We start from the raw sequence: 125,095 nt of genomic DNA, 5'->3' as shown, positions 1-125,095 counted from the left end.
CCAAGAACACAGGATGAGATGTTACTATCCTTTGTGCAAGCACTTCCAAGAGTTAATGAACAGTGAGCGTGGTGAAATTTGGGGAGCGCATCGTCAGTAGTGTACCTTTGGTTCCTAGGGTGTTTCGGCCTTTCACACTATACACCCTCCTCAAAGGCGGCCAGCGACAGGGTGATCAATCCTACGCTTGCGTCCCATTCCCAATTAGTCATAGGAGTTGCCTTGTTGTTGATAGCAAACATCCCATGGGACTATGCATGGCAGGGGCGTCCTCCTCCCTGAGTCAATCATTGTTGACCGCATACCTCCTGGCCCTCTCACTTCGGGGCCCAGCTGGGGTCTTTCCTCTTCATCCAGAGCCACTGACTGCTGCCTTCTGCCGCCTCTGATACAGCTTTGATTGCCGAACGCTGGCTCTGGCCCTTAATTCCCAGGTCTCTAAGCAGTCTGGTTGTAGATGTTGCCACAAAACCTCTGCAGCCCACCTCCACTGGTCGGACTTCTGTGTTCCAGCCATGATGCCGTGCTTCGGCAGCTAGATCAGCATAGCGCAGATGTTTTCGCTCATAAGCCTCATCTACTGAGTTTTCCCAGGGTACTGTGAGCTCAATGATGAAGACCTTATTGAGTGAACGGGACCAGAGCACCATGTCAGGTCTTAGGGTGGTGGTTGCGATCTCCGGAGGAAACACAAGTTGCCGGCCAATGTCAGCTAGCATTTTCCAGTCGCGGGCCAAGCGCAGCTGGTCTCGCTCTAATGGTGTAGAGCCGCTCTTCGGTGGTTTAGCCCCTTCGCGGACAAAGTTTGTCCGTAAGGAGTGTGATGCTGCTGTGGGTGGTAGGGAGTTGGTGGCAGCTCGCTTGTCCTCCAGGGCGGACGCAAGGTTTTTAAGGACTTGGTTGTGACGCCAAGTGTAGCGTCCTTGGGCGAGGCTTGTTTTACAGCCTGTGAGAATGTGCCTGAGGTTGGCTGGCATGGAACAGAGGGCACAGTCCGGATCTTCACCATACCATTGGTGAAGATTAACTGGTGTTGGAAGGACGTCATATGTTGCTCTGATGGAAAAGCTCAACCGCCTCGCTTCCATGGCCCACAGATCCTTCCAGCTGATCTTCCTCTTCTCCACACTGTCCCATCGAGTCCACTGTCCCTGTTTGGCAAGAGAGACTGCCTTGGCCCACCTTGCAGCCTCCTCCTGATGGCGTACTTCCTGCACTACCATCTTCCGCCGCTCTGGTGCAGTGGCCTTACTCCAAGCAGCACGGCTAGTTAGCCCAAGGCCTCCTCTCCCTTGCTGAACATGACCCACAATGTCAGCATGTCTGAGGGCTGCTGTTGCCTCCTGGACTGCTTTTCCTGGCCTCCATTTGCGCCCAGTTGCCAAGGTCGGCGCGTTGTTGCTCACCACTGGGTCTCGAGATTCATTCAGTGTCATTTGGAGCCTGGTTTTTGCACACTTGAATTCCTCTGTTAGACTGGTGAGGGGCAGCTTGAGGACACCATCTCCATAGAGGCCTATGGTGGTAAGGCATCGTGGAACTCCAAGCCACTTCTTTAAGTAGCCTGTGACTCCTCTTTCCATCTTCTCCACTGTTGAGATTGGAACCTCATACAGTGCTAAGGGCCACAACACCCGGGGTAGGAGTCCAAACTGCAGACACCAGGCCTTTAACTTTCCAGGTAGCTGGGTGTTGTCGATGGACTGTAGGCTACTACTGATGTCTTTGCGCAGCTGTTGCACCTGGTCTTTGTCCTTCAGGCTTGCATCATACCACCTTCCAAGGCTTTTTACCGGCTGCTCAGACACTGTTGGGATTTGGTCATCTCCGATGAAGAATTTCAGGTCAGAGAGTACTCCCTTCACAATCGAGATGCTGCGTGACTTGGATGGTTTAATCTTCATACGGGCCCAGCTGATGTTCTCCTCAAGTTTTCTGAGCAGTCTCCTGGTGCATGGGACAGTGGTGGTCAATGTTGTAATGTCGTCCATGTAGGCTCTGAGTGGAGGGAGGCGGAAACCAGAGTCGACTCGCTGTCCACCAGCAACCCATTTTGAGGATCTGATGATAACCTCCATTGCCATTGTGAATGCCAACGGAGAAATGGTACATCCCGCCATTATACCTACATTCAGGCACTGCCATGAGGTGGTGAACTCTGAGGTGGTGAAGCAGAACTGCAGATCCTGGAAGTACGACTTCACCAGGTTTGTGATGGTGTCCGGTATGTGGAAAAATCTGAAGGCAGACCACAGGAGTTCATGGGGCACAGAGCCAAATGCATTGGCGAGGTCGAGGAAGACTACATGGAGGTCCCTTTTCTCCACCTTGGCCATTTGGATCTGATGCCAGATCATGCTGGAATGTTCCAAGCAGCCAGAGAACCCTGATATTCCTGCCTTCTGTACAGATGCATCGACGTACGTATTCCTTTGTAGGTACTCAGCCATCCTCTGGGCAATGACCCTAAAGAAGATTTTTCCCTCGACATTCAGTAAGGAGATTGGGCGGAATTGGCTGATGTTCACTGCATCCTTCTCCTTAGGGATCAGGACCCCGCCTGCCCTACGCCACACTTTGGGTATTATCTTCTTCTGCCAAGCTGTTCTCATAAGCCTCCAGAGGAACCTCAGGACGTCTGGTGTGTTCTTATACACTTTGTACGGGACTCCATTTGGCCCCGGGCCTGATGCTGTTCTTGCCCGTCGAACTGTGTCTTCCACCTCTTTCCATGTCGGAGGGCTGGTCTCAATATGATGTTCCGGGGTTCAATGGGTGGGATATCTGATGGGATGGCCAGATGTTCATGTCGCTTTGAGTCAACGTTTGTTATTCTCAGGTGCTCCTCTAGGTCTTTCTTTGTTGTTTTTAGAGCTCCACTTTTTTCTTTTGTGAAGAGACTTTTAAGGAACTTGAAGGGATCTTTATAGAATCGAGTTCTAGTTTGTTCTTTTTTTCCTTCTGCGTTTCCGTAGGTTCTCTGCTCTACGGAGGGATGCCAACCGGGTTTTGATGTCAGCTTGAAGTGCCTCTATGCCCTCCTTTTCCACTTCCGAGGCCTTCTTCCACTGTTTCTTAAGCTGCCGCCTTTCTTGAACGAGGCGCTTGATTTCTTGTTGCCTTCTGGAAACTGGTGGGGTTGGAACCTTTCTCCCGCCTTTTGCCTCTTCCACTCCAAATCTTTCTGTCCCGTACTCATAGATGATGTCCCCCATCCTCTCCAACTTCTTCTCCACTGTGCCTCGAAGTTTCTCGAGGGTCAAGGTAAGGTCAGTATTCACTGTTTCCCACAACTTCTTGTCACTGGCGCCAGGCCACTTCACATACGGTCTGTGCCCTGGTAGTCTCCTCTCGACTGCAGGTCTGGGAGGCTGGGTGAGTTCCACTCCTGTTGTTGGTTCCACCTCAGTTGCTACTTCGGTGCTTGAGTTTACGTCCTCCATGACAGTGGTACTGATGCACTGCAAACTATGGTTTGCGTCCAGTTGCTGTGCTTCATTCGACTGATTTGATCGCTTTCGCAGAAAGTAATCAATGCGAGTTCTCTGTCTCTCTTTACCCAAACACCCCTTCTTCCCCTGGTGGATCCTCAACCCATGGTGTGATGTAACTTTCCTCCAACCACAGACACATACCTGCATCTGTTTATGGCCCACTGTTGCAGCAGAACTTGTGACAGTTGCTGTGGTGTTCTCTTGTGCTGTGCTCTCATTACTCGTAGTCGTTTCCAGTCCAGTCGTTACCATGTTGTCAGCCGATGAGTCATCTTCCGCCCCGCTCTCGCAGACTCTAGGGGTATTCTCGTATTTTGACTTTCTGTAGCTAAAGCGGGTGTTTCCAACATACTGCGAAGCATGGGAAACTACAGAAATGGGAAGCTACCCCATGACTGTCCCAGTGGGGTCTATTCCCTCCTGTCAGCCGTCTCTCCGTGCCACCACAAGGACTTTCCCCTGTTGTCAGCTGATCTTTCTCAGCAGTCACTGGACAAGTCCAGATATTCAGATTCCAAGAACACAGGATGAGATGTTACTATCCTTTGTGCAAGCACTTCCAAGAGTTAATGAACAGTGAGCGTGGTGAAATTTGGGGAGCGCATCGTCAGTAGTGTACCTTTGGTTCCTAGGGTGTTTCGGCCTTTCACACTATACACCCTCCTCAAAGGCGGCCAGCGACAGGGTGATCAATCCTACGCTTGCGTCCCATTCCCAATTAGTCATAGGAGTTGCCTTGTTGTTGATAGCAAACATCCCATGGGACTATGCATGGCAGGGGCGTCCTCCTCCCTGAGTCAATCATTGTTGACCGCATACCTCCTGGCCCTCTCACTTCGGGGCCCAGCTGGGGTCTTTCCTCTTCATCCAGAGCCACTGACTGCTGCCTTCTGCCGCCTCTGATACAGCTTTGATTGCCGAACGCTGGCTCTGGCCCTTAATTCCCAGGTCTCTAAGCAGTCTGGTTGTAGATGTTGCCACAAAACCTCTGCAGCCCACCTCCACTGGTCGGACTTCTGTGTTCCAGCCATGATGCCGTGCTTCGGCAGCTAGATCAGCATAGCGCAGATGTTTTCGCTCATAAGCCTCATCTACTGAGTTTTCCCAGGGTACTGTGAGCTCAATGATGAAGACCTTATTGAGTGAACGGGACCAGAGCACCATGTCAGGTCTTAGGGTGGTGGTTGCGATCTCCGGAGGAAACACAAGTTGCCGGCCAATGTCAGCTAGCATTTTCCAGTCGCGGGCCAAGCGCAGCTGGTCTCGCTCTAATGGTGTAGAGCCGCTCTTCGGTGGTTTAGCCCCTTCGCGGACAAAGTTTGTCCGTAAGGAGTGTGATGCTGCTGTGGGTGGTAGGGAGTTGGTGGCAGCTCGCTTGTCCTCCAGGGCGGACGCAAGGTTTTTAAGGACTTGGTTGTGACGCCAAGTGTAGCGTCCTTGGGCGAGGCTTGTTTTACAGCCTGTGAGAATGTGCCTGAGGTTGGCTGGCATGGAACAGAGGGCACAGTCCGGATCTTCACCATACCATTGGTGAAGATTAACTGGTGTTGGAAGGACGTCATATGTTGCTCTGATGGAAAAGCTCAACCGCCTCGCTTCCATGGCCCACAGATCCTTCCAGCTGATCTTCCTCTTCTCCACACTGTCCCATCGAGTCCACTGTCCCTGTTTGGCAAGAGAGACTGCCTTGGCCCACCTTGCAGCCTCCTCCTGATGGCGTACTTCCTGCACTACCATCTTCCGCCGCTCTGGTGCAGTGGCCTTACTCCAAGCAGCACGGCTAGTTAGCCCAAGGCCTCCTCTCCCTTGCTGAACATGACCCACAATGTCAGCATGTCTGAGGGCTGCTGTTGCCTCCTGGACTGCTTTTCCTGGCCTCCATTTGCGCCCAGTTGCCAAGGTCGGCGCGTTGTTGCTCACCACTGGGTCTCGAGATTCATTCAGTGTCATTTGGAGCCTGGTTTTTGCACACTTGAATTCCTCTGTTAGACTGGTGAGGGGCAGCTTGAGGACACCATCTCCATAGAGGCCTATGGTGGTAAGGCATCGTGGAACTCCAAGCCACTTCTTTAAGTAGCCTGTGACTCCTCTTTCCATCTTCTCCACTGTTGAGATTGGAACCTCATACAGTGCTAAGGGCCACAACACCCGGGGTAGGAGTCCAAACTGCAGACACCAGGCCTTTAACTTTCCAGGTAGCTGGGTGTTGTCGATGGACTGTAGGCTACTACTGATGTCTTTGCGCAGCTGTTGCACCTGGTCTTTGTCCTTCAGGCTTGCATCATACCACCTTCCAAGGCTTTTTACCGGCTGCTCAGACACTGTTGGGATTTGGTCATCTCCGATGAAGAATTTCAGGTCAGAGAGTACTCCCTTCACAATCGAGATGCTGCGTGACTTGGATGGTCAAAATATATATATATCTAGCTAGCTAGTTACAGTTGCTAGTCTTGTACTAGCTAGCTTGCAACCTTCATTTTGCTTCTCATCCAAATGGTGTTAGCTAGCTAATTACAGTTGCTAGTCTTGTACTAGCTAGCTTGCAACCTTCATTTTGCTTCTCATCCAAATGGTGTTAGCTAGCTAGTTACAGTTGCTAGTCTTGTACTAGCTAGCTTGCAACCTTCATTTTGCTTCTCATCCAAATGGTGTTAGCTAGCTAGTTACAGTTGCTAGTCTTGTACTAGCTAGCTTGCAACCTTCATTTTGCTTCTCATCCAAATGGTGTTAGCTAGCTAATTACAGTTGCTAGTCTTGTACTAGCTCGCTTCTACTGTTGCGAAGTAAACAAGTTGCACCCAGTTTTAGAACTCTGTTATTCGGTTGCACGACTATAATGATGTCTAATGGGGTCTAAAACCAGACTGGAGCACTTCGCGTACATTATTTGTCTTCAGTAAGGCAGTGAGTTGCTGAACAACAGCTTTTTCCCCAAAAATGTAGAGGAATGGGAGATTCTATATAGGCATCTAGGAATCTTTGTGTTGTCTGAGAATTTTAGCACAGTGTTTGATAATCCTTGGTTGGAGTCTTAGCAAATTATTTGTTGCAATTGCAAAACTTAATAAAATGGTGTTTCCGATAGTGTTAGTGTTTCATACTGGAGAAGGAATGCAAATCAACGACGCTGGACAGAGTGGAATCAGGTGTATCAAAAAGGCGGTTTATTGGTCAAAGATATCTTGTCCAGCCGTTTATCGTGCACGGACCTAAGCAATGCGACTCTGTGAAGAGTCAGAATAATTAGGCTGCCCAGCCAGAGTTTACAGCAGAATGTATACACAGAATAATGTAGGTGGAGTCTTGTCGTGTTGTTCTTCTGACTGGTCCTGAAGAGTTGGAGGCGGGCCTTGCTCTAGCCAGAGCGGGCCCCATTGGTGCACAGCAAAGTCCTTTGCTGTTGGCACCCGACCAGTAGGGGGGGTAGAGTGTGAGTGTACAGTGCTTCATGAGATGTATGTGTGTCAAGGAAACATGGATTTAGGGACTGGTAATGTCTGCTTTAGGCCCAGGTGTTTCCTGTCTTTGCAGGAGTGCATGCAAGGGGCAATGTCAGTGAGATAGCTTGGCACTTCTAAGCTCGTTAGTGTTGCAGGCTGCTCTTTGTAGTTTTACAGGGGAGTATATTTGCGTGATGGCAGCTGTGTGTCCTTCGGATAATCATGTTATTGCACACAGGCTCTAGACTTGACTGAGGACACTGGGCCCAGAGTTATCTGAGGGCATCCGGTTTAACCAGAGCTTTGGTCTGCTAGTAACGCTTTATATTAGATTATTTATATAACAATAGTCACAGATTATGAGGAAAAACATACAGATCCACAATATCTATTCCATGGGACAAAACTAGATCCAGGGTATGATTGGTAGTCCCTCTAAACTTTCAGCTCATACAAGGAGAAGACTGATCAGAGATGCAGCCAAGAGGCCCATGATCACTCTGGATGAACTGCAGAGATCTACAGCTGAGGTGGGAGACTCTGTCCGTAGGACAACAATCAGTCGTATATTGCACAAATCTGGCCTTTATGGAAGAGTGGCAAGAAGAAAAACATTTTTTAAAGATATCCATAAAAAGTGTCGTTTAAAGTTTGCCACAAGCCACCTGTGAGACACACCAAACATGTGGAAGAAGGTGCTCTGGTCAGATGAAACCAAATTTGAACTTTTTGGCAACAATGCAAAACGTTATGTTTGGTGTAAAAGCAACACAGCTCATCACCCTGAACACACCATCCCCACTGTCAAACATGGTGGTGGCAGCATCATGGTTTGGGCCTGCTTTTCTTCAGCAGGGACAGGGAAGATTGTTCAAATTGATGGGAAGATGGATGGAGCCAAATACAGGACCATTCTGGAAGAAAACCTGATGGAGTCTGCAAAAAACCTGAGACTGGGACAGAGATTTGTCTTCCAACAAGACAATGATCCAAAACATAAAGCAAAATCTACAATGGAATGGTTCAAAAATAAACATATCCAGATGTTAGAATGGCCAAGTCAAAGTCCAGACCTGAATCCAATCGAGAATCTGTGGAAAGAACTGAACACTGCTGTTCACAAATACTCTCCATCCAACCTCACTGAGCTCGAGCTGTTTTGCAAGGAGGAATGGGAAAAATGTCAGTCTCTCGATGTGCAAAGAGACATACCCCAAGCGACTTACAGCTGTAATCGCAGCAAAAGGTGGCGCTACAAAGTATTAACTTAAGGGGGCTGAATAATTTTGCACGCCCAATTTTTCAGTTTTTGATTTGTTAAAAAAGTTTGAAATATCCAATAAATGTTGTTCCACTTCATGATTGTGTCCCACTTGTTGTTGATTCTTCATATATCTTTATGTTTGAAGCCTGAAATGTGGCAAAAGGTCGCAAAGTTCAAGGGGGCCGAATACTTTCGCAAGGCACTGTATATGGTCACTAGCGTAGCAAGGAGGAGAGGCCTCATTTAATGCAGTATATTCATCAGGCTTATGCCATGTTTCAGTCAGTAAAATCACATCAAGTTTATGATCAGTGATTAGTTCATTAACAATGACTGCCTTGGAAGTGAGGGATCTAACATTAAGAAGTCCTATTTTGAGATGTGAGGTATAATCACAATCTCTTTCAATAATGGCAGGAATGGGGGACATGGTCTCAATGGTGAAAGCTGAGCTGACTACTGCAAGGGGCAGACTCCACTAAGCTGGCAGGCTGCCTAACATCCTGCTGCCTGACCTTCACCCTATCTCATTGTGAAGCTAGAGGAGTTAGAGCCCTGTCTATGTCGATAGATAAAATGAGAGTACCAGCTAGAATGGAGTCCATTTCTTCAGCAGGCCAGGCTTGGGCCAATTATCTACAAATTCTATCTTTTGGGAGGGGCAGAATACCATTTTCAACCAGTGATTGAGTTGTGCAAGTCTGCTGCAGAGCTCATCACTCCCCCTAACTGGGAGAGGGCCAGAGGCAATTACTCGATGCCGACACATCTTTCTAGTTAAGTTACATGTTGAAGCTATGTTGTACTTGGTGACCTCCGACGTTAAGGGTGAAACAGTCATTGATGCTGACGTGGATAACAATATCCCTATACTCGCCAGTTTTAGCCTGAGCCAGCACCATCTTCAGATAAGTCTTTACTTCGGTAGCCCTGCCTACTAGTAAACAATATATTTTTTTAAGTGTAATGTTGCGGTTAATGGAGTCGCCAATGACTAGAGTTTTCAATCTGTCAGAGCTAATGGTGGGAGGCTTCAGACCATGTAACGGGTGAATGAGAACTCCGACTCACAATAAGATGTTAGTTCTCCTGAATATTATATTATGGAGTACAGCAACTGCAATGAGAAGGCATAATGTTACTTAGCTTTTTTCGCCTGATGGAGGTCCTTCAGATCCATGTCCAGAGAAAGCGTCCAGGGTGAATGACAAAAGTCGAGTGAGGACAAAACTAAGACATTGGCAAACTTGTTAAATACAGAGTTTAATTGAAAAGTACAAATCAGTTAGCGAAGTAGCAACAACCAGCACAGCACTACAGAGACAAAGTAGAAGAGACACCATAAAGACCTGAGAGACCTGAGAGAGACAAGACAGGTCAGAGAGAGACCAGAACGTGACCAGAGAGCAAACATAGAGACCAGAGGGAGACTAGAGAGATCAGACACCAGAGAGAGACCAGAGGGACCATAGAGACCAGAGAGAGACCAGAGGGACCAGAGATCTGAGAGAGACCAGAGAGAGATCAGAGGAACCGGAGGGACCGGAGATCTGAGAGACCAGAGAGAGACCAGAGATAGACCAAAGAGAAGCACAAGAGAGGTCAGAGAGAGACTAGAGAGAGACCAGAGAGAGGGACCAGAGACCAGAGAGAGGGACCAGAGAGATCAGATGGAGACCAGAGAGACCACAGAGCGGTACCACAGAGAGACCAGAGATATCAGAGAGAGACAAAAGAGAGACCAGAGATAGGGACCAGAGAGAGGGATTAAAGAGAGACCAGAGAGAGGGACCACAGAGAGACCAGAGAGAGACCACAGAAAACAGAGGGGGACCAGAGAGAGAACAGACACACCAGAGAGAGGGACCATAGAGGTCAGACAGAGAGACCAGAGAGAGGGACCAGACACCAGAGAGAGACCAGATAGAACAGATGGAGACCAGAGAGAGGGACCAGAGAGAGACCAAAGAGAGACCAGAGAAACCAGAGCCTCATTGAGTTTAAAAAAAAAATATTTTTTATTTCACCTTTATTTAACCAGGTAAGCTAGTTGAGAACAAGTTCTCATTTGCAACTGCGTCCTGGCCAAGATAAAGCATAGCAGTTCGACACATACAACAACACAGAGTTACACATGGAATGAACAAAACATACAGTCAATAATGCAGTAGAAAAAAAGAAAACAAAGTCTATATACAGTTAGTGCAAATTAGGTCAAATAAGAGAGTTAAGGCAATAAATAGGCCATGGTGGCGAAGTAATTACAATATGGCAATTAAACACTGGAATGGTAGATGTGCAAAAGATGGATGTGCAAGTAGAGATACTGTGGTACAAAAGGATAAGAATAAATAAATACAGTATGGGGATGACATAGATAGATGGGCTGTATACAGATGGGCTATGAACAGGTGCAGTGATCTGTGAGCTGCTCTGACAGCTGGTTCTTAAAGCTAGTGAGGGAGATGGGAATCTCCAGCTTCAGTGATTTTTGCAGTTAGTTCCAGTCAGTGGCAGCAGAGAACTGGAAGGAAAGGCGACCAAAGGAGGAATTGGCTTTGGGGGTGACCAGTGAGATATACCTGCTGGAGCGCGTCTTAAGAGTGGGTGCTGCTATGGTGACCAGCGAGTTGAGATAGGGCGGGGCTTTACCAAGCAGAGACTTGTAGATAACCTGCAGCCAGTGGGTTTGGCGACGAGTATGAAGCGAGGGCCAGCCAACGAGAGCGTACAGGTCGCAGTGGTGAGTAGTGTATGGCGCTTTGGTGGCAAAATGGATGGCACTGTAATAGACTACATCCAGTTTGCTGAGTAGAGTGTTGGAGGATATTTTATAGATGACATCGCCGAAGTCAAGGATCGGTAGGATGGTTAGTTTTACGAGGGTATGTTTGGCAGCATGAGTGAAGGAAGCTTTGTTTGCGAAATAGGAAGCCGATTGTAGATTTAATTTTTGATTGGAGATGCTTAATGTGAGTCTGGAAGGAGAGTTTCCAGTCTAGCCAGACATCTAGGTATTTGTAGTTATCCACGTATTCTAAGTCAGAGCCGTCCAGAGTAGTGATGCTGGATGGGCGAGCAGGTGCGGGCAATGATCGGTTTAATAGCATGCATTTAGTTTTATTTGCGTTTAAGAGCACTTGGAGGCCACGGAAGGAGAGTTGTATGGAATTTAAGCTTGTCTGGAGGTTAGTTAACACAGTGTCCAAAGAAGGGCCAGAAGTATACAGAATGGTGTCGTCTGCGTAGAGGTGGATCAGAGAATCACCAGCAGCAAGAGAGACATCATTTATGTATACAGAGAAGAGAGTCGGCACGAGAATTTAACCCTGTGGCACCCCCATAGAGACTGCCAGAGGTCCAGACAACAGGCCCTCCGATTTGACACACTGAACTCTATTAGAGAACTAGTTGGTGATCCAGGCGAGGCAATCATTTGAGAAACCAAGGCTGTTGAGTCTGCCAATAAGAATGTGGTAATTGACAGAGTCGAAAGCCTTGGCCAGGTCGATGAATACGGCTGCACAGTAATGTCTCTTATCGATGGCGGTTATGATATCGTTAAGGACCTTGAGCGTGGCTGAGGTGCACCCATGACCAGCTCGGAAACCAGATTGCATAGAGGAGAAGGTACGATATGATTCAAAATGGTCAGTAATCTGTTTGTTAACTTGGCTTTCGAAGACATTAGAGATGCAGGGTAGGATAGATATAGGTCTGTAGCAGTTTGGGTCTAGAGTGTCTCCCCCTTTGAAGAGGGGGATGACTGTGGCAGCTTTCCAATCTTTGGGAATCTCAGACGATCCGAAAGAGAGGTTGAACAGGCTAGTAATAGGGGTTGCAACAATTTTGGCAGATCATTTTAGAAAGAGAGGGTCCAGATTGTCTAGTCTGGCTGATTTGTAGGGGTCCATATTCTGCAGCTCTTTCAGAAGATCAGCTATCTGGATATGGGTGAAGGAGAAATGGTGGGGGCTTGGGCGGGTTGCTGTGGAGGGTGCTGGGCAGTTGACCGGGGTAGGGGTAGCTAGCTGGAAAGCATGGCCAGCCGTAGAAAAATGCTAATTGAAATTCTCAATTATAGTGGATTTGTCGGTTGTAACAGTGTTTCCTAGCCTCAGAGCAGTGGGTAGCTGGGAGGAGGTGCTCTTATTCTCCATGGACTTTACAGTGTCCCAGAACTTCTTTGAGTTTGTACTGCGGGATGCAAATTTCTGTTTAAAAAAGCTAGCCTTAGCTTTCCTAACTGCCTGTGTATATTGGTTCCTAACTGAAAAGTTGCATATCACGGGGGCTATTCGATGCGAATGCAGAACGCCACAGGATGTTTTTGTGCTCGTCAAGGGCAGACAGGTCTGGAGTGAACCAAGGGCTATATCTATTCCTGGTTCTACATTTTTTTGAATGGGGTATGCCTATTTAAGATGGTGAGGAAGGCACTTTTAAAGAATAACCAGGAATAGATACTCTACTGCGGGATGAGGTCAATGTCATTCCAGGATACCCCGGCCAGGTCGATTAGAAAGGCCTGCTCGCAGAAGTGTTTTAGGGAGCGTTTGACAGTGATGAGGGGTGGTCGTTTGCTCGCAGACCCATGCAGGCAATGAGGCAGTGATCGCTGAGATCTTGGTTGAAAACAGCAGAGGTGTATTTGGAGGGTTATTTCTGGTAGGGTCATTGATAAATTGTGTGAGATTTAGGGCATCAAGCTTATATTGTAGGATTGCCGGGTGTTCAGCATGTCCCAGTATAGGTCACCTAGCAGCACGAGCTCAGAAGATCGATGGGGGGCAATCAAATTACATATGGTGTCGAGGGCACAGCTGGGGGCAGAGGGTGGTCTATAGCAAACGGCAACGGTGAGAGACTTGTTTCTGGAAAGGTTAATTTTTAGAAGTAGAAGCTCAAATTGTTTGGGTACAGACCTGGATAGTAAGACAGAACTCTGCAGGTTATCTTTGAAGTAAATTGCAACAACGCCCCCTTTGGCAGTTCTATCTTGTTGGAAAATTTTATAGTTAGGAATGGAAATTTCAAGGTTTTTGGTGGTCTTCCTAAACCAGGATTCAGACACGGCTAGGACATCCGGATTAGTGGAGTGTGCTAGGGCAGTGAATAAAACAAACTTAGGGAGGAGGCTTCTAACGTTAACATGCATGAAGCCAAGGGTTTTACGGTTGCAGAAGTCAACAAATGAGAGCCTGGGGGATGGGAGTGGAGGTTGACACTGCAGGGCCTGGATTAACCTCTACATCACCAGAGGAACAGAGGAGGAGTAGGATAAGTGTACGGCTAAAGGCTAACAGAACTGGACGCCTAGTATGTTCAGAACAGAGAGTAAAAGGAGCAGATTTCTGGGCACGGTAGTATATATTCAAGGCATAATGTACAGACAAAGGAAAGTCTGTTGTGGCCCCCTCGTTCCCCCTCGTTCAGTTACATCAGCGGATGGATCAGCAAGGTAAACCAGGCCAATTGGCAAAATATGTATAGTGGCCAAATAAATATGTCCGAAGGGCCTCTTAAGCCAAGAGTCCAATGTGCTTAAGATAGCTAGCAGGCCGCAGATTAGCGGCTGTGCGTTCAGGGGTCGTTAGCTGCTATAATTCCTGGTGGGGGGAAAAATATCATAATAAAAATGTTTACAAAATTTACAAAAAAAATTGGTTCAGAGCTTGCGGTAGGAATCCGGAGATATGGAGAAGAAAAAGTCTGACTAGCTCTGGTTTGAGTCACACTGTACAGACTGGTGGGAGTTGTCCCGGATAAAGGTAGCTGATGACCGCTAGCAAAGGATAGCTGACTGCTAGCTAGTGGCTTCGGAATGGATTCGATGGGCCTCGTAAGCCAACAGTCCGTTGTGCTCTAGACAGCTAGCATTCAGGGGACGTTAGGTCGGAAGGTGAGAAGATTCAGAGCTTGCGATAGGAATCCGGGGATATGGAGAGAAAAATAGGTCTGGTATGCTCTGGTTGAATCGCGTTGTACAAACTGGCGAGAGCTTTCCGAGCTAGGGGTTAGCTGATGACCGTTAGCTGGCTAGTTAGCTGGCTAGTTTATGTTGGAGAGATTCCAGTACTAAAGGGAGAGAAAAATACTTTAGAGAAAAAGCAGGTCCACACCACATTGGGTGAGGCAGGTTGCAGGAGAGTATTTTGAAGTAAGGGTTTAGAAAAATATAAAAAGATATGCAAAGAAAAATATATAAAAATATATATACATGGGACACGACAAGACGAAGGACAAATACGTCTGACTGCTACGCCATCTTGGATTCAGGTTTGGTGGGTTTCTTCTCTCTACAGAATTTCAAAAGATCAATGTTCTTTCCAACATATGCTGGATATACAGAAATACATGTATGAGGCCTCTGAACATTGTGACCGGGATTAGTAGAAGTTAGAACCCCCACTGCTGTCTTCGGTCAATGAAACATGAGTTTAGCCCTACTTTTTACAGTCTATGGCTTAGACTAGTGACAAACTTGAGTTTGGGTTTGAGCTTATTTATTCTTGCTCACAGATAAACTGAAATGCAGAATTTACATTCCTAATAATTGCACATTTAAAATACATAACACATAATACCACTTTGAAGATGCAAAATATTTTTCATTGTTAATTAAGCAAACAAAAAATAAGACAAAAAAATGTACAACTTGAGCGTGCATAACTATTCAAAGTCAATACTTTGTAGAGCCACCTTTTGCAGCAATTACAGCTGCAAGTCTCTTGGGGTGTCTCTATAAGCTTGGCACATCTAGCCACTGAGATTTTTGCCATTCTTCAAGGCAAAACTGCTCTAGCTCCTTCAAGTTGGATGGGTTCGCTGATGTACAGCAATCTTTAAGTCATACCACAGATTCTCAATTTGATTGAGGTCTGGGCTTTGACTAGGCCATTCCAATACATTTAAATGTTTCCCCTTAAACCACTCGGGTGTTGCTTTAGCAGTATGTTTAGGGTCATTGCCCTGCTAGAAGGTGAACCTTCGTTCCAGTCTCAAAACTCTGGAAGACAAAACAGGTTTCCCTCAATAATTTCCTTGTATTTAGCGCCACCCATCATTCCTTAAATTCTGACCAGTTTCCTAGTCCCTGCTGATGAAAAACATCCCCACAGTATGATGCTGCCACCACCATGCTTCACTGTGGGGATGGTGTTCTCGGGGTGATGCGAGGTGTTGGGTTAGCGCCAGACATAGCATTTTCCTTGATGCCCAAAAAGCTACATTTTGTCTCATATGACCAGAGTAACTTCCATATGTTTGGAGAGTCTCCCACATGCCTGTTGGCGAACACCAAACATGTTTGCTTATTTTTTTCTGGCCACTCTTCCATAAAGCCCAGCTCTGTGGAGTGTACGGCTTAAAGTGGTCCTATGTACAGATACTTCAATCTCCTCCTGGAGCTTTGCAGCTCCTTCAGGGTTATCTTTGGTCTCTTTGTTGCCTCTCTGATTAATGCCCTCCTTGCCTGGTCTGTGAATTTTGGTGGGCGGCCCTCTCTTAGCAGGTTTGTTGTGGTGCCATATTCTTTCCTTTTTTTATAACAGTATTTTTATTGGAATTTCACAATTTTCACCCAAATTAAATTTACAACAACAAAGACAAAGCAAAAAACAGCACGCACTTACATACACACACATATATACACATATACATATACTGTACATACATACACAATCTTCCTCTCCCTGCTAGGCACTTCTCTCACCCCATCCCCATTATTGCGTCTCTCAATACATACATTTTGAACAAACATACAAACAGAAATTAAACACAAAAGCTCAATTTAAACCAAGAAGTTAGGTTCAACAGTGTAATTCTGAAATACATAGATCACCACCATTCTAAGACAATCCTTGCAGCATAATAGCTGATATCTCAGGTTCTAGATTATTTAGATAAGGTTCCCATACCATGTAGAACTGATCTGTTTTAGAATACAATGTACATGTCAGATATTCCAGTGGCACCCATTCAAATAGTATCTTATGCCAATCTTTAATAGAAGGAACCTTATCACTAATCCACTGTAAGAGGATGTTTTTCCTCGCTGCGAAGGTAAGGATGTTGTAAAGCCTCCTCTTACCCACAGAAGTAACATGCCTACTAGGGAGACCTAACAGTAAAGAAACTGGGTCCAATTCTAGATCAACCCCTAGGATCTTTTCAATTTCTTGCAGAACACCAGACCAGTATCTTTGTATTTTGGTACAAGACCATAAACAATCTTTCCATTTTAAATAATGGATTTAATGGTGCTCCGTGGGATGTTCAAAGTTTTGGATATATTTTTTACAACCCAAACCTGATCTGTACTTCTCCTCAACTTTGTCCCTGACCTGTTTGTACTGCTCCTTGGTCTTCATGGTGTCGCTCGCTTGGTGGTGTTGCAGACTCTGGGGCCTTTCAGAACAGGTGTATATATACTGAGATCATGTGATAGATCATGTGACACTTAGATTGCACACAGGTGGACTTTATTTAATAACTAATTATGTGACTTCTGAAGGTAATTTGTTGCACCAGATCTTATTTAGGGCTTCATAGCAAAGGAGGTGAATACATACGCACACACCACTTTTCCCTTTACATTTTATTCATTTTTTGAAACAAGTAATTTTTTACATTTCACTTCACCAATTTGTACTATTTTGTGTATGTCAATTACATGAAATCCAAATAAAAATCTATTTAAATTACAGGTTGTAATGCAACAAAATAGGAAAAATACCAAGGGGGAGTCCAAGCCAACCTCTTTCAGGTAATAATTTAATGTAATAATTAGCCTTATATTTATTTACAGGTTGTGATGCAACAAAATAGGAAAAAGGGGGTGAACACTTTTGCAAGGCACTTTAAATAGAATACAGAACACTTGAAACATTACAGGACATTTTTCCTGATGGAAATTGGAATATGATTGGGAAAGCCATTTAAGAGCTAGAGTTATTATACAGTCTGATAACAGAGGGTAGAGTGGTGATTCACTGGCGATTTGTACAGGAAGTTATACAGGACAGTTGGTGGCTGTTTCTCAGGAGCCTGGTGGTGCAGTTACCTCTTTTTGGAGGGAGCAGGTTGTTCAGTGGATGGTCAAGAGTGTGCATGTCCTTCACCAGGTGCACTGCAGCCTGCTCTCACTTGCTCTGCAGTGACGGGAGCTGTAGTTGGACTGCTCAACCTCTGGAGATGATCCTCAAGGCCCTCCTCTGCACCTTGTCTAGTTGGGCCTGCTGCTTTTTACTGCATCCAACTAACAGCACTCCACCATATACCAGACAAGGGCTGTCCATTGTAGTGTAGACTGTGACCAGCATTTTGAGGCCTTCCTCTCAGACTACTCTACATGTGTGTCACCACTGAGGTTAGAGTCTAGATGTAAACCAAGATACTTGGTTGTTGTTACCAATGGTACTTCCTGTCCTCCTATGATGAGCGGTGCAGTTTGTGGATGGTCTCTAGCCAAACATGTCCGCATTTCCACAGACTTTTTCCCATTCAGGAGCATGTTGTTAGATGTGACCCACTGTTCCAGCGGCTTTGCCTCCACGCCCATGGAAGTGTCCTCTTGGATGCTGGTTTAATGGTATAGATCGGGACAGCCCTACATGGTCTACATACCCAGTGTCCAGAGTGTCACTGAAAACAACGTTTCGTGTTGACATGTGAAGGGGAAACAGATATGGTGAAACCACGTCCCCTTGTGGCACACCAGAGATTACCTCTGATCAGGGGCTATATGTGATTGATTGGTCTATACTGCCACCCAGTGGACATGCCAGGGACTGAAGACTCCAAGGCTTCAACATGGACTGCCGGGTGCATATATGCCTGAAAATAATATGAAACACAATTTGGACAATACCACAATCTTAAAATAATAAATGTAATCAATTTACACTCAAATAGCCTAATTAAACTTATATTGAGCACATAGTGAGGGGTGTGCAGAGTGAACCTTTAGGTGGATCTCATAGGCCAGAATCCACATCCCACTTTTCCTCTTTTTGTATCTCATACAGGGCTGTCTCTTGTCTTTTGGTATCCATAAGCAAGATTTGGTTGAGACCAGAGATCAGAGAGGGACCAGAGAGACGCCAGAGAGATCAGAGAGGGACAAGAGAGAGACCAGAGAGACCAAAGAGATCAGAGAGACCAGATAGATCAGAGCGGGAGAGACTAAAGAGACCAAATGGTTCGGTGAGAGACCAGAGAGACCAGAGAGAGACCAGAGAGAGAAGGACCAGAGGGAGACCAAAGAGATCAGCGAGAGACCAGAGAGATCAGAGAGGGAGGGACCAAAGAGAGACTAAAGAGACCAAAGAGTTCAGTGAGAGACCAGAGAGACCAGAGAGAGAGGGACCAGAGGGAGATCAAAAAGATGAGCAAGAGACCAGAGAGAGACCAAAGAGACCATAGAGAGACCAGATAGATCAGAGAGGGAGGGACCAGAGAGAAACCAGAGAGACCAAAGAGATCAGTGAGAGACCAATGAGATCAGAGAAGGACCAGAGAGAGACCAGAGAGAGACCAAAGAGATCAGAGAAGGACCAGAGAGAGACCGGAGAGACCAAAGAGAGAGACCAGAGAGATCAGAGAAGGACCAGTGAGAGACCAGAGAGACCAAAGAGATCAGAGAAGGACCAGAGAGAGACCAGAGAGACCAAAGAGATCAGAGAAGAACCAGTGAGAGACCAGAGAGACCAAAGAGATCAGAGAAGGACCAGTGAGAGACCAGAGAGACCAAAGAGATCAGAGAAGGACCAGAGAGAGACCAGAGAGACCAAAGAGATCAGAGAAGAACCAGAGAGAGACCAAAGAGAGACCAAAGAGATCAGAGAAGGACCAGAGAGACCAAAGAGTTCAGAGAAGGACCAGAGAGAGACCAGAGAGACACCAAAGGGGGACCAGAGGGGCAGGATTAGTTTTCTCCAAGACATCTATGATATATATGCTGGACATACATAAATACTTGTACGAGGCCTCTGAACATCGGGGCAGGGATTAGTAGAAGTTAGAACCCCCACCTCTGTCTTCGGTCAATGAAACATGAGTTTAGCCACACATTTTTGGCATGTGGCAGAGACAAATTTTTGCAATTTTATAACAAATGTAATGCAATTCTACTGATTTTGCCATGGGGAGAGATACTTTCTTTCAGTTTTCTAGCTAATTTCCTTAAATTCTACATATTTTGCCATGACTTATGCCATGTTAATGATATCTGAGTGAGAATGACTAACAACATCAATGGGACCCCCCTGGAGGTCAGGGCCCTTGGGCACGTCGGTATTCAGCCATAATTACTACAACTTTAGATAACTTACCAATAGAAAATGTGTTAACTGACATGGCTAATTGCGTGACTGTCAGTGACTGACAAAACAACATGTGATGGGGTGAGAGGGTGGGTGTTTGAAAGCTGGGCTGCTCAGACCCTTCCTGGCTGGAGAAGAACAACAGGCCTACTTTGACCTATCATATGACCAGGCTAAAGGCTACAAGGTGGTTAAGGCAGCGATTCTTGCCCGGAATGGCTACATGTTAATGACCCGGTCTTGAAGTTCCAGGAATGGACCTTTCTTCGCGCCCAGTCAGTTAGGGCCCAGATGCACGACCTCATCCGGCTGACGAAGGCCTGGTTGCAGAGTGACCCTGCAGGGCCCTGCGTGGTAGAGAGAGTGAACCACTTCCTACAGGCCCTTCCCTATATGATGCCAAGAAGGTGGCCAGGCAGGGCAATCCACAGTCCGTGGACCAACTAGTCTTTTAAAAACTAAATGAGATATCGAAATTTGACGCTTATCCTATGCCCCGTGTAGATGAGCTGATTGACCGCCTGAGCAACGCCTGGTATATCTTTTCACTGCAGACCCCACAGTGAGTATACAGCAGCATATTTGGATGGCGTGACTGTGCACAGCCCTAACTGGGAATCTCACCTGAAGCAGCTCAACACTGTCTTGGAGGCTCTTCGCAGAGCAGGTCTAACCGCCAATGCAAAAATATGCAGACTGGGACTTCAGGAAGCAGAGTACCTGGGTTTCACCATCGAGAGGGGCAACGTCAAACTGCAAGAGAAGAAATTTCAAGCCATCTGACAGTGGCCACAGCCCCAAACCAAGTCTCAGGTAAAAAACCTTTGAGGGGCTAACCAGCTATTACTGTAGGTTCATTCTTAACTATGCAACTGTAGCTTGTCATCTCCCAGACCTGACCAAAAAGACCCAGCCCAACGTGGTCAGGTTGACTGACAAAGCGAAAGAAGCCTTCCAGAACCTGGAGGAGGCCCTGTACTCTAGACCGGTCTTGGTGATTCTGGACTTTGGGAGAGAGTGGTGATCCAAACAGATGCCCTCGACACAGGGGTGGGAGCGGTCTTGTCCCAAGAAGTACGAGGGGAAGAGCATCCTATCCTATACATCAGCCGGAAGCTGTTGCCCCGAGAAACCAAATACTCAACAGTGGAGAAAGAGTGCCTAAGTTAAAGTACTACCTCTTGGGACGACACCTCACTCTGGTCACTGACCATACTCCTCTAGTCTGGATGTCCAGGAAGAAGGAAATCAACGATAGAGTGACCAGGTGGTTTCTCTCACTCCAACAGTATTGTTCCTTTGTTGTCCACAGGTCCTGGTCAAAACACGGGAATGGAGAAGCCTTGTCCCGTCACAACGCTCTGTGGACGGTGGCCGCCCGCCCGCCGGGTCAGAGCTGACGAGGGGGGTGTGTGACGGAGTGACAGGTTGGGTGTGTGAAGGCCAATATATTGCTGACAGTTGGCTACATCTGTTGGCCCGGAAGAGGAAGAGCCTAATTACACACATTTGTATATAATTAGCTTGAAGGTTGGGTTGTGTCTGTTTTTACCTGGCTTTGCCCAGATCTGTTTTTGGTCTGGAGCAGCAAGAGCTGATCTGCAGGGCCCTCCAACACTGGGAGGGATATCGAACCTAACTGGACGTTACTTGGCAGTAAGCCTGACCAAAGTAAGGACAAGCCTGTTGAATTTCTGTTTTCTTTTGTTGGAAAATACCTCGCCCTGCCTGTCAATTACAGTAGAGCCAACGTTCATGTAGACCTATGTTATCACACCACAAGGGCAAAGCATTTTAACAACATACTGTAAGTAGTAACCTAGGGATGTTCTTTCACCCTACCCACATGTTTAGGCATTACATCTCATAGCGGGCTATTGGTACTATCACTTTCATAGCATCATCCTTCACCCTTCACTATTGTCACGCCTTGGTCATTGTATTTTGTGTTTTTGTTATATGTTTGGGTAGGCCAGGGTGTGACATGGGTTTATATGTTGTGATTCGTATTGGGGTTTGTATTATTTGGGATCGCGGCTGATTAGGGGTGTTGTTAGGCTTGGCTGCCTGAGGCGATTCTCAATCAGAGTCAGGTGCTTGTCGTTGTGTCTGATTGGGAACCGTATTTAGGTAGCCTGAGTTCGCTTTGTATTTTGTGGGTGTTTGTTCCTGTCTCTGTGCTGTAGTCACCAGATAGGCTGTAATTAGTTTCACGTTCCGTTCTGTTGTTTTTGTATTTAGTTTCAGTTATTTTCATGTACCGCGATTCTTTCATTAAAGTCATGAGTAACCTACACGCTGCATTTCGGTCCGACTCTCTTCATTCAACAGACGAACGCCGTTACAGAAACACCCACCTCTCACGGACCGAGCAGCGTGTAACTGGCAACGACGTAGATAACTGGCAGGAGCTAAAGAAGGACGTTATGGAAGGTAAAGGCATGGAGTATACGACGTGGGAAGAAATCGACAGGTGGGCGGCCGACCCAGAGAGAGTGCAGGCGCCTGCCTGGGATTCGCTTCAGCAGTGCGAAGAGGGCTACAGGCTAATGGAGTCAAAAAGCGAAAACCGAAAGTAACCCCCAATTATTTATTGGGGGAGGGCGCAGAGAGAGAGTGGCTGAGTCAGGGTTCAGACCTGAGCCAACTCTCCCTGTTAATCGTGAAGAGCAGTTGCAGTGGGAGAGGCTGCACCACTTGGAGAATTGGACATGGGAGGAGGAATTAGACGGTAAAGGACCTTGGGCTCAGCCTGGAGAATATCGCCGTCCCAAGGAAGAAATAGATGTGGCTAAAGTGGAGAGGCGCTGGTATGAGGAGGCAGCACGGCGACGCGGTTGGAAGCCGGAAAAGCAGCCCCCAAAAAATTATTGGGGGGGGCTAGAAGGGAGAATAGTTATGCCAGGTAGGAGACCTGCGCAAACTCCCTGTGCTCACCGTTGGGCTAGAGAGACCGGGCAGGCACCGTGTTATGCTATGGAGCACACGGTGTTTCCAGTGCGGGTGCAGAGCCAGGTGCAGCACATACCAGCCCTGCCTATTGGCCGGGCTAGAGTGGGCATCGAGCCAGGTAAGCTTGGGCAGGCTCGGTGCTCAAGAGCTCCAGTGCGCCTGCACGGTCCGGTCTATCCAGAGCCACCTCTACACACCAGTCCTCCGGTAGCAGCTCCCCGCACCAGGCTTCCTGTGCGTGTCCTCGATCCAGTACCACCAGTTCCAGCACCACACACCAGGCCTCCAGTGCGCCTCGCCTGTTCAGCGCAGCCAGCGCTTTTCTCCTCTCCTGCGCTGTCGGAGTCTCCCGCCTGTTTAGCGCAGCCAGAGCTTTTCTCCTCTCCTGCGCTGCCGGAGTCTCCCGTCTACCCAGCGCCGCCAGTGCTCCCAGTCTGCCCAGCGCCGCCAGTGCTCCCAGTCTGCCCAGCGCCGCCAGTGCTCCCAGTCTGCCCAGCGCCGCCAGTGCTCCCAGTGCTCCCAGTCTGCCCAGCGCCACCAGTGCTCCCAGTCTGCCCAGTGCTCCCAGTCTGCCCAGCACCGCCAGTACTCCCAGTCTGCCCAGCGCCACCAGTGCTCCCAGTCTGCCCAGCGCCGCCAGTGCCGCCAGTCAGCCCAGCGCCGCCAGACAACCAGTCTCTTCCAGATCTGCCAGACAACCAGTCTCTTCCAGATCTGCCAGACAACCTGACTCTTCCAGTTCCGCCAGCCAGACAGGATTTACCGGAGCCTACTACCTGCCTGAGCTTCCTCTCAGTACTGGGCTTCCTCTCAGTACTGGGCTTCCTCTCAGTACCGGGCTTCCCCTCAGTCCCGGGCTACCCCTCTGTCCCGGGCTGCCCCTCTGTCCCGGGCTGCCCCTCTGTCCCGGGCTGCCCCTCTGTCCTGAGATGCCCCTCTGTCCTGAGATGCCCCTCTGTCCTGAGATGCCCCTCTGTCCTGAGATGCCCCTCTGTCCCGAGCTGCCCCTCTGTCACGAGCTGCTCCTCAGTTATGTGGGGATCTGGGTGAGGACTATTAGGCCATGGTCGGCGGAGAGGGTGGATTATCCCAGGACGCGAAGGGGAGGAACTAGGACATTAATGGAGTGGAGTCCACGTACCGAGCCAGAACCGCCACCATGGACAGACGCCCACCCGGACCCTCCCTATGCTCTTGAGGTGCGTCCGGGAGTCCGCACCTTAGGGGGGGGGGTTCTGTCACGCCTTGGTCATTGTATTTTGTGTTTTTGTTATATGTTTGGGTAGGCCAGGGTGTGACATGGGTTTATATCCTTCCTGTTTGGCCCTGTCCGGGGGTGTCCTCGGATGGGGCCACAGTGTCTCCTGACCCCTCCTGTCTCAGCCTCTAGTATTTATGCTGCAGTAGTTTATGTGTCGGGGGGCTAGGGTCAGTTTGTTTATCTGGAGTACTTCTCCTGTCCTATTCGGTGTCCTGTGTAAATCTAAGTGTGTGTTCTCTAATTCTCTCCTTCTCTCTTTCTTTCTCTCTCTCGGAGGACCTGAGCCCTAGGACCATGCCCCAGGACTACCTGACATGATGACTCCTTGCTGTCCCCAGTCCACCTGGCCATGCTGCTGCTCCAGTTTCAACTGGCCTGGGCCCTAGGACCATGTCCCAGGACTACCTGACATGAGGACTCCTTGCTGTCCCCAGTCCACCTGGCCATGCTCCTGCTCCAGTTTCAACTGTTCTGCCTTACTATTATTCAACCATGCTGGTCATTTATGAACATTTGAACATCTTGGCCACGTTCTGTTATAATCTCCACCCGGCACAGCCAGAAGAGGACTGGCCACCCCACATATGCTCTCTCTAATTCTCTCTTTCTTTCTTTCTCTCTCTCGGAGGACCTGAGCCCTAGGACCGTGCCCCAGGACTACCTGACATGATGGCTCCTTGCTGTCCCCAGTCCACCTGACTGTGCTGCTGCTCCAGTTTCAACTGTTCTGCCTTATTATTATTTGACCATGCTGGTCATTTATGAACATTTGAACATCTTGGTCATGTTCTGTTATAATCTCTACCCGGCACAGCCAGAAGAGGACTGGCCACCCCACATAGCCCGGTTCCTCTCTAGGTTTCTTCCTAGGTTTGGCCTTTCTAGGGAGTTTTTCCTAGCCACCGTGCTTTTACACCTGCATTGTTTGCTGTTTGGGGTTTTAGGCTGGGTTTCTGTACAGCACTTTGAGATATCAGCTGATGTACGAAGGGCTATATAAATAAATTTGATTTGATTTGATTTATATGTTGTGATTCGTATTGGGGTTTGTAATATTTGGGATCGCGGCTGATTAGGGGTGTTGTTAGGCTTGGCTGCCTGAGGCGATTCTCAATCAGAGTCAGGTGCTTGTCGTTGTCTCTGATTGGGAACCGTATTTAGGTAGCCTGAGTTCGCTTTGTATTTTGTGGGTGTTTGTTCCTGTCTCTGTGTTGTAGTCACCAGATAGTTCTGTTGTTTTTGTATTTAGTTTCAGTTATTTTCATGTACCGCGATTCTTTCATTAAAGTCATGAGTAACCTACACGCTGCATTTCGGTCCGACTCTCTTCATTCAACAGACGCGCCGTTACAACTATAGAGACACCTCTAATCTCAAATCAAGCTTGTGGATAACGAAAATTTATGGGAACATACTATGTGGCTCTCAAGACCAAAGTAACGGTTAACTGTGGGTGAATGTCTTTTCCCTGGCAACAATGACAGTGTCCAGTACACAGTAAAAGATAACAGGTTTGAGTTAATTAGCCATTCATTCCATTCCTGTGATTCCAGTCACTATGCAGACTCGCTGCTGTGATAGGTCATTTTGATAATGCTTGAGAAAAGGCTGTCATGTTGACCTAATAGGCTAGACGCACACAAAACACAGCTTATCCATCCAAAGCACGTGTGGAGAGACTGGGGACCTTGCGTCTACTCTCTGCCTATTTATCGTACAGGAGATTAAGCTCGGCCTAATGCAAGACAAGTAAGTTCTTTAACTTGCTCACTTGGTTTCATCAGTTCAATTATGTTTCTAATCCCAGTTAAACTGTTGACCCCATTGCAGGTCCATTTAGAGTGCTATGACTCATTAAACTACCATAACGTTTATGGTAGCGGCGTATCAACCAATTACAGCACCTGACCACCAGCAGTAGGCTTTATAAGTATTTTTGCAAAGAGATCAGAGCCCAGAGAAATATAAGAATTCATGTTTTCCAATAACCTTTTTGAGGATAAGACATTTTGTGAATCCAGGCCTGACTGTTACATTAGATCAAATATAAACATTTAATACAGACTGAAACCAACACAGAATAATTTTGTATGTGACTTTATTGCTGTCAATATGCATGTCATTTGAAAAATATGCCAAATAACTCACTTTAAGTAACATACTCATTCAAAAATAGTCTATACCAATTATCAATGAAATACCATAAATCTTACAGGTATTCATTTATCTTAAAGTATAGTTTTATTGCTTGAATATTTTGTTCTACGTTTTACAATAAACTGACATTTGTATCTCAGTGCTTGTGCTTGTTAAATATGAACCATGTTTGTAGATAAAGATTCTCAAATGTGTCAACTTTATTAAAAAGAAAAGTTTATAAAATTAGCCCCCTATGAATCAACAAATTTTACAGCAAAACATGGACTCATCCTAAACTTAGAAACCTAGAAAATGAATATGCTGTCAAGATATACAGACAACTAACATTTGCCTCAAGACAGATCAAGATGGGAGCTGCATATTTGGGATAGAAAACATGACAATAGGGACCATGATTAAGAGTGTACCATCATTTTGACATTCATCACAGTTCTATCATACTTCAGATACACTTACAATACAACATTTTTTTTGACATTATACCACGCAAGATTACAAACACAATTGTATTATATTATCGCTGCAGTATATTAGCTTTCATACACTCCTGTAAGAGTAGCATGAAGATAACAGCATAGATAAGAATCACAGTGAAAGTTTTGATTAATCTCATTTAATTGGCTGAGATGAATGCTTGAAGATGTTACAATTTAAATAATTTACAAACCCAGTAATCAGTAAGACCACATAACCAAAAGCTCTATCTTCAAGCCACTTAGAAACTGCAATTAGTCCAAATCCAGTCCAGGAATTTTTGCACAAGTAAATAATTTAAGCCTACATTTCTACAAGGGCTGCAATGCATCTGTGAGAGCTGGCAACCGAGAAAGCTGGCTGGTGGAGGAGATTAAATGTTGAATGGGTGTGAATGAATATTTGGTCATGGAACTTTGAAAAGCTGTACACTATATGCAACATTAGTTCTTGCAGAAATGCAAGACAAGTAAGTTGAATATTGCATTGTCTCACAGTGATTCTTCAATGATATCGTAGATCATAATCATAATATTATTTCATATCCTTAAAAAACACTTACTAAATGATCACTTCATTAGAAAAGGTCATAATAAAAATGTTGCCCCACAGACAACTGGAAAAATTGTCATATTGTAAATACACGTAATTATTATTTCACTTAATCTCTCAGCGATATAATATACGTCACTGTTATTGCATTTATTTCAATGTGATACAAATAAAAAAATCTCAAATGAATTAGTTACAGAGCAAAAGAAACTCAGAAAGTGATACGGTAGAGATCCTGTGCTGTGCCCTTTTCATGCAAATAATTCAGTATTAATGATGTCAAATCATTGCATAATAATAACGTGTTCATCATAGTGTACTTATAATGCCTGGCACCTACAGTACATTAATTAAGTCAAAGAGGTAGAGCTACAAATAAGTATATTTATATATTTCAATCCCTACTAGAGATAATCGTAGTTGGAGTCCTCCTGTCTCTTACTAAGCCGATAGGAACAACAGACGAGGGTTAATTCCACAAATTCAATTATAATTCCAAGTCAGTCGTTGGGTTAAGAGATCATTAATTTCCTCTGAATTCCAATGTTAGGTCAATTCAAATATTTTCATTCCCAATTGAAATGATCCCCAACAATTCCCTCAGGCTTTAAGGCTGATGTCAGTGTTCAGATAGCCAAGTTATACTGGAAATATAGAAATACACGTTTAAATGATTTAAAACAAATCCTGCAGTTGATTTGACACTTTTTGCATTAATTATATTACCTGGGAAATGTACAAATATTGAATTGCAATTCAATTCAAAAAACATTTTCTTTTCAATTCCAATTCAAACAGTATAATTCCAATTCAATTCCAAAACTTTAAAATTCTTTAAATTAGAATGTAATTCAACAGAAATTCTCCACTTCATGAGTGATTTCAAGAATTGAATTAGAAATTCTAATGACATTGCAATTGACCTCAACCCTGCAACAAACATAACTAATAGAACAGACCAATCAGAAAAGTTGATCAGTTTCATACACACTGGGAAGGAAAATAGCCAAACCAACATTTTGGTTCAAGAGCAACAAATATTTAGCATATATAAATATGACAATACAGGTGTGAAGGACAGAAACACATGAAATCCAAAAAGGACACTATGGGCCTACGATGAACAGTTGAACATGAAATGATAATGGGATTTTTAAGTTTGATCTGTTCTGGCAGGCATAGAATAGGACAGTCAAGTCCAACTTCACAGCTCCATAAGAGTTGCATAATAAAGTGTGTTGTACTTAATTACCTAACAGGCATGAATTATGAATACATGAAGCATTGTATTAGTTTAAATGCTTTATAAATCATTAATACCATACCCAAGCAGTGAATGGCTTCCAAAGAACTTCAACGTTTCCCTTGGTGTAGAGCATGACCTCTACAGCAAATTAAGGATTTTCAAATGCAACCCCTCCCCCTCTCATACAAACACTTACATCTCCCCGTTTCACAAGGCTCCCTCCTATACTTCTCTTCTCAAAACAAAGACTTCTGTCAGTTATCTTAAGCAGGACATTTAAAAGAGAATTATAAAACAAGTGCTACAGTATAAATGAGGCTGCTGTAGGGGTCTTTGTTTACATCCAAAATGGCATCTCATTCCTTACATAGGACTCTGGTCAAAAGTAGTGCACTAAGAGGACAAGAGTAGTGCACTATATAGGGAATAGGGTGCAATTTCAGATGCACTTTGTGCTGTGTTGATTAGTGCTGGTTTTGTTGGGTTGTTTGTGTTAGACTAGAGGGACATTTCAGATCCCGGAGACTAGTTTTTCCAGAAGAAACCGTTGTCTTCTGGCTCCAGGTCGATTCTAATCTGAGGCACAGCTTTTTTTCAATAGATTCAGACTGAGAGATAGAAAGAGAGGAGAGGGATAAAGAGCGAGAGAGTGAGAGAGAGAGGAGACAGAAAGAAGGTAGAGAGATTGAACAACCATGACACGCTATTATACTCTATGACTGATTGTCACACTATAGAAATCTGTGGGTGTCTGGGGGTATAGAATAAGTCACGCAGGCTCGCTCACACAGATACCTTGCTACAGTAGTGGGCTCAAAGTAGTCCTCAACATGGTGAGTGTTGGTCACGGAAAGACGACGGGGGTCCTAAGAGAAAAGACAAAACACATACAACATTAACAAGTTTCAGCCACTTAAATATTCACTCTCAAAATATCATCATATTTCAGACCAGGTCCAGCAAAAGAGGATAAGCGTTGCAAAGCCATGATGTTTCCCAGTAGGAGCAGCTGTTAATTAAGCATTTGTAAGCAGCTGTTAATTAAGCATTTATAAGCAGCAATAGAACAATAAGAAAGGATTAGAAAAGTAAGCTCATCTGCGTTAGTGTGCAGAATACAGCTGGATGTCTGCAGAGTCAGAGAAAAGCAAGAGATGTGATCAAGACTCAAAGATGAGGTTAGTGCTTCACAAAGGGGAAGAGGGATAAGGAGAGACAGAGAGAGATATATACAGTGCCCATGGAAAGTATTCAGACCCCTTGACTTTTCCCACATTTTGTTACATCAGACTTCTTATAAAATTGTTTTTTTTAAAGATATCCACACACAATACCCCATAATCACAAAGTGTAAACAGGTTTAAGACATTTTTGCTAATTTAAGTCGGTTAGGACATCTACTTTGTGCATGACACAAGTCATTTTTCCAACAATTGTTTACAGACAGATTATTTAATTTATAATTCACTGAATCACAATTCCAGTGGGTCAGAAGTTTACATACACTAAGTTGACTGAGCCTTTAAACAGCTTGGAAAATTCCAGAAAATGATGTCATGGCTTTAGAAGCTTCTGATAGGCTAATTGACATCATTTGAGTCAATTGGAGGTGTACCTGTAGATGTATTTCAAGGCCTACCTTCAAACTCAGTGTCTCTTTGCTTGACATCATGGGAAAATCAAAAGAAAGCAGCCAAGAAAAATTGTAGACCTCCACAAATCTGGTTCATCCTTGGGAGCAATTTCCAAACACCTGAAGGCACCATGTTCATCTGTACAAACAATAGTACGCAAGTATAAATACCATGGGACCACGCAACCGTCATACCGCTCAGGAAGGAGACGCGTTCTGTCTCCTAGAGATTAACGAGACGCGTTCTGTCTCCTAGAGATTAACGTACTTTGGTGCGAAAAGTGCAAATCCATGCCAGAACAACAGCAAAGGACCTTGTGAAGATGCTGAAGGAAACATGTACAAAAGTATCTATATCCACAGTAAAACGAGTCCTATATCGACATAACCTGAAAGGCCGCTCAGCAAGGAAGAAGCCACTGCTCAAAAACCGGCATTAAAAAAAACAGACTACGGTTTGCAACTGCACATGGGGATAAAGCACGGGGGTGGCAGCATCATGTTGTGGGGGTGCTTTGCTGCAGGAGGGACTGGTACACTTCACAAATTAGATGGCATCATGAGGAATGTAAAATTATGTGGATATATTGAAGCAACATCTCAGGAAGTTAAAGCTTGGTCGCAAATGGGTCTTACAAATGGACAATGACCCCAAGCATACATCCAAAGTTGTGGCAAAATGGCTTAAGGACAACAAAATATAATTACAAGCATTTCATAAGTGTCAAAGGCTTTTATTGACAATTACATGAAGTTGATGTAAAGAGTCAATATTTGACCTGACCTAAGACAGGGAATTTTTACTATAATTAAATGTCAGGAATGGTAAAAAACTGAGTTTAAATGTATTTGGCTAAGGTGTATGTAAACTTCCGACTTCAACTGTAGTATTCAGACCCTTTGCTATGAGACTCGAAATTGAGCTCAGGTGCATCCTGTTTCCATTGATCATCCTTGAGATGTTTCTACAACTTGAATGGAGTCTGCCCGTGGTCAATTCAATTGATCGGACATGCGAAAACCAAGCCATGAGGTCAAAGGAATGGTCCGTAGAGCTCAGAGACAGGACTGTGTTGAAGCACAGATCTGGGGAAGGGTACCAAAACATTTCTGCAGCATTGAAGGTCCCCAAGAACACAGTGGCCTCCATTCTTAAATGGAAGAAGTTTGGAACCACCAAGACTCTTCCTAGAGCTGGCAGCCCAACCAAACTGAGCAATCGGGGAGAAGGGTTTTGGTCAGGGAGGTGACCAAGAACCCGATGATGTAGTGTGAATTTCCTGTATTACCAAATCATGAGAGAGCAAACCACACACCAGACAGAGTTATCATAAAGTCCATATTTAACTTTATTTATACACAACCCTGTGACTCTCAGATCAATACAGTGTCTATAAATGAATTCTCTGAGAGTGCTTACACATTGCAATTGAGATCCTTTATAGCAAAGACACACATAGCCAGACAGCATTGGCTATAAATTATCGTTCAGCTTTGGTCTCCTAAACTATGTTCTTATCTCGCTCTTGGTACCACTCAGGACCACCTTACCTCATTACCTCACCCAATGGCATATATCAAATAAACCCCTCCTGGACAAGATCACAGACAGTGACTGGCACACAGACATTGTGGAGCCAATAGATAATTGGTTCCCCCTCAGTCATCCCTTCACATGGTTTAAAAGATACGTTTACATATGAAGACAAGCTTGACCTCTCCCTTTTCTGTGGCCCAAGTAACTGAACCCTGAAAGAGAATAGATAACTGCAAACGGCCAACACTATAGTACAACAAAATACATTATAAATGACAAGTATCTCACAAGCATATTATGAAAATAAAACATCTTAGCTAAATATGTGTAGTAAATACCAAGTAATTCTGATTCTGCCACGTCAATGGTCACTCTGACAGGGCTCTAGAATTCCTCTGTGGATATGGGAGAACCTTCCAGAAGGACAACCATCTCTGTAGCACTCCACCAATTAGGCCTTTATGGTAGAGTGGCCAGAGGGAAGCCACTCCTCAGTAAAAAGGCACATGACAACCTGCCTGGAGTTCACCAAAAGACACCTAAATTGACTCTCAGACTATGAGAAATTAGATTCCCTGGTCTAATGAAACCAAGATTGAACTCTTTGGCCTGAATGCCAAGTGTCACGTCTAGAGGAAATCTGGCACCTTCCCTACGGTGAAGCATGGGGTGGCAGCATCATGCTGTGGGGATGCTTTTCAGGGACTGGGAAACTAGTCAGGATTGAGGCAAAAATGAACGGAGCAAAGTACAGAGACATCCTTGATGAAAACCTGCTCCAGTGCGCTCAGGACCTCAGTTCACCTTCCAACAGGACAACAACCCTAAGCATACAGCCAAGATAATGTAGGAGTGGCTTTGAGACAAGTCTCTGAATGCCCTTGAATGGCCCAGCCAGAGGCCGGACTCTGAAACATCTCTGGAGAGACCTGAAAATAGCTGTGCAGCAACACTCACCATCAAACCGGACAGAGCATAAAAGGATCTGCACAGAAGAATGGGAGAAACTCCCGAAATACAGGTGTGCCAAGCTTGTAGAGTCCTACGCAAGAAGATTTGAGGCTGTAATCGCTGCCAAAGGTGCTTCAACAAAATACTGTGTAAAAGGTCTGAATACTTATGCAAATGTTATATTTCTTGTTTCTTTTCTTTTTTGTCATTATGGGGTATTGTGTGTAGATTGATGAGAAAAACTGTTTTTTAATCCATTTTAGAATAAGGCTGTAACCTAACAAAATGTGGAAAAAGTCAAGGGGTCTGAATACAGACAGAGAAAGAGCGAGCGAGACAAATAGAGACAGAGGGGGAAGGAGGCAAGAAGGTAAGAGAAACATTTCCAAGAAGGCCTTAGCAGCACTCATTAAGACTGCTTTTACACATAATACATAAATATGTGTAGTAAATATCTCTTTCTCTTCACCACAGATGTGCAACTTTCCTGCTTACACTATCCTTACTTTACCCATGTGTGCAGTTATTAGCATACCGTAAATACACAGTACATAGACAAACAAAACAAGGATAGCTATTCAAACTATACAGGAGTTTGTGATCTAAACCATATTGCAGATACTGTTGCACACTTGATTAATAAAAAGATTCACAAAAGTGTGGACCTTTCAAAAGTCTTGGCTGACAACAAACACTGTCTACTCTACTGGTATAATGGTAATTAGCATCAGAGAGTCATTGGGAGAATCTCAATTGCATATTCCTCGCGTCCTCTCCGCGCCTCCTTCTCAAAACCCCTTGGAAGAGAAGGTCAGAGGGGACGGACCTCTGGCTTCCTCATCTAATGGATTTTGAGAAGGAGGCGAGGAGTATGCAATTGAGATTCTCCCATTCTCTTTACACTACCCCTCAGAGGGGGGGTATGTGGTGCAGAAGTGTCCAACACTACCTAAAGAGGTGGCTTGGAAAAGAGATTTGAATCTTGATCCGTCTCTTTACACTACAAAATATGTGTTGTGGAACTGGTATGTGTCGTCAAAGAAGTGTAGTGTAAAAAGGCTCTAAGCCCCGTACAGTTGTGGGTACGAGACCCCATGCAGTCTTGTTGTACTCACTGTCCGAGGCCTTATCCTTATTCCCCAACATGGGCTCCGTCTCCATTATATCCATGGAGATTTTAATACTGGGGATTTTGTCATTGTAGGGGTACTCAGGGGGCTGGAGGGAGAGAATAACAATTGCTATACTTTCTGCTACTTACTTCAACTCATTTAACACTATAGCAAATAACTACCTGGGTCATACTCATTAGGGCACACTATAGCAAATAATTTTTCAATGGAAAACCAAAACGGGGGTTTCTCATAAGTTCAGGTACTGTAGTCCCTCCCTGTTTCATTGTGTTTTCTTCTGTTTGGTACCTAATGAATACGACCCATGTATCTACTGTTATGGCGTCCAGTGGTGCGCCGTTTAAACAAACAAACAAGTAATTCATAATGTCATCCATGCTGTGTAATTATCATTTTACAATGTAGTTTCTACACAAATACCTGGTGATATCTGTACCATATGTATGTCCGTAGGAAAAGACAGTGCTCAGACAGACAGTGTTCATTTCAGTACCGTAACATAAAGTGTTAGCCAGTTCTCATTTGGAGAACAGTGTTCACAGAAGGGATAGTTTCGGATAGGAGGAGTGGTGTGACTGTTAGGAGGGAGGACAGGTCATGAGTTAAGCGTGCTAGTGTTCTACAAAAAGTAACATGCTACTGTTACCTCTACTGTTACTACTACTACTACTACTACTACTACTACTACTACTACTACTACTACTACTACTACTACTACTACTGCTACTACTGCTACTACTGTAACTACTACTACTACTGTTACTACTACTGTTACTAGTACTACTACTACTACTACTGTTACCACTACTACTACTACTACTACTACTACTGTTACTACTACTATTACTACTACTACTACTGTTACTACTACTGTTACTACTACTGTTCATACTACTACTACTGTTACTACTACAAATACTACTACAAGGTAGATTCCCTTGGGGGAAACACATGAAATCAAGCAGACTGATCCACTTTCAATAAAGCCTCAAAATGACTTACAAAATCGATTTCACTGTCGATGCTTCCTTTCTTCTGTTTCTTCTTCCTCTTCTCATCCTCCTTCTTCTTCTTGTCTTTCTCTGGGATGACGTCATCCAGGTAGCTGAGATCTTGCTGGGAGAAGATGTAGTCCATGGCCTTTCTGACTGCCACCAGGGCCAAGATCTGGAGAGATGGACACAGACACGTCAGTGGGGATAGATAATGGTTCTACTATATACTGTGTTGGTGGGTACATGGCTGGATGCATTGTATAGTATTGTGTGTTTATGTCTGTCAGTAACGGTTTCCACACTGCTTAAGTGAATGTGTCACTAATATATTGTACACGTGTATGAATGTTTTTTTATTGGCTCCTTGGTACATTTCATCGTGTAGGTGTACTTGTTTGTGTATGTCGGACTGTCAGACACGTACCTGTGAGTGTGTGTCTGTGCATGCCTAGGTGTACTAAAACTCTAAACCACTTTTATTCTCCCCACAGAAACACATATAAGGCCCTCCCTCACACTCCCTTCAGAAAATCTGACCATGACTCTCTTCTCCTGCTTCCTGTTTACAAACAAATGCTCAAACAGGAAGTACCAGTGACGCGTTGCAGCAGTGATCCGATGAAGCAGACACGAGGCTACAAGACTGGGAGTACAGACTGGGATATGTTCCAGGATTCTTCCCATACCATTGAGGAGTTTACCACACCACTCAAGGGATTCATCAATAAGTGCATAGATGATGTCATCCCCATAGTGACTATACAAATGTATCCAAACCATAAAAACATGGATTACAGGCAATATCCTCGCTGGGCTAAAGGCTAGAGCTATTGCTTAAAAGTAAGGGGACACGGACATGGACGCATACATAGAAAGCATGCTACGGCCTCTGATCAGACATCAAACATGCAAAAGAACAATACAGAAGGAAGGTGGAATCCTATTTCAATGGCTTCAATGCTAAACGTACTGTATGTGGCAGGGCTAGCAAACGATAACGGATTACAAAGGGAAACCCAGCCATGAGATGCCCAGTGATGCTCCAAAACGAGCTAAATGCATTTTATGCTCGCTTCAAGGAAAACAATATTGAGTCCTGTTGTTCCGGATGACTGTGTGATCTCGTTCTCCATGGCCGATGTAAAACTTTTAAACAAGTTGACATTTTCAATCTCCACGTGTCCCAGTCTGTAATGTTTTAAACTGACCACCCATTGTCCCTGTTCCCAAGGACTCCAAGGTAACCAGGACCATCTACCTGTAGCACTCACATCTGTAATTATAATAATAATAATAATATATGCCATTTAGCAGACGCTTTTATAGACTTACAGTCTCATACATCTGAATGAACCCAATTATGAAGCTGCTTTGAAAGGCTTGTCATGACAAAAATCAACACTATCATCCCAGGCACCCTGGACTCACTCCAATTCGCATATTGCCCCAAGATCACACAGATCCACAGATAAAACAATCTCAACTGCACTTCACAGTGCCCTCTCGTACCTGGACAAGAGGGGAAATAGCTATGTGAGAATGCTGTACATAGACTACAGCTCAGCGTTCAACACCATAGGTCCCTCCAAGCTCATTACCAAGCTGGGGACCTTGGGACTGAACACCTCCCTCTGTAACTGGTTCCTGGACTTCCTGATGGGACTCTCCAAGGTGGTGAGTGTAGGCAACAACACCACTGCTAAGTGGACCCTCAACACACGGGCCCCTCAAGGGTGTGTCCTTAGTCTGTTTACCCACGATCGTGTGGCAACGCAAGACTCCAACACCATCATCAAGTTTGCTGAAGACACGACAGTGGCTGGCCTGATCACCAATGGTGATGAGAGCCTACAGGGAGGTGGTCAGAGACTTGGCAGTGTGGTGCAATGACAACAACCTTTCCTTCAACATCAGGAAGACTAAGGACTACAGGAGAAAGAGGGGATTGCATGCCCCCATCCACATTGACAGGGCGGTAGTGGAGAGGGTTGAGAGATTCAAGTTCCTTGGACCACCCCACACAGTCGTGAAGAGGGCACGACAGCGCCTCTTCCCCCTCCGGAGAGTGAAAAGATTTGGCATGGGCCCTCGGATCCTCAAAAGGTTCTACATCTGCTCCATCAAGAGCATCTTAACTGGCTGTATCACCGCTTGGTATGGCAAATGCACCACCAGACCACAAAGCTCTACTACGGGTGGTACAGACAGCCCAGTACATCACTGGGGCCGAGCTCCTAGTCTGTCCATTAGGCTAAGTTATGTCCATTAGGCTAAGGCTAATTCTAAATTACATTATGCTATAGAGACCTCTGAATATTCACTGTTAAGGGTTCATACACCTTTTCCATGACCTCTCTATGACCTTTAACCAAATGTTCATGGCTAGTATTATAGCCTACATGAAAACGTAAGCATTATTGACACTGGAAAGCTGCTGTGTCTGATCCCATGTAGACCTACCACCTCCTGCCATTGACCAAGGCACTTAAATCCCCACATAAAAATGCACTGTTAGTCACATGTTGTAAACATGTGGTCAACCCTCCATCTAGAGAGAACCTGGGTGTGAAGGCTTGGCTTTTGATCCAGCCCTGAAACACCCAAGTCTGCTTCTCAAGGTCCTGTCAAGTAGCTGATGTTTAGGCTGCAATGGGGTTCGACCAGGGCCTGAACAAAAGCCTGCACACCCAGTAACTATCCTGGAGGATGGTTGCCACAGTAGATATAAAATATTGTAACAATACATCCAAATACTTTTGTCTTTTTAAAATGATTCCCTCATTCAATAAATCAGGGATCAAATGGATAAGTTAGGCTACTTCAAAGCAAGGTATCTAACTAAACATGTTTATATATATATAAGGCTCAAATATGAATGTTTCAGGCGAGATCTATGCACAGTAAGTTAGTTGTAAATTAGACTATTCTTAGAATGTTTTTTACGTTGTCACAATTACATGGCTAGTGTTTAATAGAGGGGAATCCCAGCTTTCCAATGGTGCAGATTTATTTAGGCTCTACAGTGCCGGTGGAAAGGCCACAGCTAAATGAATGCTTAGTTAGCTATAGTTAACTAGAGATAAGTGCTACTAATTATGTTTTGAATTGGTGATCTAGTTGGTCTGTCTGTCATTATTGTATACCTGCTCTTTCTCCACGGGCAACGACCCACTCACACTGGTACACTCGCAGCACCACAGACAGGAAATGAAGGGTCAAAACGATAATGGCTGATATGTAGTTTTATTATTGATTGATCTTATTCAAAAGTGTCCTTTCATGAATTACATTAACAACAATTATGAAACTAATTTCCATGACCTTACAAACCCTAATTTGACGACTTGGCACAGTGCATCATGCCATTCAGGCTGGCGAAATCTCAAACAGCCTACTGTCACACACAGATTCACAGACGAACAGAAAATAAACTGAAACAAAGCAGAATCAGTAAATGAATGCCCATTCTCCATTACTATTCAATGAAGATCCCGCCTTCATTCTGCTTTGATCAACCTTTTGTCAGGATTTGGCCAGGGTTGTTCCGGTTTTTGGTCACTAGATGCCCCCATTGTGCCTTTTGACCTTTTGTTTTCCCTTGATCCCCATTATTATTTGCACCTGTGCCTCGTTTCCCCTGATTGTATTTAAACCCTTTGTTTTCCTCTGTTCTTTGCTCTGTGTTTGTATGTTAGCACCCAGCCCTAGTACTCTGAGAACTCTTGTTGATCCCGGTGGACTCTCTTGTGGAATTCTGTTTTTTGTTCTTGTTTGTTTGTTTTTTTGAGTATCTTTTGAGGCTTTTTGTGCTTTACCTTCCACCTTGTGGATTTACCTTTTTTGTCTTGGAGGATTACCTTTGTTCTTGTAGGATTCCTTTTGAGGTTGTGGAGTTACATGTTTTCCTGAAGAACTTCATTTTTTACTTAATTAAATACACCGTCTCAAGTACTGCTGTGTCTGCCTCATCTTCTGGGTTCTGCCGACTGTTCGTGGCTCAGTTGGTTAAGTGACTGTTTCTCACTCCGGAGACCGGGTTCGTAACCGGGTCCTGACACCTTTTTTGCCTCGTGTGTGAATCTGGGCCAGAGATAGGCTATTTTGTTTTTATAGAGGAGCCGGGTACGCAATTCCCCAAAAATGTGCCGGTACTACGTTCCGATCAGCTCCGGCCCAAGTCAAGCACTGGTCATAAGTTAATGAATGGTTACCTGGACTGTCTGCACGGACTCTATGCACATTCACTACACTGACACCCTCACACAAAACCCTCACACATTCACTACATACGCACACAGACACAAACATACTGACAACACAAACACACACACTTTTACCTTCATTTGCTGCTGCAACACTGTTCTTTATTTTACTCTTATTATTATCTATTATGATGCCTAGTCACTTAACCATGCCTTCATGTACATTATACCTCAAATACCTCCCACCCTTGCACAACGATCTAGTACTGGTACTTCCTGTATATAGCTATTACCCCTGCACATTTATCTGGTACTGGTACTTCCTGTATATAGCTATTAGCCCTGCACATTTATCTGGTATTGATACTACCTGTATATAGCTATTAGCCCTGCACATTTATCTGGTATTGATACTACCTGTTTATAGCTATGAGCCCTGCACATTTATCTGGTACTGGTACTTCCTGTATATAGCTATTAGCCCTGCACATTTATCTGGTACTGGTACTTCCTGTATATAGCTCATTTTTTGTGGATTTTATTCCTGGTGGTACTGTTTTAACTCTGCATCGTTGGGAAGGGCTCATAAGCATATCCTGGTTAAGTCTACTTTACACCCGTTGTATTCGGCGCATGTGACAAATAAACTTTGATATGTGTGTGTGTGTGTGTGCACGTGTGTTGCATGCTTAATCTTACCATGACAGGGAAGATGATTGCAGCGACAGTGGACTTGAGGACCCAGAGAAGGGCAAGGCAGAGGGCCTGTATGAAGGTGAACAGGTGGATACGACGCTGGGGAACGTGGCGCAAGTATATCAGGTCAGGCTGGTGCTTGGCTGGCATCAGGAGCAGCTGCAGCCGGTCCAAGAACTGATGGACAGACACAGTCGTACAGAAGTAAGGCCAGGATACATGGGGTAGGGAGCGACTGGCATCACAGACAATATTATTGATGGGCTAATAACTAACAGGCATAGAGTTACAGACTCCATTTTGGCTCTATCTGAGTGTTCTTTGACTTACAGTTGTACAGAGGTAAGGCCCAGATACATGGGAGTGGATGCGGCTGGTGTACCATGTTGGTTAGCAGTGGACTAATATCACTAACGCCTAGAATTTCAGACTGCATTTTGGGTCAGAGTCACTCACCTGGACACCGTTGAGAGATGCCACGCCCATGTAGAGGAACACGCCATAGAGCACGGGCATAGGAATGAACTGGGAAGACAGAACATGAATGGGTGAACAAGAGAAAGGTAATAGAGGCTGTATTTCCACAGAAATAATAACCAAAAAACAGCATTCCTCCCTTTGACTATTTTTTAGGGCTGATATGAAGTTAGGGTTAACCCTGTTTTCAATAACATCAGTGAGAGACAAATAACGATGCAACATGTCGTCAAAAGTTAACTCTCCAATTAATCACTGGGATATACAGTATATACACATAGATAGGGTGTGCTACCTTCTAATGTTTTGCAAGTTTATAGTCGGTTAGTCTGCACCTCGTTAACATTTTTGGTGTATGTCGTTAGCTTCTACTAAATAACATGTTGTATAACAAAACACAAATGTATTCTACGTAGAAGATGATCAATGCATTTACAGTCAGAACCAGCGTAAAATAGCAGTCTGTCGACATGGCCAAAGCACCTTATCTGGCATTACTAGAATGTGAGGTTACTAGAGTCGACCTGTCATGTGGCTGACCTCTGAACAGATCTGATAGAATGTGCTGTTACGAGAGTCGACCTGTCATGTGGCTGACCTCTGAACAGATCTGATAGAATGTGCTGTTACGAGAGTCGACCTGTCATGTGGCTGACCTCTGAACAGATCTGATAGAATGTGCTGTTACGAGAGTCGACCTGTCATGTGGCTGACCTCTGAACAGATCTGATAGAATGTGCTGTTACGAGAGTCGACCTGTCATGTGGCTGACCTCTGAACAGATCTGATAGAATGTGCTGTTACGAGAGTCGACCTGTCATGTGGCTGACCTCTGAACAGATCTGATAGAATGTGCTGTTCTGATAGAAGAGTCGACCTGTCATGTGGCTGACCTCTGAACAGATCTGATAGAATGTGCTGTTACGAGAGTCGACCTGTCATGTGGCTGACCTCTGAACAGATCTGATAGAATGTGCTGTTACGAGAGTCGACCTGTCATGTGGCTGACCTCTGAACAGATCTGATAGAATGTGCTGTTACGAGAGTCTACTACAGTAGATGCTTAAGATCTCATCTTCATTACAGATAGAGATATCCCCCAGGCAGTAGCGTCGTCTCTAGCTCTCTATTCTGGTCTTGTTGACCCATTACTTTCATGTGTTCTTTATTCTGATGAAATGTTCACATGACGTCTCGCTGTCATTATATGTATATTATATATATATAATGTATAGATCATGCATTCTCTATTGTACTTTTCTTTTTTTCTTTGACATTTTTATTTAAATGTAACCTTTATTTAACCAGGCGCTTTGTCCGGCCAAATCCGCCACCCTATGGGACTCCCAAGCACAGCTGGTTGTGATACAGCCTGTAATTGAACCAGGGTGTTTGTAGTGACGCCTCTAACACTGAAATGCAGTGCTTCAGACCGCTGCGCCACTCGGGAGCCTAAGTTGTACTAGGTACTGATTTATAGGTTTCCTGATTTTCTTTCTTGAGCATGTGACATATGTAATTATTATTTAAACAGAAGCCAGGTGTGGGTGCCTACCTATTACACTGATGGTGTGATTTCTGCCAAAACATTTATATTTTGTTTTTCACCTTTTTGGCATCATGACGACCAAATAAAATAATTTAGATTTTTGTATTTAAGCATCAGTTTTGGATCTTTATTTTCACTGGGTGGGTTTCCATCTAAGTATTCCTAGTTTTGATACCTACGCACCTGGAACTAACACTATTTGATAAAAAGGACCTTTCAAGAGCACAGACAGCCTCATAATTTATACTACCCTACAGTGTCCACAAGGGGGAGTACCATTCCCACTCACTGTAAGGACAATGACAGCTTTTATATTTATAATGGTCAGGTTAACAAGAGAACAAGAAACCTGACTAACCTGCTCACTGAGCAGCAAACTGAGCCTAAGCCCCGATTCACATCACCTCAATTAGGCCACTCACTAATTGGATGACTACAATATTTCACAATTTGAATGAGTGATGGGATTTTCCACTAAAAGGGGAGGACAGTGATCCAGTAAGATTTAAAGGGAATGACCATGGCGATTTGTGGGTTAGATTCCCGCTGGGACCACACATATGATAATGTAAGCAAGTACTACTGTAAATCACCTTGGATAAAAGTGTCTGCTAAATGGCATATATTATTATAGATTTAAGGGAATAGGCAGATTTAAAGGAGCCCAGAATAAAGAACAGGGCTCCGGGCAGCCGAGCGGAAATGGAGGAAAACTCGCCTCCCTGCGGACCTGGCATCCTTTCACTCCCTCCTCTCGTTTTCCTCCTCTGTCTCTGCTGCTAAAGCCACTTTCTACCACTCTAAATTCCAAGCATCTGCCTCTAACCCTAGGAAGCTCTTTGCCACCTTCTCCTCCCTCCTGAATCCCCCCCCTCCTCCCTCTCTGCAGATGACTTCGTCAACCATTTTGAAAAGAAGGTCGACGACATCCGATCCTCGTTTGCTAAGTCAAACGACACCGCTGGTTCTGCTCACACTGCCCTACCCTGTGCTCTGACCTCTTTCTCCCCTCTCTCTCCAGATTAAATCTCGCGTCTTGTGACAGCCGGCCGCCCAACAACCTGCCCGCTTGACCCTATCCCCTCCTCTCTTCTCCAGACCATTTCCGGAGACCTTCTCCCTTACCTCACCTCGCTCATCAACTCATCCCTGACCGCTGGCTACGTCCCTTCCGTCTTCAAGAGAGCGAGAGTTGCACCCCTTCTGAAAAAACCTACACTCGATCCCTCCGATGTCAACAACTACAGACCAGTATCCCTTCTTTCTTTTCTCTCCAAAACTCTTGAACGTGCCGTCCTTGGCCAGCTCTCCCGCTATCTCTCTCTGAATGACCTTCTTGATCCAAATCAGTCAGGTTTCAAGACTAGTCATTCAACTGAGACTGCTCTTCTCTGTATCACGGAGGCGCTCCGCACTGCTAAAGCTAACTCTCTCTCCTCTGCTCTCATCCTTCTAGACCTATCGGCTGCCTTCGATACTGTGAACCATCAGATCCTCCTCTCCACCCTCTCCAAGTTGGGCATCTCCGGCGCAGCCCACGCTTGGATTGCGTCCTACCTGACAGGTCGCTCCTACCAGGTGGTGTGGCGAGAATCTGTCTCCACACCACGAGCTCTCACCACTGGTGTCCCCCAGGGCTCTGTTCTAGGCCCTCTCCTATTCTCGCTATACACCAAGTCACTTGGCTCTGTCATAACCTCACATGGTCTCTCCTATCATTGCTATGCAGACGACACACAATTAATCTTCTCCTTTCCCCCTTCTGATGACCAGGTGGCGAATCGCATCTCTGCATGTCTGGCAGACATATCAGTGTGGATGACGGATCACCACCTCAAGCTGAACCTCGGCAAGACGGAGCTGCTCTTCCTCCCGGGGAAGGACTGGCCGTTCCATGATCTCGCCATCACGGTTGACAACTCCATTGTGTCCTCCTCCCAGAGCGCTAAGAACCTTGGCGTGATCCTGGACAACACCCTGTCGTTCTCAACTAACATCAAGGCGGTGGCCCGTTCCTGTAGGTTCATGCTCTACAACATCTGCAGAGTACGACCCTGCCTCACACAGGAAGCGGCACATGTCCTAATCCAGGCACTTGTCATCTCCCGTCTGGATTACTGCAACTCGCTGTTGGCTGGGCTCCCTGCCTGTGCCATTAAACCCCTACAACTCATCCAGAACGCCGCAGCCCGTCTGGTGTTCAACCTTCCCAAGTTCTCTCACGTCACCCCGCTCCTCCGCTCTCTCCACTGGCTTCCAGTTGAAGCTCGCATCCGCTACAAGACCATGGTGCTTGCCTACGGAGCTGTGAGGGGAACGGCACCTCAGTACCTCCAGGCTCTGATCAGGCCCTACACCCAAACAAGGGCACTGCGTTCATCCACCTCTGGCCTGCTCGCCTCCCTACCACTGAGGAAGTACAGTTCCCGCTCAGCCCAGTCAAAACTGTTCGCTGCTCTGGCCCCCCAATGGTGGAACAAACTCCCTCACAACGCCAGGACAGCGGAGTCAATCACCACCTTCCGGAGACACCTGAAACCCCACCTCTTTAAGGAATACCTAGGATAGGATAAGTAATCCTTCTCACCCCCCCCCTTTAAGATTTAGATGCACTATTGTAAAGTGACTGTTCCACTGGATGTCATAAGGTGAATGCATCAATTTGTAAGTCGCTCTGGATAAGAGCGTCTGCTAAATGACTTAAATGTAATGTAAATGTAAAGGGAACAGGTGTTTGAAGTGTTACCTTGAGGATAGGAGCCATGAAGACAGACAGTCCAGTCAGAACAAAGACAAAGACACCGGTCACTCTCTGCTCTCTGAGGTAAGAAAAAGCATAGTTCATCACATCACACAGACACCACAGTCAGTTTTCTAACTTTTCTGTCCAAACTATTGACCACTGTTCTGATATGACAATCAAATAACTTCAACATGTTCATGCAGTGCTATGGGAAGGGCTCGAAATGACCATTTGTTAGCACTGGTGCTACATGAAATTTAGCAGCACCAGAAAATACAATTAAATGTTTTTGTTGTTGATTGAGATAAATTTATATTAGGTCTAATATAAGATTTAACTACTTTTAAAGCACATGTTGTGCCCTAGAAATGAATATTTAACACTTTAAAGACATTTGTTAATTATAAAAGCTCAAATGTTTATACTTACACATGTCACTGAAATTACAAAGTAATTTGTGGTATACTAGGTTTCTACATGGTCTAAAAGCCTTGTGTAAAATTGCACACTATCTCTTTAAAAACGTCATGTTTGTGATGACTACATGCAAGAGATCTCATTCATTCAATTGCTATGATCATTGGTCTCCTGAAGAAGCTATCCCTTTTCCTTTCTGTGCCCCTAAATGTGTGGATATAGGTCTACTGGTAGTCACCAGGTTGTTAGCGGGTGTTACAATGATGTTACATGACTTAAGTGTAAACAAATGGTTCATGACACACAAATAGTTTTAGAATGGCCCATGAAATGGTTTATGAATTTTGAATATAAAATGCGGTTTCGGTGATCCGCTTATAGGAAGAAGGTAAAAATGCTGCGCCATATGAGTCGGATATTTTAAACATTTTAGTATTCTCGGACAACTTAGGACGTTGCACACCCTTGGCTGAATGCTGTGTGCAATATCCTAAGTTGTCATAAAATACAAAAATGGTGGTAGAAAATGTTGTTTTATTAATTAAGACAGTACATATTTTCCCCAGTGTTTCATGGCAGCTCACCATTAAAGCTAGTTAACGAGGAAAATGATGCCTTTGCAGCCTGAATGGAGGATGCTTTATGTATGAGCCGGAAATGCACATCAATCCTAGATGATAGTTCAGATCTCCCAGCCACTATCGGCTTCGTGTTTTTACTCTAGGGCACTCGGAAACAAATGTATAGTGAAACCGTATTATTACAACATTATCTGGGAGATATTTTTCTAGATGCACAGTGCTCCCAAAATAAAAACTACTTTTGCGATCAAATTGGTGGCACTTTAGAGCCCTGTCTATGGGATTGTAAAATGTCATGTATCAATTTAAAACAAAACAAAAAACAGACCTTAGGTGGGAATGGCAACAAAGTGAAACTAAGGCCTTTGTAGGCTGCATGTGAAAGAGCCAGGAATCGTTCTGCTCTGATAACTCTCTTCGCTCCACTGACCCTCTCTCCTCGCTTACCTCTTAACTCTCTAACTCCCTCCCACCCGCCCTGCTCACCCCCTCCCCACCTACCTCTCCGCTCACCCACCTGACACCCAGGAACTTGGGTTGCTCCCCAGGGGCAGAGCACTGGGTCTCCATCTTCAGAGAGTCGATGTGAGCGATGGAGATGACAGTAGCAGCCACGTACCAGGGCAGGCCCATGAAGGAACAAACGATCAGTAGTATTGCTACCCAGAACAGGTCCAAATGGTAGCCTGCCCCTTTCTGTGAGGACCAGGAGAGGAGAAGGTGTGTCAGTAACCACTAACCACAAGCAAACAGAGTCTAGTTCCTTAAACAAGTTACTATTGATGTAACATCCAATACAAAGTGTTGAAACCCCCCCCCAGAGCTCCCATTTCAGTCTCTACCCCTCTTCACCTACCCCCTAAAGCCATTTATTCCCTCTTCTGCTGTGCCCTCATTCTCTTATCTTAAGACATTATCGTATTTAATCTCCTTACCCCTCTGACCCAGTGGCCCTTCATCCCTCAATGTTCCCCTTCCATCCCTCCCATCCTCCCTTCCTCTACATCCACCCCTCCCTTTCCCCTCCATCCCCTCTACCTTAAGTTTGTGCTCCTTCCTGTTCACGATGACGGCGGTGATCTGCTGGTCCATGAACACCAGGATGGTGACCAGGAGAGCAGGGAGGGCTGCTGCCAGATAAACCCACCACGGGTTCCCTCCAAATGGGGGCACGAACCAGCCACGGTTGGGGCTGGTGGGCTGGGGACCAGGAGCAGAGAGACACAGCCAGTCAGATATATAGTAGGTTAGGGTGGATAAACACACAAGACAACAGACACACATCATCCTTGCCAAGTAAACAGTCATGGGTGCAGGATGTTGTTAGAAATGTCATTTTGTTGTTATAACATTACACTAACTCATGGAATATATTTTATATTACAGTTGCCCAGACAATAACCTAAAAAGTTACTACTCACTCTGTTCTCACAAATGACAGTAAGAAATGTGAAGGGAGGGTGACCACAAAAATGTGTGCGTAAAGTAGAGGTAAAGAAACTCTTGCAAATAATGTGATATTTTTTTTTATTCTGGGGAAGAGGCTTCCAGTTGGGGGGGATTGGAGCAGAACGGGGTGGTTAACTTCAGAACCGATACTTCACCCCTCCTCACCCACACTCCCTCCACCACTTGAGACACCCTAGGCCCTCCACCACTCGAGACAGCATAGGCTCTCCACCACTCGAGACACCCTAGGCCCTCCACTACTCGAGACACCCTAGGCCCTCCACTACTCGAGGCAGCATAGGCCTTCCACCACTCGAGACAGCATAGGCCCTCCACCAATCGAGACAGCATAGGCCCTCCACCACTCGAGACAGCATAGGCCCTCCACCACTCGAGACAGCATAGGCCCTCCACCACTCGAGACACCCTACGCCCTCCACTACTCGAGGCAGCATAGGCCTTCCACCACTCGAGACAGCATAGGCCCTCCACCACTCGAGACAGCATAGGCCCTCCACCACTCGAGACAGCATAGGCCCTCCACCACTCGAGACAGCATAGGCCCTCCACCACTCGAGACAGCATAGGCCCTCCACCACTCGAGACAGCCTAGGCCCTCCACCACTCGAGACACCCTAGGCCCTCCACCAATCGAGACACCCTAGGCCCTCCACCACTCGAGACAGCCTAGGCCCTCCACCACTCGAGACAGCCTAGGCCCTCCACCACTCGAGACAGCCTAGGCCCTCCACCACTCGAGACACCCTACGCCCTCCACTACTCGAGGCAGCATAGGCCTTCCACCACTCGAGACAGCATAGGCCCTCCACCACTCGAGACAGCATAGGCCCTCCACCACTCGAGACACCCTACGCCCTCCACTACTCGAGGCAGCATAGGCCTTCCACCACTCGAGACAGCATAGGCCCTCCACCACTCGAGACAGCATAGGCCCTCCACCACTCGAGACAGCATAGGCCCTCCACCACTCGAGACAGCATAGGCCCTCCACCACTCGAGACAGCATAGGCCCTCCACCACTCGAGACAGCATAGGCCCTCCACCACTCGAGGCAGCATAGGCCCTCCACCACTCGAGACAGCATAGGCCCTCCACCACTCGAGACAGCCTAGGCCCTCCACCACTCGAGACAGCCTAGGCCCTCCACCACTCGAGACACCCTAGGCCCTCCACCACTCGAGACACCCTAGGCCCTCCACCACTCGAGACACCCTAGGCCCTCCACCACTCGAGACACCCTAGGCCCTCCACCACTCGAGACACCCTAGGCCATCCACCACCCGAGACACCCTAGGCCATCCACCACCCGAGACAGCATAGGCTCTCCACCACTCGAGACCCCATAGGCCCTCCACCACTCGAGACACCCTAGGCCCTCCACCACGAGACACCCTAGGCCCTCCACCACCGAGACACCCTAGGCCCTCCACCACTCGAGACACCCTAGGCCCTCCACCACTCGAGACACCCTAGGCCCTCCACCACTCGAGACACCCTAGGCCCTCCACCACTCGAGACACCCTAGGCCCTCCACCACTCGAGACACCCTAGGCCCTCCACCACTCGAGACACCCTACGCCCTCCACTACTCGAGGCAGCATAGGCCTTCCACCACTCGAGACAGCATAGGCCCTCCACCACTCGAGACAGCATAGGCCCTCCACCACGAGACAGCATAGGCCCTCCACCACTCGAGACAGCATAGGCCCTCCACCACTCGAGACAGCATAGGCCCTCCACCACTCGAGACAGCCTAGGCCCTCCACCACTCGAGACACCCTAGGCCCTCCACCAATCGAGACAGCCTAGGCCCTCCACCACTCGAGACAGCCTAGGCCCTCCACCACTCGAGACAGCCTAGGCCCTCCACCACTTGAGACAGCCTAGGCCCTCCACCACTCGAGACACCCTACGCCCTCCACTACTCGAGGCAGCATAGGCCTTCCACCACTCGAGACAGCATAGGCCCTCCACCACTCGAGACAGCATAGGCCCTCCACCACTCGAGACACCCTACGCCCTCCACTACTCGAGGCAGCATAGGCCTTCCACCACTCGAGACAGCATAGGCCCTCCACCACTCGAGACAGCATAGGCCCTCCACCACTCGAGACAGCATAGGCCCTCCACCACTCGAGACAGCATAGGCCCTCCACCACTCGAGACAGCATAGGCCCTCCACCACTCGAGGCAGCATAGGCCCTCCACCACTCGAGACAGCATAGGCCCTCCACCACTCGAGACAGCCTAGGCCCTCCACCACTCGAGACAGCCTAGGCCCTCCACCACTCGAGACACCCTAGGCCCTCCACCACTCGAGACACCCTAGGCCCTCCACCACTCGAGACACCCTAGGCCCTCCACCACTCGAGACACCCTAGGCCCTCCACCACTCGAGACACCCTAGGCCCTCCACCACTCGAGACACCCTAGGCCATCCACCACCCGAGACACCCTAGGCCATCCACCACCCGAGACAGCATAGGCTCTCCACCACTCGAGACCCCATAGGCCCTCCACCACTCGAGACACCCTAGGCCCTCCACCACTCGAGACACCCTAGGCCCTCCACCACTCGAGACACCCTAGGCCCTCCACCACTCGAGACACCCTAGGCCCTCCACCACTCGAGACACCCTAGGCCCTCCACCACTCGAGACACCCTAGGCCCTCCACCACTCGAGACACCCTAGGCCCTCCACCACTCGAGACACCCTAGGCCCTCCACCACTCGAGACCCCATAGGCCCTCCACCGCTCGAGACAGCATAGGCCCTCCACCACTCGAGACAGCTTAGGCCCTCTACCACCCGAGACACCCTAGGCCCTCCACCACTCGAGACACCCTAGGCCCTCCACCACTCGAGACACCCTAGGCCCTCCACCACTCGAGACACCCTAGGCCCTCCACCGCTCGAGACCCCATAGGCCCTCCACCGCTCGAGACAGCATAGGCCCTCCACCACTCGAGACAGCATAGGCCCTCCACCACTCGAGACACCCTAGGCCCTCCACCGCTCGAGACCCCATAGGCCCTCCACCGCTCGAGACAGCATAGGCCCTCCACCACTCGAGACAGCATAGGCCCTCCACCATTCGAGACAGCCAAGGCCCTCCACCACTCGAGACACCCTAGGCCCTCCACCACTCGAGACCCCATAGGCCCTCCACCACTCGAGACACCCATAGGCCCTCCACCACTCGAGACAGCCTAGGCCCTCCACCACCCGAGACAGCATAGGCTCTCCACCACTCGAGACACCCTAGGCCCTCCACCACTCGAGACCCCATAGGCCCTCCATCACTCGAGACAGCATAGGCCCTCCACCACTCGAGACAGCATAGGCCCTCCACCACTCGAGACAGCCTAGGCCCTCCATCACTCGAGACAGCCTAGGCCCCAGTGAAGTAAGTTAAACTAAGATAAGGTAATAAAGTAAGTGATTGGTTCTGTGTCTGAGTTTCAGGATCTCGGCAGTAGTACCCTGGATTATATAAGACTTTATAACAATGATTACATTTCATATTATGTCTGCTTAAGACAAGGCAGCATTGTTCAGGCAGAGATCAGATTGATACACCAGTCCCTCTTGTGTAATTCTAGAAAACTTGTTTCAATCTATCAATCTATCAATCACAACCTGGACCAGAGTATACTACATACTCTTTTGCCTGTATTTGAATTTAAAGCCTTATCACTAACGTGAATGCATGTGTGAAACTGTGCACTATAGAACAAAATAAAAATAGAGGATTGTGGACATTATACAAGGTCAAAGTTGTAGAACAAGGCCTGTCTCAATGCTACTGTAATCCACCCAGGTTCTCACCTTGAATTCAGTTGGCACGATGAGCTTGGGTGTGTCCACTCCGACAAAGGCATCCACTCCACAGAAGATGACAATAGTCAGGATGATGGCAAAATCACTGATCAGCTTCCTCACCTACGGTACAATAGGGGGAGGAACATCATGTTGATTTTGACAGTTGACAGTTAGGCAAGGCTTTTGGCTGAGGCAATACAGGAAGGATTTCCCTTTTTACTATTTTCTACATTGTAGAATAAGAGTGTGCAAAGTTGTCATCAAGGCAATGGGTGGCTATTTGAAGAATCTCAAATATAAAATATATTTTTATTTGTGAAACAATTTTTGGGTTACTACATGATTCCATGCGTTATTTCATAGTTTTGATGTCTTCATTATTATTCTACAATGTTGAAAATAGTCAAAATAAAGAAAAACCCTTGAATTAGTAGGTGTTCTATATCTTTTGACCGATAGTGCATTCGGAAGGTTTTCCTACCCCTTCACTTTTTACACATTTTATGACATTACAGCTTTATCCTAAAATGGATTAAATCCGACCCCCCCCTTCCCCCTCATCAAACTACAGACAATACCCCATAATGACAAAGGAAAAACAGATTTTTATTTTTTTTACATTTAAATATTACATTTACAAATATTACATTTACATAAGTATTCAGACCCTTTACTCAGTACCTTTGTCATTGATTACAGCCTCAAGTCCTGTTGGGTATGACGCTACAAGATTGGCACACCTATATTTGCGGAGTTTCTCCCATTCTTCTCTGCAGATCATCTCAAGCTCTGTCAGGTTGGATGGGGAGCGTCGCTGCACAGCTATTCTCAGGTCTCTCCAGAGATGTTCGATCAGGTTCAAGTATGGACTCTGGCAGGGCCACTCAAGGACATTCAGAGACTTGTCCCGAAGTCACTCCTCGGTCGTATTGGCTGTGTGCGTAGGGTTGTTGTCATGTTGGAAGGTGAACCCTCGCCCCAGTCTGAGGTCCTGAGCAGGTTTTCATCAAGGATCTCTCTGTACTTCGCTCTGTTCATCTTTCTCTTGATCCTCACTAGTCTCCCAGTCCCTGCCTCTGAAAAACAACCCCACAGCATGATGCTGCCACCACCATGCTTCACCGTAGGGATGTTTCCTCCAGACGTGACACTTGTCATTCAGGCTAAAGAGTTCAATCTTGGTTTCATCAGACCAGATAATCTTGTTTCTCATGGTCTGAGAGTACTTTAGGTGCCTTTTGGCAAACTCCAAGCGGGCTGTCATGTGCCTTTTACTGGTTTCCGTCTGGCCACTCTACTATAAAGGCCTAATTGGTGGAGTGCTGCAGAGATGGTTGTCCTTCTGGAAGGTTTTCCCATCTCCACAGAGGAACTCTGGAGGTCTGTCTTAGTGAAAAATCAGGTTCTTGGTCACCTCCCTGAATAAAGGCCCTTCTCCCCCGATTGCTCAGTTTGGCCAACTCTAGGAAGAATCTTGGTGGTTCCAAACTTCTTCCATTTAAGTATCAATAGTCAATACATGTTAGAATCACCTTTGGCAGCGATTACAGCTGTGAGTCTTTCTGGTTAAGTCTCTAAGAGCTTTGCACACCTGGGTTGTACAATATTTGCAAGTCTTGCCATAGATTTTCAAGCAGATTTAAGTCAAAACTGTAACTCAGCCACTCAGGAACATTCACTGTCTTCTTGGTAAGCAACTCCAGTGCAGATTTGGCCTTGTGTTTTAGGTTACTGTCCTACTGAAAGGTGAATTCATCTGCCAGGGTTTGGTGGAAAGCAGACAGAACAAAGTTGTCCTCTAGGATTTTGCCTCTGTTTAGCTCCATTCCATTTATTTTTTATCCCAATCCTTAACAATTACAAGTATCCTCATAACATGGTGCAGCCACCACCATGCTTGAAAATATGGAGTGGTACTCAGTAATGTGTTGTATTGGATTTGCCCCAAACATAACGTTTTGTAAAGTTAATTACTTTTTTGCAGTATTACTTTAGTGCCTTGTAGCAAACATGATGCATGTTAGGAAGGGTGCCTATATCTTTGTAGTGACTGTAGTTAATAACTTCACCATGCACAAAGGGATATTCAATGACTGTTTTTTCTGTCTGTTTTATCTTCTTCTCAAAACCTCCCTGGTCTTTACGGTTGAATCTGTGTTTGAAATTCGCTGCTCGACTGAGGGACCAAACAGAAAATTGTATGAGTGGGCTACAGAGATGAGGTAGTCATTCAAAATCATGTGAAATACTATTATTGCACACTATCCATGCAACTTATTATGTGACTTGTTATGCAATTTTTTACTCCTGAACTTTTAGGCTTGCCATAATAAAGGGGTTGAATACTTATTGACTCAAGACATTTCAGCTTTTCATTTGTAATTAATTTGTTTAAAAAAAATAATAATAATTCCACTTTGACATTGTGGGGTATTGTGTGTAGGCCAGTGACAAAGAATCTAAATGTAATCCATTTGAAATGTAGGCTGTAATAAAACAAAATGTGGGGAAAGTCAAGGGGTGTGAACACTTTCTGAAGGCACTGCATGTGTATGTACATACATACCTACCTACCTACCTACCTACCTACCTACCTACCTACCTACCTACCTACCTACCTACCTACCTACCTACCTACCTACCTACCTACCTACCTATACATACATACATACATACATACATACATACATACATACATACATACATACATACATACATACATACATACATACATACATACATACATACATACATACATACATACATACATACATACATACATACATACATACATACATACATACATACATACATACATACATACATACATACATACATACATACATACATACATACATACACGTAGGATGGAGTCATTAAAACTCCTTTTTCAACCACAAATTTCTTATTAACAAACCATAGTTTTGGCAAGTCGGTTAGGACATCTTCTTTGTGCATGACACAAGTAATTTTACCAACAATTGTTTACAGACAGATTATTTCACTTATAATTCACTGTATCACAATTCCAGTGGATCAGAAGTTGACTGTGCCTTTAAACAGCTTGGCACAATGACACCAAGCATACATCCAAAGTTGTGGCAAAATAGCTTAAGGACAATAAAGTCAAGGTATTGGAGTGTCCATCACAAATTCCTGACCTCCATCCTATAGAACATTTGTGGGCAGAACTGAAAAAGTGTGTGCAAGCAAGGAGGCCAACAAACCTGACTCAGTTACACCAGCTGTCAGGAGGAATGAGACAAAAATTCCCCCAACTTATTGTGGGAAGCTTGTGGAAGGCTACCCAATATGATATACAATTTAAAGGCAATGACACCAAATACTAATTGATTGTATGTAAACTTCTGACCCACTGGGAATGTGATGAAATAAATAAAATAATTGTGAAAAACTGAGTTTAAATGTATTTGTCGTGGCCAAATGTTTTGAGAATGAGACAAATATACATTTTTCACAAAGACTGCTGCCTCAGTATCTTTAGATATTTTTGTCAGATGTTACTATGGAATACTGAAGTATAATTACAAGCATTTCATACGTGTCAAAGGCTTTTATTGACAATTACATGAAGTTGATGCAAAGAGTCAATATTTGCAGAAACTGTGCTCTTGGAGGATGTGTTCGTACCATTCTTTATTCATGGCTGTGTTCTTAGGCAAAATTGTGAGTGAGCCCACTCCCTTAGCTGAGAAGCAACCCCACACATGAATGGTCTCAGGATGCTTTACTGTTGGCATGACACAGGACTGATGGTAGCGCTCACCTTGTCTTTTCCAGACAAGTTTTTTTCTGGATGTCCCAACAATCGGAAAGAGGATTCATCAGAGAAAATGACTTTACCCCAGTCCTCAGCAGTCCAATCCCTGTACAGCAGTCCAATCTCTGTACAGCAGTCCAATCTCTGTACAGCAGTCCAATCTCTGTACAGCAGTCCAATCTCTGTACAGCAGTCCAATCTCTGTACAGCAGTCCAATCTCTGTACAGCAGTCCAATCTCTGTACAGCAGTCCAATCTCTGTACAGCAGTCCAATCTCTGTACAGCAGTCCAATCTCTGTACAGCAGTCCAATCTCTGTACAGCAGTCCAATCTCTGTACCTTTTGCAGAATATCAGTCTGTCCCTGATGTTTTTCCTGGAGAGAAGTGGCTTCTTAGCTGCCCTTCTTGACATCAGGCCATCCTCCAAAAGTCTTCGCCTCACTGTGCGTGCAGATGCACTCACACTTGCCTGCTGCCATTCCTGCTCTGTACTGTGTGTGCCCCGATCCCGCAGCTGAATCAACTTTAGGAGACGGCCCTGGTGCTTGCTCTTGGGCACCCTGAAGCCTTCTTCACAACAATTGAACCACTCTCCTTGAAGTTCTTGATGATCCGATAAATGGTTGATTTAGGTGCAATCTTACTGGTAGCAATATCCTTGCCTGTGAAGCCCTTTTTGTGCAAAGCAATGCAGGTAACCATGGTTGACAGAGGAAGAACAATGATTCCAAGCACCACCCTCCTTTTGAAGCTTCCAGTCTGTTATTCAAACTCAATCAGCATGACAGAGTGATCTCCAGCCTTGTTCTCGTCAACACTCACACCTGTGTTAACGAGAGAATCACTGACATGATGTCAGCTGGTCCTTTTGTGGCAGGGCAGTGGAAATGTTTTTGGGGGATTCAGTTCATTTGCATGGCAAAGGGGGACTTTGCAATTAATTGCAATTCATCTGATCACTCTTCATAACATTCTGGAGTATATGCAAATTGCCATCATACAAACTGAGGCAGCAGACTTTGTGACAATTAATATGTGTGTCATTCTCAAAACTCTTGGCCGCGACTGTATATGTGTGTGTTCTATATGTAAATAAGTGTTAACTTATTGCACTATACAGTATCATAGCTCATAACTCCATAAATATAGCCATATTGTAAAGAAGTAGCAGGCATCTTCAAACACTGACTGAACCCACAGAAACCCCCTAAACCAGATACTGGACTCATGTTGTGCAATAACCAACAGTTCAAAGCCTTTACGATGTTCAACAGGGCCCCTCCCTGGCCTGGCCTGGGTGATGGAGGAAAGCTACAGTGCATGGCCTCCTGGGAAAGTTCAGCCCTCCCTCTCTGTCCCTGCCATGGGGAAATGAATGAATGATATTTTAACATCTACGGTCCTGCCGGGCTGTACAGTAACAGCCAGCCATGCCGTGAGATGCAGAACAGATAAGGCAGTTGGCAGAGAGAGGAGCAACGAGCAGGGTGAAGTGAGCCTTGCTCTGGGCCTGTATTCAAAAGGTGTCTCACAGCCAGAGTGCTTATCTAGGATTAGGTCCCACCTGTCCATAGGATCTTAAGTTATTATCTAAAAGGCAAGGTAACTCATGTATTTGCGTGAATGAGAATAAGAGGAGGTGGGTAGATCTTCAATAGGCAAGACAGAGATGAGTACTACTTCTCATGTATCAGACTCTTCATGTATTTTAGGATTCATGAGGTGGAAGTGTAGTTGTTTAGTGTTGGTGTGAAGTGTGGGGTTAAACACAGCATCTTAAGCAGTTTGTCCACTAGGTTTGTGTGTTTTAGGACACTGAAGTGCAAGTGTAGGTGTGAGTTTGTTTGATACATAGCACCTTAAACAGTGTCAGAGAGTGACATCTGACTTTCCTGCTAAGACTCTCTTTGACATCAGAGCCTATCAAATAACCTGAGAATGTCACAGCAAGGAGGAGGGAGCAGGGGGGTATAGAGCGATGTGCTGTACATCATGAGAAATCGCAATGTAATAAAACCTGGAATACCAGCAGCTCAGTAGATACTAACCGGATCAAAGGGTCAGGGCTGTCGGGGGGGGGGGGTTCCTCTGAAGTAAGTTTCACTCCACTGAACACAAACATGGCTCATGGAAATTCGCCAAATAAACATGTAAAGATATGGTAGGATCGTCATGCAGTAGGCATATGTCTTCTGTACATCAATACCATTTGTATGCACTATAACCTGATTGTATTGTCTACACAATGTTGACGTTTTAATTTCTTTCGCCCCCTTTTGAAAAATCAACCAAACTTGGATCCTGAAACGTGATTGGCGGTCGGGGCTGTCGGTCACTCACAGTGGTGGGGAAGAAGCGGCTGAACTTAAACTTCTTGAGAGACATGGAGCAGGTGTAGGTCCCCAGGAAAAGGATGAATGACATCAGAGTGACGTCAGGGACGAAGCCACAGGCTGGACCAATCAGCTCGCCTCCGTACACCACACACTGCTTCTTGTCGAGAGACGCCCATGTGGCATTTACCGACTACGGGAGAGACAGGCACACACAGACAAAACCATTACCTCATTTGTCATAACTTTAGGTTCAAATGAATCAGTACATACAGAAGCTGCTAAAACCAGCCCAAAATTTTATTTCACAACATTAGTGAAATAAGCACCTTTACTATTGATTGAAATATTGATGTAATTTAAAATCAGGTAATGATAGTGTTCTCTATCAACAATGCGTCTGTATGGTTGATGGATAACACTGTCATAACCTAATTAACCCACACCAGCTCAGACACATTCCTGTCTGAGACACACTCAGAAATATAGATTTCCTTCAGACCTTCTTGTGACTGAAGAATATATGGCTGTCAGAGAAGAAATACTCCAGTGACTGCTGCTTACCAGATCAGCATTGTTTATCCAGGCAGAGGCGTCGATATAGAGACCCGTCATATTGCCTGGATGGAAACAAACAAACAGTGAGGTCTCCACAAAACCACTTTACGAGGCACTTGTCAAAACTATAATGTGCATTTTCCTCAAGCATATGCAGTGTTACCACAGATAGAACAAAGAGACAGATATTTCACTGGACATATAAATGTGAAGCATCCGCTTAGAGTTTCCACTCACTACCAAATATGGTAGTGAGAGGAAGCCTACTGGCTGGCAGTGGGAGAAGATGGAACGACATGGATTTTGGCCGACATTCTTCACATTTTCTCATCGATGAAACATTTGATCTCGATACAGTTTTCTGTTCCCAAAACTATAATCTGTTATGAACAGAGTGGACTAATGATATCTCTTAAGTGAACACAAACTTGGACCATGTGATTATCTCCAGTTTAAATATTGTGAAAAATTGTGTAATGTTTGCTTTCTGGACTGATCCGACAGCAATAGGAAGTGAGCTCACCGACTCAAAGTTAGAGCAATTTGAGAGCCCAAGAAACACAGACAAAACCACAGATCCAGAAAGAGATTACATTTATATTGGCTAAACCCTCTTCGGTAGCTACACCCCTGTTGTCACCTGGACAGGCACACCTTAATCATTAGCACTTCCTTATTCGGTTTGAACTACAAAACTGCCAATGAGCTGCGAGCACAGTGCTGATCAGCGTACCGTGGTCCGGTGGGGGCATGCAGCGGCAGTCGTACATTGTGACATAGTTGGGGTCATAGTCAGCGTTGATGGGGTTGTAGTGGGCCAGCTTCAGCATCTTCTTGAAGGCGTCGTAGATGAAGATGAAGGAGATGAGGGAAGAAAAGCCCTCCTCTGTGAAGCGTGTGAAGTACTTGACCAGGGAGCTGGCATCTGTGGCAACCAGCACCAGGCAGAAGAAGGCTGACCAAAGGCCGATCCACAGCCTGAACTCCAGGTAGTCAAAGTCATGGTCTCTGGAGGGGAAAGAGAGAGAGTGAAGGTACGACCATGGTTAGTTAGTCTAAGAGCAGGCCGATCCACAGCCTGAACTCCAGGTAGTCAAAGTCATGGTCTCTGGAGGGGAAAGAGAGAGAGTGAAGGTACGACCATGGTTAGTTAGTCTAAGAGCAGGCCGATCCACAGCCTGAACTCCAGGTAGTTAAAGTCATGGTCTCTGGAGGGGAAAGAGAGAGAGAGTGAAGGTACGACCATGGTTAGTTAGTCTAAGAGCAGGCCGATCCACAGCCTGAACTCCAGGCAGTTAAAGTCATGGTCTCTGGAGGGGAAAGAGAGAGAGTGAAGGTACGACCATGGTTAGTTAGTCTAAGAGCAGGCCGATCCACAGCCTGAACTCCAGGCAGTTAAAGTCATGGTCTCTGTAGAGGGAGAGGTCGGAGAGATGGTAGAACCATAGTTTTATATTAATGGATTAACCTTTATTGAAACCGGAAGTCCCTTCTAAGGCACTTGGAAGTTTCTATCCATAAATCAATGTTTTCACAGCATGTATGCGTGTATCAGAGTACCAAAAGAAAGACTGATGGAGGCTGTAAATCCAGCTCACAAAGTAATAGAGTGTATGGCGGCATAGGGTCAGTCCCGACCCGAGGAAACATGGCCCCGTCGGCTCATCGTTGATAGTTTCCATTCACGGTGTGACATTCAATGAATGTACATGATTGATAATGGAACATAGCTAAGCCAGTGTTGTCTGTAATGTAATGCTAGAAGAGGGTCTACTCTCTGGGATGGCAAGAGAAGGTAAGGAGGAAGAGAAAGAAGAGAGAGAAGAAATAGGAAAATAGGAGAAGAGAATTGTGCTCTGGTCCGTGTGGGAGCAGGTCTGGACCGGTGAGCCCATTCAGGTGAGGAAGTAGGAAGTAGGAAGTAGGAAGTAGCGAGCAGGATGCATGGGAAATTGAGGGACAATCAGCCTGGCAAAGGAACTGAGGGCAGTTTGTTTGTTACTGTGAATACATTTTTTGTTCAAGATACAAATACTTGACAGTGGCTAACGTCTGACTGCAGAAGAAATTCATATTGTTTATGTCTATCATGAGTATTATTATACTGAACAAAAATATAAACGCAACATGTAAAGTGTTGGTCCCATGTTTCATGAGCTGAAATAACTGACCACAGAAATTGTCAATACGCACAAAAAGTATATTTCTCTCAAATTGTGCACAAGTTTACATCCCTGTTAGGGAGCATTTATCGTTTGCCAAGATAATCCATCCACCTGACAGGTGTGTCATATCAAGAATATCATATCAAGAAACTGATTAAAAAGCATTATCATATGATCATTACACAGGTACACCTTGTGCTGGGGACAATAAAAGGCCACTCTTAAATGTGCAGTTTTGTCACACAACACAATGCCACAGATGTCTCTAGTTTTGAGGGAGTGTGCAATTGGCATGCTGACTGCAGGAACTTCAACCAGAGCTGTTGCCCAATAATGTAATGTTCATTTCTCGACCATAAGCCGCCTCCAACATCGTTTTAGAGAAGTTGGCAGTATGTCCAACCAGCCTCACAACCACAGAGCCCGTGTAACCACGACAGCCCGAGACCTCCTCATCCGGCTTCTTCCCCTGTGGGATCGTCCTGAGACCAGCCACCCGGAGAGCTGATGAAACTAAGGAATATTTCTGTCTGTAATAAACCCTTTTGTGGGGGGACTACAGTAACTACAGTAATTCTGATTGGCTGGGCCTGGCTTCCCAGTGGGTGGGCCTGGCTCCCAAGTGACTGTGCCCCTGCCCAGTCATGTGAAATCCATAAATGAGGTCTTAATGAATTCATTTCAATTGACTGATATCCTTATATGAACTGTATCTCAGTAAAATCGTTGAAATTGTTGCATTTTGCTTTTATATTTTTGATTAACTATATTTTTTTATTAAAGGAAACAGGAAGCCGGAGGTTGTCAATAGAAAATCAAGATTCTACGCTGCCCAAAAAGAACACTAAACACTTGTGGTTGGGGTTAGGATATGTGGTGGGCACCATGGTACCCATGAGCCAGTTCCACATACTCTACCACTGGTAATCCTCACAACAACAGTCCAACTCTGAAAACAAACAAAACATCTCTAGGACCATTATAGCTGCTAATTTGTTTTACTTCTATTGAATTCTCTCACAGACACATACACTGAGATTACAAAACATTAAGGACATCTCCTCTTTCCATGACAGACTGACCAGGTGAATCCAGGTGAAAGCTATGATCCCTTATTGATGTCACTTGTTAAATCCACTTCAATCAGTGTAGATGAAGGGGAGGAGACAGGCTAAAGAAGGATTTTTAAGACAAAAAATGTAAATTCCTTTGAACAGGGTATAGTACATTAGGTGCCTGGCACACAGGTTTGTGTCAAGAACTGCAACTCAGCCGAGGTTTTAACACCGAACTGTTTCCGGTGTGTATCAAGAATGGTCGGAGAGAGAGAGAGACGGAGAGGTGAACAGACAGACGGAGAGGTGGACAGAGATGGAGAGGCGGAGTGACAGAGCAAGAGAGAGAGGCGGACAGACAGACAGAGACAGACAGACGGAGAGAGACAGACAGACGGAGAGAGACAGGACAGAGATGGAGAGGCGGAGTGACAGAGCAAGAGAGAGAGGCGGACAGACAGACAGACAGAGACAGACAGACGGAGAGAGACAGACAGACGGAGAGAGACAGACAGACGGAGAGGCGGACAGAGATGGAGAGGCGGAGTGACAGAGCAAGAGAGAGAGGCGGACAGACAGACAGAGACAGACAGAGACAGACAGACGGAGAGAGACAGACAGACAGAGAGAGAAAGACAGACAAAGAGACGGAGAGAGACAGACAGACAAAAAGACGGAGAGAGACAGACAGACTGAGAGAGACAGACAGACGGAGAGACAGAGAGACGGACGGAGAGAGACAGACAGATGGGCGGACAGACAGAGAGAGACACAGACGGAGAGAGACAGACAGACGGAGAGAGGCGGACAGACAGACAGAGACAGAGACAGACAGAGACAGACAGACGGAGAGAGACAGACGGACAGACGGAGAGAGACAGACAGACGGAGAGAGACAGACAGACGGAGAGAGACAACCCATATGTTTATTTATTTTCCCTTTTTTTTTTACATCGTTATAACACTATACATAGCCATAATATCACATTTGAAATGTTTCTACTCCTTTGAAACTTTTGAGAGTGAAATATTTACTGTTCATTTTTGATTGTTTATTTCACTTTTGTTAATTATCCATTTCACTTGATTTGGAAATCTAAACATGTGTTTCCCATGCCAATAAAGCCATTTGAATTTAATTGAGTGAGCGAGTGAGAGAGCTAGAGAGAGAGAGAGAGATGAAGTATCAATATCTGTGGTGCTCAAAATGCAGGTGTAAGAGAGCTCACTTGCTGAAGTTGAAGAGGAGCCTTTCAAACACCAGTACAGGACCTGTGCTGCTGAGAATGGTGAGAGGCTGGCCACCCAGCAGACAGAATATGGCCCCTGTCAGTGCCGTGCCCAGGAAACTCTCCAACACACCCTGAAAGAGGAGAGGGACACAGATAGGCTGGTGAGTCAAAGAAACAGCATACAGATAGAGACACGCAGATGGATATGTTTGTCCCAAATCCATTCAAAGTGTTAGTGGGTGTCCTGGTGGGGTTAAAGGTCAAGGACACAGTAAACAGTGATGGTCACATTCCAACCCACTGTTGTATATGTTTAAACCAAATGGGACTGGACAGAGAGCGTTTGGTGGAGGACTGGCGGCAAGGTCTGGTTCCAAACTACTGTTCTGGTACCATACCCTCACAAATAAAACGAAGCACATGGTAACATTTTTATCATCTAAAGAAATCCATTTAGTTTCTGTGTATGTATGGGAACTGGGAATTGTCAAGTGTGCAATTGAAGCTAACTGCATCATGATATCAATCTTCTGATTCAGTGAGATCTCTATTTCCCCCCTCACACAGCTCCAGACACACAGAGAGCTGTTATACTGCCCCATCAGGACAGACAGCCCTGTTCAAGTTCACATTGTGACATCATGTGTTTTTACTAGGTGTCATTTACACAGCATATCCAGGCCTGGGTGGGAGACAGTGGACAGCTGGGATGCAGGATCAGAGCTGTGCTACCTGGAACACTGTGCTCCTGTGGCTTGGACAGTTAAGGCTTCTGGGAAAGGTCAGAGGTCAGTCGAGGGATTCCCTTCCCCTTCTCTCATGCAATTGGGAAGACGGGGGAGAGTGAGACGGGGCAGTGACAAGGCTATCTGAGTAATCTGGATCTGTGGTTATTTCCAGAGCAGCCAAATCCCCTGAGGCCAGCCCTCCCTGTGCATGCCTTCCTTGACCAACACATCCGGGGAAGGCTGTGCTTGTTTTTAGGTTCAGGAGTTCTCTGTAATCATGTCACCTGGTCAGATCACATAGCGATAAAACAATATCTTCGCTGTCTGACAAAAACCTCTTATCTCCCAAACATAAACTTTTTAGGAAATTTTTAAAAATCGCCATATTTTACAATTAACAACCAACCAAACTTCAGAAGCTAATTTGAATACATTTTCTTGGTCCTAGAGTCTTGAAATGTTCAGAGTACATTTGGGGGAGTTATGTAATTTTAAATCCATGTCAGAAAGTATTAAAGTGCACACTATGTTATAAGGGTGGAGAACCGGGACACAGTCAGGTCTTTGCCCTTACTTACATTCACTTATACTGTTTTGCTCCTGTCAAATACTTCTGTCTTCCAGAAGAGAGAACAGAAAGAGACTCACCTGCATGTTTTCCGTAGCATCTCCTAGCAACCCTCCGAAGGTGATGGCGTTGGTCACGGTGCCCAGGTAGATAAACAGGATGGCGGAAAGCGACTGGATGTGTATGGCGTCGTAGAAATCACTGGCGAAGAACGGCAGCTTTCGCTTGATGTCCAGGATGAGGCCACCACAAAACCTTAACAATGAAAATGTGACAGTTACATTTATGCCACAAAGTCTTTATTTATGGTAAAATGATCTTAAGATGTAGCCTTGTAAAGCAGACGGATCCCTACGATCCCCATGCTGTTTTGGTGAGCGTAGCTATTTGTCTAATTTACGAGACGACTAAAGATGCTGTTTCATCACAAATCAGTGTCTGCACAAAGCATAACTAAAAGGCAACAGTAAACAGTGGCTTGCTTTGGCCACACACCTGAGGTGTTATTTTCTGAAATTCTTTCACCCTGAAGAAGGCACAGTGATGCCGAACCGTTGGTGGTTTACCCAATAACTTGCTGGGCACCTGTATATAGCGTGCGATAGCCTACAGTTTACTTGTTGTTAGTCAGCACCTCTAATAACTATTTTGGGTGTGAGCCAGCTCATGCTTTTCACTGGAATTCTTTTGTAACATGCGTAGTGTTACAGTGTTATAGCAAATAATTTTAACACTGTATTCCAATATCAGTGAGTGTTGAGGCCCTGCTGAGTAACATTTTGTCACTGTACTACATGTTGGTATCACAGGAGGTTGGTGGCACCTTAATTGTGGAGGTTGGGCTTGTGGTAATGGCTGGAGTGAAATGAGTGGAATGGTATCAAACACATGGTTTCCATGTGTTAGATGTCATTCCATTTACTCAGTGGGGACCCATCAAGTTGAGCCCCACATTTTAGCGACAAAAAATACATAAAAATAAAATATATATATATATATATATTTTGGGGGGGGGGCTGTTTTGCATGTTATTTTGGCATTAATACGTGTCACATATCAGTTTGCTTTCTGTGGTGGTGGAGCAGGCCAGCAGAAAATAGGAGCATTGCACCGTGATTGGCTCAACATTGCACAGTGATTGGCTCAGTGATCTGTCACTCATGGGGACACTACATCACCCGCCTTTAGTAAGGGTAGACATCAAGAATGTGAGCCCTTTGGGTCCTGCCATAGACTTAGATTAGAAGTGCCCTTTCAAGAAAGCTCAAGATCATTGGCCACAGATAAAATCTACAGTAGCTTTGATTCGACTGGACTTACTTTCAAAATCTTAGCTAGCAGTCATCATCATGAATCAAGTCAACAATCTACAGGGAGATCCTTTTAAATAATATAATAATAATAATAATAATAATAATAATAATAATAATAATATTTAATAATGAAGAGAAATTACAGAAATAATGAAGAGAAATTATAGATAAAAGGTATTGGTGCTCATCGGCCATAAACATCACACAACAAGTTGGAAATTGCAAATTCAACAATGAGTTGTTTGGAAGGAATCGGTGACAGTAGCTAACCTGGGAAGTCGGGAATAAAAGCACTCAGACTGAGAAAATACACTTTGAACGGTCATCCAACACGAAACCTTTCTCTTTCTCTGATGACAACATTTTCCAACGGAGGACCGCCGCGCACAACAAGGGGAGTCCAAAAATGGCTTATATGCCGCTGCATAAATGATGTAATATGCCAGGGAGATATGTATACTGTAGATAAGTAATACTGAGTGTATGTTGTGTAGTAATATGCCAGGGAGATATGTATACTGTAGATAAGAGAGTAATACTAAGTGTATGTTGTGTAGTAATATGTCAGGGAGATATGTATACTGTAGATAAGAGAGTAATACTAAGTGTATGTTGTGAGTAATACTAAGTGTATGTTGTAGTAGTAATATGTCAGTTGGAGATATGTATACTGTAGATAAGTAATACTAAGTGTAGTGTATATGTCAGGGAGTTGTGTAGTAATATGTGTAGGGAGTAATATCAGGGAGATATACTGTAGATAAGAGAGTAATACTAAGTGTATGTTGTGTAGTAATATGCCAGGGAGATATGTATACTGTAGATAAGAGAGTAATACTAAGTGTATGTTGTGTAGTAATATGTCAGGGAGATATGTATACTGTAGATAAGAGAGTAATACTAAGTGTATGTTGTGTAGTAATATGTCAGTGAGATATGTATACTGTAGATAAGAGAGTAATACTAAGTGTATGTTGTGTAGTAATATGTCAGGGAGATATGTATACTGTAGATAAGAGAGTAATACTAAGTGTATGTTGTGTAGTAATATGTCAGGGAGATATGTATACTGTAGATAAGAGAGTAATACTAAGTGTATGTTGTGTAGTAATATGTCAGGGAGATATGTATACTGTAGATACTAAATGTTGTGTAGTAATATGTCAGGGAGATATGTATACTGTAGATAAGAGAGTAATACTAAGTGTATGTTGTGTAGAGTAATACTAAGTGTATGTTGTGTAGTAATATGTCAGGGAGATATGTATACTGTAGATAAGTAATACTAAGTGTATGTTGTGTAGTAATATGTCAGGGAGATATGTATACTGTAGATAAGAGAGTAATACTAAGTGTATGTTGTGTAGTAATATGTCAGGGAGATATGTATACTGTAGATAAGTAATACTAAGTGTATGTTGTGTAGTAATATGTCAGGGAGATATGTATACTGTAGATAAGTAATACTAAGTGTATGTTGTGTAGTAATATGTCAGTAATATGGAGATATGTATACTGTAGATAAGTAATACTAAGTGTATGTTGTGTAGTAATATGCCAGGGAGATATGTATACTGTAGATAAGTAATACTGAGTGTATGTTGTGTAGTAATATGCCAGTGAGATATGTATACTGTAGATAAGAGAGTAATACTAAGTGTATGTTGTGTAGTAATATGTCAGGGAGATATGTATACTGTAGATAAGTAATACTAAGTGTATGTTGTGTAGTAATATGTCAGTGAGATATGTATACTGTAGATAAGAGAGTAATACTAAGTGTATGTTGTGTAGTAATATGTCAGTGAGATATGTATACTGTAGATAAGAGAGTAATACTAAGTGTATGTTGTGTAGTAATATGTCAGGGAGATATGTATACTGTAGATAAGAGAGTAATACTAAGTGTATGTTGTGTAGTAATATGCCAGGGAGATATGTATACTGTAGATAAGTAATACCGAGTGTATGTTGTGTAGTAATATGCCAGGGAGATATGTATACTGTAGATAAGTAATACTGAGTGTATGTTGTGTAGTAATATGCCAGTGAGATATGTATACTGTAGATAAGAGAGTAATACTAAGTGTATGTTGTGTAGTAATATGCCAGGGAGATATGTATACTGTAGATAAGTAATACTAAGTGTATGTTGTGTAGTAATATGTCAGTGAGATATGTATACTGTAGATAAGAGAGTAATACTAAGTGTATGTTGTGTAGTAATATGCCAGGGAGATATGTATACTGTAGATAAGTCATACAAAGTGTATGTTGTGTAGTAATATGCCAGGGAGATATGTATACTGTAGATAAGTCATACTAAGTGTATGTTGTGTAGTAATATGCCAGGGAGATATGAATACTGTAGCAAAAAAAGTAATACAAAGTGTATGTTGTGTAGGAAGTTGTTAGTAGCCCATGTGCCTCAACCTAATAATCTATTTTCTCCTCTTATTTTCGCCTAACGTTACTGTTCTGACTTGGTGGTGCTGCACATATAACCTGTTTTTCAGAAATATCATCATCTAATATTGCAAGAGGTTTCATTGTCTGCTTATTTTCACCCTTTATTTATCCTACGGCTCTGACTTGGTGTACAGGGAAAATACTGTAAGAGCAGCCCATGTTCTGCATTCTGTCGCTGTACATTTCAAAAATGCTGAACTCATAGTTATTTTGACTACATCCGTCGTCGCTCACTCATTAATGTCTTAATCAAAATTAAAGATAGCCTCTTATCCACTCATTGTTCCGTTTATGCCATAGTTTGTACATCTCAATTGTCAGTAGAAACCGCATTTGTTTAAGCAAATCAGCCGTGTTTTTTAAAAAGGCAGTAAATGAGGCTGAATGACAATGAGGCTGTTTCACTGACAAGGCTCCGCTGATAGCCAGGTGTAGTGATGGTAAAGATTCACTCCATGGTGCTGGAAAGAAAGCTCTACTGTTGGGAATGTTTTATGTAGGCCCTAACAGTTTGTGGGCACAGTTTGTCACTGTTAAAGTGCAATTAATGTATGGTTTAATGCTGTGTAGTGACTTTGCTGGCAATTTTTTTTGCCCCACCAAGATTTACATCCTAAAAACCCCACTGCATTTACTCCATTATTATGAGCCATCCTCCCCTCAGCAGCCTCCACTGGTTGGTATTGGCAACAGTTGAAGAATGCTCTGTTATTCAATACTATGCCATACGCTAGGCTAGTGGTAATGAGCAGTCTTTACTTTCCAGTGTTCATGAGCTCTTCTCCAACATGTCCATGTCCCCCTCCTCCTCCTTGACCCCCGTCATGTCCCGGCGTGTCCCCGTTCATCTGGGGGCCATCCCCTCCGCCTCCAGCATTATACTGGTTCTTCCTATACAGTCACAAACAGCAGGTTAGCCTACAGACGTCACTCTCCAACACAGTGTTGAAGGTTCATCACGAGCACCCAATATTGACATAACTTTCAAAACTGTCCAAGGAAATATGCACAATTAATTATCTGGAACTAGGACAATTTACAAAATTATACAACTGTACTAGGACTAGAGGTGTGGGTGGCAGAGCTGTACCTCTTATCTGAGGAGGGCAGGGATTTGGGGGGTTCTATCCTGATGTCAGGGTCCCACTCCCCAGGAGGTAGGACGATAACCTCATCCAGGAACTCCTCAATGCCTGCCAGCAGGTCCTGTCTGTCCTTGGCCTTGTAGGCAATGTCATGGAACACCTGACCCCACACAACCAATCAGAAACCAAGGTAACATCAACACCAGCACACAACCAATCATAAACAATGTTAACATTAACAACAGCTATGTTACTTCCCCACATAACTAATCAAACCCACCGCAGGTCCTGTCTGTCCTTGTCATGGAACACCATACCACAACACAACCAATCAGAAACCATGTTAACATCAACACCAGCCAACAACCAATCATTTTTCACACTTGTTTCTTCCTCATATTGTGAATAATTGGATCCCAATCATTATAATTATCCCCAATCATAATTACTTCCAGATGGTGTGTTTGTAATCACCATCTATATAAGCCATATGCCATTATATCGTATTGCCCCAGAGTATCTCCCTGTCAATCTCATACACAGAGCGTTGTCCCACCCAGGCCAGGGAAGATCCCTCACAGCCACCTGAGGGTTTTGTTTAACTATAACTTAAGGTAATCCCGGGGGGGGAGTCCCTGTCTAATTCCAACAGTATGGATAGAAGCAGGGTGTGTGGCTGGGACCTGTGGGAACGTGAGTCAGGTGCAGTATGGTTAACTGGAGGGGTACAGTCTCAGTCTGCTTGAAAATCAGAGACAAGGTTTGAATATTGCTGTCCATCAATGATTCCCGACCAAATGTACTTATCTTGAGCAATTTTTACAAAAACAATGGATATATGTTGCCCTAAGAATTGTGCAGATTTGTCAGAATCTTATTCAAAATTATTTACAGCTGTAATTACTGTCAAAGGTACTTCCACCAAGTATCAACTCAGGGGTGTGAACACATACTCAATCAATTTTATTATAGAAACTGTTCTATACTTTTTCTTTCACTTTGAAAATGTCGAGCAGGTTCAAAATCAAATGACATTTTAGTTGTCACATGTGCCGAATACAACAGGTGGACTTTACAGTGAAATGCTTACTTACGAGCCCTTTCCCAACAATGCAGTTGAAATGTTTTTAAAAAAATAACAAAATAACCATTTGAAATAGTAACACAAAATAACAATAACGAGGCTATATACAAGGAGTACCGGTACCGAGTCAATGTGCCGGGGTACGAGGTAGTTGATTGAGGTAATTGAGATAATATGTACATTGAGGTAGGGGTAAAAGTGACCAGGCAATCGTGATTGATAATAAACTGAGTAGCATCAGCGTATGTGAAGAGTGTAAAAGTGTGTCTATTTGTGAGCGTGTGTGTGGCATCAATATGCATGTGTGTGTGTTTTGTGTGTGTGAATGTATGTAGGGTGTGTGTGTACATCTAATTGAATCCCCTTTTAGATAACATTTTAAGGCAGCAAAATGTGACAACTGTCCAAGGGGTGTGTAGACTTCCACTAGCTACTGTATATGCGCGTTGGACACGATGGTAACGTACCTCATCAGACATGAGGGTGGCGATAGCTCGTCCGATCTCATGGTAGGACTTGGCTTTGCTTTTGGGCCCCAGCAGCACGAATAGGAACCTAAAAGGAGATGAAGAGAAAAGCAGAAGCATGTTCAATAAAAAGCCCAAATTGAATATAACTGGTGGTCACTAGTGGTTAAACTATATAAATATAGCATCAGCCTCTATGACATAGGAGATATCTATGAGAGAGATATGTGGTATATTCGGTGGATTTGCTAAGTTGGTTGTGGTGGTATCAGTAGGATACCTGGTAGGGACAGGGACCTCTGTCAAACCTCCCAACATGGCAGCCTGCTGCAGGCGGACAAACGCCACGAAGGGTGTGTCCAGGAAGTCCACCCCTCCGACCAGGACGTTAGACGCCTCGGCATCACGTGGAAGCTTCTTCATCAACTTATTCTTCAGCTAGAGAGAGGGGGGGGGACAAAGATGGACAGAGAGAAAGAGAAAGAGAGGAACACGCACAAATATTGAATGAGACAGAAAAAAGAGAAGGAAAACAATGAGCCTTGACACACATTCGAGAGAAGTGGTGCTTGAAACGACTGTCCTTATCAAAGTAGTATGAGAAGAGCAGTAAAGGTACCGTAACAATGGACATTTCACATGCCCCAAAGTTGTACACAGTTGCATGGATGAAATGGGGCAGCTGAGTACAGCCCGTCCCTGGCACATAGGCATTACATGCTGTATTGTGTGGCAACACCACTGCAGTTCGTAGTTCACTCTGTGAGTCACTATGACACAAGCGGTATGATTAACAAGACACAATAAAGCCCTTTCTGTTCGTTGCTGTTATACACTTGAACCAGTCTACATAATGATATGTAATGAGAATGAGGTAGCAACAAAAAACATTAACCTCTGTGCAACTGTATACAAAAGAACAGGCCAGGTGAATGCATACGAGCCCTTCACTTTAGGTCAAGGGGAGACAGGGGTCCTAGTGGTTAGAGGTGCGAGCCAGCAACTGTTCGAATCCAGGGTCTGACGGGAAACAAAATCAGACAGGAAGTGAGCTGGAAACTGGAGGGTTGCTGGTATCAAATCCTAGATGAAATTGCCTGCCGTTGTGCCCTTGAGCTAGGCACTTAATCCCCACAACAACTGCTCCCCGGCGCCCAGTGTGGCAGACCCCTGCTCCAACCCGTATATGTATGTGTGTCTTGGGAGGGGTTGGGATACAGCAGAAGTCAAATTTTAGTTGAAACTTGTACAATTGACAAATAAAGTGATATTAATCTTAATCTCTTAATCTTAATAGACTGCTAAATTAAACCTAACGTCCAAGTGGTACACTGAGTACTTAGTCACAGTGAAATGCATAAAACTTAAGCAACCAGAGACCTCGGGTGTAAGGAGATGATTAACAAAGCAAGGCCTTGGTGTTTTATCAAAGACCAAATCAATTTGACGAATAAACTACTGTTGTCCGTGTAATTCCAGGAGTTAGTTATTGTGTCTGTGTAGTTTCCGCAGGCTTCAGGAGGAGTGGTAACATTGTTACCAAACATTTGAGAGAGAGGGTCAGGGCTCTTATCGTCGTGTGTGAGGCTCAGACTTTAACAGTAGAGTGAGGCCGTGCTCTGGTTCCGACACACACGGTGTCGACTCCTTGACCCTGCATATTGTTACAGCAGGAGCTAAGATTTAGAGTGCCCGGGGAACAGCAATCGCTTCTTAAAGTTCCCGCTTAGATCTCTCTCTCACTCACAGTCACACACACACAGTTATATCCTCACCTGGTCTCTATCTGGTTGGTCAGAAAAGTCGTTGAGGCTGTTGGAGGTCAGGTTCCGATGGGCCGTGGCTGGGCTACCTGTTGGATCAGAGGTCAAGAGCTCAAAGACCAGGCCTGAGAAGGTTCACCAGGGTCGTGTTCATTAAGGCAAATAACAGAAAAAAAATGCTTAAGGCCTTCTGAAACAGAAATGAGTGTTTCTTATTGGACCAGGCAGTCTTTCCCCATTTCAGTCTGTTTTCTTCTTTTCGGTGCCTAATGAACACAATCCAGGGGTCAAACAAAGTCACTGGGATGAAAGGTAGATCGCAACTCCCAGAACAGACAGAGGCCCAGTTAGATTAGACTGATCTCAGAGAAGGAGATGAAGAGAAACAGAAGATGAAGAGAAACAGAAAATTCACAAGACCTAATATAAATGTGGAAGGCAGCAAGGACTAAGTTAAGCTTTCGGGCTGATGCCAGCTGCAGTGGATCAGATGTACTGCCTGAAATCTCCCACTGCCGTGCCCTGTCTTTCACTGATCTGATGCCAACTGGTCATTCACTTGCACGGCAGAGCAGAGGGGGCACGGACAGTGTCTTATTAGTAGTCCATGATGGGGTTGGTGGGAGAGATAGACATTTTTCTTTAGCCTCTTTTAGCAAGCAGTATCAGACTCAGTGAGAAGGATGGCTTTAAGTTGGAGTTGTGATTACCTATAAAAGTTGGTCAATAGCCGAGTAGCATCTACATTAGCTAATTGTTTGTTTGCTGTTTCTCTGGGCATGAAGGACTGTGACTTAGATGCTGTTTGATGATGCCCTTTTTTTGAAACATTAAAAAATGGTTGATTGTAATATCCCATGAGAATATACCTATGACAGTATTGTTTTCGGTCATCAAAGCTCATTTCAACAATATGAATGTGGGTCGCAAATTGTCTTGGCACAGACTATTGTGAAGGTATGTGTTATACCCTGTTATAAACTCTGTATATGAGTGTCATAACCCGCCTTACAAAAGTATCCCACACTAGGGTGCTATAATGCATTATAACCTGACTTAAATGGATCACATGTGCTGTAAGTGTTATAACCTGACTAACTGAGGTATCCCATGTGTTATAAATGTGTTCTGAACTAACTTACTAATGTATCCCATGTGTTATAAATGTGTTCTGACTTGACTTACTGAGGTATCACATGTGTTATAAATAAATGCATTATAACCTCACTTACCTAGTTATCCTGTGAACCGGTACTCCTGTATAAAGCCCCACTATTGTTATTTACTGCTGCTCTTTAATTATTTGTTTTTCTTAACTCTTACTTTTTTGTTGTATTATCTTAGAACTGCATTGTTGGATAAGGGCTTGTAAGTAAGCATTTCACTGCTGTAGTCGCCCATGTGACAAATAACATTTGATTTGATCCCATGTGTTCTGACCTGATTTACTGACTGATGTATACAATGTGTTATAAATGTGTTCTGACCTGATTTACTGACTGACGTATACAATGTGTTTTAAATGTGTTCTGGCCTGACTTACTGACCTATCCCATATGTTATAAATGCATTATAACCTAACTTACCTAGTTATCCAATGTGTTATAAATGTGTTCTGGCCTGACTTACTGACCTATCCCATATGTTATAAATGCATTATAACCTAACTTACCTAGTTATCCAATGTGTTATAAATGTGTTGTGACCTGACTTACTAATGTATTGCATGTGTTATAAATGTGTTCTGACCTGACTTACTGATGTATTGCATGTGTTATAAAAGTGTTCTGACCTGACTTACTGATGTATTGCATGTGTTATAAATGTGTTCTGACCTGACTTACTGATGTATTGATTGTGTTATAAATGTGTTGTGACCTGACTTACTGATGTATTGCATGTGTTATAACTGTGTTGTGACCTGACTTACTGATGTATTGCATGTGTTATAAATGAGTTGTGAACTGACTTACTGATGTATTGCATGTGTTATAAGTGTGTTGTGACCTGACTTACTGATGTATTGCATGTGTTATAACTGTGTTGTGACCTGACTTACTGATGTATCGCATGTGTTATAACTGTGTTGTGACCTGACTTACTGATGTATCGCATGTGTTATAAATGTGTTGTGACCTGACTTACTGATGTATTGCATGTGTTATAAGTGTGTTGTGACCTGACTTACTGATGTATTGCATGTGTTATAACTGTGTTGTGACCTGACTTACTGATGTATCGCATGTGTTATAAATGTGTTGTGACCTGACTTACTGATGTATCGCATGTGTTATAAATGTGTTGTGACCTGACTTACTGATGTATTGCATGTGTTATAACTGTGTTGTGACCTGACTTACTGATGTATCGCATGTGTTATAAATGTGTTGTGAACTGACTTACTGATGTATTGCATGTGTTATAAATGTGTTGTGACCTGACTTACTGATGTATCGCATGTGTTATAAATGTGTTGTGACCTGACTTACTGATGTATCGCATGTGTTATAAATGTGTTGTGACCTGACTTACTGATGTATTGCATGCTGGAGCTTCGTTGGATCTCCTTTATCGGTTCCTCATGGCCAAGCGTGGTTGCATAAGGCACATACTGGGGTTGGGACTGGGTGTGCAAGTGGGGAAAGGGCTGGGGGTGCTCATTGAGACTGCGTGCTTTAGTGCAGACAGAGAGATGGAGTGACGGAAGAAAGGAAGAAACGAAGAAAGCAGGAAGGCAGGCAGGCAAAAAGTGAAGAGAACACGAGGGAATGTTAATCTGTGCAGGAGAGTGAGAGTACAGATAGAAGACAGAAAACTAGAACAATCTCACACTTCAAACTGCAGTACCATATTATTATTATTATTATTTAATGGCATCCAAGAAGTTATTGTCTTCTAAATAATTAAATCACATGCTTTATATTATAAAATGATATGCAAGTCGGAATACACTTTGGAGATAGTAGTATTTGGAAGAATAACAAAAACAAGCATCAACACTCAGGCATTAAAGAATGTTGCCAGTCACATTCACATTACTAGTTAAAACTATAGCCACCTAGATATATGTACCTGTAACATCTTTACTGCACTCAAATGATGGCATATAAAAGTTGAACATACACTACACCTTATCCTATAGTATTGATGACCACCAGAGGAAAAAGGATGTGATTGGTAAAATTGGTTGGGATAAGATAGGAATTAGGAGGCAAACAATAATAATAAAAAAGGCTGCACCAAACTGGCATCTACATTACCGTTCTGGTCTTGGTTGGAAAACAGCCTACTTGCACTGGACACCGTCTTGCCGATGTCAGCAAGCGAGCGTAGGTTGGACTTCTTGGTCTGGTGACGATGTTTCCGTAGCAAAGTGTACATGACCTGATCCTTTAGCTCAGGCTTCAGTTGACCGATCTCGATCTGGCTGTCAGTGATCAGCTCTGATAGAGGATGGGGAAACAAGCAGGGGGAGGATAACAAAGAGACAAAAGAGGATGGAGGGAATGTCAATACTGAGGACGCTTGGTTTCAAAGTGCACAGTTTTGGGACGTTCCAATTCTAACTTATGGGAAGTGTACTTATCTTACCGACCACCTGTGGTAGAGTGGAGGCTTCCAGGTCCAGCAGGATGGTGCCTTTCTCAATGCAGGTCTTCAGCTCAAACAGACTGTGAAGGGACAATGTGGCCACGTGGGGCTTACTCCAACGCTCTCCTCCCTTCTCCACCTTCTCCTCAAACTTTATCCACCTAGAGAGAGAGGAATAGATTGAGACAGAGCGAAAGCATGAGAGGTGTGTGTGTGTGAGAGAGAGAGAGAGAGAGAGAGAGAGAGAGAGAGAGAGAGAGAGAGAGAGAGAGAGAGAGAGAGAGAGAGAGAGAGAGAGAGAGAGAGAGAGAGAGAGAGAGAGAGAGAGAGAGAGAGAGACCCAAAACGAGAGAGATAGAGGGAATAACCTTAAGTTTGATTTAAAAATAATACTCATAATTACAAAGATGCATGTGCACAGCAGGTCCTGCAAGGTACAGTAGGTCACATCACAATAAAGGTCTGTAGACAAAGCCTTTCATATCATTTCACTGCCAAATACGGGCCGCTGACAAAAGAAGACAAGGAGAATTTGATTTTCTTTACAAAACAGCCCCTCTATGTTATTGGTTCATCACAGGTCATGAAAAATAGCAGCGGATGTGGGATGACACAATACAAATACTGGTAAGACTCCTTTAAGGGTCCAGAGTACATAATTTATAAGGCATTTACAAACTGTTTGCTCACCATTTAGTAATCATTACTCCCACATTTGTAAACATTAGTAAGTTAGTTATTGACACATGTATACTCTATATATTTAAACATCCTGTTTTGTGTTCTTACTCTTTTATCAGGTACTGCAGGAACATCTACCAATGGAATGCCCATATTTTTTGAGAAATTACAGTGGTCACTCAAACATTAATATAAAGTGTTTATAAAGCATAAATAGCACTAACTTTACATTAGGGACTGCAAAAGTATTTGACTAATGATTAGTAAATGGTTTATTCATGCGGGAGTAATGATTAATAAATGGTGAACACACAATTTAAACACCTATGGGGTTAAGGTTATGTCATGGGGTTATGAGGTTAAGGTTGTGTTCTGGGTTCACTGAGGGAACAGGGCAGTGTTTCATCCAGATAAGAGTGAGCTAGTAGTTCACCAGCACCAGAGGACACACTACTCCCCTATGCATGCATACATGGACACCAGGGGTTCCCAAACTGACAGTACTTTTGACAGTAATTCAGTCTGAAGGAAGTATGGTTTGAAGTGACTGAAATGCATGCATCAGAAAGATATAAGTTCAGAATATCATCAGGCAATATGTAACAATCCTCTTCCTGTGAATGACTGGACCAAAGCGCAGCGTGAGACATGTTCATGATATTTTATTAAAATTGGAACACTAGAACGAAAAATAACAAAGAGGAAAATGAACAGTTCTGTAAGGAAACTAACAATACAGAAATCACAAAACAGAAAATAACTACCCACAAAACCCCTGTGGGAAAAAGCTACCCAAGTATGGTTCCCAATCAGAGACAACGATAGACAGCTGTCCCTGATTGAGAACCATACCCAGCCAAAACAAAGAAATACAAAAACATAGAAAAGGGAACATAGAATGCCCATCCAAATCACACAATAATTTAGTAAGAACCTCTTTTTCCCCCAGTTCGATTTAGTGTCTGACCTTTCCACTCTGTTCTATACCTCCGTGATTGGGTCATAATATTTTGTAGCCTAATCTGTAGAAAAGATAGCCACGCTTGTAGGAATAAAACACCGCTTTTTATTACAACTGCATCTAGCTCATTAAAAAAAGTTAAAAAGAGTTTTAAAATCAGGCGACCCCCACATTGGGTCACGACCCCTACTTTGTGAAACACTAATGTACACACACAGTACATGTACATATGCATGCGCACGCGCACACACACACAATCGCCCCTACTCAAGAATACATGTATACACACACACGCTTCTGCCTTACTCAAGCAATTCATACGGGAGCCGTTGCGTGGACTATAGCAGAGCACTGAAACGGGAAACACTTTTTATTTTATTTATTTATTTCACCTTTATTTAACCAGGTAGGCAAGTTGAGAACAAGTTCTCATTTACAATTGCGACCTGGCCAAGATAAAGCAAAGCAGTTCGACAGATACAACGACACAGAGTTACACATGGAGTAAAACAAACATACAGTCAATAATACAGTATAAACAAGTCTATATACAATGTGAGCAAATCAGGTGAGAAGGGAGGTAAAGGCAAAAAAGGCCATGGTGGCAAAGTAAATACAATATAGCAAGTAAAACACTGGAATGGTAGTTTTGCAATGGAAGAATGTGCAAAGTAGAAATAAAAATAATGGGGTGCAAAGGAGCAAAATAAATTAAATTAATTAAATACAGTTGGGAAAGTGTCATGCCTTGGTCATTGTATCTTGTGTTTTTGTTATATGTTTGGGTAGGCCAGGGTGTGACATGGGTTTATATGTTGTATTTCGTATTGGGGTTTGTATTAATTGGGAGTGTGTATTATTAGGGGTGTGTCTAGTTAGGCTTGGCTGCCTGAGGCGATTCCTAATTGGAGTCAGCTGATTCTCGTTGTCTCGGATTGGGAACCGTATTTAGGCAGCCTGAGTGCGCGTTGTATTTCGTGGGTGATTGTACCTGTCTCTGTGTTAGTCACCAGATAGGCTGTAATTAGTTTCACTCGTTTGTTGTTTTTGTATTTTCAGTTATTTCATGTACCGCATATTCTTCATTAAAAGTCATGAGTAACCTACACGCTGCATTTCGGTCTGACTCTCTTCAAACAACAGAGGAAGTTCATTACAGAATCACCCACCATTCACAGACCGAGCGGCGTGGGAACTGGCAGGATCTGAAGGAGAACGTTATGGACGGCAGAAGCAAGGAGTATACTACGTGGGAAGAAATCGACAGGTGGGCGGCCGACCCAGAGCGAGTGCAGGAGCCCGCCTGGGATTCCCTACAGCAATGCGAGGAGGGCTACAGGCGAATCGAATCAACGAAAAAGACACGCCGGAAAAACGGAGAGGCGCTGGTTTAAACAGGCAGCGACAGCTGGAGCAGCAAAGGGAGGATGAATTATTTGGAGAATGGACATGGGAAGACGTGTTGGATGGTAAAGGTTGTTACACTTGGGAGGAGATATTGGCCGGAAGAGATTGCCTCCCATGGGAACAGGTGGAGGCACTAAGGAGAGCAGAGGCAACGGGAGATAGGAGCTGACGATACGAGGGAACACGGTTGGCAAGGAAACCGGAAAAACAGCCCAAAAAAATTATTGGGGGGGAGCTAGAAGGGAGAATAGTTATGCCAGGTAGGAGACCTGCGCATACTCCCTGTGCTCACCGTTGGGCTAGAGAGACCGGGCAGGCACCGTGTTATGCTATGGAGCGCACAGTGTTTTCAGTGCGGGAGCAAAGCCCGGTGAGGCACATACCAGCTCTTCCTATTGGCCGGGCTAGAGTGGGCATCGAGCCAGGTAAGCTTGGGCAGGCTCGGTGCTCTAGAGCTCCAGTGCGCCTGCACGGTCCGGTCTATCCAGAGCCACCTCTACACACCAGTCCTCCGGTAGCAGCTCCCCGCACCAGGCTTCCTGTGCGTGTCCTCGCGCCAGTACCACCAGTTCCAGCACCACGCACCAGGCCTCCAGTGCGCCTCGCCTGTTCAGCGCAGCCAATGCTTTTCTCCCCTCCTGCGCTGCCGGAGTCTCCCGCTTGTTTAGCGCAACCAGAGCTGTTCTCTTCTCCTGCGCTATCGGAGTCTCCCGCCTGTTTAGCGCAGCCAGAGCCTTTCTCCTATCTTGCACTGCCGGAGTCTCCTGTCTGTCCAGCGCCACCAGTGCTCCCAGTCGGACCAGCGCGTCCAGTGCGCCTCGCCTGTTCAGCACAACCAGAGCTTTTCTCCTCTCCTGCACTGTTGGAGTCTCCCGCCTGTTCAGCTCAGCCAGAGCCTTTCTCCTCTCCTGCGCTGCCGGAGTCTCCTGTCTGCCCAGCGCCGCCAGTCAGCCCAGCGTCACCAGTCTGCCAGGATCCGCCAGAAGTGCCAGTCTGCCAGGATCCGCCAGAAGTGCCAGTCTGCCAAGATCTTCTAGATCGGCCAGACAACCTGAATCATCCAGGTCCACCAGCCAGCCAGGATTTACCGGAGCCTACTACCTGCCTGAGCTTCCTTTCAGTACTAGGCTTCCTCTCTGTACTGGGCTCCCTCTCAGTACCGGGCTTCCCCTCAGTACTGGGCTGCTTCGGTCCCGGGCTGCCCCTCTGTCCCGGGCTGCCCCTCTGTCCCGAGCTGCCCTGCTGTCCTGAGCTGCCCCTCTATCCCGAGCTGCCCCTCTGTCCCGAGCTGCCCCTCTGTCCCGAGCTGCCCCTCTGTCCCGAGCTGCCCCTCTGTCCCGAGCTGCCCCTCTGTCCCGAGCTGCCCCTCTGTCCCGAGCTGCCCCTCTGTCCCGAGCTGCCCCTAAGTCCCGAGCTGCCCCTCTGTCCCGAGCTGCCCCTCTGTCCCGAGCTGCCCCTCAGTTATGTGGGGATCAGGGTGAGGACTATTAGGCCATGGTTGGCGGAGAAGGTGGATTATCCTAGGACGCGAAGGGGAGGAACTAGGACATTTATGGAGTGGGGTCCACGTCCCGAGCCAGAACCGCCACCATGGACAGACGCCCACCCGGACCCTCCCTATGCTCTTGAGGTGCGTCCCGGAGTCCGCACCTTAGGGGGGGGGGGGTTCTGTCATGCCTTGGTCATTGTATCTTGTGTTTTTGTTATATGTTTGGGTAGGCCAGGGTGTGACATGGGTTTATATGTTGTATTTCGTATTGGGGTTTGTATTAATTGGGAGTGTGTATTATTAGGGGTGTGTCTAGTTAGGCTTGGCTGCCTGAGGCGATTCCTAATTGGAGTCAGCTGATTCTCGTTGTCTCGGATTGGGAACCGTATTTAGGCAGCCTGAGTGCGCGTTGTATTTCGTAGGTGATTGTACCTGTCTCTGTGTTAGTCACCAGATAGGCTGTAATTAGTTTCACTCGTTTGTTGTTTTTGTATTTTCAGTTATTTCATGTACCGCATATTCTTCATTAAAAGTCATGAGTAACCTACACGCTGCATTTCGGTCTGACTCTCTTCAAACAACAGACGAAGTTCATTACAGAAAGAGGTAGTTGTTTGGGCTAAATTATAGGTGGGCTATGTACAGGTGCAGTAATCTGTAAGATGCTCTGACAGTTGGTGCTTAAAGCTAGTGAGGGAGATAAGTGCTTCCAGTTTCAGAGATTTTTGTAGTTCGTTCCAGTCATTGGCAGCAGAGAAATGGAAGGAGAGGCGGCCAAAGAAAGAATTGGTTTTGGGGGTGACTAGAGAGATATACCTGCTGGAGCGTGTGCTACAGGTGGGAGATGCTATGGTGACCAGCGAGCTGAGATAAGGGGGGACTTTACCTAGCAGGGTCTTGTAGATGACATGGAGCCAGTGGGTTTGGCGACGAGTATGAAGCGAGGGCCAGCCAACGAGAGCGTACAGGTCGCAATGGTGGGTAGTATATGGGGCTTTGGTGACAAAACAGATTGCACTGTGATAGACTGCATCCAATTTGTTGAGTAGGGTATTGGAGGCTATTTTGTAGATGACATCGCCAAAGTCGAGGATTGGTAGGATGGTCAGTTTTACAAGGGTATGTTTGGCAGCATGAGTGAAGGATGCTTTGTTGCGAAATAGGAAGCCAATTCTAGATTTAACTTTGGATTGGAGATGTTTGATATGGGTCTGGAAGGAGAGTTTACAGTCTAACCAGACACCTAAGTATTTGTAGTTGTCCACGTATTCTAAGTCAGAGCCGTCCAGAGTAGTGATGTTGGACAGGCGGGTAGGTGCAGGTAGCGATCGGTTGAAGAGCATGCATTTAGTTTTACTTCAAGCTGAACTGTGTGTGTACTGGTGTTTTTGGATTTGAACACAATTTCCCAGAAACGCCAGCTCCATTGGTAGTCGTTTGGTCACAGCTGGGATGACAAAATCCGCTTTGGACTGGTTGCGGGAGACTGAGACCGAACTAGAGATGCGTGGATTGACTCATAACACGCAGTCCCCGCAGTTATAGCCACAGAGCCGGCAAGTTTAGGGTCATGAAATATTGTGTGGCTGAATGCCGGGTGGGTGGCGGTCAGGTTGAATAAAGAGAAAATACATTTAAACGATCATAACTGTATCAGAGAGAAAGACAATAGTTGAACAGTTTTGAACAAATTAAATTGTTTCAAAAGTAAGAAGAAGCGAGAGACAGAGAGAGAGAGAGACAGCTCTATTTACATTGTTTTTATTTTTACTTACTTAGCTAGCATCGAATGCAGCTGGCTAGCTTAGCCTACTCAAACAGAAAAGGATGCTATGTTAGCTAGCTGGCTATCCAACACTGGAACTCTTCCAAGTCAAGGTAAGCTTTTGGTTTTAGAAATGTATTGCCACTGGGCCATGTACACAAATGTATTGCCACTGATGACTGTACACAGTACTGCATGATTGTAGTGGGTTTACAAACGTGTTCGTTCTAGTAGCTATGTTGGCTATGATGTCACAATGATGTAGGATGTGTGGGGTTAGCGGTCATGATATGTTTGGGTTGAAAAGATTTTTCACCTGGTTACAGGCAGCTATATATATTTTTTATTTTATTTTTTTATTTTTTATTTAACTCAGCAAAAAAAGAAATGTCCCCTTTTCAGGTCCCTGTCTTTCAAAGATAATTAGTAAAAATCCAAGGACCTTCACAGATCTTCATTGTAAAGGGTGTAAACACTGTTTCCCATGCTTGTTCAATGAACCATAATCAATTAATGAACATGCACCTGTGGAACGGTCGTTAAGACACTAACAGCTTACAGATGGTAGGCAATTAAGGTCAGTTATGAAAACTTAGGACACTAAAGAGGCCTTTCTCCTGACTCTGAAAAACACAAAAAGAAAGATGTCCAGGGTCCCTGCTCATCTGCGTGAATGAACCTTAAGCATGCTGCAAGGAGACATGAGGACTGCAGATGTGGCCAGGGCAATAAATTAGTGTCCGTACTGTGAGATGCCTAAGACAGCGCTACAGAGAGGGACAGCTGATCGTCCTCACAGTGGCAGACCACGTGTAACAACACCTGCACAGGATCGTTACATCCAAACATCACACTTGCGGGACAGGTAGGATGTTAACAACTGCCCGAGTTACACCAGGAATACACAATCGCTCCATCAGTGCTCAGACTGTCTGCAAGAGAGGATGGACTGAGGGCTTGTAGGCCTGTTGTAAGGCAGGTCCTCACCAGACATCTCTGGCAACAACGTCGCCTACGGGCACAAACCCACCGTTGCTGGACCAGACAGGACTGGCAAAAAGTGCTCTTCACTGACGAGTTGCGGTTCTGTCTCACTGGAGGTGATGGTCGGATTTGCGTTTATCGTCGAAGGAATGAGCGTTACACCGAGGCCTGTACTCTGGAGCGGGATCGATTTGGAGGTGGAGGGTCCGTCATGGTCTGGGGCGGTGTGTCACAGCATCATCGGACTGAGCTTGTTGTCATTGCAGGCAATCTCAACGCTGTATCTTACAGAGAAGACGTCCTCCTCTCTCATGTGGTACCCTTCCTGCAGGCTAATCCTGACATGACCCTCCAGCATGACAATGCCACCAGCCATACTGCTTGTTCTGTGCGTGATTACCTGCAAGACAGGAATGTCAGTGTTCTGCCATGGCCAGTGAAGAGCCTGGGGGGGGGGGGGGGGGGGGCATTCCCCCCAGAAATGTCCGGGAACTTGCAGGTGCCTTGGTGGAAGAGTGAGGTAACATCTCACAGCAAGAACTGGAAACTCTGGTGCAGTCCATGAGGAGGCGATGCACTGCAGTACTTAGTGCAGCTGGTGGCCACACCAGATACTGACTGTTATTTTTTATTTTTACACCCCCTTTGTTCAGGAACACATACCATTTCTGTTAGTCACATGTCTGTAGAACTTGTTCAGTTGCTGAATCTTGTTATGTTCATACAAATATTTACACATGTTGGATGAAAATAAACGCAGTTGACATTGAGAGGACGTTTATTGCTCCGCTGAGTTATAATATAATATAGAACAAGTAAAAACATAATAGACTGGGTATAATTATATATATATTTTTTTTTGCAATATTACGTACATGGAAAAACAGCTACCAAACTGACTTTAGCTAGCAAGCTAACTTGATAGCTATCACACTTGTGGATAAAGCAGTGTAAAAATCGGAACATTACTTTGACAAGCATTTGTAGTCCTTTGTCCTTCTTACAACACTATAACGTTAGGGTTCATGAGTTGCACTTCACTCGATCACATCATTGTCATTGTAATCAACGTTCTACAGACACCGCAGCCATATTGATGTGGAAAAGTAGAATGGGAGCTAATCATTTTGAACGGGAGCAAACTATGAATGTTTCGCCTAAATTACACTATAGTGGCCTGGAAACTCCATAAGGCAATTATTTAGTAGGAAACAACCCTGCCGTCACCATCATGTCATCAAATTAACCTTATGTTGTCATTAGCTAGCAAAGTCCGTTCAAAATAGCTAGCAACATTAGCTAGCTGAAATCCAGTGGCCTCCCCTCAATTTTAGCAAGCTAGGTAACATTATACTGAAACTAAAGTCAATCTGGCGATATCAAAAGGTTATCCTATTAATAATGTGCCCTATTTTGAAACGTTTTTAAGCAACAGCAATGCACTTGAGACGTAATCTGCGCCCATTGAGAATGCATGGAGTAGAATCCTCAATTTGGAATCAGTTCTAAAATGAACAATCAAAACAATATTGTGTCGAAACATGCGACCCGTTTAATGCCACGTTCAAAACAACTTGGAACTCTGAAATCTCCGACTTCCAAGCGTTCAAGACAACAGGGAACTTTGAAAAAACCAGCTCCGACTGGGAAAAATAGTTTTGAACGGTCATCCAACTTGGAATTCCATCTTTCCAGAGCTCATTATTTAAAAAATTAAAACATACTGAGTCAGAGCAAACGTAGCTAGCTAATACAGCCTGATACCAGTGCTGATGGAGGCCTAAAATCAGCATGTTGTTTGTGCAACAGTATATTTTAAATCAAAGAGGAATAGGAGAAGCATGGATATGTAGCCAAAGATTATAGGGCCCCCTAGGAAACATGGAAAATCACTTTGGTTCCTACCCTGTGACAATGACTCGTCCATGGCATTTTCATTCTTTGTCATGTCAAACACTGTATTCAAAGTGCCCACTGTTATTTATATTCTAACTATAGAATTATAAACATTCTATTTCCATGATTCCAAAAGTTCACCCAAGTGTTTTGATCTAAATCACAATTGCAACATTTGGTTAAATTTTGTTATTTTTGCCCATATCGTGGCAGTTGTGGAAATGATCTCAAATGAGTGCAGGAAATTATTTTAGGTTGAAGTTGAATTGAACAGTATAAAACAATCCGAAATGGAGAAAGACACATTAAAATCATTTAGAATGTGTGTTGCCACCCTAGGGTCACTCACAAAGCAAATTTAGAACTTTTATTAATCAAAAACATAAAATACCGTTATACTGTCAAAAATACCATATGATATTTTGGCCATATCGCCCAGCCCTAGCTAGTAGCTGTTGAGAACCTAAGTGGGTATTCTGTGGGCACACTATACCTCTGTGAAGTAGAAAATGCAGCCTAATGTAAGCTAATCATAGACTGCACTGATATTAATTTCATCTGTAGAAATGGTGATTTGGCTACATTGATTATCAAGATGTGTATTGATTGTGAAAGTGTGATACTCAACTCTTTGTACATAATAGACGATGTAGGCCTACTGAATATTACAGTTTGGTTTACATGTATTTTTCCCTGTACAAATGAGTGAGTAGGATAGAACGAGGCACCATCACTATAAGAACATGGACAACTGTTCTACAATTTACATTCCAGCAGTACCAACAGACGGCTCCAAATTCAGACTGCACCTTACAACACACAACTGCTACCATTTAACCACTGCACTTGTCAATTTATATATTACCAAGTATGTGTTTACATAACAGTTGACCACTTTCCACAAGAATACTGCATGTATTCTTTATCTGGATCCCAATTAGGAAAAATATTGGATATGGTGACATCTTTGTAAATCGTTTCTTTGTTATTTGGTCTGGGTGCAGTTCTCAACTTGAATGTTTTCCTTAGAGAAGGTTACAGAGACTACATTGTATTCTTGTTTATCTCCCAATAAACCTTTATCTGACTTGATATTTGTAATCGAAACGACTTGTACTGTATTTATACCAGGGTAGTCCATGCGTGTTCCTGGATATCTGCCCTCAAGTAGGTAGGCTCATTTGGAGTGAAGACCTTTAAATGTCCCCTTTTGTACATCGTTACAACACTGAATATATATATATATATATAATGACATTTGTAATGTGTTTATTCGTTTGGAACTTCTGTGAGTGTAATGTTTACTGTTAACTTTTATTTATTTCACTTTTGTATGATCTACTTCACTTGCTTTGGCAATGTTAACATTTTTCCCATGCCAATGAAGCCCCTTGAATTGAATATTCAAGGAAAGTTTACAGTTTAGTCAAATAAATCTAAAACCATTCCAAAAAGTACAATATGCTAGGTAAAGAATGAACAATTATGGTTTCCCACACAAGTTTATTGTTGCCCACACAAAAGTCCCGTATTTACATATGATTCATGTGTTTGGTTTGTGTGTGACAGTCTTGTGTGTGGCACAGCCGGAGAAAGTAACCCAACCGACTCAGGCTAGTTACGATAACCTATGGCAGCAACACGTTTGGCTATCATACTCTACCATCTGGTAGTGCCTGTCTTGACTTCATCAAATCGTTGTAAAGAAGCTAGCTAGCTACAATAGCAACCTAAGTTTGCTAGCTAAAGTAGCAAGGCTAACTTAGGGTATTTTGAGGCATCCTTGTCTACAACAACTCCATTCATATGAAACAAGACTACCTGTTGGTTGATCATTGAAGCCTACTCTTCGTTTAGCCAATTTAATTTTTGTTCAATTTTGCATTGATTAGAAACCTCCCACTTCACTTGCTACATATGGAACATCCGACTAGTGCCGCTTTGATTGACCAACAATAATATGTTATGTGCGTCTTTTTTATGATAAAAACGGTCATAAAACGTATTATTAGAATGTAAAATATATTGGTCTATCCTTGTAGGTTATGTAGTAAAGTCACATAGATATTACAATTTTAGCCAAAGCCTTTTTTTAAAATAGGCCTGTTTTGAAATATTTCTATGAGTACTCTGCCAAGGATATCGACTGCTGCCCGAGAATGCTTTTGTGGCACAGTCGATAGCGCGCTGGACTAGAAGGTCAAGGGTTCGAGACCTGCTTGCTCCCTGCCGTTTCATTACACTGGGGTCAGAAATCATCGGACCTTGCATCCACGACAGTGCGTGTGCCCGGCCGGTGAGCGCGGTCCTATAAGACGTTGAGACGCAAGCTAAGGAGCGAGTAGTGTAACGACCCTGGGTTTATAAGCGCGGATATCGACTGCCGCTTGAGCATGCTTTTGCGCACAGTCGATAGCGCGCTGGCCTTCGGCCTAGAAGATCTTCGAGACCTGCTCCCTGCTTGTTTCATTACAATACTAACGTCCGTTTGGATATTCGAATATCCGTGCCCATCCCTAAAACCTACTGTTGATAAACACAGCTCTCAAACAGAGAGAACATCAAACACAGATGTGTTGTTATGAGTCCCTCACCTGTATGATGTAGATAATATGACTTTGATATACCACAGCTGGGTGGGTGTTGGTGACAAGGGGGTTCAGATTAGAACGCCTTGAAGGCACAGGGTCAAAGAGGGTTAACTGTGTAAGACCACGATGAGTGACTATGATTTACTGACCAACTGACTGACTCTTGGACTAAAGGAAACGGTCAGTGTGTGTTATATACTCTAATTGTCCTCGAGGGTTAAATTTGACTGAACAGAGAGTGCTTCTGCTTCCACAAAAGTACATCCAATCAATTGACACAACATACATAGTGTGTGTGAGTGAGAGAGTTCTTTCTTTACAAAACAACCTCTCTATGTTATGGGTTCATCACGGTTCACAGAAAATAGAGGCGATGTGGGACAAAGCAATAAAAATACTTGTACATTTTACCTTTATTTTAATCAGGGAGTCATACGGAGATCAAGGTCTATTTTACAAATGAGCCCTGAATTACAGAAATTATAAACATCAATATCAATACAAAATGCAAGCTGAAAGAAAAACACGGTCATATTGTTTTATTTTTAAACACGGTCAGAAAAAAAAATGAACATTCATCAATAATAAAGTCCTTAGTCAGCTTTTTGAATTGCCCTAAAGCAGTGGTCACCAAACTTTTCTGAGTCAAGATCACTTTCTGAGCCAGAATGCATGCCGAGATCTACCATTTTATTTTACATTACTTAAAAAGCACAAGACTATTCAACATTAACTAATTAAAAACAGTTCTGCAGCAATGAGGTTAGCGCAGTAGGCTATTTTTTCTACTGGAGTGATGGCCGGCATCTGATAGTCAGTCTGAGGGAGGGAGCAGCAGTGAGGCTGCCTCTCACCCGACTCACCGTCCCTTCTTTCTCCCACTCTCTGCTGAGAAAAGGGGACACAGTCTTCCAGCTGATGGCGAAACTTAAGTTCCACTGCATTACTTGTGCCTCACGCACCAATTAATGTTGTTACTCCTCTGACCAGGGAAAGTGAAATATTACTTGATATTAAAAAAAGACAAGCTGCAAATAACGCAAGCTTATCGAAATGAGGAGTTTATGGTTTATCAAACTGTTGAACAGAGTGTTGAACAGAGTGTTGACAGTGCTGAATATCAACTTAAACATGAACTTACTCAAAAACAGCAGCCCTGTAGCTGTTGAGTCTCGCTCTAGTTATGGTTGTAAAGGTTTTAAAACCTCACATTATCAACTTCGCTGTGCGTTCGAGGTTTAGTTTTACAGTCTATGGCGCTACGAAACTGTGCAGACACTGATCTGAGCTATCTGATTGGCCAGCGGTAGGGTTACAGCTGCACTTGATGTGCTCTCTTGCCCTACCGGGTAGGCAGTGTTCTGCACTAACCGCCAACAGCGAAAAACGAAGAAAAGAAAAAAATAGGAACGTAAGGCTTTATCATAGTTTTTTTTAAACAGAAATGTTTGATGATCGACAAGGAATGGCTTGGAGATCGACCGGTTGGTACAAAAGCATCACATTTAAGAACATGTTGAAGATTGTTCCACAAATAAGGTACATGAAAACTAAAAGCTGATTTACCTAACTCAGTAAAGACCAATGGAATTTCCAGAGTTAATCATCCCTGAGACCAGGTGTTGCATGTCTAACGTTTAGTAAAGATGTCAAGTAACTTTTAAACCAGTTACATGCAGCCTGGTCTAGGACAATTGAGGAAAGCCTCTGAATTCACAGTGAGTGAGCAACAGGTCAATGAAGAGGGCAGGACAATGTATTGTATCCATACAGTTAACCACATCATTTATAAACTAGGAAGGCAGCAGAGGCAAATGTTATGACCTGGTCTAAAACCCGACTGATGTACATTTAGAATACATTTAAAAGATCAGATTTAAGCTGAGAATTAATCAAGGATTCTAATATTTTAGCTTGGCAAGAAAGTTGAGAAACAGGTGGATTAATTATTTAGGTCACAAGGGTCACCACCTTTGAAAAGGGAGTACATGGGCTACTTGGGGATATTACCAGATAAAATCTTCAGGTTAAAAATGTGTTAATGATTCAGCAACAAGGGGAGCAGAGAGCTACAGCAAAAATAGATTAAGCATATCCGCCCCAGTGGATTTAAAACATTTTTTACATCAATCTTAAGCAAGGCATCTAGCACGTCACAGATAGTAAATTGTTCAAATGAAAAGAAAGATTCTGTCGAGTCAGCTAGAGTCTGGCAGAGGGAAGAGCAGTCGATTGACTGACCAAGGTCAGTTAAACCACCATTTCTCTCAAATATAAAGCCTTCAAGATAAAATTATGATTAAAAGCATCAGTTATCCCATTTCTCAGTTATGATGCAATCAGAGAGAACATGCTTAGGCAGGGAAGAAGAGGAATTTGTACGCTTCAGTGCATTTACTGTTTTCCAAAATTGAGAAGGATAACCAGCAGAGTCAGAGCTTAAAAAGTAGCTTGATATAGCCTTCTTAAATCAAGATACAATCCGTTTCTCAATTGTCTGAAAGAATGCCAGTCCACTAGAGTCAGTTTTCCTTGCTTTGGCCCAGGCCTGATTTCTCATCTGAATGAGCACAGATAAATCCAAATAAAACCAAGGGTTAGATCTATCTTTAACTCTGAATTGTTAAAAAAGGGGCATGTTTATTTGCCAGAGGAATAGATATGGAGAATACATTTCTAGGGCTAATTCGGGGTCAGGAATACAGGAGAGTGACTAAATCAGAGTAGAACATGTCATGTAAAAACCATTGAGGAGAGAACTTTTAAAAAATAAGTTATTTTCTTAATTAAACAAGAAGTAGTATTTTGCAGTTTATTTTATACATACTATGGGCTAATGATCACTGATATCATATGGAAATACAGCATCATATTTATTTAGCTTATTAATAAGAATTGTTTTCACATTTAGCCAGGTGGGTTTTGAGATCAATTGAGTAAGATTCAAATCAATGCATATACTCTTAAATTGATCTGAGGCCAGGGATAGCCAACCCAGATTCAAATCAATGCATATACTCTTAAATTGATCAGAGGCCAGGGATAGCCAACCCAGATTCAAATCAATGCATATACTCTTAAATTGATCTGAGGCCAGGGATAGCCAACCCAGATTCAAATCAATGCATATACTCTTAAATTGATCAGAGGCCAGGGATAGCCAACCCAGATTCAAATCAATGCATATACTCTTAAATTGATCAGAGGCCAGGGATAGCCAACCCAGATTCAAATCAATGCATATACTCTTAAATTGATCAGAGGCCAGGGATAGCCAACCCAGATTCAAATCAATGCATATACTCTTAAATTGATCTGAGGCCAGGGATAGCCAACCCAGATTCAAATCCCCTAAATTGACAAACTTCGGGAATGGTTAAACACTTGGATATAGCACCAATAGCATCCACCATGGCAGCAGGGGGGTTGTAAATCTTAGCAACAAATACATGTGTATTATGGACACATCTACATATAGAGGGTTCACCCATAAAATTATTAATTAATTCAATGTTTATACAAATATGTCCATTCCATAGAGAATTCTGTCAGAAAAACAATAGTCCAAACCGCATGCCTCTACCATATGGCTCAAAAGTTACATACAATTTACACGGAGAATGTTCATGTTCAGCATGTTCAGAGTGAATTGAATGTCATCACAGGCAAGCAGTAGTGAAAAGAACTTAAGTAAAAAATACTTTCAAAAGTACTACTGGAGTATCTGTACTTTACTATTTTTTACTTCACTAGATTCCTAAAGAAAATTATGTACTTTCTACTCCATACATTTTCCCCAGACACCCAAAAGTACTTGTTACATTTCAAATGCTTAGCAGGACAGGAAAATGGTCTAATTGACACACATTTACTGTATTAAGAGAAAATTCTGGTCATCCATACTGCCTCTGATCTGGCGCTCACTAAACACATGCTTTGTTTGTAAATTATGTCGGAGTATATTTAAAACTAAATACTTTTAGACTAACTCAAGTAGTATTATACTGGGCAGCTTTCCCTTCAGTCATTTTCTATTAAGTTATCTTTACTTTTACTCAAGTATGACAATTGGATCATTTTTCCCACCTTTGCAGGCATGATCAAAAAGTGGTCACAGCTCAATAAAACTATTTGGCTCTTGTTATTTCATCAAAACTGTCAAGTACAGGTATATTAAGGTTATTATATTGTAGAAAACAATCTAATGATTCATTCTATGTAATTTACAATGAAAAAGGGCAAAGAAAACTCACCTCCGACATCTAACTGCCCTACCTCGCCTCCCACATCTAACTGCCCTACCTTGCCTCCATTTAGGCCCCTTGAAGGGAGAGAGGAGACAGAACTCAGGGACAATCACCTCTATAGGGGAGGGAGGAGACAGGCCTCAGGGACAATCACCTCTATAGGGGAAGGAGGAGACAGACCTCAGGGACAATCGCGTCTATAGTGGAGGGAGGAGACAGGCCTCAGGGACAATCACGTCTATAGGGGAGGGAGGAGACAGGCCTCAGGGACAATCACCTCTATAGGGGAGGGAGAAGACAGGCCTCAGGGACAATTGCCTCTATAGGGGAGGGAGAAGACAGGCCTCAGGGACAATCACCTCTATAGGGGAAGGAGGAGATAGACCTCAGGGACAATCACTACTACAGGGGAGGGAGGAGACAGGTCTCAGGGACAATCACTTATATAAGGGAGGGAGGAGACAGGCCTCAGGGACAATCACGTCTATAGGGGAGGGAGGAGACAGGCCTCAGGGACAATCACCTCTATAGGGGAGGGAGAAGACAGGCCTGAGGGACAATCGCCTCTATAGGGGAGGGAGAAGACAGGCCTCAGGGACAATCACCTCTATAGGGGAAGGAGGAGATAGACCTCAGGGACAATCACCACTACAGGGGAGGGAGGAGACAGGTCTCAGGGACAATCACTTATATAAGGGAGGGAGGAGACAGGCCTCAGGGACAATCACCACTACAGGGGAGGGAGGAGACAGGTCTCAGGGACAATCACTTATATAAGGGAGGGAGGAGACAGGCCTCAGGGACAATCACCACTACAGGGGAGGGAGGAGACAGGTCTCAGGGACAATCACCACTACAGGGGAGGGAGGAGACAGGCCTCAGGGACAATCACCACTACAGGGGAGGGAGGAGACAGGTCTCAGGGACAATCACCACTACAGGGGAGGGAGGAGACAGGACTCAGGGACAATCACCACTACAGGGGAGGGAGGAGACCGGCCTCAGGGACAATCACCACTACAGGGGAGGGAGGAGACAGAACTCAGGGACAATCACCACTACAGGGGAGGGAGGAGACAGGCCTCAGGGACAATCACCACTACAGGGGAGGGAGGAGACAGGCCACAGGGACAATCACCACTACAGGGGAGGGAGGAGACAGGTCTCAGGGACAATCACCTCTATAAGGGAAGGAGGAGACGGGCCTCAGGGCAATCACCACTACAGGGGAGGGAGTAAAGCACTCCATTGAATTGTCCTCCAATAGGTCCCTAGTCCTTCAACCAACCATCAGTGCAGATAAAGTCACCATGTAAGACAATGATGTAACAATGTGCATTAACTAAGATTTAGTCATCTTTAATGTAAAACTGGAAACAGCTGGGGACGTATGTATCAAGGGTCTCAGAGAAGGAGTGCTGATCTAGTGTAGGATCAGGTCTCCCCTTGTCCATCTTAATCATTGCGATGTAAAATGCAAAATGGTTCCTCAATCAGCACTCCTACTCTGAGACGCTTGATACATAGTCAGAACCGCAGTCAGAAAGCAACCTGTTCAGGAAGAGGGACAGATCACATGGGAGGTCACAGAGGTTGTGTTCTGGGTTCACTGAGGGAACAGAGCAGCGTTTCATCCAGATAAGAGTGAGCTAGTAGTTCACTCGAGGACACACTACTACCCTACGCACATATTCATGGACACACAAACACACACATGCTACACACACACACTTCCTCCTATTCACGCATACATGTAAATACACACGCTACTGCCCTACTCAAGCAACTCCATATTGGAGCCAATCCCTGGACTTTAGCAGAGCACTGAAGCAGGAAACACTTAACTGTAATGAAGATAAACACAGCTCTCGAACAGAGAGAACATCAAGCTGAGATGTTGTTAAATGTGTCCCTCACCGATATGATGTAGATAGTATGACTTTGATATACCACAGCTGGGTAGGTGTCGGTGACAAGGGGGTTAACATTACAAAGCCTTGGAGGCCTAGGGTCAAAGAGGGTTAACGGTGTAAGACCACGATGGTTGAACTGACCACTCCTTCTCTGAGATGCTTGTACTAAAGGAAAGTGTGTGTGTGTGTGTGTGTTATGATACAATATAATTTATTGTCCCCAAGGGGGACATTAGACTTTGGACAATAGAGAATGCTGCTGCTCCCACATAAATACATATAATCAATTGACACAATAACCAAAGAGTGTGTAATTCAATGCATGAGTGTGTGCACACATATACACATAAAAGTATTTGGACACCACTTCAAATGAGTGGATTTGGGCACTATACATATCAGCCACCCCCGTTGAGGACAGGTGTATAAAATCGAGCACACAGCCATGCACTCTCCATAGACAAACACTGGCAGTAGAATGGCCTTACTGAAGAGCTCAGTGACTTAACATGGCATCATCATAGGATGCCACTTTTCCAACAAGTTAGTTCGTCAAATTTCTACCCTGCTAGAGCTGCCCCGGTCAACTGTAAGTGCGGTTATTGTGAAGTAGAAATGTCCAGGAGCAACAACAGCTCAGACGCAAAGTGGTAGGCCACACAAGCTCACAAAACTGGATTGCTGAGTGCGTAAGTGTGTAAGAATTATCTGTCCTCGGTTGTGACACTCACTACCGAGTTCTAAACTCCCTCTGGAAGCAACATCAGCACAAGAACTGTTAGTTGGGAGCTTCATAAAATGGGTTTCCATGGCCGAGCAGCCGCACACAAGCCTAAGATCACCATGCGCAAGGCCAAGCGTTGGCTGAAGTGGTGTAAAGATCGCTGCCATTGGACTCTGGAGCAGTGGAAACACGTTCTCTGGAGAGATGAATCATGCTTCACCATCTGGTAGTCCGATGGATGAATCTGGGTCTGGCGGATGGTAAAAGAACACTACTTGCCCCAATGCATAGTGCCAACTGTAAAGTTTGGTGGAGGAGGAATAATGTCTGGGGCTGTTTTTCATGGTTTGGGCTAGGCCTCTTAGTTCCAGTAAAGGGAAATCTTAATGCTACAGCATACAATGACATTCTAGATAATTATGTGCTTCCAACTCTGTGGCAACAGTTTGGGGAAGGCCCTTTCCATTTTCAGCAGGTCCATATAGAAATTGCTTGTCGAGATCGGTGTGGAAGAATTTGACTGGTCTGCACAGAGCCCTGACCTCAACCCCATCAAACACCTTTCGGATTAATTGGAATGCCGACTGCGAGCCAGGCCTAATCGCCCAACAAGTCCCCGCAGCAATGTTCCAACATCTAGTGGAAAGCCTTCCCAGAAGAGTGGAGACTGTCATGGCAGCAATGGGGGGGGGGGGGCAATTCCATAATCATTAATGCCCATGATTTTAGAATGAGATGTTCGACAAGCATATAGTGTGTGTGTGTGTATACAGTACCAGTCAAAAGTTGACACACCTACTAATTTTCTACATTGTAGAATAATAGTGAAGATGTCAGAACTATTTTTTACCTTAATTTAACCAGGCAAGTCAGTTAAGAACACATTCTTATTTTCAATGACGGCCTGGGAACAGTGGGTTAACTGCCTGTTCAGGGGCAGAACGACAGATTTGTACCTTGTCAGCTCAGGGGTGTGAACTCGCAACTTTCCGGTTACTAGTCCAACGCTCTAACCACTAGGCTACCCTGCCGCCCCAACTATGAAATAACACACATGGAATCATGTAGTAAAGCTGCCTTGATGACACCTTTGCACACTCTTGGCATTCTATCAACCAGATTCACGAGGTAGTCACCTGGAATGCATTTCAATTACCGGGTGTGCCTTGTTAATTTGTGGAATTTCTTTACTTCTTAATGCTTTTGAGCCAGTCAGTTCTGTTGTGACAAGGTAGGGGTTGTACACAGAAGATAGTCCTATTTGGTAAAAGATCAAGTCCATATTATGGCAAGAACAGCTCAAATAAGCAAAGAGAAACGACAGTCCATCATTACTTTAAGACATGAAAATGTCAAGTGCAGTCACAAAAACCATCAAGCGCCATGATGAAACTGGCTCTCATGAGGACCGCCACAGGAAAGGAAGACCCAGAGGATAAGTTCATTAGAGTTGTCATGTTTTGTCTTATATTGTCTTGTCATTTTGCTTTTCCTTCTGTTCGTTTTCCCCCTGCTGGTCTTTTTAGGTTCGTTCCCTTTTTTCTCTCTCCCTCTCTCTCTCTTCTCTCTATCGTTCCGTTCCTGCTCCCAGCTGTTCCTATTCCCCTAATCAATCATTTAGTCTTCCCACACCTGTTCCCTATCTTTTCCCCTGATTAGAGTCCCTATTTCTCCCCTTGTTTTCCGTTTCTGTCCTGTCGGATCCTTGTATACTGTTCACCGTGCTGTGTCTTTGTATCGCCCTGTCGTGTCGTGTTTCCCTCAGATGCTGCGTGGTGAGCAGGTGTCTGAGTCTGCTACGGTCAAGTGCCTTCCCGAGGCAACCTGCAGTTCATTATCGAGTCTCCAGTCAGTTCTCGTGATTACGAGTGAAATTGTTTCTTATGCTTTATTTACTGCTCCGATTTGTCTAGGAGTATTGCTATTTCCTTAAACTGGCTATTTCCTTAAACTGTTTTCGCCAAGTCGCTTTTGGGTCCTCATTCACCTGCATAACAAGAGTTAACTATACCTCAAATAAATGCTTCACAGAATTCAAGTAACAGACACATCTCAACATCAACTGTTCAGAGGAGACTGCGTGAATCAGGCCTTCATGGACGAATTGCTGCAAATAAACCACTACTAAAGGACACCAATAAGAAGAGACTTGCTTGGGCCAAGAAACACCAGTAATGGACATTAGACTGGTGGAAATCTGTCCTTTGGTCTGATGAGTCCAAATTTGAGATTTTTGGTTCTAACCGCTGTGTCTTTGTGAGACGCAGAGTAGGTGAACAGATGATCTCAGCATGTGTGGTTCCCACCATGAATTAAGGAGGAGGTGGTGTGATGGTGTGGGGGCCTCCACAATCACCCAACCTCAACCCAATTGAGATGGTTTGGGATGAGTTGGACCGCAGAGTGAATTAAAAGCAGGCAACAAGTGCACAGCATATTCCTTCAAGACTGTTGGAAAAGCATTCCAGGTGAAGATGGTTGAGAGAATGTCAAGAGTGTGCAATGCTTTCAAGGCAAAGGGTGGCTACTTTGAAGAATCTAAAATATATTTTGATTTGTTTAACACTTTTTGGGTTACTACATGATTCCATATGTGTTAATTCATAGTTTTGATGACTTCACTATTATTCTACAATGTAGAAAATAGTCCAAATAAAGAAAAAACATTGAATGAGTAGGTGTGTCCACACTTTTGACTGGTACTGTACATATATATAAATAATAAATGAGAGAGAGAAAATCTCTCACCTGGCTGTCTCCTTCCACTCCATCTCCTGTCCATCGACGGCCAGCAGTTCGTCCAGTTCAGTGAAGAGCTGAGGGGGCGGGGGGCCGTCATCCTCCTCACCCAGGATAAACCTTATCCTCTCTGCTGCTGCAGAGACTATGGGGAAAGAGAGCAGACAAGATGGATGGATGATAGAGAGAGAGACTTGACTGGTACTGTATATATATATGTGAGCAATGCAGTAAAATATTAAGTGTTGACACCGCCGATCACTTATAAGAAAGGGAGAAAAAAAGTTTTGCAACACCTGTAGAAGTGATGGCTCTAAGAGATTGTTAAGCTGTTATTTACCAGACTCTCTGAAGGAAGAGAGTTTCCTGTGGCCATTACTGATTGACTTAATTCAGGATTCTTTTCAGATGCAGTTGTAATGTTAGCATCTGCAATTCTACACATTTTGTCATGTAGCTGAGAACAACAACAAAAAAATCTGTTTTTAAGACAATGTCCTGCAATTCTATACATTTTGCCATGAATACTTTCAAATATTAGCATCTCAGACTGTCTAGTTTTTATTTTGGTAATTGTTAGTTGTCGTGTCTTTGGCTATGCCGGATTAAGTGATATTTTTTATTTTTATCCGTTGTTTTACCAGGTAAGTTGACTGAGAACACGTTCTCATTTGCAGCAACGACCTGGGGAATAGTTACAGGGGAGAGGAGGGGGATTAATGAGCCAATTGTAAACTGGGGATTATTAGGTGACCGTGATGGTTTGAGGGCCAGATTGGGAATTTAGCCAGGACACCAGGGTTAACACCCCTACTCTTACGATAAGTGCCATGGGATCTTTAATGACTTCAGAGAGCCAGGACACCCTTTTAACATCCCATCTGAAAGACTGCATCCTACACAGGGCAGTGTCCCCAATCACTGCCCTGGGGCATTGGGATATTTTTTAAGACCAGAGGAAAGAGTGCCTCCTACTGGCCCTCCAACACCACTTCCAGCAGCATCTGGTCTCCCATCCAGGAACTGACCAGGATCAACCCTGCTTAGCTACAGAAGCAAGCCAGCAGTGGTATGCAGTGACATGCTATTCTATAAAATAATTTCTCTGTAATTAATATTACCTGATTAAGCTAATCAGATGAATGTAATTAACTAGAAAGTCGGGGCACCACAATAATGTTTATAGAGCTGTTATCTTCCGAATAAACTCTTAAAGACCATTGTAATCTTTTACATCAATAGCCGTCAATATTTAATCCTTGCCTTATTTAGTCTCATCTGAAAGTTATAAATTCTTGGTGGGGGTCATATTTATGGGGCTCATAAACCTCCCCCAATCAGGCCAATGTCATGATATAGTACACAAACATTATTATTTAAAAATATATAGCTCCATTATCTCTACATACTTTGGATATGCTTTTAGTCATTTAAGTTTACACTTAAAACATTTGACTATCCCGAATGTTTTTGTTTTTTTAAACAGGAAAAAAAAGAAAAGTGGCCCGCCTTTGCTAAATGAGTATAGGGGAAACACTGCTTCCTGACAACTAAGAAACACTCACACACCACACCAGAAAGGACTTAAGTTGTTTTATATAGTTCAGCAAATAATTATGAAATAGTTAGCTGTGGATTCAAAAGTAATCTTTTAATCCATTACTAATCACTTTGTGCTACATTGGTAGTAGTTGCGCTCTATAAATACAGTTTTCCGTTCTAGTTAATTTTACTGATTTATTTTCTAGGACAACTTTATCCCGTTCCATTAGGAGATACCCATATACAAAGAAATAATGCAAAAGTGCTCAAAATAAACAAAGAGGGGACAAATCCCAGAGTGAATATTTCAGACGAGACAAGGGGCCGACATAGATATATTTTCCACCTGCTCGTTGAACATTTCATTCCAAAATCATGGGCATTAATATGGAGTTGGTCCACTCTTTGCTGCTACAACAGCCTACACTCTTCTGGGAAGGCTTTCCACTAGATGTTGGAACATTGCTGAGGGGACTTGCTTCCATTCAGCCACAAGAACATTTGTGAGGTCGGGCACTGATGTTGGGCGATTAGGCCTGGCTTCGCAGTCAGCGTTCTAATTCATCCCAAAAGTGTTCGATGGGGTTGAGGTCTGGGATTTGTACAGGCCAGTTAAGTTCTTCCACACCAATCTCGAAAATATTTCTGTATGGGCCGCTCTTTGTGCACAGGGGCATTGTCATGCTGATTCCGGAAAGGATCTTCCCTAAACTGTTGCCACAAAGTTGTAAGCACAGAATCATCTAGAATGTCATTGTATGCTGTAGCGTTAAGATTTCCCTTCACTGGAACTAAGGGGCTTAGCCTGAACTATGAAAAACAGCCCCAGAACATTATCCCTCCTCCACCAAACGTTCTTCAGGCATCAGCCAAATCGAGATTTATCTGTCGGACTGGCAGATGGTGAACGTGTTTCCACTGCTCCAGAATACAATTGTGGCAAGCTTAGCATTGTGCACAGTGATCTTAGGCTTGTGTGCGGCTGCTCAGCCATGGAAACCCATTTCATGAAGCTCCTGACAAACAGTTCTTGCCCTGGCGTTGCTTACAAGAGGCAGTTTGGAACTCGGTAGTGACTGTTGCAACCGAGGACAGATGATTTTTACACACTTCAGCGGTCCCGTTCTGTGAGCAGTTGTTGCTCCTAAATGTTTACACTTCACAATAACAGCCCTTACAGTTGGTCGGGACAGCTCTAGCAGGCCAAAAAAGTTGACGAATTGACTTGTTGAAAAGGTGGCATCTTATGACCGTGCCACTTATAAAAGTCACCGAGCTCTTCAGTTTGGGCCATTCTACTGCCAATGTTTGTCTATGGATATTTTATGGCTCTGTGCTCGATTTTATACACCTGCCAGCAACAGGTGTGGCGGAAATAGTTGACGCCACTAATTTGAAGGTGTGGCCACATACATTATCTATACATACAGTACTAGTCCAAAGTTGACACACCTACTCATTCAAGGGTTTTTCTTTATTTTGATTATTTTCTACATGTTGCTATTGAATACAACTCTCAAGTGAATGGCTTCACACAGTTTGCCAACAATAACAGGATTATGTATGTAGTGTAGACTAGCAGGGTAGGTGTCTGTGTGTGTTTTGAGGTGGCAAGGTGATGCGGAGAAGAGAGGAGATTATGATAAAGTAGCAGGTACTGGCTGGCAGGGAGCCTTGTCACGGCCAAAGGAGTCCCCTGTCCCTGAGTCTGTCTAGTTCTGTTCCACTGCATCCAAACAGAGATGAAAACATTCAATTAAAAAAGCCAATAATGCATTGTTTTTATTTCTGTGTGTCGCTGTTTGGATCGAAAACGTATAGAAATGTTACCGGGCAAATCAAGGGCAGACACTGACAGAGATGAGATAATACGGATAACAAATGTCCATCAAGAGTATCTCTATGGATACAACTCAATGCTATGAGGCTTCTGGCATTCTGGCTGTCATTATACAACACAGGAGATTGGTTAGGTAACCCAAAATAACTTGAGTTAATCACACACAGAAGTTCATTTTCAGCCATGTGTGATCAGTGATGGTTATTCCGTGAGTCAACGTGAGTTATACAATTCCATAACTTTGAGATCTCGGTCTACCTCAACTTGCCTTCCTTTTAAAAAGTGGAGGCTTACTGATGGTCACTACCATCCATGGGGTCAGTAGGAGTTTTCAACTAGATCTAACCTCCAGTGACCAAAACAGAGGAGAATTCAATCTCCTTATGTCCCCTAGGTCTCTATCACCGGAACACCACGTGATTGTCTCTTTACTGCTGTTAGGTCATCAACTTTGAGCCCCAAAGTAATAAAACAAACATTGGGGTCTATCAGTATGAACATGCTGGATTAGAGAAGCTGATGACTGTAAGCATGGGAAACTGCAGAGTCAAGAAGAACTGAATGTGTGACACGTTGCTTACGGTCTTTTGAATTATTGTGGTTTTGACACATCTCTATTTACATGGCACTAACAAAGTGTCACTGAAACAAGCTATGGAACAAGTCTACCGTGAGTTTCTGGGTTAGAGTTAGGACAATCATCTCTACCCATTTATTCTCTGGTGCAGTACAGAAATAGCATCCTTGGATTGAGACTCGCAGCAACACTGTTGAGTGGTCTAGTGTGAACTAACAGCTAAAAGTAACATAGCCATGAACACTGACATAGTGAGGTTTGGTTAACAACAATGTGTTTCTAGGCAATACTAAGCCAGGGGAATTAGTTGCTCAGTCAGTAATGCTGTCTATGAATATTTTTCTAATGTCAACATACAGTATTCCAGTGCAGACAAACTGAGAAAACTCAAAGTTCAGGGTGACTTAGAAATGTCCTTGTTTTTGAAAGAAAAGCACATTTTTTGTCCATTAAAATAACATCAAATTGATCAGAAATACAGTGTAGACATAGTTAATGTTGTAAATGACTATTGTAGCTGGAAATGGATGATTTTTAATGGAATATCTACATAGGCGTACAGATGCCCATTATCAGGAACAATCACTCCTGTGTTCCAATGGCACATTGTGTTAGCTAATCCAAGTTAATAATTTTAAAAGGCTAATTGATCATAGAAAACCCTTTGTTATTACAGCTAAAAACTGTGCATCGGGGCCTCCCACTCCTTTCTATTCTGGTTAGAAACAGTTTGCGCTGTTCTGTGAAGGGAGTAGTACACAGCGTTGTACGAGATCTTCAGTTTCTTGGCAATTTCTTGCATGGAATAGCCTTCATTTCTCAGAACAAGAATAGACTGACGAGTTTCAGAAGAAATTATGTTGTTGTTGTTGAATTATGTTATTGTTTCTGGCCATTTTGAGCCTGTAATCGAACACACAAATGCTGATGCTCCAGATACTCAACTAAAGGCATCCAGTTTTATTGCTTTTTTAATCAGAACAGTTTTCAGCTGTGCTAAAATAATTGCAAAAGGGTTTTGCAATGATAAATTAGCCTTTAAAAATTATAAACTTGGATTAGCTAACACAAGGTGCCATTGGAACACAGGACTGATGGTTCCTGATAATGGGCCTAATTTAAAAAATCTGCTGTTAACAATGTCTACACTGTATTTCTGATCAATTGAATGTTATTTTAAATGGACAAAAAAATGGCTTTTCTTTCAAAAACAAGGACATTTCTAAGTGACCCGAAACTTTTGAATGGTAGGTAGTGTATAAAGATATTCAGGAGTGAAAAGTTATCAATCGACTGATTTGTTGATAATTCCCTTTAGTTGTAATTCACTACTTAATTCTATTCACTTGTTTCCACTGATATCATTGGTTGATAGATCCCTGGAACTATCTTGATGTGTTTTCACTGGCAGCGTTGCATGCTGGGTAGTGTAATTTGTGCTGTCATTACTCACTGAGGGGTTTGAGGATGTTGGGCGCTGCCTCGTCAGCAGTCTCTCCATCTGATTTGTCCCCCTCCACGTTGTCCGCCGGCCTCCCCTTCCTCTCCTTGTGGCTGGACTTGCGTCGGTGGCGCCGTCTCCGCTGGTAGCTCTTGGGCACATGCACACCAATATACACGGTGTGGTGACCTGAGGGAGGAAGAGGGGACACCATTCAAGGGACACAGGTCAGATTAGGACTACCATGCTGATCATTTGCATCAAATGGAAGAAATGCACAAAGTCAATGAATATCAGTTGGGTAAGTGAAACTATAGAATAAATAAGGAGGATGGATTAGATGTCAAAGAATCCATAGTGATGTAAGCTTACTGACCAATATGGTGTATGTTCAGGTATTAATTAAGCGGTGGTGCATTTCTGTTAGGGAACAAAATTCCCGCGATAAACCTCACATGCGAATGCATTTAAGAGTCACAAGAACACACGCACACACAGGCACACACACACTCCTACTGACTGATGATGGGCTATTTAGTCAGCTTGTTTGGTAAAATGTTTGGTCAGTTCTTTGTGCGTCAGGCCGTTTCCCTTGGGCCAATCAGGACGGAATCTGTCCTCATCCTGACACACGCTTAGGATGTAAATAAATGCCAACCACTTCCTGTCCATCAGCTCAGACAGGAAAAGGCTAAACTTATCCAGGAAGCCATTTCAGAGAGAGAGAGAAACAGAGTGCCACATGCTCCAGCTAACAGCTGTCTAACACACAGGCCAAATGTTCTGGGCTATATACCCAATCCTCATGCACTGGTAAACACTAATGTAGATATTGGTTGGCATGGGTAATCTCCAGAACTCACACCCCACTCCCTAGTGTGACCTCTCACACATGCTACATGCCTGTATGTAGCCTTCACAGTGGATTTGGGAGGGTCGTGTAAAAGGGAATTTTACAGGCCGCTTTTCAATAATGTTCCTTATATATTTTCATCTTATTTGAAACAAATATTATAAATATTATAAACTTGACTTTGCAAAGGTAACTTAAAATCAGAGTGCCAACTACACTGCAGAACAGGCTGTGTAAACAAAGAACGAACAGGAGTTTAACCAGGGGTCATTCACCAAAAGGCGACACCCATTCAAACATGAGGTTGGTCCTAACTGAGTGATTCCACATTCAATGTGACTGGGACTGGTATTTTTGGTTGTTGATTCTTCTCACTGTGTTGCTCCACGTGATGTGAAACCTGGGTTTGGGGTTTGTTTGAATTTTAACACAGAATCTCACAGAGGTGAGCTAGCTGGCAGATATGGCTGTGCACACACTGTCAATTATAACTCAAACATGACATGATTATGTGTGTGTGTGTATATATATATATATATATATATATATATATATATATATATATATATATATATATATATATATATATATATATATATATATATATATATATATATATATATCGCTCAAAATGTGTGAAAATGTAGGAATGTGTGAGTGCACAAGTTTGTGTGTTTGTGCAAAAGTAAGTGTGTGTGTCACTGCAGGGGGATTAAAGTAGTAAACATCTTCATGTGGGGGCAGGCATTACGTGGCTTGATAAACCTGTAGTTATTTGCTCCACATCTTTATCTTCAATATTAATCCCTCCTATACTTCATCCTGAAATTAGAGCGAGACCTACAGAGAGAGAGTATTATAGCCTTCGGCAAATCAGATCACACCTCCATCCTGCTCCTCCCCCCTATAGGCAGAAACTTAAGCAGGAAGCACCTGTGGTGAGGACTGTTCAACTTTGGTCTGTTCCCGGGTCGCTTCTGGGAATAGTATCGACGTATACGCAGACTCTGTGACGAAGTACATAGAGGCTGTTGTTCCTACTGTGACGATTACAACTTATCCAAACCAAAAACAGTGGATAGACGGCGGCATTCGCGCAAACCACCACATTTAACCATAGCAAGATGACTGGGAACAAGGACTTGTTCAAACAGGCCAGTTATGACCTCCATAAGGCAATTAAAAAGCGGCAAAACGACAGTACAGAGACAAAGTGGAGTCGCAATTTAATGGCTCAGACACCAGACGCATGTGGCAGGGACTCCAGACAATCATGGATTATAAAGGCACAGCCAGCTACGTCTCGGACACTGAAGCCTTGCTCCTGGGAAAGCTAAACACCTTTTTCACCCGCTTTGAAGAAAACAGAGCCGCCGCTCTCATGGGCCCCCGTCGCTCACATGGGCCCCCGTCGCTCACATGGGCCCCCGTCGCTCACATGGGCCCCCGTCGCTCACATGGGCCCCCGCCGACTGTGTGCTCCTGATCTCCGTGGCCGACATGACTAAGACATTTAAGCGTGTTAACACACGCAAGCCTGCCGGCCCAGACAGCATCCCAAGCTGCGTGTGCAAACCAGCTGGCCAAACTTTTAGTGGCCATGACTGCAGAGAGAAATATTTTAGTTTGAAAGTTAATTTCCTGCATTCTGCCATGGGGAGTACAGAAAATGTTGCATTTTTAAAACACACTTGCTACAATGCTACACATTTTGTAGCATTGCCCCATTTTGCCATGGGGCAGAGATCATTTTTTTTGTAGAATTACTATACCTAGGACACTAGTAGAATTACAGCAAATTTCCTGTAATTCTTTTTTGAATTTTGTTTTTGAATTCACCCCAATTTCATGGTATCCAATTGGTCTTGTCTCATCACTCCAACTCCCGTACTGGCATAGGAGAGGCGAAGTTCGAGAGCGGTGCGTCCTCCGAAACACAACCCAACTAAGCAGCACTGCTTCTTGACACAATGCCCGCTTAACCCGGGAGACAGCCACACCAATGTGTTGGAGGAAACACCGTACACCTGACCCGCCACAGGAGTCGCTAGAGTGCGATGGGACAAGGACATCCCTGCCGGCCTAACCCGGACGACACTGGGGCAATTGTGCACCGCCCCATGGGTCTCCCGGTCGCGCCCGCTTGCGACAGAGCCTGGACTCGAACCAGGATCTCCAGTGGCACAGCTAGCACAGTGATACAGTGCCTTAGACCACTGCGCCACTCGGGAGGCTACATTTCCTGTAATTCTACCCATTTTGCCAACTACATATTTGTAGTTTTAAAGCAAATTTCCTGCAATTCTACATATTTTTCCAAGACTTATGTCATGTTATGATATCGGAGTGAGAGTAACCCAAAAAAATCTAATGGGGCCCACTTGAGGTCAGGGCCCCTGGTCTCATGGTCCCCGGTCAGTATTCAGCCATGATTACTGAAAGTTTAGATAGCTGGCTAGACTAATTTACCAATCTAAAAATTGTTAGCTCGCTAGACTAATTTACCAATCTAAAAATTGTTAGCTGACAAAGCTAATTGAGTGAATGTCATTGATTGACATAAGAGAAGCTGCTGATGCACAACCAAATGTCGAACTTGCATATTCCACTATTCTAACTCTCAAACAGTAAGTTGAGACCCTGACTGGGGGGGGAGATCTAGTGGCCAGGGGCCTTAAGCGATTGCTTATGTCGCTTATGCCCGGAGCCGGCCCTGGAGAGAGGTGGCGAAACATCAAGGGATGGAAGACAGAGAGGAGAAAGGAAATAGGTTGACTCCATGGAGTTGGTACTTAAGAGAAATGAGAGGAGACATTATTGATACAGCAGCCATCATGGATGTCACAGAGGCTCAGTGCTCTTACCTTCCACCTCCTCCTCATCACAGACATGCTTGACAAAGCATGCCCCTCTGTCCAGCACTGCCTCATCCTCCACCCTGCAGGAACAACAGGAACACTGTGAGAACGGGGGAATATACCTAGAACACTAGTAGAACAGGGGAATATACCTAGGACACGAGTAGAACGGGGACTATACCTAGGACACTAGTAGAACGGGGGACTATATCTAGGACACTAGTAGAATGGGGGACTATACCTAGGACACTAGTAGAACGGGGGACTATACCTAGGACACTAGTAGAACGGGGGACTATACCTAGGACACTAGTAGAACAGGGAATATATCTGGAACACTGTAGTAGAACGGGGGACTTTACCTAGGACACTAGTAGAACAGGGAATATATCTGGAACACTAGTAGAACGGGGGACTTTACCTAGGACACTAGTAGAACGGGGGACTATACCTAGGACACTAGTAGAACAGGCAATATATCTGGAACACTAGTACAACAGGGGACTTTACCTAGGACACTAGTAGAACAGGCAATATATCTGGAACACTAGTAGAACGGGGACTATACCTAGGACACTAGTAGAACGGGGAATATATCTGGAACACTGTAGTAGAACGGGGGACTTTACCTAGGACACTAGTAGAACAGGGAATATATCTGGAACACTGTAGTAGAACGGGGGACTTTACCTAGGACACTAGTAGAACAGGGAATATATCTGGAACACTAGTAGAACGGGGGACTATACCTAGGACACTAGTAGAACAGGCAATATATCTGGAACACTAGTAGAACGGGGGACTTTACCTAGGACACTAGTAGAACAGGCAATATATCTGGAACACTAGTAGAACGGGGGACTATACCTAGGACACTAGTAGAACGGGGGAATATACCTAGGACACTAGTAGAACGGGGGAATATACCTAGGACACTAGTAGAACGGGGGACTATACCTAGGACACTAGTAGAACGGGGGACTATACCTAGGACACTCGTAGAACGGGGGACTATACCTAGGACACTCGTAGAACGGGGGAATATACCTAGGACACTCGTAGAACGGGAGAATATACCTAGGACACTCGTAGAACGGGGTAATATACCTAGGACACTCGTAGAACGGGGGAATATACCTAGGACACTCGTAGAACGGGGGAATATACCTAGGACACTCGTAGAACAGGGTAATATACCTAGGACACTGGTAGAACGGGGTAATATACCTAGGACACTAGTAGAACAGGGTAATATACCTAGGACACTTGTAGAACGGGGGACTTTACCTAGGACACTAGTAGAACGGGGGACTATACCTAGGACACTAGTAGAACGGGGGACTATACCTAGGACACTAGTAGAACGGGGGAATATACCTAGGACACTAGTAGAACGGGGGACTATACCTAGGACACTAGTAGAACGGGGGAATATACCTAGGACACTCGTAGAGCAAGATACTATACCTTGAACACTAGTAGAACGGGGGACTATACCTAGAACACGGGTAGAACAAGATACTATACCTAGAACATAAGTAAAACAGGGGAATATACCTAGGACACCAGTAAAACAGGGGAATATACCTAGGACACCAGTAAAACAGGGGAATATACCACTGTCAACATGAATTGATTCCGAAACATGTCCTCAGGACCACCAGCAGCCAGTCCACATATTTGTTTAATTCCAACACGAGTACACCTGATTCAACTAATCAAGGGCTTGCTGATTAGTTACCACATTGTACTTGATTAGTTACCTGATTGTACCTGATTAGTTACCACATTGTGCTTGTACTGGAATAGGTCAGATATGTGGAAAGGCTGGGTCAGGGGGCCTCGAGGACCGGGTTGGGAAACACTGAGCTACATGATTGGATTAATACAGAGGCTGAAGCATTCTGAACAGGATGTGTGTGTCATCACACCAGGGACGTCATTCAGCCCAAATCCCCTATTGTTATGAGGGTGACACACACACACACACACAAAGCCTTAGTCCTCCATCTGGCTCATACTTGCTGCATCTATCTCTCACTCTATCACCTTAGTCCTTATTTATGAGTCACGTGGGCTTCTTACAATGATCTGCCCTGGCTGTCAGGATTAGCCTAGCTTTACTTAGGAGTGAAACCTTCTCTGAGCACACAAATACAAAACACACACACACACACACACACACGGGAAGCCTCTCTACTACAGTTACCTGCAATAAAAGCCTAGTTACAAGATCAAGGGCACCGTGTTTATTTTGATCTGTTATGAGCCCTGTTGAAAAAAGTATATTATGCACACCACCTACCGTCTATATCCAGATACATGCAGAGAAAAGAAGAACATGAACAGATTGATTATCAAGCGAAGGTTATAAACACTCATTAGATTCCATGTAGAAGATCTCAAGAGAGTTATTTTATGCCCATGTACTCATTCTAAGGCAACAATGGAAAAGCCCTCCTGCTACAGGTAACCTCCTCCACTTCTACTAACCTGCTTAAGTTTGCAGACAACACAACAGTGGTAGGCCTGATCACCGACAACGATGACGACACCGACAACGATGAGACAACGATGAGACCTGGCCGGGTGGTGCCAGAATAACAACCTATCCCTCAACGTAACCAAGACTAAGGATATGATTGTGGACTACAGGAAAAGGAGCGCCGAGCAAGCCCCCATTCTCATCAACGGGGCTGTAGTGGAGCAGGTTGAGAGCTTCAAGTTCCTTGGTGTCCACATCAACAACAAACTGGAATGGTCCAAACACACAAAGGCAGTCTTGAAGAGGGCACGACAAAGCCTATTCCCCCTCAGGAAACTAAAAAGATTTCGCATGGGTCCTGAGATCCTCAAAAGGTTCTCAGCTGCAACATCGAGAGCTTCCTGACCAGTTGCACCACTACCTTGTACGGCAACTGCTCGGCCTCCGACCGCAAGGCATCACTGGGGCAAAGCTGCCTGCCATCCAGCACCTCTACACCAGGCAGTGCCAGAGGAAGGCCCTAAAAATTGTCAAAGACCCCAGCCACCCCTGTCATAGACTGTTTTCTCTACTACCGCATGGCAAGCTGTACCGAAGTGCCAAGTCTAGGACAAAAAGGCTTCTCAACAGTTTTTACCGCCAAGCCATATGACTCCTGAACAGGTAACCAAATGATTACCCTGACTATTTGCAACCCCTCTTTTACGCTGCTGCTACTCTCTGTTTATCTTATATGCATAGTCATTAACTATACGTTCATGTACATACTACCTCAATTGGCCCGACCAGCCAGTGCTCCCGCACATTGGCCCGACCGGCCAGTGCTCCCGCACATTGGCCCGACCGGCCAGTGCTCCCGCACATTGGCCCGACCGGCCAGTGCTCCCGCACATTGGCTAACCGGGCTATCTGCATTGTGTCCCACCACCCGCCAACCCCTCTTTTACACTACTGCTACTCTCTGTTCATCATATATGCATAGTCACTTTAACCATATCTACATGTACATACTACCTCAATCAGCCTGACTAACCTGTGTCTGTATATGGCCTTGCTACTCTTATTTTCAAAGGTCTTTTTACTGTCATTTTATTTCTTTACTTACCTACACACACACACACACACCTTTTTTTCGCATTATTGGTTAGAGCCTGTTAGTAATAATTTCACTGTAAGGTCTACATCTGTTGTTTACGGTGCACATGACAAATAAACTTATATTTGAAGGTCAGGTCTGTGTTCCCATGAAACAAGTCTACATATTTACACCCATCCTATTTAGCAATCCAGCGTGCACATACACACAACCCCACACAGTTGTGCATCGTCTTGACAGACAATCACTAATTATTTCCTTTATTTCAGACCTGTCAAACGGTTATTGTGCAATCACAATAGGAGAGGGCAGAGTATCCTACTACAATGGAGAAGGACAACATAAAATCAGTTCAGTTTCTGTTATTCACTCCATTCGGTTTTTATTGCCCATCCTTTTCATCGGAAGGCACAGAACCTGACTTAATAGAACATAATAGAACTAAGTTCTTGGATAGCAACTCTGCAGGTCTCAAGAAACACAATGCAACTCCATTGCCTTGGTCAGATACTCTTTCACATTCCCATGACTGACCAAACACAGCATGATGTCTATGAGAGAGTGTGTGGCTGTGCTTATACCTGCCCGATGTCCCGGGCTGGAAATTAATTATTTGCGGGATTTCTTCAGAGCAGGATTTCTACACACTCGTAACACAATGTTACACCATTAAAGCATGTGCATGCATGCATGTCCGGCAGGTATTTATCGGTGTCCATGGTAATATGGTTCCTATTTGTGCATACTGATATATAGGCCTACTTGTGTATTTTGCCTAAAGCCATACGCCTGACAATGATAATACACCTGCCAGTCAGAGCGGAGAGAACAAAACAGTTTGTGCCAAAAGCCTTCTGCAGGACAGGTAATTTCCTGGTGTATAAGGAAGCTCAGAGCTCATGTTTAGTTCCCTGTCCAAGCGTTGGATCACTTTGTGGGGCTACATGGCCTACAGCTCTACCCTGATCCCTCAGCCAGCTGGTTCTTCCTGGAGCAGGGAGGCCTATAGGAACGTAGCCCATAGCTGACTTTAGTTTCAAGACCAGATGTTTAGACCCCATGGAGAGCCAGTCTCAGTCAGAACCAAGAGCACAGGGAGAGGAGCAAGAAGTAGAAAGATTAAAATATTAACCCGTAGGCTTAGGTTAACCAGAACACAAAGACAGTTTGCTCATTTTTCATCTTTCTACCCCCTTCTTATTTTCTCTCTCTCTCCATCTTGCTGTTCCCCTTCTTATCATCCCTCCATCTCTAAGAAAAATCTGCTGTTCTGCCCTTGAGCAAGGCAGTTAACCCCCAACAACAAGTGCTCCCCGAGTGTCCATGACGTGGACGTCGATTAAGGCAGCCCCCCGCACCTCTCTGATTCAGAGGGGTTGGGTTAAAGTAACCCCCCGCACCTCTCTGATTCAGAGGGGTTGGGTTAAAGTAACCCCCCGCACCTCTCTGATTCAGAGGGGTTGGGTTAAAGTAACCCCCCGCACCTCTCTGATTCAGAGGGGTTGGGTTAAAGTAACCCCCCGCACCTCTCTGATTCAGAGGGGTTAAATGCAGAAGACACAGTTCGGTTGAATGCAGCCAGTTGTGCAACTGACTAGGTATCCCCCATTCCCTTCCCTCCAGCTTTCAACACAGATCATTAACTGTGACCAGCATCCCTCCTTCTCACTTTCCTCAGATTTTTTTTCAATAGAAAATGTACTTTCATTTATCAATAATAATCCAATATAGTCCTGTAGACATGTTCAAATTAGGTTTTTTTTGCAGATAAGGATGTGGTATTTAAAATTAAACTTCCAATATCCACCAGGAATATCCAGTTTGTTCCTTATTTCGAGTACCTTGGATGGCAAGGTAGGCTAGGGAATATTTACTTTCTCCTTTTACACTGCCCCACCCCGGGCCAGAATAAAGCTGCTATACAGTTTGTGGGGGGTTGCCTCTTGTTACACAAACCACTAAATAAGCAACAACAGGAAGGATACAACTTGTTCCTGAGACAGATAGCACCAACTAGCATCTCATCTTCATTTCCCCAGCGGAGGGACAGCCTTATCACATTATCTGGCCTTGAGATATGATTGGGGCCAGAGCATAACCATAACATTAAAGCAAAGCCCCAACATCAAACACACAGGGGAGAGGAGTAGCCTGGGGACCTGGCGTTGTGCCATCCTGCCAAGCGCTGACAAATATTGGACTCTGACTCTCCTTTGGTTTTTCAGTCTTGAAGGAAAGAATGGAAGAAAGAATAGAGGAATGGTTGAGTTTCAAGAGTTGAGTGTTGAGCAGCATCAAAGCAGTCTTGAGTTTCATTGTGAAGTATAGTAGGGAGTGAAATGGAGGGGTTGTACTGTACTCCATCTTCATCTCCCACCATTCTCCTTGTCCTGTTTCTTATTCAGTCTCTCCAGGACAGTATGTGCCTTCCTGGTAAGAACAGTTACAGAGCGTCATCTCTGTCACACAGAGAGCATGCCATGGGTTCAGCCAGTCCCTCCAGGTTACTACATGCCTTCCAGGCAAACAGCTATAGAGAATCATCTTATAGTTGTCAGAGAGCCGGCTATAGCTTCAGTCAGTCATCCAGCCAGTCAGTCATTCAGTCAGTCATTCAACCAGTCAGTCATTCAGTCAGTCATCCAGCCAGTCAGTCATTCAGTCAGTCATTCAACCAGTCAGTCATTCAGTCAGTCATCCAGCCAGTCAGTCATTCAGTCAGTCATCCAGCCAGTCAGTCATTCAGTCAGTCAGTCATCCAGCCAGTCAGTCATTCAGTCAGTCATCCAGCCAGTCAGTCATCCAGCCAGTCAGTCATTCAGTCAGTCATCCAGCCAGTCAGTCATTCAGTCAGTCATTCAACCAGTCAATCTCTCAAGTCCCTGAGGTGTCATTGGTGATGTGACGAAGTCAGCTCTTCCTCTGAGGCTCTGGGGCTCCGTTTAAGGACTTAGGGAAATGTCTGTTCGGACAGCTGCAGGCGCAGAGGGAGAGTGAGAGAGCCTTGGAATGTACAGGGTCAGGGTCATTCCTATTCACATTAACTAAAAAGATGAGGAAGATCTGGTTGGTGGTTTGAGAGGGTTTCTGAGAACCCTCTCTGAGTCCCAGAAAGCCATATTTCAACATTTTTAAGTTGTATGTTAAATCAAACAATAATGGTCCAAGAGTGAATGAAGTTATAGTGGCTTATTTCCATCCTTTTATGAAAGCTTAAAAAGGATACACCCAGAGGAAGTTGCTGCCACTATTTCAACTTAATTTCCCGTCCTTGAGAGGAAATGCACGTTTAGGTTCCACCGACAAAGAATGACAAAGGCTACTTGTAGATTGTCACGAATTGGGTGTCGGAATTTCCAAGTGGCATTGTTAAACATCAACAACCTGCTGTCAGTATAGCTAGCTAGCATGCTAACCTCATCAAGCTAAATGTTATCAGTTGTTGCATTTTACTACACCATAATCAAAAAAATTGCCAGCTGGCTCTATGGCTGGTTCTGGAGCTGGATTTGTCATAAGTATTGATTTAGTGAAAACTTTGCCACAGATGGAAACCAATGGTCTCTTTGACTTCACCATTATTGTTATCTACAAAGTTTTGTCATCTTTCATAAATTGCAGCTGCGAATCCACCATAGAAATAGTTAGGAATTATAGGATGAAGCACTGCTAATATGGATAACTATTGAAAGATACAGACTAGCTAAAAAATAAATTAAAATAGAAAAATTATGAAATTATGAAATGTTCCTGGTTTAAAAAAAGTGGAAGGTGCAAAAACCCCTGCACCCCCTGAAAATAATTTGTATGTCATATCATAGGAAAAGACACCACATTGACACTGATTTGCACGAAGTGGACACTTCGGTAGTCACTTCAAGCCCAAATATATAATTATTTGACTAAACTTATTGATTTAAAATCGTTGTGCAACACCCATTTTATTTTTCAAATCATTTTCAAATAAGGCTGTAACATAACAAAATATGGGAAAGGGGTCTGAATACATGCACTGTACATCAACTTTAAAAAAGGCACATGTAGCCTACATATCAATACATACACAAACTATCTAGGTCAAATGGGGGAGAAGCATTGTGCCGTGAGGTATTGCTTTATCCGTTTTTTTAAACCAGGTTTGCTGTTCATTTGAGCAACATGAGATGGAAGGAAGTTCCATTCAATAATGGCTTTATATTATACTGTATGCTTTCTTGAATTTGATCTGGATTTGGGGACTGTGAAAAGACCCCTGGTGGCATGTTTGATGGGGTTTGGTGTGTCAGAGCTGTGTGTAAGTAAGTTGACTATGCAAACAATTTGGAATTTAACACAATGTTTCTTATGAAAGAAGAAGTGATGCAGTCAGTCTCTCCTCAACTCTTAGCCAAGAGAGACTGGCATGAATAGTATTTATATCAGCCCTCTGATTACAATGAAACGCTAGATGTCCCGCTCTGTTTTGGGCCAGCTGCAGCTTAACTTGGTATTTCCTTGCAGCACCCGACCGGACAATAATTAAGATAAAACTAGAGCCTGCAGGACTTGCTTTTTGGAATGTGGTGTCAAAAAAGCAGAGCATCTCTTAATTACGGCTAGACCTCTCCCCATCTTTACAACCATTGAATCTATATGTTTTGACGATGACAGTTTACTATCTAAGGTAACGCCACGTAATTTAGTCTCCTCAACTTGTTCAAAAGCCACACCATTCATTACCAGATTCAGCTGAGGTCTAGAACTTTGGGACTGATTTTTACCAAATATGATCCCCTAGACAGGTACAACATCTTTAACGGATCCAATCATGTAGCATTTCCTGTACATAGCCTTCAAGTAGCATTTAGTTTAGCATTCGCCATGATAGTCTTCTTCTTCTGCACGCAGAGGGTGTGAAGGGGTGAGGCAGGGAGGGGAGGGGATGCAGCCGGTTCAAGTAACAGAGTGATGTGGCAAGGCTAGAATGAAGGCCCTAAGAGGGGGAGGGGGGAGAAGCGAGAGAGAAGAGTCATGTTGCAGCAGGCTCGATGCTGGGGATGGACGGGGTCATGGGACTAGAGCTCCTACCACACCAGGGGCCCCATATACACCCAGGACAGGAGCCACATAATCAGCCTGTGATGAGGTTTCTAACAGGATGGGCCTTATGGGGAACACTGCACAGGGATTCAAACCACAGCTTTTAAATGGGGTTCAAGTCCGGAGACTGAGATGGCCATTGTAAAAAAAAAAAAAATATTTTGTTGTCAATTAATCATTTATTTCTGGATTTTGATGTGTGCTTGGGGCTAGTGTCTTGCTGGAAGATCCACTTGAGGCCAAGTTTCAGTCTCCTGGCAGAGACAACCAGGTTTTTGGCTAAAATGTCCTAGTAGCACCACTGTTGTGCGTGGCTATTTCCATGTCATCTGACCATAGCGTCGGTTCCAATCCAAGGGATTAGCAAACCCCAAGTGTTTGCATTTGTTGATTCCACTAAATAAAGGCTTCTAGAAAACCTTCCAAAGAGCCTATTGACATGGAGGTGATGTCTGATTGTACACGTGGGAAGTAGATGACCCGAAGATGCGACCAAGTTCCGGAATTCTCCAACTTTGGCCCTTGGATTTGTATTTTCCTCCTGAACCATCGTCCTCACTGTGTATCCTTTTAAACTTGGATTAGCTAACACAACGTGCCATTGGAACACAGGAGTGATGGTTGCTGATAATGGGCCTCTGTACGCCTATGTAGATATTGCATTAAAAATCTGCCGTTTCCAGCTACAATAGTCATTTACAACATCAACAATGTCTACACTGTATTTCTGATCAAATTGATGTTATTTTAATGTACAAATATGTTTGCTTTTCTTTCAAAATCAAGGACATTTCTAAGTGACCCCAAACTTTTGAACTGTAGTTTATTTGCAAAACTTGCGCACGCAACGTGGGCAGTCTGGTCAGCATGTTAGTCAAGGTCCACATCAGTGGCTCAGGGGGAAGAGCAGGTTGAGGACCTTGATTGCCTGCACCCTGGCTTCCCTAGCTCTCTCACATGGTTGCTTTTGCAGTGTGCTTGGAAAAATATATTTGGGAAACTTACTAACAGCTCTAAAGGATTGTACAAAGACTATCTTTCCTAGTCGCTGTGCACTTTTAAGGGTGCACTATGCAGAAATAGCTCTGCTATTTGCTAAAATTAATATAGGTCGCCCTAAAAATGGTCAAAGACCCCAGTCACCCCTGTCATAGACTGTTCTCTCTACTACCGCATGGCAAGCAGTACCGGAGTGCCAAGTCTAGGACAAAAAGGCTTCCCAACAGTTTTACCCCCAAGCCATAAGACTCCTGAACAGGTAATCAAATGGCTATTGTTCACCTAATACCTTTTTTGCACTATTGGGTAGGGCCGGTAAGTAAGCATACTACACCTGTTGTATTCTACACCTACAGTAAGTCTACTACACCTGTTGTATTCTACACCTCCAGTATGTCTACTACACCTGTTGTATTCTACACCTCCAGTATGTCTACTACAGCTGTTGTATTCTACACCTCCAGTATGTCTACTACACCTGTTGTATTCTACACCTCCAGTATGTCTACTACACCTGTTGTATTCTACACCTCCAGTAAGTCTACTACACCTGTTGTATTCTACACCTCCAGTAAGTCTACTACACCTGTTGTATTCTACACCTCCAGTAAGTCTACTACACCTGTTGTATTCTACACCTCCAGTATGTCTACTACACCTGTTGTATTCTACACCTCCAGTAAGTCTACTACACCTGTTGTATTCTACACCTCCAGTATGTCTACTACACCTGTTGTATTCTACACCTCCAGTAAGTCTACTACACCTGTTGTATTCTACACCTACAGTATGTCTACTACACCTGTTGTATTCTACACCTCCAGTAAGTCTACTACACATGTTGTATTCGGCACACGTGACAAATAAACTTTGATTTGAATTTCAGTTTGTGACAAAACAAGGAAGTATATTGAGAGAATCATTGTGCCATCTAAACCGCTATGATATATATATATATATATCACCAAAAATAGCGAAACCGAAGACCAAAAACTAAATGTAAGAACGGGAAGTGTAGAAATAGTGCATTGAAGCAGTAGATCTGGGGCCGAGCTCCCTGCCATCCAGGAACGCTATACCAGGCGGTGTCAGAGGAAGGCACAAAAAAATGGTCAAAGACTCCAGCCACCCAAGCCATAGACTGTTCTCTCTGCTACCACACGACAATTGGTACCGGAACGCCAAGTCTGGAACTAACAGGACCCTGTATATCTTCTACCCCCAAGACAAAAGACTGCTAAACAATAGTGGTAAATAACTAGTCAAATGGAAACCCGGACTACCTGCATTGCCCTTTTCTTGCACTCACTCTGTCGCAGCAACAACACACAAACACACACACTGAACTCTACCCAAACACTCACACCAACACCCACCCACACAAAACATAAGCACACATGCATAATGATGCCACACAAACACTTTCACTCTCACCACATACACTGCTGCTACTGTCTTATCTATCCTGTTGCCTAGTCACCCCTACCTACAGTGCCTTCAGAAAGTACTCACACCCCTTGAATTGTTGTGTTACAGCCTGAATTTAAAATTGAGATTTTGTGTCACTGGCCTACACACAATACCATAATGTCAAAGTGGAATTAAGTTTTTAGTTTTTTTTTATAAATGAAAAGCTGAAATGTCTTGAGTCAATAAACACTCAACCCCTGTGTTATGGCAAGCCTAAATAAGTGCAGATGTAAAAATGTGCTAAACAAGTCACATAAGTTGCATGGACTTATTCTGTGTGCAATAATAGTGTTTAGTTAATTATTCAAATATCATGTTAATCGCTGTACCCCACATATACAGATAATTGTAAGGTCCCTGAATCAAGCAGTGAATTTCAAACACAGATTCAACCACAAAGACCAGGGAGGTTTTCCAATGCCTCGCAAAGAAAAGCATCTATTGGTAGATGGGTCAAAATAAAATAAAAAGCAGATTCTGAATGTCCCTTGAGAGTGGTGAAGTTATCAATACATCCAGTCAAACGGAATAGAGGTGAGCACAGGCAAAATCCTAGAGGAAAAGCTGGTTCCGTCTGCTTTGAAATAGTCACTGGGAGACAAATTCACCTTTCAGCAGGACAATAACATAAAACACAAGGCCAGATATACACTGGAGTTGCTTACCAAGCCGACATTGTGCAAAGCTCTTATAGACTTACCCAGAAAGACTCACAGCTGTTGTCGCTGCCAAAGGTCATTCTAACATGTATTGATTGACTCAGGGGTGTGAATACTTATGTAAATGATATATTTATGTATTTGATTTTCAATACATTTGCAAAAATGTCTTGTTTTCACATTGTTATTATGGGGTGTAGATGGATCAGAGAAAAATATATATTTAATCCATTTTGAATTCAGGTTGTAACACAACAGAATGTGGAATAAGTTACCGGGTATGAATACTTTCTGAATGCACTGTTCATGTACATAGCTTCCTCGTCTTCCTCTATTACCTGGTTCCCCTGCTCATCGGCCAAGTACTAGTACTCCCTCTATATAGCCATGTTTTATTTTACTCGTTATTATTCACTGTGTATTTATTCCTGTGTCTATTTCCATTATTTTTTATCTTTAAACTCTGCATTGTTGGAAAACGACCCTGTAAGTTAGCATTTCACTGTTAGTCTACATCTGTTGTTTATGAAGCATGTGACAAATAAAATTTGATTTAGGTTACAAAATCTAACCCGCATAGCACCTAATCAGCCTGAAGCGTCTGTCACTGGTTTCCTGTATCCGCTCTCTAAAGTAAAGACAACAGGAAACAACGCACTGAACAATCCAGACAGTAAGTAGATGGGGGCTCCCAAGTGGCGCAGCAGTCTAAGGCACTGCATCTCAGTGCTAGAGGTGCCACTACAGACCTTGGTTCGATTCCAGGCTGTATCACAACCGGCCGTGATTGGTAGTCCAATAGGATGGCGCACAATCAGTGCCCACTGTCGTCCGGGGTAGGCCGTCATTGTAAATGTTTATTTATTTTATTTCACCTTTATTTAACCAGGTAGGCAAGTTCTCATTTAAAATTGTGACCTGGCCAACCTAAATAAGAATTTGTTGTTCTTAACTGACTTGCCTAGTAAAATAAAGTTAAAATTTAAAAAATTAAGATGACATCATGACAGAAAAGAATGATTTCCCTGTCAAACATAATCCGATTAGTGGGTTAGTCACTGAGAAAACAAAATATAAATAATGAGGAATCATATTTTTTAGTAAAGGTATTTTACAATGTGGTTCCTTGTCAAACTATGAAGCAATAAATGTACATTGAATGAGTATGGAAATGATTCACAAGGAGATCACAAATGGCAATATATCTCAAAGGTTCACTCTGCTCTATTTTTCATTGCATGTGGCCAGATGATCTATTTTCCCCCACCCAGTTTCCGCTTCAGACATTTTTACCAGAATAAATCTACAGCATGAATGGATTACATATGATGTACAAAAAAAACAGAGTATAATGTAATCTGGAGGTTTAGATCTAAGGAGAAAGAGCGTGTAGTTTGAAACATATTACAACCCATACAAAACTTTCCACCAGGGTGCATGTTCCTGAGAGGCAAGCGATGTTGGTTGGCTATACCATAGATTATCTATTATATTAACAAGAAAGTTGAGTGTCTGCTCTAACAACGAAAAGACATATCCTTGAAGATGGAAGTAAGGCGGGAAGAGGCGAGATCAGGTGGGAACATTCTAGCCAATGAGAGGGCAGATATTCACGTGAACAACGGATAACGTCTATATAATGTCGTTTTTTCCCAAAGTTGCCGAAATGCCACGTACTTCCACATATCAGTGCATTCATAACATAAACATTACGAAACTTCTATTCTATCAAATAAGCCTGACTTAGCAAATTAGCAATTACATTTTTTGTTTTACAAATTCACTCATTGACCTTCATACAAAAAAAATCTCACTTTGAGGTCTTATTTTCGTGGACAGGTGTTAACCGAACGTAGAAAACGTAAAAATAATGCCTGAAACTAGATCAACAACACAGACCTCAAGGACAAGAAAAAACAACTTTGTTTTAAGGTTATCTTCTGTACTGTTCAACCAATCCAGTAAATGTGGAGGAGGAGTTACTATAGAGCGCCACCCTCTCGCCAAATTAATGTCCAAAAGCGGAAGTCGTGTCACATACCTTTCTATTTCCCCTGAAAACCGGAACATCCGGTTGTTAGGGACTCAGCAGAGGGCGGAGTAAACGCTCTCGCTTTGCCTCTCCCGCTATACTTTCAAGAGAGGCCACACAGACCGAAGGAGAGTTACCACGTTTTGTGGTGTTGTCAATATGCAGACATGTATGTATTCATAAATTACTTTACCCTGACGAGCGATAACACTTGGCTCTAGAGTCTTATTTAGACACGTACAATCTAATTGATTGTGACAGGCTCTCGGAAAAGAAGATTATCGTGCACTCTCATGCCTCAGCCTTGGAGAAGCGGCGGTAAACAGGCAGCTTATCCATACCTCAATTGTGTATACGATCTGTTAGCTACTGAGAATTAATCAATGTAGGGTGCTAAATAGTTAACGCGGCTAATTCGCTTTACCACAAGGCACCTTCCTTGAAAGGTAATTGATTATGTCATAGTTTCCCCCTGTTTAAGGTTTCTCGAAAGGTAAACAATGCCATAGAGATTTTCCATGATGGAACACTTTTGGCGACAAAATGGCTTTGCGTAATTACGCGTATATTCCAGTATAATGGCCGTGGTTAGCGTGTGTTGAAATATGAACTCTATCCAAGTAGCTAGTATTAGGAACATCTGCTAACGTTACTCAGCAGTAACGTGATATGCTATTAAATTACCTCACTTCTGGCCGGGACAATATTTGAAGAGCAGCATGCCCAGTCCAACAGACACCACCAAAACCACAGGCTAGTGGAAAATAAATATTAACTTTAGGAAGTGGTCACACATAAAAAACTGGTTCATACTCACTTGTTTTTATCCGTGCTCATTCTGCCGGAGTTTTGTCCAGCTTTTCCTCGGGGATGACTCCAGAAGACTGAAGCCGATGTCCCAATCGCCTTGCTCAATGAAAGCAAGAAAGTTGTTGAGATTTGTTTCAAAACAATGCGTACAAACTGTATTACACGAAACTATTAAGCAACGTTGGTCTCACTCCATTAAGCAACTCTCTCCTGCCTTTGAGAAGAAAGAATAAACTCTTAAAGAAAAGTTATTCAAATGCGTATACAACTATCTGGCAGTAATCAATGACATTTAATCGGTTCGACAACACATATAGAAACGGACTTTTAGATTATGTATACCGCGATAGCTTTTATCACACCATTCTAAATAAATATTCGAAGTTTCGCGATCGTTTTCGTATTTCTCTGCGCGTGTCTGAAGAAGCTCTGAGTGCGGCGTGTCTTTTTCCATTTTTTAAAGTTCCATCCCTCTTTCAACGTCACGCCACAAGTGGGAGGTAGAGGTCAAAAAGTTAGATATTGGGCTCTGCTGGATTTCTAGTTATCACACATCTTTCCAATAATGAATTTCTCAGCAGCACGGTGTACAAAGAAACAAAAGTAAAGGTGAAACTGATGCGTAGGCCTATGTTTACCATATAAACAAATGAATTATGGGTCAACATTCCAAGGCCTATTGATAAGGGATAATTATAAATTGTGAAATCACCAAATTACATTTTTTTTACCCATTTCTTTTGTTCTGGTTCATAAATATAGGCTAATGATTAATATATATGATTAATACATTGATCCACTACTATGAATTAGAAATTGTTATTTCTTTTTTTACTTTTTGGATTATGTGTATTGTTATTGTATCAGTGGAGGCTGGTGGGAGGAGCTGGTTTCCATATGTGTGATACCGTTCCAGCCATTACAGTGAGACTGATCTATAGCTCACCTGCTAGATTTAAAAAAAAACTTTGTTTATCATTTTCAATGACTGTCTAGGAACAGTGGGTTAACTAGGGTAGCCTAGTGGTTAGAGCGTTGGATTAGTAACCGGAAGGTTGCGAGTTCAAACCCCCGCGCTGACAAGGTACAAATCTGTCATTCTGCCCCTGAACAGGCAGTTAACCCACTGTTACCAGGCCATCATTGAAAATAAGAATGTGTTCTTAACTCACTTGCCTAGTTAAAAATAAAGGTACAAAAATAAATTATAGAAAAAATGCCTTGTTCAGGGGCAGAACGCTAGGCTACCTGCCGCCCCATATTACTACACTGTTGGAGCTAGAAACATAAGCATTTTGCTGCAAATCTTTGTATGCGAATAAATAAACTATAACTGCACTAAACCACCTACACTCAAAGTTCATCTATATTTGATGGCCATGATAGGTCTATCATACAGGTACACATTTACACCTGACAGCCTCTTTTATTGTGTAGATTCACCACCTGTCTGATTATCAACTCATTTCTAAGTAAATTGGTAAAAACAGATTGGTTTGCAATTTAACACTGCCTGCGGCACCTTGCTCAGCCTATAAAGCTCAAAGACCCTCCAGACCAGGAAGTTAGTATAGCTCCATCTTCTAGGAATATGCTATGCACTTCAGGTAGGCTTTGCAGGGACCAACTGGGAATGTTTCCTCAAGGATCCCACAAAATGTCCCTATTTTTTTTGCCGTTCATAAAACATCCCAAATGACTACCAATGAATAAATACATGTTTTTTCCCCCCTTTCTCATTCATATTGAAAAACACACAAGGCATGAAAGTGAAACCAAGCTATACAAACTCATTATAGTACCCATGCAGGTCAATACATTTAAAAGGCTTTAAAAAATAATATATACAAATGATCAGGGGCGCAACTTTGGTTTTAGAAGTGGGGGGGGGCATAATTATTATAATTTATTTTTTATCCAGTCAGATAGACACTTCCAACCGCCTAACGGACTGCTCGGAGGCGTCCGCATGGTCCTAAAGCACACCCTTGCCTCGTTTTGTATCACATTCCAATGATAAGACTGGGGGGGACAAAAATGCAATTTCAGAATGTGGGGGGACATTCCCTCATTCCCATCCATAGTGCGCCCCTGAAAATCATTGACATCATTAATTACAAAACAGCATCAAATACAGTGTCACTTTGTTTGACAGGTTCCACATCTCCTCACTGGCTCCCCTCCAGGGCAAACTGACTGTGATCTGCTAATGTTTACAAGGTACTGAGAAACTCTTTGACCTTGATGAAAAGCACATAACAAGCTGTTAGCACATCATGAATAATGATATTAATGTGAGTGTAATTAGTGCTTCAGGTCAGTGCAAGTGTTTGATGTGGATACAATGTGGAGCAATGCTTGGATGTGCGAAAGGAAGACAGTACTGCAACTGGACAGGAAGTAAAAGATTAATTCACATCAATAACCACATTTCCATCAGGTTTTTATTTGAGTAAAGTCATACCTTATTAAAAAAATGTGTTCCATGGTGGAATCTGTTTGTGTCTGTAAAATTAGTTATGTGTGAAATGGTGGTGAAAATGCAGATAATGATATAATAAACATCATATGGAAGTAAACGTAGTGTCACGTGATGATATGGTGTGTGTGGTCCTCCTACTACAACTCCGGAAACCATGATGCTGCTTTACAATAAATATAGAGGATCTTATTCTGGTGACATGATGATCGATGCTTGATTGCCTTTTGACCAATACAAATATTCTCGCTCCTTATCCATAATAATCTAATCATGTAGACTAGCTTACTGTACCAGCACAGCCTACCTGCACTGTGTCTGTGAGCTGTTGGCTAGAGCGCACGTGCCAAGACCAGAATAGGCACATTTTCTATTGAACTCAGCAGTTTTTGTGACAAAACTATCCGTTGAATTGAACTTTAGATTTTTATTCGATACATGAAAACTTAAGCAAAAAATTAAATTTTGTGCACTGTCATCACTTACCCATTTTTATCTGCAGCAAGTCCATTTATCTCTTGGGCTCAAACTAGACATACAAATGCTCCTGTTTACTGGGCCTCCTTCAGAGCACTATGAAACCAATTTGCAGGATTGACCAGGAAATCCAAATCCGATTTCTATCTAAATGCAGTCACAGAGAACCTAAACAACCATACCAAGTTCTGGAAGCCAATCAAATCAGTGTCAGGTTCTAATGTATCCTCTGACTTTCCTGACCATTTATTAATGGTGGATTCTAGTGAAGTGAAGGATAAAGCAGATATTGTAGGGGTTTTTAACAAGCACTTCATATCTGCTGGCTCAATTTTTGATAATGGTGGGTCCCAGACCTCTAATGTAAGCTCTGTTACAGTAAACTAAGATATAGGCCCTCATGTGAACCATTTTAACTTTGAGCCTGTTTCTTATGCTGGGGTCTATAAAGCACTAAAGGCAATACACACTAAAATGTCTGCAGGTCCAGACAACCTCTTAAAGGTAACAGCTGGTGTTAGTACTGAACTTGTGGCTCACATTTTCAACTTGAGTCTCTTGACCAATTCCCTACTCAGCTTATGTACTCCCACTGCTAAAGGGTGGAGATCCCTCAGATGCTAATAACTATTGTCCTATCTCCAAACTCCCTAACCTGGCCAAAGTCTATGAATCCCTAGTGAACCCAGTTAAAAAAACTTCTTAATTGTAAAGAACATACTGAGCGGGGTTCAGTCTGGCTTTAGATCGGGGCACAGCACCACAACTGCAGCTATGGCAGTGACAAATGACATCACTAATGCACTTCATAAAAAGCAGCATTGTGCTACTCTGTTGATTTATTAAAGGCATTTGATTCAGTTGACCATGAATTGTTGCTAGCTAGACTCAGTAACATTGGTCTCAGTGAAGGGGCAGTAAATTGGTTTAGGAACTATCTTTCTGACAGAACACAATGTGTATATGCTGACAATCACAAGTATAGCTTTCTTGAGATTAATAGAGGTGTGCCCCAGAGTTCCATTTTAGCTCCTGTGTTGTTTTCAATTTGTATGAATGATTTGGGAAATGAGATGCAACCAGCAAAGTTGCATCTATATGCATATGGTACAGTCATATATTAATGTGCTCCTTCTCTGGTTCTGTAATGAACACAATGAGAGACAGAGAGCTGGTTTGAAGCGCAGGGCGCAGCAGGTGTTTAATTGTAAAGGACAACAGAAGGAGGCAGGTAGCTGGGTCCAGGGGCAGGCAGAAGGTCATACACAGGGGGTCCAGAAAGGCTAGTAATGTCGTCCGGAGATCAGGTAATAGGTGATTACAGGAAATCCGATAGGCTACATTACAAAATGTAGAGTACAAACAGATCTACGTGTTTGAGAGTGCGAGTTGGAAGCCAGCGTTACAGGTTAAGGCTGTTGAAGAGATCCAATAATGCTTTTCAGTCACTGTAAGCCTTCCTTTATTGTCTATAACTGGTCTTGAATGTACAAAATGTATGACCTTTACCAATAATGCTTTTCAGTCACTTTTATATGGTTGGATGACAAGTTGTCTTTAAAGTTCATATTGATAATCTTGTGAGTCTATGAAACTGGTCTTGAATGTACAAAACATGTATGACTTGTTGTATATGCATGCAGCCTCCTCTGTCTTACAGAGATTGGACTCTTAATCATGCATCCTTGAGCTTTATTACAAAGGCCAAGTCACTCACCCACCATTGCACCTTGTACCAAATGTTTGGTTGGACCTCACTTTATATGCACATAAAGGCACATTTGTATGTGTTCATCTACAAAGCCCTTTTGGGTAAACTCCCTCTTTACCTATGTAGTCTGGTCTCCTTCACCACCAGCAGTTACCATACCCGGTCTGCTAGGTGGTTGCTACTTAAAAAGGCCCCCAGGACATTTACAGTATTAGGCAAGACTGCCTTCTCATCTTGTGCAACAGAGCCAAGGAATAGTCTACAATCCATGCTGCATCTAGATATGTTAGTGCCTCTGAATGAATTTACATTTTTGATGGGAGACTGTTACAGAGGAGTGTAAATGCTTATTGAGGCTGGATCATGTTGTTGAATTGTATTGTATTGTTGTATGTTTTAGTTCTGTAATGTATTGATTGTTGCTGCCTTCTTGAAAAATACTCTTGGTCTCAATGGGCTTTTCCTGGTTAAATAAAGGTTAAATAGATCAAACAAAATTTGTTATAATTCTACACCAAAATGTAAAATATTTCTGATTGAATGTAATAATCTAGTTAAGACATCCATAGTTAATAACAAAAAGAATGACATGTTCTTCAGTCATTATAATGCGATTTTTTTCTGAGTGAATACAATTGCCCTTTTTTCCTTCTTTTTAGTACATATGTATTTAAAGTCTCTTCTTGTTTTTACCTGTGTGGTTAGTTTTGCGTTAGACATGT

The 125,095-nt window shown here is 43.9% G+C and overlaps 1 protein-coding gene across 4 annotated transcripts; it reads right to left on the bottom strand.

The window, feature by feature from the left end:
- Positions 1–25,816: 25,816 nt before the first annotated feature.
- Positions 25,817–120,168, bottom strand: LOC123989317 (electrogenic sodium bicarbonate cotransporter 1-like). Of its 4 annotated transcripts, XM_046290247.1 has the most exons (28): positions 119,714–120,168; positions 107,382–107,384; positions 105,083–105,156; positions 101,378–101,554; positions 95,975–96,110; positions 74,569–74,729; positions 74,238–74,420; positions 73,510–73,650; positions 70,990–71,066; positions 69,495–69,652; positions 69,215–69,302; positions 67,669–67,823; positions 67,338–67,469; positions 62,877–63,051; positions 61,498–61,631; positions 57,782–58,056; positions 57,055–57,110; positions 56,498–56,683; positions 50,381–50,494; positions 46,120–46,281; positions 45,599–45,777; positions 44,087–44,159; positions 39,771–39,839; positions 39,318–39,491; positions 34,424–34,588; positions 33,404–33,506; positions 28,963–29,033; positions 25,817–28,775 (listed from the first exon to the last, which is right to left on the bottom strand). In XM_046290247.1, exons 1-27 carry the CDS (start codon positions 119,731–119,733, stop codon positions 28,993–28,995), a joined length of 3,411 nt encoding a protein of 1,136 aa, XP_046146203.1. In that variant the 5' UTR covers positions 119,734–120,168; the 3' UTR covers positions 25,817–28,775; positions 28,963–28,992. The 4 variants fall into 4 exon arrangements, with proteins under 4 accessions (XP_046146203.1, XP_046146205.1, XP_046146204.1 ...); XM_046290249.1 differs by lacking the exon at positions 73,510–73,650; XM_046290248.1 differs by lacking the exon at positions 107,382–107,384.
- Between the last annotated feature and the right edge of the window lie 4,927 nt (positions 120,169–125,095).

This window comes from Oncorhynchus gorbuscha, linkage group LG11 (assembly GCF_021184085.1).
Source record: "Oncorhynchus gorbuscha isolate QuinsamMale2020 ecotype Even-year linkage group LG11, OgorEven_v1.0, whole genome shotgun sequence".
NCBI classification, from domain to species: Eukaryota; Metazoa; Chordata; class Actinopteri; order Salmoniformes; family Salmonidae; genus Oncorhynchus; species Oncorhynchus gorbuscha.
This window is presented reverse-complemented; position numbering and strand designations above follow the sequence as displayed.

Bases quoted from the DNA above. Each gene is read 5' to 3' on its own strand.
- LOC123989317 (XM_046290247.1), bottom strand. From the start codon at position 119,733: ATGAGCACGGATAAAAACAA. The intron at 96,111-101,377 runs GTGAGTAATGAC...CTTTCCCCATAG, and splicing joins CAACATCCTCAAACCCCTCA to TCTCTGCAGCAGCAGAGAGG. The intron at 57,111-57,781 runs GTACGCTGATCA...GTTTCCATCCAG, and splicing joins CATGCCCCCACCGGACCACG to GCAATATGACGGGTCTCTAT.